The 139,327-nt window shown below is 50.7% G+C and overlaps 8 protein-coding genes across 9 annotated transcripts in view; 2 read left to right on the top strand and 6 right to left on the bottom strand.

The window, feature by feature from the left end:
• Pnma8b (PNMA family member 8B) overlaps positions 1-975 on the bottom strand; it is a 2,207-nt gene extending 1,232 nt beyond the window's left edge. The window contains exons 1-2 of one of the 2 annotated variants that reach the window (XM_038340586.1): positions 85-975; positions 1-30 (exon numbers count right to left, since the gene is read on the bottom strand). The exon at positions 1-30 is cut by the window's left edge and continues 1,232 nt beyond it. In XM_038340586.1, the coding sequence (XP_038196514.1) occupies positions 1-30; positions 85-975 (921 nt within the window). The other variant, XM_038340585.1, reaches the window with a different exon arrangement.
• A 19,492-nt stretch (positions 976-20,467) lies between these two features.
• Calm3 (calmodulin 3) lies at positions 20,468-27,375 on the top strand. The gene is made up of 6 exons (XM_038339819.1): positions 20,468-20,646; positions 24,635-24,665; positions 26,515-26,658; positions 26,743-26,849; positions 26,978-27,113; positions 27,206-27,375. The coding sequence occupies exons 1-6, from the start codon at positions 20,644-20,646 to the stop codon at positions 27,232-27,234; spliced, it is 450 nt and encodes a 149-aa protein (XP_038195747.1). The 5' UTR covers positions 20,468-20,643; the 3' UTR covers positions 27,235-27,375.
• A 5,898-nt stretch (positions 27,376-33,273) lies between these two features.
• Ptgir (prostaglandin I2 receptor) lies at positions 33,274-37,661 on the bottom strand. The gene is made up of 2 exons (XM_038339445.1): positions 36,587-37,661; positions 33,274-35,538 (listed from the first exon to the last, which is right to left on the bottom strand). Exons 1-2 carry the CDS (start codon positions 37,352-37,354, stop codon positions 35,143-35,145), a joined length of 1,164 nt encoding a protein of 387 aa, XP_038195373.1. The 5' UTR covers positions 37,355-37,661; the 3' UTR covers positions 33,274-35,142.
• An 11,077-nt stretch (positions 37,662-48,738) lies between these two features.
• Gng8 (G protein subunit gamma 8) lies at positions 48,739-49,170 on the bottom strand. Its single transcript, XM_038340822.1, has 2 exons — positions 49,087-49,170; positions 48,739-48,867 (listed from the first exon to the last, which is right to left on the bottom strand). The coding sequence occupies exons 1-2, from the start codon at positions 49,168-49,170 to the stop codon at positions 48,739-48,741; spliced, it is 213 nt and encodes a 70-aa protein (XP_038196750.1).
• A 9,604-nt stretch (positions 49,171-58,774) lies between these two features.
• On the bottom strand, positions 58,775-69,590 carry Dact3 (dishevelled binding antagonist of beta catenin 3). Its single transcript, XM_038340408.1, has 4 exons — positions 69,339-69,590; positions 62,157-62,253; positions 61,883-62,035; positions 58,775-60,810 (listed from the first exon to the last, which is right to left on the bottom strand). Exons 1-4 carry the CDS (start codon positions 69,585-69,587, stop codon positions 59,480-59,482), a joined length of 1,830 nt encoding a protein of 609 aa, XP_038196336.1. The 5' UTR covers positions 69,588-69,590; the 3' UTR covers positions 58,775-59,479.
• A 6,081-nt stretch (positions 69,591-75,671) lies between these two features.
• On the bottom strand, positions 75,672-104,560 carry Prkd2 (protein kinase D2). The gene is made up of 18 exons (XM_038339744.1): positions 103,693-104,560; positions 101,303-101,441; positions 99,764-99,895; positions 98,763-98,917; positions 98,435-98,660; positions 96,980-97,057; positions 96,296-96,449; positions 94,072-94,189; positions 93,495-93,572; positions 91,250-91,508; positions 89,759-89,811; positions 88,944-89,016; positions 87,723-87,829; positions 87,062-87,223; positions 82,542-82,640; positions 80,376-80,643; positions 76,670-76,755; positions 75,672-76,311 (listed from the first exon to the last, which is right to left on the bottom strand). Exons 1-18 carry the CDS (start codon positions 103,930-103,932, stop codon positions 76,111-76,113), a joined length of 2,628 nt encoding a protein of 875 aa, XP_038195672.1. The 5' UTR covers positions 103,933-104,560; the 3' UTR covers positions 75,672-76,110.
• Positions 104,561-106,621: 2,061 nt separating this feature from the next.
• Positions 106,622-132,141, bottom strand: Strn4 (striatin 4). The gene is given in 21 exon segments (XM_042055505.1): positions 106,622-107,338; positions 107,526-107,699; positions 107,702-107,763; positions 108,798-108,884; positions 109,055-109,153; positions 109,445-109,585; positions 109,712-109,882; positions 112,539-112,660; positions 113,685-113,732; positions 113,808-113,983; positions 115,373-115,467; positions 115,819-115,932; positions 116,417-116,576; positions 120,088-120,229; positions 122,075-122,272; positions 124,265-124,343; positions 125,467-125,540; positions 125,960-126,063; positions 131,847-131,926; positions 131,929-131,970; positions 131,973-132,141. Coding segments are annotated over 20 exon segments (2,259 nt in total). The 5' UTR covers positions 132,127-132,141; the 3' UTR covers positions 106,622-107,338; positions 107,526-107,588.
• Positions 132,142-136,138: 3,997 nt separating this feature from the next.
• Positions 136,139-138,830, top strand: LOC119820707 (fukutin related protein). The gene is given in 24 exon segments (XM_038339244.2): positions 136,139-136,162; positions 136,164-136,238; positions 136,240-136,288; positions 136,291-136,328; positions 136,331-136,378; positions 136,380-136,509; positions 136,512-136,546; positions 136,548-136,592; positions 136,594-136,644; positions 136,646-136,720; positions 136,722-136,860; positions 136,863-136,915; positions 136,917-136,952; positions 136,954-137,000; positions 137,002-137,104; positions 137,106-137,156; positions 137,158-137,322; positions 137,324-137,360; positions 137,363-137,398; positions 137,401-137,467; positions 137,469-137,484; positions 137,486-137,545; positions 137,547-137,582; positions 137,584-138,830. Coding segments are annotated over 24 exon segments (1,569 nt in total). The 3' UTR covers positions 137,737-138,830.
• The last annotated feature ends 497 nt before the right edge of the window (positions 138,831-139,327 follow it).

Here is a 139,327-nt window from a genome sequence, read left to right as displayed (position 1 = left end):
ATCATCATCATCGTCATCATCATCAGCTTCCTCATCTTCTTCCTCTTCATCTTCATCCTCCCCCTCGCTATCTACATCCACGACCGGGGTATCTCTTACAGCCAGGAGCGCAACTAAATCAGGGACTCCACTCTTTTCATCTTTGATGTTTAGGCAGATGGACTCTGTCCCAGGAAGGTCTTTCTCGATCGCTTCCTTCTTAGCTTTGTCGGTGACAGTGACAAGTGCCAAAAACTCTCGGGGGCCATCTCCTTCGTCCTGGTCTCCCCGGAAGGCCCACTTCTTGGTGAGTTCTTTGGCGGCTGCTTGGAGCGTGGCATACAGGGCCCTCTGGTCCTCGTCTATGCTCAGGTCCTCTGCATAGATCTCCTCTATGACAATGCCCAGGCTGTCATCAGATGAGTCTTCGGACTCACTCCTGGCTCGGCGCCCTCCCCGGCCCCTCTTCTTGCCCTTCTGAGCCGTAAACGTGTGGGTTCTAGATCTGCGCTTGCCTCCCCGACGGCCCCGACGGCCGTTCCTGGCTGCCCCTTCGGAGGAGGCAGCCTTCTTGGCCTCCTTCCCCAACCCCTTGGCCTGGGCTTGGGCCTCCAATACCAGAGGGATAGCTATTTCTCTGAAGTCATCCATGGGCCGTTCATCGAGCAACAGGCGCCTCATCTGCCTAAGGACCCGCGCATCTTGCCCGCGGTCCTTACTCAGGATCTTCCAGATACCATTATCTCCCCGGATGTGGATGGGGATGGCAGAGTGATCGATATCTGCCCCAAACTCCACCAAGGCGGCCTGAGCCTTTTCCTTGGTCACTGCTCTCACAGTCCGAAGCCTGTAGTTGCCCAGGGGTTGCAAGTTCGGCCTCAGAGTGGCTTCGATGTCCGCCTGCTGCAGGCGCTCAGGGATGCCGGTGATCAGCAGGGCCCTGTGAACCTCCACTTCCAGCTCCTTGCACCAATCTTGCAGAAGATTCATGGTCATGGCGCTGCCCAGTAGAGAGGCTAATTTGGGGGCGGGAGGGAGCCCGGGGAAGGGGTGGACTGTAGAACACAGGCTTGGTCAATCTTACTCTGAAAGGGCCACCCGCGGGGTTAGAGTTCAGGCTCGGGTTTTGGGGCTCCGGGCTCTAGCTACCTGCCGGCTAGCGGAACGCAATGATCTTCCCCGGGGCAATCCGAGGGTCCGCAGGGGACTTACGTGTCCGATCTCCCGATCTCCCGGCTGGCCCAAGCTGTTCCTCCCTTCCCTTTGTCCCTGACAGCCTGGGTGACGGGCCACCGCTGGTGGGATGCAGGAGGGTGACCTGGTGGGCGTTGGGGTGGGAGCGGCAGCTCGCCTGAGCTCCCGCGAAGTCTGGAGCGAAGCGCGCACCCTGGTCTAGACGCTCAGCGGGGCCGCTGCAGTAAGGCAGCCTCAGACTGCGCCTGCGCGGATTCAGTCCCCCTCCCCGCCCCCTCCTGCTAGTCACCGTCTCCATAGTAACACTGCAGGCAGCCGCTGGGGTCTCTGCTGTTGTGATCGCAGCATCTGCTCTTAAAGGGCCAGGTGGGAAGGAGTGCTTCAGGACCGAAGCGAAGAACAAGGACAAAGTCACTGGCGCCTACTCACCACTGAAGGGGATCAGTTTCCCTGCAGGGGATAGAGACCGCCTTTGAAAACGTAGATGCTTCCACGAGGGGTGTTTACTTTGGTTTTGTTTTTTGAGACAAGGTCTCCTGTAGACCAGGGTAGCCTTGAACTTGTCAAGTAGCTGTGGATGACCTTGAACTTCAAATTCTCCTGCTTCTGCCCTATCAACAAGTACTGAGATTACTGGCCTGTGTGACTTTTTACCTGCGTTATTTTTTAATGCTTTTCTGGTGGGTTGAGGCCAGGGTTTTCATGCATTCTGCGCAGGCACTCTACCAACTGAACGACGTCCCTACTCCCGCGGGACAAATGCAGCTCTGCTTATAAAGTCCCAAACCAAATTGTTCTTTGGAGATGTCACCTCACACAAGCTCAATCTTTTTTGTTATGGTACAGATGTCTCAATACCAACCAGGGATGCCAAGGTTAGCTGTCCTTTATGAGCTGAGGGTCATCATTTAGGGTGTCTGATACTCAGTAAGTGTGTACCAGATTTAGCGAGGGAGACCACATTTCACTTATGAATGTTCCTATATTCTGTTTTGAAACAGGATCTCACTTTGTAGCCCAGGTTAGCCTCAAATTCACAGAACTCTGTCTGCCTCTGCTAGGATTAAAATTGTATGCCAACACACCTAGATCCTTTTTTAAAAATTTTATTTATTTATTTATTTATTTATTTATTTATTTATTTATTTATTATGTATACGATATTCTGTCTGTGTGTATGTCTGCAGGTCAGAAGAGGGCACCAGACCTCATCTCAGATGGTTGTGAGCCACCATGTGGTTGCTGGGAATTGAAATCAGGCCCTTTGGAAGAGCAGGCAATGCTCTTAACCACTGAGCCATCTCTCCAGCCCCTAGATCCTTTTTTATTTTGTGTTTTGTTTTGTTTTGAGACAGGGTATCACTATGTAGCCCAGGCTAGCCTCAAACTCCTGTCAACACTCCTATCTCAGTCTCTCAAATGCTGGGATCATAGGTGTGAAGTACTGTACTCAGAACTTCCAAAGTCTTTATTCTTAAATCTTTGCTGTATTTATAGTTTGTGTGTGTGTGTGTGTGTGTGTGTGTGTGTGTGTGCGAGATATGCATGTATGTGCCACAGCACATGTATGGAGGTCAGAGGACAACTTGCAGGAGGTCAGCTCCCTCCTCCTCCTATGTGGGACCAGGAATTGAACTCTGGGAGACCCACTGATCCAACCCCAGGGCCCAGCCTCCTGTACTCTACTACGTAGTGTCTAGTAGACTAGCTGTTGGATTTACACCCTATCCCTATCGCTTCCCAGCTGCCACTTTAAGAATCTTCTAGAACTTCTCCAGGCCTGTTTGCTCCTCTGTGAAATGGTGGCAGCATTTTTCCTCCTTCTAAGGGTTCTCCTAGGGACCCTAACCCAGGAGAGGGCAGGGGGAGGGGCTGGCTGTGTGTGTTGTTTACCGAGGCTTGCCATTACAGAAGCATTTGTTAAGTAATAAAGAAATAAACAGAACAAAACCCCCTCAGGTTCCCACCCTCCTCTGGCTTTTGTTATTTGTTTTCTTCTGCAGAAAGAAGGTGGATGGCACAGTTCCCATGGCAACCGGGTGCTGTGCAAACCCGCTCACCTACTCTCTGTTTCCCCTGCTTTTCTTCCATCTTCCTGATCCTAAAATGGATGTCCTCAGACAGAAATGCGATGACAGCCTCAAATGCAAAATACCTGCGTGATGACATTTCACAGTAGCCCTCGTCAGGAAATGAATTCCTGACGAGCAGAAGGGAATTTTACGAATAGATTAGATCCACCCCTGAGAGACACACGGTTATTTGACTTGGGTTCCAAAAAATTTTTATTTATTCACTGTGTGTGTGAGTGTGTGTGTGTGTGTGTGTGTGTGTGTGTGCAAATACCTACGTGCCTTGGCAAGTGTGTGAAGCTGAAAAGACACCTGGGGCACTTCGACCACTTTTGTGGGACAAGGGTTAAACTCAGGTCTTCAGGCTTGGTAGCAAGCACCTTTACCCACTGAGCCATCTTGCTGTCCCTACACTGAGTTTTGTTCATTTGTTTTGAAACAGGCTTTCGCTCTGTAGCCCAGGCTGTTCTTGAACTTTCAGCAATCCTCCTGCTTCAGCCAACCGCTGCTGGGATTGTATGAAGTGGCCCCCAACACCTGGCTGTAGACTGTGTTATCGTGTGCATGTGTTGTTACACAATGCGACGAAAGGGCCATTGTACATTCTCTTGTTCATAACGAGTCTCTTTGGAACAGGCAAGGTTCAGCAGCCACAGATGGCTTCCAGGAATTCATTCTTAGGAACTCATTAGAGATGTGTGCGTGTGAACATAGGCACTGGAGTGATTTGCACCCACAGGGACAAGATATGAATCCTCAGTTGGTGCTTTTTCCTATCTGCCGAGGATGGCTGTGGGTACAGCTCACGTGAAAATGAACGCCATACAGCGGATACACTCTCCCAGCTCTATATGGATTCACAGCAGGAGAGACGGCCGAGCAGATAAAGGACCCCGCTGACAAGCCCGAGGACCCACAGTGAAAGAAGAGAACGTTTTTGCAAGCTTTCCTCTGACCCCCACATCCACGTGGCAGTCACTCATGCACACTCACGGGCACACAATAACAGTAAATAAAATTAGAGGTTTTTAGTTAAAAAAAAATAAGCCTTCAAGATGGCTCAGCAGATTAAAGCATTTGTCACCAAGCCTTATGACCTGAGTTCCACCCTGGGGACCCACAGAGTAGAAGACCAGAACTCACTTTTGCAAGCTATCCTTTGAACCCCCACTCCACATTCCAAGGTACCCATGTATCCCCAAACACATACAAAATAAATCAATGAATGAGAAAGCAAATAAATGTAATGAATTTTTAATTAAAAATATAAAGTGTCCAAGTCATTGCTTACATGGTGATACACATCTGTCAACCTGTCTATATACTAACTTGAAAGTCTGTGATAGGTGGGGTAACATTGAGTCTGACTACATAGCCCTGGCTGGCCTGGAATCCTCTTGCCTCTGCTTCCCCAGAGCTAGGATTGCAAGAATACTCGGATACACCCAGCCTAAGCCTTTGCAATTTCTGCTTTGTTTCATTTTAGACACAGTGTAGCTATGTAGCCCCGGCTATCCTTGAAGTCGGGATCCCCCTGCCTTGCTTCCCAAGTGCTGGGAATACAGGTGTATACCACCATGCCTGGGATCTTGGATTGCTTTTTGTTTTTCTTAAGTAAGTTTGGGTGGAGAATGAGGGACTCAGAAATTTCCAGAAGGTAAGGTGCGGTACTGAAGAAGCAGAAGCCCCTTCATGTACAAAAATTCCAGAGCATCTGAGAAGAACAGACTTGAATCCTGACCTCTAAGCAAAAGTAGGGACCAGCCAGGGACATCCAGAGCCCCACAAATGTCCTTTCCAGTCAGCCCTGGACACTCCCACTAGAGTCGTAAGTCTCTCTGGATCCAGAAAGGACCTGTGACTGCCCTAGCTGCAGCCCACGAGGTTCCCATGGAAACAGCTGGAAGAATGGAGCATATAAAATGTATTATGAAATTCTCTTCTGATTCCTGTGTTTGAGGGAGGTGAAAATAACTTACAATGAGGCCACAGGTCTGGCATGCTAGCACCAGGAACCCTGGCACCCCAAGACTCCGGTGATGGAGGAATGAGGATGAGGAACTCGAGGGCAGTTTTGACAATCAAGTGCCAGTCCAGCCTGAGCTACATGAGGCTGGGATTGGGGTGGGGGGCGCAGTGCTAAAGAGAAGAGTTGGTCAACACAGCATTACCACATAGGCATAATGTACTGAGTTTGGTCCCACAGCACTGACATAAAAGCTAGCAAGACTGTATACACCTGTAATCTCAGTGCTGAAAATGCGGACACAGGAGCCTCCCTGGGGCTCGTTAGACCAGCCAGTCTGGCTGAAATAGTGTATCCCAGCTTTAAATGAAAGACCATGCATTAAAAAGTAAAGTAGAGGGCCAGTGAGTTGGCTCAATGGGTAGGGAGGCTTGCTGCCAAGCCTGAGGACCTGGTTCAATACCTGTGTTCAAGATCAGAAGACCACCTCAAAAAAGGAGCGAGCAAGCTCCCGTAAGCTGTCCCCTGACCTCTACATTCATGGTGTAGCACACACACACAAGCACACACAGAGAGAGATATAAATGTAATGATTTTCTTACCTTTTTTGTTTATTTGTTTTTTGTTGTTGTTTTTGTCCGTTTGGCTGGTTGATTGGTTTTTCAAGACAGGCTTTCACTGTATAACAGCTTTGGATGTCCTGGAACTAGCTCTGTAGACCAGGCTGGCCTTGAACTCACAGAGGTCCACCTGTCTCCAGAGGGCTAGCATTAAATGTATGCGCTGGCAAGTTTTCTGTTTGTTTGTTTTTTGTTTTTAATTGAGGTGGAGAATTATTTAAGGAAGAAACCTGATACCAGCCTTTGCCTACACACACACACACACACACACACACACACACACACGCACACACGCACACAAGCAGGGGTGGGGGAACATACATGCTGAAGTAATGGTGGAGTGAGAATTCTCACACACAAAAACATTAGCTGCCTTTTTCACTGCCGGTCTCTTCCCAGTGCTCAGTGGAATTTTCCAGAGACTGTGTGGTATTTGATTTTGCAGCTGACAGGAGGGAGTAGGTAGGCGGGCTGTGGAGTGACACATGAATGAGAATTGCAAAAACATCCTAGGAAAAATTCCCCTCCCAGGCCCAGGAAAAGGGGGCGGAAACATTGTAGGAGCTGGAGAACTGGGAGGAGTGCCCAGAAAACGGTGTTTTTTGGGTATGACGCAGCCCATGCAGTCACGAACCCACAGCCACTGTGGCTGTGTGCTCAAGACCTGCACAAAAAAAAGAAAAAAAGGCATGAGAGCCGGAGGGGAGCCAACTGGAAAGGAGTAAGTCTGATAGGAATGAGAAGGGGACAAGAGGCAAGGGATGGGTAGTCTGGTCACAATACATGGCATCCATGCATGAAATTGCCAAAATTAAATTTAAAAAAAGATAATGCACTTTAAGAAATAAAGTTGGGGGGCTAGAGAGATGGCTCAGAGGTTAAGAGCGCTGGCTGCTCTTCCAGAGGTCCTGAGTTCAATTCCCAGCAACCTCATGGTGGTTCACAACTATCTATAATGGGATCTGGTGCCTCTTCTGGCAGAACACTGTATACTTAATAAATAAGATCTTTAAAAAAAGAAATAAAGAAATAAAGTTGGAGGGCCTTCATCATTTTTTATGCAGTCAAAAATGTAAGAACAAATATAACTTATTTGAGACATGTCTCTCTGAATAGCCCAGACTGGCCTCAGACTCAAACCCTTCAGCCTCCTAGGAACTGGGGTGGCAAACATAGCTGGGTTTGGTGGTTCCCCCTTTTCTTTCTTTCTTGAACTTATGAGCCTGTCTCTACCTCTAAGGACTAAAATTGAAGTGTTTTTTGTAAAAAGGTCAAACCTACTTGTTTTTTTGTTGTTGTTGTTGTTCTTGTTTGTGGAGGGAGGGGTGTTGAGACAGAGTTTCTCTGTAGCTTTGGAGTCTGTCCTGGAACTCCCTCAGCAGAGACAGGCTGATCTTGCCTAAAGGTGAGACGGTCCTGCTTCATGAAAGAGACTGCCAGACATTCTGCAGGACACAGAAGAAAGTGACTGACAAACTGCCAATATACGTGGAACTGTCCTTGAAATTTCCTGCTTCATGGAAAAGTCTGCCAGACACTATAGGCCTTTAGGCTGAAGATGGATGCCCACATGTTACAGAAGAACTTTGGGTGACTGTCTAGGCAGCAAGATGTCTCTGTCAATTCTAGAGTTTTGGAAGTTGCTTACAATGCACTTCCTGTTAACTTATGTAATATTATATCTTTCTGGGGTCTTTGATGGAGTTGAAGAATAGTTATAATTATAGTTTTCCTTAGTTACGATAAAAGATAAAGTAGATATAAATATTGTGACTCTAATTCTTGCTTGATACCTGTTTTTATATGTAATTTTACTATGTTAAAGTTAAAACCTTCCTTTTTATTTAAACAGAAAAGGAGAAATGGTGTGGGAATTCCTTCTGCGTATGTGTTGATTTTATTGGTTAATGAATAAAGAAACTGCTTTGAGCCTATATCAGGACAGAACAGAGCTAGGCAGGGAAAACTAAACTGAATGCTGGGAGAAAGAAGGCGGAGTCAAGGAGATGCCATGGAGCCACCAGAGGGGAAAAACACAAGCTGCCAGTGGGAACCTTGCTGGTAGGCCACTAGCATCATGGTAAAATATAAAATAATAAAATGGGTTACTTTAAGAGATAAGAGTGAGCTAGAAATATGCATAAGCTAATAGGCCAAGCAGTGTTGTAATTAATACAGTTTCTATGTGATTATTTCAGTTCTGGACAGCAGGGGACAAACAAGCAGTCTCCACACTACACCATCCTCAGGACTCACGTGGTGGAAGGAGAGAACTGAGTCCTGCAAGTGTCTCCTGACCTACACACACACACACACACACACACACACACACACACAGTGCACACTCCTGTGCAAGATGGATAAATAAACAAATAAGCAAAAGGGCAGTGGAGGCATATGCCCTTAATCCCAGCATTTGGGAGGCAGAAATGTGTGGAACTCTGAGTTTGAGGCCAGCCTGGTCTACAGAGCAGAGTTTCAGGACAGCCAGGGCTACATAATGAAACCCTGTCTCCAAAAAGGAGGGGGGAGAGAGAGGGAGGGGAAAAAGGAGAGGAGGGAAAGGGAGGATAAGAGAAGAAATATAAAAATAAGATCATTTCTAAAACAGCTAAAAGAAAATGAAAAAGAAAAATCTAGAATTTTCTGAGAGTCAGAGGCGGCAGTGCATTAGAGAATACGTCACAATGTTCCCTGGCACCCCCAGATAAGCAAATGATTGCGGGGCTGTTTGCGCAGCAGGCTATGACTGAGCTGTGTGGGAGTTGAGAGCACACAGGTTGGTCCTCTGTCTCTGGTTTCTGCTGCCTCTTCAGCCCCACTGGCACCGTTGGGCAACCAGATTAGCGCAAAATCCATTTAACCACCTCGCGTCTGAATCCTGGAAGAGGTAATGCCCCCCAGAATACGTGTATAGAAGAGCTGGGTTTTTTTCAATTAATTAATAATAGTTCATTAAAATAAATTAGCTTAAATAAGGAGTTGTTGATCTTGCCTGCCTCTGTGCGTCTAAAATGACATACACTCTCTTTTTTGTTTGTTTACCTGTTTGTTTGTTTGCTTGCTTGCTTGCTTGCTGGTATTTTGAGACAGGTCTCATGTGACCCAGACTCGTCTGGAATCCCTGATCATCCTTCTGCCTCTACTTCCTTGGTGCTGGGAGGAGGAACGTGCCCCACAGTGTCCAGTAAAATATTCCTTTAAAAAGCAAAAACAAACAAAATAGTTCCTCTCCCTGTTCCTCCCCTTTCCTGAGCGATCCTTCACTTTTTTCTTTATGCTAACGCTTTATTTTAATATGTTCTTGGAAAGTGGGCATTGCTACCAGAGGACAGTGCGCGCCTGTGCACTGAGTAGTGGGTAAGCTGCGGCAGGACGCTAGCCTAGGAGATAGATACATAGATAGATAGATAGATAGATAGATAGATAGATAGATAGATAGATAGATAGATAGATGTATCAAGACCCCGAACTCAAAATACCGTAAATGAGTAAATAAATGTATAAATTTTTAAAAATATGTACGTATCTAATGTGTGAGTGCGGTGCTCAGGAAAGGCAGGTTCAGACCTAGCCCCAGCTACACGTTAATTCGTCTTTAACCAGATTCTCTGGCGCCGCCTGGTGTTTACACCATGCCTAGGCGTTTTCCTTGGGCAGTCCTGGTGTTTCCTAGGTAGGCAGCCCAGTCTTCCATCTTGGAGGTGTGACCACCTGTCCAGATCTTAGAAGCTGGTGGGCAGACGAGTGAAGAGGGACCCTGCCCAGCGTCTCCTTCCCTCTCCCTCTTCCCTCCCCTCTGCTCCGGGAAAATGCCTCTTGCCTTCTCATCATCCCCAGTTCAAACCTTCCGCAGTCGCCTCAGGTCCAGCTCCAGGCTCAGTTTCCATTCCTTCACCGTGCATTCTTTACAAACAGTCGGCTCTGCTCCTCCCCTCTTCTAAGCCTCTCTGTGGCTCCCCAATACCCGTGGAGGCACCACACACTTCTTTTTTTTTTCTTTTTTTATCTTATCTAGCAAGCCCTGAATTCTTCTCCTATGCCTTTCTAGACTAAAGGTCCTGCTCAGGGCTGGAGCTGTGGCTCTGTCAGTAGCGTACCTACCCAGCTTTCACAAAGCCCCGAGTTCTACCCCCAGGACCACGTAAACCAGGCACCTGGAATCCCCTTACTTGTGAGGATCAAAAGTTCAAGGTCATCCTCAGCTACCTGTACAATTTAAGGCTAGCCTGGGATACATGAAACTGTATCTCGAGGTTAAGAGCACTGATTGCTCTTTCACAGTTTCTGAGTTCAATTCCCAGCAACCACATAGTGGCTTACAACCACCTATAATGAGATCTGGCGCCCTCTTCTGGCATGCAGGCATATATGCAGGCAGAACACTGTACACATAATAAATAAATAAATCTTTAAAAAATAAAATACGGAGGCAGATCTCTGTGAGTTCGAGACCAGCCTCGTCTACAAGAGCTAGCTCCAGGACAGGCTCTAAAGCTGCAGAGAAACCCTGTCTCGAAAATCCAAAAAATAAAAATAAAATAAAATAAAATAAAATATGGCTGCTCTTCCAGAGGTCCTGAGTTCAGTTTCTAGTTCCCACATGGAAGTGCACAACCATCTGTAGTTCCAGGTCCAGGGGACCTGACACCCTCTTCTGACCCCTGTGGGCACAAGGCACAAATGTTGTGCAGGCAAAACGTGCATCTATATAAAATAAATAAATCCAAAGGTAAAATAAAGGACTCTCTGCCCTGGTGTCATGTGTCTGTGAACCCCACAACACAGGGTTTATGGCACTCGCTTAGGAGCAGGTTGTGGGAACTATGGAGGAAGGAAGAAAGGAAAGGAGGGTAGCAGGAGGAGGGAGCCCTCTAAAATTCAAACCTCTTAGGCCAGGTGTGGTGGCGCATGTCTTTAATCCCAGCACTTGGGAGGCAGAGACAGGTGATCTCTGTGAGTTCAAGACCAGCCTGGTCAACATAGTGAATCCCAGGGCAGCTAGGACTATGTGGAAAGACCGTGTCTCAAAAAAACCAAAACAACTACAATAATGATGATCGTAATAAATAAATAATTTTAAAGTGATGGAAACCTCTTAAGGCTGTCAAGAGAATGGTGAGGCCACTCGCCACCAAGCCTGACAGTCTAAACTGGTCCCAAAAACTTCTGGAAGGAGAGAATCAATGTCTACAAGTCATCCTGACTTTTCCTTCCACGTGACTACTGACGGGATCACCCAGCCCTCCCTATCAACCTCTCCTCTTTTCCTCTCCAGTCACAGTTACCAGTGCAGGGCCAGACAGGCTCGGGACCCTATTCATCCGCAGTCTGCCGTGGGACCTAGAACTTTTGCCCAAAGCTAGTTCAGCCCTGGACTTTAAGGTCATGCAAGCTAAAGACTCCTTTTGCACTGATTTTGTTTTTCTTTTTTCTTTTTTTAAATATTTATTATGTATACAATATTCTGTCTGTGTGTATGCCTGCAGGCTAGAAGAGGGCATTACAGATGGTTGTGAGCCACCATGTGGTTGCTGGGAATTGAACTCAGGACCTTTGGAAGAGCAGGTAATGCTCTTAACCGCTGAGCCATCTCTCCAGCCCTGATTGGCTTATTTTAGATTTAGTGGCCATGGATTCTACCTGTAGAGAGAAGTACAGCACCAGGACATTTCTAGAAGAATCACTGCAACTGTGAAGCACCAGTGGTGGAGGGACCACTATTAACACATCAGTAAAGAACTTTCTGAGCCAGGCACTCAGGAGGCAGAGGCAGATGGACCCAAGTTCGAGGCCAGCATGGTCTACAGAGGAAGCTCCAGGAAAGCCAGGGCTACACAGAGAAACCCTGTCTCAGGAAACACACACATACACACACCTTTTTGGATGCCAGGAAATGAGACAAACCCTTAGATTAACACCATTTAGCAGTTCAAATAAAGTCAAGGACTAGGGTGTAGCTTTGGTGGTAGGATACCTGCCTAGCACGATGGAACCCTGGATTTGATCCCCAGCAACGCGTAAAGCCAGTTACGTTGGCTCGCACCTGTTGTTTCAGCGCTCCGGAAGTGCAAGTAAGAGAAACTGGGGGTTTGGAGGCAGAAGGATGAGGGGTTGGAAGCCTGCCAAGGTTACCTGAGACCCTGTCTCAAGAAGATACAAACAAATAAACAAAAAAGCAAGTAAATAAAATACAAAAGTGAAAGTGGGGTGAAGGAGGTGTGTTTTCCCCTGCCGGTGTTTGGGGAAGGGTACCATTTTGCACAGAAGTCAGCCTGAAGACTGTTTATGTAAGTCTGTCCTTGACAGGATAATTTGAACAAAAGAATATGAGATCCTCTTAGAAACTGTTGCCAGCTCTGAACAAAAAGAATCCCCCAAAGAAGCCTGATTGCTTATTGGTTGTCTCCCTTATTATCTGTTGCTATGGTGACATGGTGGCTAACCCTCACCTCTATTTTGTAGAGGATAAATACGTGAGGGTGTCTCTATGAAATCGAAAAATGGTTGTTTCTATTCTTCCGCGAAAATAAGGAAATGAGAGCACAATGCTCTTCGAGATTTAGATTTTAACAAGAAAACAGAGGTTTCCAGTCTTACATAAATTAGCCAAAGCACGGACTCAGATGTGGCGCAGATTTAAATCCTGGTGATGACTCCCAAATGCAGAGCGCCACCTAGTGGTCCGTAGTAGAATATAGCTACAAAGGCGCCTCCCCTCTTTTAAGTGTGTGTGTGTGGGAGGGCGGCAGGTAACCATGTGTCTGCGCGGTGTCTGTGAGTCTGTGTGTGTGTGCAGGACAGAGGACTTTTTTTTTTCAGAAGTTAGTTCTCTTCTTTCATCAATGATTGTAGGGCTCAAACTCAGGTAGTCAGGCTTGTTTGCAAGTGAGTGACAATTAGTCCACCTCCTGACACCTTTGTATCCTCCTATTTACATAAATAAACTCAGCTGTAGAGCCCCTGTCTAGAAACCCCCAAGGAAGGACTGGGGTGTGGCTCAGTGGTAGAGCCCCTGCCTAGAATCCCCCAGTGAGGGGCTGAGAGTGTGGTTCGGTGGTAGAGCACCTGCCTAGCATATATTAGATCCTAGATTTCATCCCCAGTCCCACAAAAAATATCAACAATTTATTTTTCGTTTTCTTTATTTCCTTTATAAGTTTGATTTGGTTTTGGCCTTTTCAGAGCCTCCCTCCGTAGCTAAGGCTTTGCTAGAACTCACTATGTAGCCCAGGTTGGCTTCAAAATCATGTGACTTCCCTGCCTCTGTACTGCCTAAGTATTGGCATGACAGGCCCGGCTTTATCTCCTGGTTAGGGTAGCTTGGTGTCTGTGGCTCTCGCCAGTGGACATCTGGGGCTGCAGGTACCTCAGGGTGGACCTCCAATTTCAAACACCCTGCTAAGAAAGTCCTCAGGTCTTACTGGCTGTGAGCTGGAGACATGTTCCCTCCTTCTCTCCCTCCCGGTGACTCTCTGCAACGGCGGCCAGAAAATGTGTGACACAGCCAGATTCTTCTTGTAATCTCATCCGACTCCTGACAGCCACCCTACTTGCTATACCCAATGTTTTGGACGTTGTCATTCCAAGATACATTCAGAGGTTTAGAGCCCTGAGGGTCCTAAACCTTGGGAGACAGCAGGATGATCATAAATGTGCCTATAGCGCCACCTGGTGGACAATGGCGGCTAACCGTAATTGAGAGAGGGGACTTTGAAATATGTAATTGGGTTCTATGGCTCAGTACCTATCCTGTCAGCCGCTCAGGTTGTTGAGGTGGGAGGATTAGAATACAAGGCCCACTTCACCTCCGTATGTAACAAATTCAAGGTCTGCTTGGACCACTTATGAAGATGGAACCTCAAAACTAAAATGAAGTTGAGTATTCAGGAGGTAAAGGCAGGCGGAACACTGTGAGTTAGAGGCCAGCCTGGTCTCAAGTGAGTTCCGGGACAGCCAGGGCTATGTATGTATGTAGAAAGACCTTGTCTCATAAAAGGGAGGGGAACCTGTTAGGTGGGTCTGTGGGTAAGAACGTGCTGTGCGAATTTGACGGCATAAATTAGAACCCACAGTAGAAGGCGAGAACTACTCCAGCAAGCTGTCCTCTGATTCTACAATTCATTATTGCACATGCACGTGCGCGCGTGCGGACACACACACACATAGATGACTAGTTGAAGAGAGAGAGAGAGGCAGAAGACAGACAGACAATAGGAATGGTGGTGGTGCACGCCTTTAATCCCAGCACTCAGGAGGCAGAGGCAGGCAGATCTCTGACTTCAAGGCAAGCCTGACCTACAGAGGGAGTTCCAGGAAAACCAGAACTACACAGAGAAACCTTGTCTCAAAAAAACAAGCAAGCAGGGGGCTGGAGAGATGGCTCAGAGGTTAAGAGCATTGCCCGCTCTTCCAAAGGTCCTGAGTTCAATTCCCAGCAACCACATGGTGGCTCACAACCATCTGTAATGGGGTATGGTGCCCTCTTCTGGCCTGCAGGCGTACACACAGACAGAATATTGTATACATAATAAGTAAATAAATAAATATTTAAAAAAAACAAGCAAGCAAAAAAAACAGTAAATAAATAAAACTAAAGATGCTGAAGATATACGGCTTAGCATTGGTGTGCTTGTACTAGGCTCTGTTCAATTCTCAGCATCTTGAAAAAAAATGAAATAAATAGACAATTCTTGAAAACATAGTTAAAGGTGTCTTGTGAAGTTCTAGCGTAAAACAATACTATCCTGAGGCAAATCGCCACCCTGAATAAGCCAGTGGTTCCAACTGGCTATCTCCCTTCCTCTGTGGCCATGGTGAGAACCGTTACTTCTAAAGCTGTTAAAAAGGAATACACACTGGTAGATTTTTCCTTCACCAAATCAGAAGAGGATCATTAGTTATATTATCCCACAAAAAGAATAGAATCCAAGACCTGTGCCTTTGCCCCGGTTGAGGGTCAGGGTTCCATCAACCCTGGTAGTAACCTGTTAGGAGAGATAGTAAGACTCTTCACCAGAGCTCCATCTGTGGCTCACGCGTGAACTGCAAGACACCTTTTGGACGTCTACGCTCAGCATTGCCTGTACCCCCCTCCCCCCAGGTTCTCCACCTAACAGAGAGGTTAAGTCTTCTGCCTGAAATCACACAGACAGAAACCAAAGGAGTGATTATTTCCATATTTAAACCCAGGTCTCGGGACTGGAAAGATGGCTCCGCAGTTAAGAGCTCTGGCAGCTCTCTCAGAGGACCCAGGCTCAAGCCCCAGCACACACTGTGGCTCACAGCTGCCTATAACTCCAGTCTCTGAGATCTGATGCTTTCTTCTGTCCTCCAAGGGCACGCACATGGTGCACAGTCATATATCCAGGCAAAACACCCACACAGATGGGATAAAAATAAGAAAGTAAATCAATAGAGATACAGATTTTAAAAAGCAAAACACAAGAAACTTGGGTCTCTCTGATAGAGCACTTCACACATATACTTTACGGGGGTCACAGTAGACAACTCTGTTGGCAAGGAGATACTCAACAGCCAGACAGCTAAGGTTGTCATAAATCATGTTCTGAGATGTTACATCCCAAGAATACAGTCCCACTAAATCCTCCTGATAATTTTCGGAAGAAAAATTATTGCAGTACCCATTTCACAGAGAAAGAGACTGAGGTTCAGAGACTCCCGTGAAATCACTAAAGATCACACAACCAACAAGACTGGGAACTTGCCAGAAACCTCTGCTCTCCCGAACACTGTTTAAGAAGGGTATGTACCGTGAGCTAAGTGTGAAGCTGACTCAACGCAAGAAGTGACCTCGGAGCTGAGTGGTGGCTCCTGCCTGTTAACCCAGCACTCAGGAAGCTGAGGCAGGAGGATTGGCTGTGAGTTCAAGGACAAGGGCTACAGAAAAAAGAAAAGGAAAGGAAAGAATGAAGGAGGACACAGCAGAATTAGTAATTTGCATATATCTAATTTGCATATATCGAATTGCAGCGTACTATCAAGAATAGATTGTGAAACACTTGAGAGGCAGAGTCTGTGCATTCCAGACCAGCCAGGGCCACACAGTGGGACCGTGTGTCAGAAACAAGCAAAAAGAATATATTGGGGGCTGGAGAAATTGCACAGCGGTTAAGAGCATTTACTTCTTCAGTTCTGTTCCCAGAATCCACATTGGGTAGCTTACAACTGCCAGATCTCATTATAGATGGTTGTGAGCCACCATGTGTTTGCTGGGAATTAAGCACAGGTCCTCTGAAAGAGCAGCCAGTGCTCTTAATTGCTGAGCCATCTCTGCAGCCCCCAGAATTTTAATATTGTATTTATTTGTTTTTAATTTGTTTTATGTCTGTGTGGAAGCAATATGGACATGTGGCTGCTAGTGTCTAGAGAAACCAGAGGTGGATCATATGCTGGCTGATTTTATGTCAATTTGACACAAGCTGGAGTCATCTGAGAAGAGGGACCCTCAACTGAGAAGATGCCCCCACCAGACTGGCCTGCAGGAAAGCCTGTGTTGAATTTCTTGAATGATGATTAAGGCAGGAGGGCCCAGTTCACAGTGGGTGTTGCCATTCCTAGGGTGCTGATCCTGGATTCTATAAGAAAACAGGCTGAGTTGCTAGAGAGATGCCTCAGAGGTTAAGAGCACAGGCTGCTCTACCAGAGGTCCTGAGTTCAATTCCCAGCAACTGCATGGTGGCTCACAACCATCTATAATAAGATCTCGTGCCCTCTTCTGGCTTGTAGGCATATATGGAGTCAGAACACTGTATATAATATAAATTTTAAAAAATCTTTAAAAAAAGAAAGAAGAGAAAAATTCAGGATAGTGGTGGCAAATACCTTTAGTTCTGACACTTGGGAAGAAAGCAGACTTAGCGAGCAAGCCGGTGAGCAGCAACCCTCCATGGCCTCTGCCTCAACTACTGCCTTCAGGTTCCTGTCCTTACTTCTTGTCCTGACTCCAAGGGGAAATAAACCCTTCCCTCCCAAAGCTGTTTTTGGTTGCAGCAATAAGATCTCTAACTAAGACAGATTCCCCCTCTAAAGCTGGAGTTATAGGTGTTGTGAACTGTCCAAGGTGGGTACTGGGAACAGAACCTGGGTCCTCTGGGAAAGCGGTGTCTATTTTTAACCACTGAGCCTCCTTAACATTTTTTTGTTTTTAAAGATGTATTTACTTATTATGTATATAGTGTTCTGCCTGCATGTATGTCTGTATGCCAGAAGAGGCACCAGATCTCATTATAGATGGTTGTGAGCCACCATGTGGTTGCTGGGAATTGAACTCAGGACCTCTGGGAAAAAAGGCAGAGCTCTTAACCTCTGAGCCATCTCTCCAGCCCAAGAGACAAAACTTCTAAAGAAAGAAATAATCTGCTATGACATTTGCTTAAAGAAACTTCCTTTTGGAGCTGAAGAGATGGCTCAGTGGTTAAGAGCATTGGCTGCACTTCCTGAGTACCCGGGTTCAATTCCCACATTCACATGGCAGTTATCTCTTAACATCTGAGCTATCTCCCCAGCCAACAAGATCTTTTTAAAAATGTGTGTTTTGAAGGCAAAAGGAATGGTATATGTTTGCAATCCCAACATTGAAGAAGCTAAAGCAGGAGAGTCAAGACTAGCCTGGACTAGCAAGACCCTGTGTGCTGGCTAGTTTTGATTTTTTTTTTTGCTTTTGTTTTTGTTTGTTTTGTTTGGGGGGTTTGTTGTTGTTGTTGTTGTTGTTTCCAGACAGAGTTTCTCTGTGTATCTCCAGATGACTTGGAACTCACTCTGTAGACCAGGCTGGCCTCAAACTCACAGAGATTTGCCTGCCTCTGTCTCCCTGAGTGCTGGGATTAAAGGTGTGTGCCACCACTGCCCAGCTGTGCTGGCTAGTTTTGTGTCAACTTGGCACAAGCTAGAATCATCTATGAGAAGGGAACCTCAATTGAGAAAAATTCCACAATCAGACTGGCCTGTGGGCAAGCATTTGGAATCTTCTTGATTGAAGATTGATGTGGGAGGGCTCAACCTCAACCCAGGTGCCACCCCTGGGCAGGGTCCTGAACCGGATAAGAAGACAGGCTGGGAACCAGGCAGTGGTGGTGCACACCTTTAATCCCAGTACTCGGGACGCAGAGGCAGGCAAATCTCTGAGAGTTTGAGGCCAGCTTGGTCTACAGAGTGAGTTCCAGGACATCCAGCCAGGACTGTTAAGCAGAGAAACCTTGTCTCGAAAAATAAAAACAAAAAAGGGGGGACAGGCTGGAAAGCCATAAGGAGCAAGCCAGGACACAGGGTTCCTCCATGGCCTCTACTTCAGTTCCTGCCCTGAGCTGTGGCTTTGACTTCCCTTCAAGAAGGACGGTAGCTAAATAAACCCTTTCCTCCTCAGGCTGCTTTTGGACATGGCCTCTATTACAGCAGTAGAAACCAAACTAAGATACCGTGATTCAAAAAGGTGTGGGGACATTTTTTTGGTTGTGAACCTAGCTTTTAACGACTGGGTCATCTCTACAGCCCGGAGGCTGTATTAATGTCATATCTTAGCGGTTCTCAACGTTCTTAACGCTGCGCCCCTTTAATACAGTTCCTCACATTGTGGTGACCTCCCCAATCATAAAATTATTTTCGTAGCTACTTCATAATGGTAATTTTGCTACTGTTATGAATCATATGTAAATATCTGATATGCAACCCCCAAGGGGTCGCAACCCACATGCTGAGAATCGCTGTCATATGTAGTCATTCTTGCGTTATAGGCTGCTGTTTAAGCCCAAGATCCCTCCTCCTCTCTGCCTCTGCTCTATGTCAGTTTAGTCCCTTCTGCTCTAGACACGTTTTCTTTCCTAAGATGAGAGCAGATTTGGGAGACGGCCACACGCAGCATCTACAGAAAGAATGAATTCTCCCACGGCCTCCCCCTACCTCAAAAGAAAGTTTTCTGATCCCAGAAGTTCCAGAGCCAGAAATCCAGGGCAGGTTTCTCATTGGTTCAGCCTACATCCTATTCTGGATGGGGCGTTATGATTTGCCTGACTGGATTAACACGTCTGTCTCTCAGCCAATCACAGTGGCGAGAAGCTGATGGACAAGAGAGAGTCAACTCTGGCCGGGCAATGTGGTGCACACCTTTTCTCAGGCCAGCCTGATCTGCAGAGCGAGTTTCAGGACAGCTACGACTACACAGAGAAACCCTGTCTCGAAAAAGGGGGTGGGGGAGAGTGAATGAGGAGGAGGAGAAGAGAGAATTAATGAATAAGAAGCAGGAGGTGGAGAGAATGAATGAATGAATGAATGAATGAATGAGGAGAAGGAGGAGGAGGAAGAGGAGGAAGAGGAGGAGAGGGAGAATCAATGAATGTCACTCCCTATTCTTTTGTTGTTGTTTTTGAGACAGGGTTTCTCTGTAGCTTTGGAGTCTATCCTGGAACTAGCTCTTGTAGACCAGGCTGGCCTCGAACTCAGAGATCCGCCTGCCTCTGCCTCCCGAGTGATGGGATTAAAAGGCATCACCTCCTATTCTAAACGAGGGAACTGTATAGTAGTTAGTATACAGTACCATATACTGTGCTATACAGTACAGTAGTCTCAGCTACCCTTAGTATAAATTCTTTTTCTTTCTGTGTCTTGAACCCTAGAATAAGGAGTCACACTGTCTAAATGACCAGAAAGGGAATGAGAAGTGTGGTGTCCCCAGCCCAGTCAAGCACCAAATCTCTGCATACAGCAGTGCCCAATGAATGAATGAAAAGGTTTTGCATCCAGAGACTGTCCTGGGTACAGATCCCGAAAGGATCAAGAGTCAGGTGGAGATTCCTACGTTTTGCTCTAGTGCACCTTTTAAATTCCCATTTGTTTGTATATATTTATGCAGCGTGCAAATGGAGGTCAGAGGAGTATTTATGGGAGTCTGTTTCCCCTTCTGCCACGTGAGTCCTCATAATCGAACTCATATCATCGCACTTGACGGCAAGCGCCTTCACCCGCTGAGTCATCCCAGCATACTGTACCGGCAGAAGATGGAACCTTCAGGAGGAGGACGGAACCTAGAAGACCCGGCCACTGTGAAGAGCCGGGCCAGGCAAGGCTCCCGACCCCAAGGTTTTGGATTAAACCATCTTGTATCTGCTCAAGGGGAGAGAGAAGAAAGTCCTTCTGCGTCTTTCTCCGGCCCTTTAGCTACTTCCAAGCCTCAGAGACAACGTATTTGCGTCTGCAACACCCACACCGTTTCTGTCTTCGCCTCTTTATGCCGCGTGGTCCCACAGAGCCACACAGCTAGTGCAGTCCCCCCCCCACACACCGCTCAATGGCTCGCCCCGGTTTGACGCATTGCAGGGAAGGCCGGACCAATCGGAGTTGCGTTCTCATTTCCGCCACGAGGCGGGTCCAATAGCTGCGTGGCTCACAGAGGGACGCGTCACTCTCCGCCACCCGGTGCCCCTCCGCCAAAGAGGAAAGCTGAGCGGCTACGAAAGGCGGAGAGCGCGGAGACCGAAAGTAGTCCTCGTGGCGGGGAGCGCGCGTGCGCGTGCCCGGCGGCCAATTCCCGGGGCGAAGAGCGCGGTCCTGGCGCGGAGGGATCCGGAGAAAGCCGCAGTGCAGCGGGAGCGCGCGGGCCGGGTGGGGCGGGGCCGGGCGAGGCGGGGCGCGCGAGGCTGCCGTTGAGGGACCGTTGGGGCGGGCGGCGGCGGCGGCGGCGCGCGCTGCGGGCAAAGAGTGTGGAGGCGCGGACGCGCGGCGGAGCTCGAGCTGCTGCAGCTGCTGCCGCCGCCAGAGTAACCTCGATCCCCGAGCTCCGGACACCCGGTGCCTCGCCATGGTGAGTGAGGCGGCCAATGTCGGGAGGGGACCCCCGAGATGGCGAGCGAACCTTGGGAGACAGAGACCGGGCCTCTCGAGATCTCCCAAGCGGCCCTTGGGACTTCTAGAAGCTACTTTATCACCAGGTTGAATTGGTGGGACCCCCCAGACAGATAATCTGAGACTTCAAATAGGGGAACACTGGATACCCTCCCCCCCCCACCCCCCGCGCGCGCAAGGAGCATTTGGATCTATCGCGGAACGATTGATCTCAATCACATCCTTACCCCCCGACCAAGGGAGGAGAAAATAGAAAACGCCGGCGATGAAGGCGTTAGTTTCTGGGAGAATGCAGGAGGCTGTTCCTGGAGGGGTGGCTGTGGGTAGCTGAGCCTGAGTGGGAGGGGGGCCCGGTCGGCTCCTAGGGGGTATTCTGCAGAGGAGAGAATAGATGGAGATGTGATCCGGGGTCACTTGTGCATACTAGACCCCGGTGGGGGAGGGGTCTCTCCAAGGACAAGCATTGCCGAGGAGGAGGGTCAGGTGCAGGCTGAGGTAAGGAGGAGCCGAGGTGGGTGGCCGCAGAGGCTAGAAGATGCTCTTGGAGCTTGCGGGGACCCACAGGGGGACTGAGGATTGGGGTCTTAGAGATGTTTTAAAGGAGTAGGAATGTGATTAGGGGTAGTGGGGAACCAGGGAGCCTTGTGGAGAACTTGGTGGGGGGTAGCTAGGAAGGATTCTGAGGTTAAGGTTGTTGCACTACGAAGAGGGATTCAAGGGAGGGTTGATGAGGCGTGTTTTGTTTGGGTCGGTGAAAAACGGGGTTTCCAAGGTGAGGGATGGGGGAGGACTTGCGTTTGGGTGGTGGTGGTGAGATTGGGCAGGCTTCTAGAGGAATGGTGAAGGAGACAATGAATGGTATCTGAGGTAGGCCTATGTTTAGAGGTGGCTGTCTCCAGGGAAAGGTCCCACACAAAAGCTGATGAAGAGTCTGGGTTGGTAGTGGGCTCCTGCAGAGGATCTGAAGGAATGGCTGCGCGGTCCCCTTTCCCTGGGAAGAATGGGGCTAGGCCAGGCTGAAGGCACCATGGCAGCAGGAGCGGGTGGGCGGAGTTGTTCAGGTCCCTATTGCGCACTGAAACTGCATGAAATGAGAGTGGGGTCAAAGTTTGGGGTGCACCAGATAAGCTATCTTGCTTAAGCCAGGAAGTCTGGCCCCCTTGTTGTCCCCTCTAAGCCAGGAGAACTGCCTTTTTCCTCCAGTCCATGCACCTGCTTCTCCTCACTGTGCCAAATGACAGTGCAATACAGTACAGTGTGGTGTCAGTGACAGACGCCTAGTCCCATCCCCTCAGGGTGGGGGCTGCAGTGCTCCAGAGAAGACCTTCAAGGGACCCTCTCATTGGCTTGAGGGCCACTTGTTCTTTAAAGGTCTCTTGCCCAGCTCCCCACAGTTAGAGCTTCTAAAGGCAAAACAGCAGACTACTTCTCCCTTGGTCCTGCCACCCACAACATCCCCAGCCCCCCCAGGCTCAGCCTGGGAACCGTGTGCACCACCCTCCCTGGCAAAGCTGGGGAGGACAGGCAGCCGCCACCATGTATCAGATCTCATACTGCTGACACAGACCTGAGGGCTCCTCTTGCCGCCACCCCATTCCCCCCCCCCCAGCAGAACCTTGCTAAAGGGGCCCTGCAGCTTGGGTAGCTGCCAGCAACCCCCACTCCCCACCTCCAAAGGAGGGTCCCAGCTTTGGCCCTGACCAGCTTTTTTCTTTCTGTTTGTAATCAGCAGGATATTGGAGGGAAGAATCCCTGGTAACTGGACTTGGACTTTGGCCTGAGTTCTGTGGCTCCTCCTTGGCCCTGTGAGGGGCCCTGGTCTTGGTTTCTGAGCTCATTTAACGCGGCTTTTCTGGCACCCGCTGGGGACTGGGACAAGACAGAGAAATAATCCCCTCTTCTCTCCCCACCTCAAGTTGCTTTTTCTTGTCCAGCCTCTCTCTGGAGCCTGAGATGAAGGTTCGGGAAAACGCAGGGTTATTCTCCGATGAAAGCCAATGATCTGGGCTGGGAAGGGCCTCCAGCAATAGTCAGCCTTACTTCTTGGGCCATTCAGTTTTCCAGGCCAACAGCCCTGCCAGATATCTTGTGGCCTTTCCTTGATGGAGCAGGGGAAAGGGCTCCCGGATGTCAGGGAGAGTGTCTGACAGGCCCTCCACAGAGCCAGAGCCACGCCTATTTGCAGCAACCGTGACAGTGCCTCTGCAGCTTCCAGCTCTTTGGGGAGAAATGGCACATAGCAGCCTCCAGGGCCAGGCATCCTGGGCTCTTCTGCAACCTGCCTTGGCCTCCTTGCCCCCATTTCCCCTTTAGTGTCACCAAAAGGGCGAGAGAGCAGGGCTTCTTGCAGACAACACTGTGTGGTGGGAAGGTCTAGTGGGCTGTCTTTTCCCATACTAGGCCCATGGAAGAGAATGAAAAGCAGATGGGCTCCATAGCTGTCCTCCCTGCTGCTCCTCTCTGCTTCCTCCTCCCCTCCCCCAGCACTGACTGGCCTCGGTAACCAGAAGCCCATTCTCTTCTCACTTTCTGGGAGCAGCCAGCAGCAGTGTCCTCAGGTGTCAGAACTAAGGGGTGGGCCTGGGCGCCTTCTCCCACACTTGAGCTCAGGAGGGCAGTTAGAACAAGGGCTCCTTGGCCCAGGTCACCAGGTCAGGGTAGGGAAGCCCACCACTCTGAGTCATTTTTGATAGCCGTGCAAGGACTATCCATTTTGCCTTTGCTATCTCTACTCCCCACTCTCACCCCCACAGGCATCTCCCCCCTGTCCCCATCACTTTGACTCCTCTGATACTTTATGTTTGGGGCTTGGTCTCAGGTTCTCGTTGTCCAGATTAAACAGTATCCACCAATGTGCATCATTATGAATATGGAGTGGGGTGGGCTAGTGTTTGCAAGACTAGCTCAAGGTGTAAGGGTGGGCAGTGTTTGTGGCCTCTGCTAGAAGCTCCAGAACCTTACTAGAATGATATGCATGCCTGCCATAGTTCATTCCATTTCTGGGGCCTCCAAGCTCAGGCTGGGACCCTGCTGTGGCCTTCGTACTCCTTGCCCTCATGGAAAAAGGAAAGGAAGCATCGTGGATTACAGTGGCCCAGGGATTCTCACAGCAAAAATAAAATTAGCCTTATAACTTAGAAGTTGAGATCCAACCCCCATTCACTCCTCCCTCTAGGACCTCTGCACCACAAATAACCAGGGCTGTAGTGAAGGAAGAGCTGAGCACTTTACCTCCTCCATGCAACCCTAGATGAAGCAGGTGCTGAAGCCTGGACTGAAAAGGGTTAAAAACTGCAGTGCTGAATTGGAAAGGCTGAAGCTCAAGCAGACTTCAGTCCTTTGCCACCATGGCTGCCTGCTGCAGTCACTTCCTGTCGCTTGCCCCTCTTACCCAAAAGTAACAGAACAGAATGGTGCCCTATTCCTACCTGGCACTTGAGTGGCTAGAGCAGCCTCTCCCCTGACCAGGGTTCTTTCAGGCCCTGGAGCAACTTGGAGACACCAGTTAAAAGAAGTGTTGCCACTTACAGCCTAGTATCTCCAAATGAGAAGCTAGCGAAGATAGCCCCAGGCAGCTTCCCTCCACCCTACCCAAGGACTGGCCTGTTTTGCTTTGGAGCCTTCTAGAGCACTTGATGAGGCCTCTAGGGCAGCTGCTTCTTGCCTCAGCCTCTGGGGCTCCCTAAACGCAGCCTCAGCACTGCATGCTCTGTATCCAGGTTGGAGTTGGAGCAGCCCTGCTCCCAGGCTGGGTGCTTCCTCAGCCCGCCTGTGGTTGCAGCCCTCCCTAGCACCTGACTTGTGGGTCCTGACTCGGGCACGCGATTCCCTTGCCCAGGTGCACCTTATGAAAGTGGCCTCAGCAGAGGGGTCTGGGCAGGGGCAGGACACCACATCCCAGGTGGGAGGCTTAGCACTGCAACTTATTCTCCTTCCTCCTTTTCCAGGCTGACCAGCTGACTGAAGAACAGATTGCAGGTGAGTGCCACTCTGAAGCAGGATCTTAGCTCACCCCTGATCTGATGATGTGTGTCCAGGGCTGCAGCTAGAATGCTGGTGAATGTGCAGAAAAGTTTAGCGGACACTGCCACACCTTCCCCACAGCCCTCGGTCAGGCTGCAAGGGCTGTCAGTCTCCTCCTGACACAGCTCACTGGGGCCTTGAAGTGAAGCTCTCCTGCACATCCCGCCCAGCTGGCCCTCCCAGTTCCGGCCAACCAAACTGAGGAGGTGTACCCCTGCCTCCCTTGCTTTTGGCTGGCCACTCCCACCTCCACTCGCTCACTTGCTTCCTTTTTCCTCTTCCTACCCTGTCTCTGATAGAGCTTAGCTTCCCTGACTCCACCTCAAACAGGGCTCTCCTTTCTCTCCATCACTCCTGCCTGTGTGGTACAGGCCTGTCTGATGGGCCACAGGTGTTCTGTTTGGTTTTTTTTTTTTTTTCCTGTTATTGCCTGGCACCAGGAATCAGTTCCTAGAGCATTGCAGTTGGTTGTGTTAGCTGCTGCCCTATCCTCAATACCTGGAGCATAGTGGGCACCCCATAAATTCTTCCTGTGTAAACAACAATCTCCTGCCTCACATAAGCTAAACAAACCCCCCTAGACCCCATGTGGTTTTATTTTTGTGGCCCCCAACCCAACCCCCAGGAAGACCAGCTGGAGGACTGATGGAGCTGTGATCTAGGTTTCTGTGCTTCTGCCCCTCCCCCCTCCACAGCCTGTGGCATTCCTGGGATATCTCCTAACCATAGGTCGCTACACAACTGACCAGAGGCCAAAGTAAGAGAAAAGAAGGTCTCTGCCCTCAGCTTTGCTGTCCATGACCTATTAGGAGAGGACCTGTCTTCTCAGAGTCACACTTTGGCCCTGAGCAGCTAGAGACACACCAAGGAAAGCTGAAAGATTAGAATTGTTTATTGGTCATGAACTCATGGGTCCATGACCCGCTCTCGACTGCCTGCCCCCCACCACCACCCCCAGCAGCCAGGCCTCAGCATGGGGAGATGACAGCATCCCCAAGGAGACTTGGACTACTTCCCCGAGCCCAGAAGCTCAGGTCACAGCTGCCCAGCAGTGTGTGTCCCTCCCATCCCCAGCCTGGCCCTCCTATAGCACAAACACCTTGCTTTTCACCCTGAGCCCATTAGCAAAATGTCCACCACCCCCCTCCACCACCCCCGCCCCCAGCCCACACCCTCTTGAGAACAGGCTGCCAGGCATCTGTTCTCAGAGGGTTTGGGGGTGGGGAGCTCTGGGTGCCAAAGTGGGCCCAGTGGGAGGGCAGGAGCCACATGCTTCTCTCCCTTCTCCTGATGCAGCCCCAGCTGTGGCCTTCCCACTCAGCACCACACTCCTGTCCTCCTGACTCAGCCCCACATACTGCCCATCTACCAAGCCCTGCTGTGGACTGCCCCACACATCACCACCCCCACAAGCTGACGCCTCCTCTGGAGGCTGGTAGCACCCACGGCTGGGGACTGGGCTGGCAGTGCACAACAGAAGGAATTTGATGTCACATTTCCTTTTGAGGTTGGCACAAAGCCTCTGCAGTCTCTCCTTCCCCTCCTGCCAGTTGACCTGGCTAGTGAACTTGAGGTGGACAATTGTCTTGCCTCTTAGCCACTCCATCACTTTGGTCCGGTGCATCGTGTGAGAGGTGGAGAGCTGTGAGAGGACAGCTGTCGGGCCGGATCACTTGGCCTGATGGGCTGAGGAAAGAGTGAGCACTGAGGAGGGTGGGCCCTGACCCCTGTGTCTTCCTTCTCCACCTGAAAACAGGTGACTGCTGTAACCCTTGACTGCTAGCACATTCCTTTCTTTCCCCAGAGTTCAAGGAAGCCTTCTCCCTCTTTGACAAGGATGGAGATGGCACCATTACCACCAAGGAGCTGGGGACTGTGATGAGATCGCTGGGGCAGAACCCTACTGAGGCTGAACTGCAGGACATGATCAATGAGGTGGACGCAGACGGTGAGCTCCTAAGAGTGTGCTCACCCACTCTGCTCACTCGTGACCTCAGGGCTCTGGGTAACACCTACCTCCCTGCACTTCCAGGCAATGGGACCATTGACTTCCCAGAGTTCCTGACCATGATGGCTAGAAAGATGAAGGATACAGACAGTGAGGAGGAGATCCGAGAGGCCTTCCGTGTCTTTGACAAGGTAAGCAGTCAGTCCCTATGACAGATGCCTCTGCACTTCCAGAACCCCTTCTCCCGGTATATGGGGAGGCCACTACAGCTCTCCAAGCAGGGGAAGCTGAGTGACAAGCCTTTGTCCCTAAACCCCAGGATGGGAATGGCTATATCAGTGCCGCTGAGCTGCGTCACGTCATGACGAACCTGGGGGAGAAGCTGACGGATGAGGAAGTGGACGAAATGATCCGAGAGGCTGACATTGATGGAGATGGCCAGGTCAATTATGAAGGTGAGTTGTGTTGGGCAGGTCCTCCATGCCCTGGAGCTGGGAGACTCGCAGGGTTTAGCTTGTGGTGGACTCAACTCCACATCTCTTGGCAGAGTTTGTACAGATGATGACTGCGAAGTGAAGGCCCGGGCAGCTGGCCATGCCCGTTCTCCTGATCTCTTCTCGCGCTCTCCTCTCTTCAACACTCCCCTGCGTACCCGGTTCTAGCAAACACCAATTGATTGACTGAGAATCTGATAAAGCAACAAAAGATTTGTCCCAAGCTGCATGACTGCTCTTTCCCCATCCTCCTGACTGTCCCTCCATGTCCCTCATCGCTTCCTTTGGCCTCCCCCCTTCCATTCCCATTTTCCAGGCCTGATGCATTCATAAGGTGAACCCCATTGCCCTGGGGAGCCTCTGCCCTCCTCCTCCAGCCCGGATGGCTCTCCTCCGTTTTTGGTTTGTTTCCTTCTGTTTGCCCTTCTTTGGGTGCTGGGGTGACCACCAGTCCTGTCCCTGCCCAGTGGGGAGGGGAGCCAGGCTTTTGCCAAGTGGAGGAGCATGTCCTCTGCCACTGTTGCATGCACCCCAGCCCTGTGATTCTATGTGCAAACCCAGCAGCCTGTGGGGCGGGGTGCCAAGAGGGGGTGTTCCAGGACTGAGTCGAGGAAGTGTGGCAGTGACAGGATGTGACCCAGGATGGGGGGTAGGGGTGGGAGGGTTGGGAAGGGGCAGGAAGGTCTTGGAAGCTAACATGCTTTCACTACTGGAGGGGGACGGACAGAGCGGACAGCACTCGGGTCTGTTCTGAAACCATCTGGCTGGCTTTCTGAGGTCAAGCTGGGTGGGGGACTGTCATCGGCCATGCTGCCGATCACACTTGCCCTCATCCCTCCAGCGGTCTCAGGCTGTTCTGTAAATACCTGGTGCTAACATCCCATGCCGCTCCCCCCATGGCGCCCCCAGCCACCTGCCCAGTTCAGGGCTGGTCCAAGAATGATGTGGGGGATGGTCGCTGTGTAATGTGCTGGTGATCTTTTTTCTTCTTCCCCTTTATGCCCCCTAAAACTTTGATTTTTGTCCTAACATGCCGGGCCAACTAAAGGAAGGGTGGGGAGAGGGGAGATGAGCCCCACCATGCTCACAAGAACCAACCTGCAATAAACACTTCTGTGGGCCACCGCGCAGAGCACGCAGCGGGCACCTCCTGCCCCTCCGTGGTGACTTGGCATTGCTTTTTGCCCGCCTCTGCCCTCCTCGCCCTGCCTGCCCCACTCCCCGGCGGAGAGCATGATCCGCGCCCTTGCTTCTGACTCTAGCCTCTGGGACATATGTCAGTCAACGTGGGCAGTTCAGTCTGGGTTCGTTTCCTTTCTCTGTTCTCATCCAGCCCCCCAGGGCGATCACATTGCTTTTGCTGGGACCTGCCCAGCTTTGAGACTCCTTTCCACCCCTTGGCACCAGCCTTGAGGGAGGGAGGGACAGGGCATATTGGGAGACCCAGCCAAGAGCTGAGGGTAAGGGCAGGTAGGCGTAAGGCTGTGGACTTTGCGGAATGTTTCGGTTTTTGTTTTTTGTTTCGTTTTTTATTTTTGTTTTTGTTTTTAAACCGGGCAATATTGTGTTCAGTTCAAGCTGTGAAGAAAAATATATATCAATGTTTTCCAATAAAATACAGTGACTACCTGTCTGGACTCTTCCATCTGCCCTCAACCTTCCTCTATGGACAGGTCACCGAGGATAGGTACTACCCTGGCCCAGCAGTCTGGGTCTGTCTGTGTGAGGACTTCAGAGATAGGCCCACCATCAGGAGAGCTCCCAGAGGCACCTGACCCAACATGAAGAAAGGGTACTTACTACAGCCAAAGGGAACTATGGAAACCTTGTAACTGGGGAACAGACTGTGAGGGGCCAAAGACTGGTTGGAACAGAGGGTGACAGGTTCTTCATGGGTGAGCCTCGTTGGTGGCCTCCCAACTATGACACCAATTAATCACTGACAGCATGTGTAATAGCAGCAGTGCCCCAGAGGGTCTTGAGCAGTTGTGACTCACCCCTAGGGCCAGCCTGGGCTTCAGAGAGACCCAGTCTCATTTAAAAAACAAAAACTCCAGTCGGTTGCAAGGCACAGCTGCGCACTGATTTCCTGCACTTCGAGAGGCTGTGGTAGAGTGTGCATGAAGAGCTCCCAGCTGCAGGCCCCTCTCGCCTCCTGATTTCAAGGGGGCCAGATAGGTGGCTCAGCAGGTAAGAGCCCAACAGCCACATAAGCCCATTGCTATAGGGCGCGTCTGTAGTCCCAGAACTCCTATGGTGAGATCCGAGGCTTGGCTGAGAGACCCTGCTTCAAAGCAGGTGGAGAAGAACCTGCTGGCCACTTGTATTACAACCTGCGCACACCTGCACTCTTCCTACACGATAGATGGGGCCACATCCTACTTAGTGGACCAGTGGCTTTTTCCCTGGGCTTCAGTTTACTAAAATGGAAAGTCATTCCTGAACTGTTAGAAATGACCTCTAGGTTGTGCCACCGTGTGTTCATATTCTCACCCTGCTTTGGCTTAGGAGCTGGAGACTTGGTTTTGTTTTTTCCAGACAGGAAGCCTAAGCAGGTAAAACCTGCCACTTGGAAGTGACTGTAGAATCAAACTTTCCTACTCACTGGGCTTCCAGATGCCGAGAGCTTTTAACCACAGCATACCCCCCACCACTATGAATCCTTACCAATGTTTGGGAAAATTTACTACTTGAAGACAGGTCACATTATTAAATAGCCATCACACTGCCCCCTCTTATCTTTTACAGAACAAAGACATCCCACAGAGTTTTTAACAGTCCCAGGGTGAACAGTGAGGCCAGGCAGCTACAACTCCAGGCCGAGGAAGCACTTAAGGGGAGCAGTTGTGTCCAGATCTAGGTCCCTGGCCTGAGCGGGGGAGCCAGGCAGAGTCCCCTCAGAGTCCAAGCAGCCACCTCTGTCATTCTCAGTATGTCCAGCAGGTGGAGCCATGAGGCCAGAAGGCCTGCTGCTCAGGCCCTTGGGACTGGTATGTATTAGTGTTGGGTTCAACAGTTTATTATAACTTAGCTTGTTTAGCAACCTAGGAAGACCTCAGCCACCACTGTCTGCAGTTCAGTGCAGTCGGAAGATGGGTGGTGTGACTGGCCTTGGAGCTGAAGCACATGTTCGCCTTGGCTAGGCTCACTCTCTGGCCTCACTGGTTTCCTTCTCAGCATGGCTCCTGCTGTTCCTGATGCGCATCTGTTCTCTCTACAGTACAGCCACAACTAGAAGATGCTAATGACTGAGTGGCCGCTGCCTCCACAGATTCCATCCATCCATCATGCTCCTAGAGAGTTGTAACTTCTGTTCTACACGACCTTAGTCAGCTCCCCATAGGTTCTGGGTCACTGTGGAGCTATTCCTATCAGGTCACAGCCCTGTCTGTAGTCTGTTGTTTAACTGTCCCTTTCTGTGCTGGGCAAGGAACCCATGGTCATGCGCATGGGAAGCAAGCCATCTCCCTCTGAGTCACGTTTCCAGAACTTAGTGGTGTGCTGCTTTTTTAAAATGTCATTTATGTATTTGTTTGTTTTATTGAGACAGGGTTTCTCTGTATATCCCTGAGTATCCTGGAACTGTAGACCAGGCAGGCCTCAAACTCAGAGAGCTACCTACCTGCCTCTGCCTCCCAAGTGCTGGGATTAAAGGCAGATGCCACCACCACCCAGCTACTTTTTATTTAATTTGGTTTGGTTTGAGAGAGGGTCTCATGTACCCCAGGCTGGTCTAGAACTGACTATGCAACTGAAGATGACCTTAAACTCCTGATGTTCCTGCCTCTACCTTGAGTGCTGGCATTACAAACCTGTACCACCACACCCAGCTTCAAAAGGTACTGGAGATGGAGCCCAGGGCTTTGAGCATGCTAAGTCAGCAACTCTACCAGCTGAGCCACATCCCCAGACTGCCTTTGATTTTCTTGAGACAAGATCTTGCTATGTAACCTAGGCTAGCCTCCAGCTTCAGGTATTTGTCATACGCCCAGCTTGTACGTGTTGTCAGTTCAGTGCTAGGAAGAAAAGAAAGAGGGCTGGCAAGATGGATCAGCAGATAAAGGTGCTTGCCACCAAGCCTGAAACCTAAGTTCAATTCCTGGAACTGACATAGTAGAGAGAGAATTGGTTCCTGAAAGTTGTTTTCTGACGTCTGTGTGCTCACTGTGGCATATGTACACACGCACGCACACACAAAGTAAGTGTAAAAGACTTGTAAAGAAATGAATAGAGAAGTTTTATCATTAATAAAGTCAAAGACATGGAAGTTGAAGGGTTAATTGGGAGAAGGGAGTCAGCAGAGTGGGGGAGGATGAGAGAGGGTTCTGGGGTGAATTGACTGCGCTACTTTGTACATGTTATGAAATGGCAACAGACTCACTCCCAACAGGTGCCTGGGACTTTTCTTCCCCACACATCCATGTCCAATGTTCTGTCTGTCCACAGCACAACTTGTAATTTCATGTGTAAGATGCTTCCTCTAGCACATATTGATGTGATTATTCAGTCGTTGTCCCTCTGGACTGTGAGCAAAGTAGGGCCAAGGCTGTGTTCTTTTTGCTCCATCAGACACTGAGTAGCCTCTGGCTCACAGTGGACCCAAGGGAAAGTATGACGAATTAGTAACACATGAGAGGCCCGAGAAACCAGTGAGGCATTGGATCTCAAAGTCAGAACTTAAAACAAACACTCCCTGCTACTCGGCTGGATTGCTTCCTAAATCCTTAGCCCAGTGCAGTCACCGGTGACCTTCAAGCCCTCACTGCTGTCCCTCTGCCCTTCCCAAGCCCTGACCACATGAACACAGGGCTGTGAGCCCCAGGAGAGCAGAATCAGGGCTGTGTCTGTCACTGGCGTGTCCCCAGCATCACAACAGACAGGTCAAGATGGGTGAGAGGGTAGATGCAGGTATATCCTGGCAGGCTGCCATCGTGGCACTGAAAGGGGTCAGAAAGCGGTGGGGGAGGAAGCAAAGTTTAAGTGATCTTTTTTCCATCTTCTAGGGTGCTAGGTGTTGACACCCAAGGCTCACACTTGTGAAATGCACACTCCACCCCTGAGCAGGAAAGCCCCCGCCTCCACCCAGTTCTGAAGATTGATTCACTTCTTTTTTTTAATGATTTTTTTCTTTTTTTAAATGATTTTTTAAAATATTATTTATTATGTATACAATAGTCTGCCTACATGTATGCCTGCAGGCCAGTAGAGGGCACCAGACCTCATTACAGATGGTTGTGAGCCGCCATGTGGTTGCTGGGAATTGAACTCAGGACCTTTGGAAGAGCAGGCAATGCTCTTAACCTCTGAGCCATCTCTCCAGCCCCTTGAACCACATTCTTTTAAGCCAGAGCTGGCCTTACATTCTCCGTTGCTGGGGATAGACCTGGACCTCCTACTCTACTGCCAAAACCGAACCCACAGGTGTGCACCACCATGCTTTGCTCCTTTGTTCTTAGACAGTGCCTTCCTGTATAGTCTAAATTAGCTCAACCTCTCCAGCACTGAGACTATAGGTGCAAGCCCCTGTGCCCAGCTGACCTTTTTGTTTTGTTTTGTTCAAGACAGGGTTTCTCTGTAACCTCCTGTCCTGGAACTTGATCAAGCTGGCCTCGAACTCACAGAGATCCACCTGCCTCTGTCTTCCAAGAGCTGGGATTAAAGGCATGTGGTACCACCGAGCCAGCTGACTTTTTATTAATAACCTCAACTAATATACTGTTACTCTGCTGGCATTGATTTGAAGCTAGGTATGGTGACCTATACCTATAACTCCAGCCTAGGGAGGTAGAAGGATCAGGAATAAGTTTATCCTCTGCTACCTGGCAAGTTCCAGACTAGCCTGGGCTCCATGAGACCCTATCTAAAGATGTTTAAAGTGCTCTGGGATGGTGGTGCAGTGAGTGAAAGCCCCAGCAGTGCAATCATGAGCTCCAGATCCCAGCACCCGCAAGGCAAGCTGGGTGTTCCAAAGCACCCGTAGCTCCAGCCCCAAGGAGTCCAGAACCCTCTTCTGGCTTCTGAACATGCAAAGATGCACAGATGCACACCCGAGCACATGTGCGTGCACACACACACACACACACATCTAAGAAAATAGCATGAACGTTTCTAGAAGCTTTCATTATTTTTGAGCATTATACTTCTTTATTCTGTTAAAATACCCGTAAATAAAAATGACCATTTTAACCATTTACTGTTCACAGACAATTATAGATTCAATGGTGTTTAGGCCATTTACTGTCAGCAACTATTGACATACTGTACCTTCTAGTACCTTCAGACCGATCACCTCAGCCTAGTTGGTTTTATGATTTTGTTTGTTTGTTTATTTGGTTTGGCTTTTCGAGACAGGCTTTCTCTGTGTAACAGTCCTGGCTGTCCTGGATCTTGCTCTGTAGACCAGGCTGGCCTTGAACTCAGAGATCTGCCTGCCTCTGCCTCCCAAGTGTGCACCACCATGCCCAGCTTGTTTTATGATTTTATCTGTTGTTACTTGGTTTTGGAGACCGAGTCTCAAATACCCCAGGCTGACCTTGAACGCCCTCTGTAATACTTGGGGATGACCTTGAACTGCACCCCTCCTGCCTGAGCACACGCATGCTGGGATCGCAGGCCTGCACCTCTACACCCAGCTTACCTGTTTCCACCTTTCCTGACACTCCTGCCTCTTCCTGAAAGTGATCAGAAACATATTTACTAGGGGTAAGAAAAGTTAAATCCTTTGTTTTCTAATTGTGCTTGCCCATATGACAATATTGACAGCAACTTCCTTCCAGGTCCTGTGCTAGTTGCTCTTTTTTGGGGGGAGGGTGTCATTCAATCCTCACAGCATCCCTGTCAGATAATAATGAAAAGGAAACTGAGGCATAGAGAGAGGCCTAAGAAAACGATAGACATAGACTACTCCACATTTCCATTGTGTGACCAGGCTAGGAGATTGGCCTCTCTGGGCTTTGGTCCCCGCTTCCCCGGAAAGGCTCCGTTAATATGGTTAATATACTGCCAAGCAGATGGAGTGGGAGGGTGAATGACCGGAGTAGCTGAGAAATGGGAACCAGGGCAGCAGTGAGGAGCATCTCTGTTCACCCTCCCTCCCTCTGACTGACTCACTTCCCTTCATGCTAGTCAACTCCTTCCCAGGCTCCCTGGCTTCTTTGCTTGGAGGCCCGGGAGAGTGGATGCCTGCTGCCTTCAGGCTCCTGCAGGAGTTTGCTGAGTGAATGAGTGAAATCTTTGTGGCAGTCCCGAAGATGGTGAGTTGAGGTCCAGTTCTAAAAGGAGGCAGTTGTCTGTTCCAGGATGGAGAGACAGGCTGGGGACATGCATCAGCACCATCTCTGGCTTGCGCCCTGCCCGCTCCCCGAGTTCACATGGCATAAGTCTCCCAAGCTGTGGTGTTTCTCAGGCCATTTCTGTGCCAGACACGTGTCCAGTAATGTCATCGACAGAGCAGTGGCCTTCCCTTTTCACTTCCTTTTGCGGTTCAGGACCCCCAAGTCAGATAGCAGATGGGAAATGGAGGAGGGCAGGAACGGTTCTGAGAAAGGTTGCTGGAATGGCTTGGGACAGGGCATGACTGTGTGTCCCCTGGGGACCCGGGGTAGGCATCCAGGGGTCCCTTTGGTGGAAGTGGAGAGCAGAGACTCTAACCCCAGCACACTGGAGTCCACAGAAGCCACTGGAAACTTTTCTGCTCCCTAAATATTTGGACAGTGAGATGGATGGGAGAGCTCAGGGCCAGAGCAGCCCGGCCAGGCCCCAGTTATTTTGAGAGAATCTTTCTTGAGAGCTACAGAACGTGCCTCCAGCACCCCTCGCCCTCTTCCCAAGGCCTCTAGCCTCCATCCCAAAGAAGGAAAACAGCAGCAGACACTCCCAGACTTTGGGGATTAGATATGTGGCTCCCACCATCATCAGTTGAGTCCCTGATCTTCTGGCTTCTGATCCTATGACACCAGGCCCAGGCTGGCATGCAGGACCAGCTTAGATGTCAGCAGAGGGAGCAAGCAACCATGGCTTCTCTTTTGGATGGCTTTCCCACAGAGCAGCTATCGCCCCCAGACAGAGGCCCAGCAGTCAATGGTGCCACCTGCCCGGTGCCCCAGGATGTCAGGGGCACCCAGTTCCCTTCCTTAGCCTGGAGAGCAGTGGGAGCCAGTGGGTCTCTTCTCCCCGATGAGGGCCAGGAAAGGGTTGTCTGTAAGTCCCCATTGACAGAACGGGCACATAAACAACAGAACCAGAGCTTGAGGCGTTGGAAGACAGCCTTTCGGAAAAGGATGAAGACCCAGGGGTCCAGGATGGGGTTGAAGGCATTGAAGCGGAAGGCGAGGAGGTCCCCCATCTCACTGCTGTCCGGGGCAATGGCCTGGGTGAAGCCTCGGATCTGAGGGGCAGGGCAGATGCATCATGGGTTTGTCCTCCCTCATCCCTGTACCCTGCCTCCCGCTTCATGCCCACAGGGATGAGGAGTTGTGGCAGGTCGGAGGGGAAGGAAATGAGATACGATGAAGAAAGACGTAGACTGGATTGGCAATGTGTGCTTGCATCCGGAGAGCAGCAGACAGAAAAGCCCCCAGGAAACAGCTAAGGCAGGCAGAGGAAAGACGGGGCTGGGGCAAAGGCTACCCCATCTACCAGACCCACCCTTTGCAGCTAAGATGACCTCCCCCAACCCTCACAGGTGCCTAAGCCCTTTAGGGCTCCCCAAACCTCATGTAAAGCCACCCTTGGGGTGGGTTTGGCAGCCACAGTTAGCTCTCAGAAGGTTTAAACTCTCCAAATCCATCCCAGTACCCATTCTGAGACCCAGCATAGAAATGTGACTAGAGTGTATCACCAGCACTGGCTGTTGTAGTGGGAGGGACAGCACACTGTGGGTAGCAGCGAGAGTGGGAAGCTAAAAGGGTGGGGAAGACAAGGGTGGGGTCTGGGCTCAGAGAATGGGAGCTCGTGGTTGTATGGTTAGAAGAGAGCAGGATGGAGGCTCCGTTTGTGTGATCGTGGGCAACACACGCTATCATCCTCCTGTAAAAGAGGATGGGACTTTGGTGTCATTTCCTGCCTGGTGCTTCTGAAATGATTGTGTAAGGTCAACTTGAAATTTATCTGAAGAGGCATTTGGAAGCCATTAAGCATTGTGTTGGCAGAAAGCAAGTGTTCATGAATTGTGTGGATCCTGTTCTCTCCATAATGGTGTGTTTGGTTGGGAAGCGGGGCTGAGAGGGGACAGCTAAGGACTGGGGGAGGGGGACATCTAGTGGAGAAAAAAGCGGGGAGACTTCTTAAAGTGGTCAGTTATTGGGTGGAGCACACAGTTACTGTCTCACCCTTTTTGAGCCTCGGTTTCCACATCTGCCAAGTGGGCATGACAGATGAAGAACAGAGCTGCCCTCCTCCCCTCCTCCTGCACATCAGTTCCAATAGACACTCACCGTGAGAGGCAGGGAGCACACAGCCATGATGCCTGTCATGAGGGCCAGAAGAATCAGGTGGTCAACTTCGTCCTCCCGAGCCCGAGAGGTCGGCACCAATGAGCCATGGTGACGTCTCTGCTGGCGGTACATGTGGCAGAGGCTGAGAGTGACGGAGCCGTTGCAGAAGAAGATGGAAGTCACCAGCAGGGCCACGAGACTGGCATAGGCCAGGGAGAAGGCACAGCCACCAGGCTGGGTGGAACGCATACGGATGAAGCACCAGCTCCCGGGACAGTACTGCTGATGCTCGCCCAGACCCAGCAGGGGCAGAGAGCAGAAGAGGCAACAGAAAGCGTAGATGGCAGGCAGGGCCAAGCGGGCACAGCGTGGCCCGTCCAGCTGGGCGTACAGGTAAGGATGACTAAGTGCCAGGCATCGCTCCACAGCCATGGCAAAGAGAATGAGCGTGGAGGCCAGGCCAAAGAAAGTCATGGCAAAGGCAAAAGTGTCACACAGTGCCGAACCACCATGGGCCAGGCCCAGCAGGGAGCTGTTTCGAGCATAGGCCACAAACACTGCAGGGCTCAAGAAGCACGTGCCCAGAAGATCTGTCACCGCCAGCCCAGTGACCAGCACAGCAAAGGCCGATGGGTGTGACTTCCGTCTCGCACCCAGGATGCCCAGTGCCAGCCCGTTGCCCACCACGCCGGCCACGAACATCAGGGTGCTGGTGGCAGGTCCTACCGAGTCTCGCACGTAGGTGAGGTTCCGGCAAGAATCTGCCATGCCCTGCCACTCTCTGACACCCAGGGGTGGCAGGTGGGTGAGTATGGTAGCAGGATGTCCACTGCTGGCCACAGTCGTCACAGCAACCAGGATCTGCCAGTCGGTCCCCAGTTTCCCGAGTGCTTCTCGGTCTTGTGTTTTGTCTTCTCTAGTGCTTGTCACTTTCCTGTTTCTGCCCTTCCTTCTCCTGATGTTTCTCCCTCGTCCCCTTGTACACTTGAGTTCCCACTATCCCCAGTCCCTCCCTCCACACTTCTCTGCCCACCCTTTTACATTTCTGCTTTCCGGACCCTTCAGCACTTCTGCCTTCTCTGCCGGTCCGGCCCCTCAGTCTCCTGTCTGCGGGTCTGTGTAGGTCTCTGTCAGCTTCTCCCTCCTAGGGCCCGCCCTCCTCCTCATCTTGCCTGCTGCCCCAGCTTTTTTTCATTTCCTCTCCACCCCGCCCTCCTCCCCTGTGCTGGTCTCCAGAGGCCCCCTTGGGCTCCCTGCCTGCTTTCCCTGGCTTGTACCCCATCCCCTTCTCTGAGCATCCATCCCTTGCCTCTGCCCAGTCCCCTCCTCAAACAATCCCTACCCACCCCCGTGTCACCTGCTGCCACCACCCCACACTCAGCCTCTGCTGTTTTCCACCCTCTAGCATCTGTGTGTGTGTCTCTGTGTGTCTCTTTGTGTGTGTCTGTGTGTGTGTCTCTGTGTCTCTGTGTGTGTCTTTATGTGTGTGTGTCTGTGTGTGTGTGTCTGTGTGTGTGTCTGTGTGTGTCTGTATGTGTGTCTGTGTGTGTGTCTGTGTGTCTGTGTGTGTCTCTGTGTGTGTCTGTGTGTATTTGTGTGTGTGTATCTGTGTATGTGTGTCTGTGTGTATCTGTGTGTGTATCTGTGTGTTGTCTCTGTGTGTGTGTGTCTCTGTGTATGTGTGTCTGTGTGTGTCTGTGTGTGTATCTGTGTGTATCTCTGTGTGTGTATCTCTGTGTGTGTGTGTGTGTGTCTGTGTATGTGTGTCTCTGCGTATGTGTATCTGTGTGTGTGCCTGTGTGTGTGTCTCTGTGTGTGTCTCTATGTGTGTGTGTCTCTGTGTGTGTGTCTCTATGTGTGTGTGTCTATTCAGGTAGAAGTCCCTGTTCATGTCACTGGGGTTCAGCGCCCCTGTGGGAGCCAGGCAGACCCTAGTACTGAGTGGTTCTCCAGCTTAACTGTGGCCTGAACTGTCTGTGAGTGGCCTGTGGGAGCTATTCTGGGCTTCAGGCCCTGGGGTTAGGGCCTGGCCCTGGGATTGAGAAATGATCAGGAAATTCCTCCATGATGTAGTGTTTTCCAGACATCACAGAGAGCCCTGGTCCCTGAACGCAATTCACTCCTTCCAGGAGTTGAGGAAGGAGGCAGCCTGGCCAGACCTCATCCCAGGGCCCCCGAGTCCTGTGTTGGGACGCCATCTCCAGTTTACAGGGCTTTGGTGACCTCTTGCTTCTCACCACAGCACTTCCAGGCCCTAGGCCAGGGCTAATGACACTGACCTCCAGCCATGACACTTGGACACGGATGGCCACCCCAGGCTCCAGCACTGATCCCACACACAAGGCTGTGCTCATCCTCCCTCAGGCCAGTTGTCAGTCCAGCTGTTCTCCCTGACCGCACAGTTCCTGTCGTCTCACTGCTGAGGGACAAAAGGGACCTTGGAGACCCCCCAGTCACCCTTGGTGGCTTTTTGTTTTGTTTTGTTTTTTTGAGACAGGGTTTCTCTGTGTAGCCCTGGCTGTCCTAGAACTTGTTTTGTAGACCAGGCTGGCCTTGAACTCACAGACATCCGCCTGCCTCTGCCTTCTAAGTGCTGGGATTAAAGGTGTGCGCCACCACCACTTGGCCCTTTGTGGCTCTTTTATCTGTACTTCTTGTTCTGCTGTTTTTGAGACAAGATCTCATGTGGCCTAGGCTGGCCTCTAATTCTCTGTGTGACCAAAAATGATCTTAAACTTTAAAAAAATGATGCATATATATGTGTACGTATATACATATGTATGTATGTATATGTTTCTGTGTGGGTGCACCCATGCCACGGTGCATATGTAGAACTCAGAAGACAGCTTGCAGGAGTTCTCTCTCTCTCTCTCTCTCTCTCTCTCTCTCTCTCTCTCTCTCTCTCTCTCTCCCCTCCTGCCTTAAGGGTCTTGGGGACAAAACTCAGGTCTTCTACTTGGCAGCAAGCCCAGTGTTGTTTTGTTTTCTGTTCTTGTTCGTTTATGTGAGGTGAGTTCTCACTGTGTAGCCCAGGCTGGCCTCAAACTCTCAGCAATTCTCTTGTCTCTGTCCACAGTATGTTAGCATTGAAATTCTGTGCCCAGCCTACCCAGGTGTGACCTCTTGTTTTTCAGGGAGACATTTAGTAAAAAGATTTCAAAGCCATTTGACTTTCGTTTCTATACCAGTGTGACCATCTTCCTGATGCATGATGGTACCAGGCAAGGACAGAAGGCTGGTTTGCTCCAGTCTCCTCCTCCATGGCATGGGTCCCACTAATTCCCGCCCCCAGGCATGTGGTTGAGTGTGGCCAGCCTCTCACCCACCCCAGGCATGCCTTGTAGCAGGGAAAAAGCCTGCTCAGAACTGTTTCATGTTCAGGGGCAGGAGTGTTCCTGACACCAAGGCTAGACTTCAGGCGGCTTCTGCCTTGCCCTCTGCGTCCCACCCCCATGACCACATCTTCCTATCACCCCTGGCCAGCTGCCACCCAGCTGGTATCCCTAGTTTCCGACAGGATGGATCCCCAGTCCCAGGCGCTCTGGGGATCCCTAAGGACCACCCAGCTCTGCTCTGGGGGGTGGAGAGCCCGAAGCAGGGAGGCAGGCCTGAGGGCCATGTGGTCCCTGTCATAGTCTCTGGTTCCCAGGAAGAGCAGAGGGAACTCAGGAAGTCATATCATATTAATGAAGGATGATGCCTGGCAGGCTCGGCGTCCTGTCTTGGCATCAGGGGAGTTCCTAGCAGGAGGTGGGACCTCCATTTCCCGGAGCTCTCTCGTGCCGATTTCCTGTCCCCATCACCATCAGCATTCGGGAAGTCCCCTGGCTGCTATGCCCAGGGACCTCAGTCAAGCCCCTGCACCCGCCTAGGCCATGATTTCCCCTCTTACACTTCGAGGAGCCATACCCAGTGGATGCCAGCCTCTGCTCTAGGTGCCGCTGCCCTGCTCCTGGGTCAGAAGTAGATCTCTCAGGGCGTGGGACTGTGTACCTGTGATCCTGCCCTCTGGAGGTGTGGGAAAGAGGATCAGAAAAGTTCAAGGTCATCCTTAGCTACAACCCAGAGCACCCCAGGCCAGCTTGGGCTACACAGGACTCTGTCTCACAAGGTCAGAGAATAAACAGAAGCAGGTAGGGTAACAGCAACCATAGCTCTCTCCTGATGAAGGGACAAAGGGGCCCTGGAATCTATGCCAAGGTTACCCATGGCTCTATGTACCAGATGTCTTTGTGTGAGGGGTGGGCCATCTGCACCCTCACATGGCTTCTAAGAACAGAGCATGGTGTAGGGAGCTACCCTGGGAGCATGACTCAGCAGATCGCTTTCTGCCCACCACAGGCAAGAGGACTCAACCTCCCCAAGGGACCCCAGGGCTCTCAGAAGAGGAAGGACAGGACAGACAGCACAGAGAATGGTGACTGACTCAGAGACACAGTCCCCAGAGGTGAGGGAAATGGGGATCAAAGAGAGAGGAGGATGGGAGCTGGGAACTTGGCACATGAGACTGTAAGTTAAGGTGAGTGCAGTGGTGTGTGTGTGTGTGTGTGTGTGTGTGTGTGTGTGTGTGTGTACACCGTACAGCTTCTATGGATGTTTTCTCTAGCTCTTCATTGGCCAGGTTCGTAGCTGCCTACTTGTGAGGCGGATGTAGAGCAAGGACGTAGGGCTCACAGGTAGGGTGTGCAGAGATGTGGCCAGATGGTACATAGGTATGGACAGGTATACAGAGATATAATTCATCCCCCCAAATAGATTTATTCATCTTCTGTGTATGACTGTTTGCTCACATGTATGTCTGTGCACTGTGTGCTCGTCCGGTGCCCAATGAGGTCAGAAGCAGATGTTGGATCCCCTGGAAGTGGAGTTCCATGTGGGTGCTGGGAATCAAACCCAGGTACTCTGCAAGTACAAGTGTTCTTATCCGATGAGCCATCGCCCCAGCTCTCTGTGGATATAGTTTTGCTGCTGTGTATTGTGCATGGAGAGGTATGTGTGAGGGTGTATATACTGCCAGTTCATAGATATATTTGCAGACATGTATCAACATGTCATAGCTCACAATGTCTGTTGTTGTTTCTTTTTCTTTATTTAGTTTGGTTTTTCGAGACAGGGTTTCTCTGTGCAACCTTGGCTGTTGTGGCACTCCCTTTGCAAACCAGGCTGGCCTCGAACTCACAGAGATCCACTTGTCTCCCAAGTGCCGAGATTAAAGGTTAATTTTTATATCGTGTTTATTGAGCTTATGTATGCTTTGGCATGCTGAAGTCAGAGGACAGCTTGTGGGGGTGGTTCTTTCATTACACCATGTGAGTCCTTGGAATTGAACTCAGGTCCCTGGGCTTGGTGGCAGGTGCCCCACCGCTCACCACTCACTGTGTGATCTTAGGAAAAGGCTTCCCCTGATTTTCAACAAATGCCCCAGCCGTGGGGTATTATGTAAAATAAGGCTCTTTATCCTGCCTTCCTCTCAGGTAGCTGCTGACACTATCAATGACTTGACAAACCTCAAAATCACTGTGCACTAAGGTCGGAGAGACATAGAGGGGTTCAGAAGACGCAATAAGGGTGTGCACTGCCACATGGTGTGTAGAGCCTGGCTGAGTTATTGTTCATGCTGCAGACCCCATTTGCCCTAGGCCCACCTGTCCTGCCTCCTCAGCCCCCATCCCTTTCTTCCTGGTGCAGACCCTGGAAGCTAGTTCCTCATGTTGTAGTGACCTCCAACCATAAAATTATCCTCGTGCCAGATGGTGCACACTTTTAATCCCAGCACTTGGGAGGCAGAGACAGGAGCCGCAGCGTTAGGAATGCTGAGCACCACTAGTGTAGACTATTAGGATATAGGGCCTTTCCAGACTGGAATCTGTGTGGTTTGAACTTCCTTGCTGCATGTTGTTGGCCTTGGTGAGGCTGTTGAGAAAGCTGTGGGGGCTGGCCAGCAGAAGGGAAGCCAGGAGACTTGGGGGAAGGGTGATAGAAACTGGGAAGATCCAGAAACCTGAAGTGGGGGCAGGGAGACAAGGCTGGTCCTAGAGTTACCAGCGCCAGAAGCGCTGGATTAATTATTTTATTAGCTATAGAACTCCTGATGGTATTGCCTCTGGTCACCCCTGCTCCTTCCTGCCACCAGCTTTGTGAGGTCAGCTTTGGGGACCAGGATCTAGCTGGGGTCAGACCCAAGTCAAGAGGTGTGTGGTGGTACATGCCCGAGGAAGTGCTTGCTTCCTATCTGTCCCTCCCAGCCTCCCATCCTTGGGCTCTCCTTGTCCTTTCTCATTAGTTTCCTGCTCTTTATTCTCCCTGTGTGTGAGCCCTGCTGGACTGGCTCAGGAGACCTGGGAGTGAAGGAATAGGAAGGCATCCCCATATACGCGTCACCAACTGCCTGTGGCTGCTGTTAGGCCTGGCTTGCCTGGCTTTGCCCTAGCCCCACTTCACGAAGCTGCTAGACCCTTCCGGGCTGTGTCTGCCTGACTCAGCCTGATTTAGGGCCAGGTGGTGCAACACTTTTAATCCCAGCACTTGGGAGGCAGAGACAGGAGGATCTCTGTGAGTTCGAGGCCAGCCTGATCTACAGAGCAAGTTCCAGGAGAGGCTCCAAAGTTACACAGAGAAACCCTGTCTCAAAAACAAAACAAAACAAAAAAATTGTTTTCGTTGCTATAATTTAGCTACTGTTATGAATTGTGACGTAAATATCTGTGTTTTCCGATAGTCCCAAAGGGTAGAGACCTACAGGTTAAGTAAGAACCAATAGTCTAGGCTTCCTTCCTCACAGGACTGGAAGACCCTGGAATGTGAGAGCCTGGTGGAGTCTACAACTCTAATCCCAGCATTTGGGCTGGGCAGTGGTGGTGTACGACTTTAATCCCAGCACTCAGGAGGCAGAGGAGGCAGATCTCTGTGAGTTCGATACCAGCCTGGTCTACAAGAGCTAGTTCCAGGACAGATTCCAAAGCTACAGAGAAACCCTGTCTTGAAAGAAAAAAAAAAAAAAGGAAAGGAAAGGAAAGAAAAGGAAAGAAAGAAAGAAAGAAAGAAAAAAAGAAGAAAAGAAAGAAAGAAAAAAAAAGCATTTGTGAGGCTGAGGAGGCAGAAGGATTGCTCTGAGTTCAAGGCCAACTTGGGCTACAGACTGAGAAACTGTTGAAAGAAAGAAAGAAAGAAAGAAAGAAAGAAAGAAAGAAAGAAAGAAAGAAAGAAAGGAAAAGAAAGAAAGAAAGAACCTGGGCAGTGGTGGTGCACACCTTTAATCCCAGCACTCTGGAGGCAGAGGCAGGCGGATCTCTGTGAGTTCGAGGCCAGCCTGGTCTACAGAATGAGTTCTAGGACAGTCAGTGCTACACAGAGAAACTGTGTCTTGGAAAACCAAAAGGAAAAGGAAAAAAGATGAGGTATAATGTGTTTATCTGTAATCGTAGCATCAGAGAAGCTGAGGCAGCAGGAGGATTGCTGAGGGCTTTGAGGCCAGCCAAGACTTACAATGCTAGATCCTACCTGGGGTGGGGCAAGATTTCTTCCCCCCACCTGTAATCCCAGCATTCGGGAGGCAGAAGCAAAAGGATCCATGAGTTCTCTGTCAGCTTGGACTGCAGAGCGTGCTCCATATCAGTCAGGGCTACACTGCAAAGTAAGACCTTGTGGAAAGAAGATGGAAGGGAGGGAGGGAGGGAGGGAGGGAGGGAGGGAGGGAGGGAGGGACGGAGGGACGGAGGGACAGAGGGAGGGAGGAAAAAATGGGAGGGCTAGTGAGATGGCTCTTCAGGGGAAGGCGCCTGCCACCAAGCCTAATTAATGGCTTGAGTTTCATTCCTCTGGACCCACATGGTGGAAGGAGAGAACCAACTCTCACAAGCTGTCCTGTGACCTCCATATATACTCTCATACGTATAAATTAAAATGTAAAAAGAAAGAAACAAATAAAATTTGGGCTCAGATTCCTTCAGGTTCTAAGCTGCGAAGGGCTGGGTTTCTGGTGATCCAGAAGCCTTGTAGTCTGGGCCCTGTATCCTTCCCCACCCCCAGTTCATCCTTGGCTCTCTCTCTCTCTCTCTCTCTCTCTCTCTCTCTCTCTCTCTCTGTCCCCCTTTTCCCTTGTGGCTCCCACAGACATGATGCAAACAGGCTGGAGTGGACTGAGAGGTGGGAGCAGGAGCGAGATGTAATTACAGCTGCTTCTGCCTCCATTCTACAGGAAGTTCAGAGTTGGGGCCCAGGGGACCCTAATCTGATGCATTTGCCAGACTCCCCCAAGACTTCCTGGGAAGGAAACCCCAGTGAGCCATGTTAGGAGACTGAGAGTCCATCAGCAAAAAATGCCTGATTCTGGAATGGGGTGGAGTCTAAGGGAGTCTGAGGAAAGTGGTTTTGAACTAAATAAGTAAAGCCTTTTCCCCCTGGTTTTTATGTGTGTGTGTGTGTGTGTGTGTGTGCGTGCGTGTGTATGTATGTTTGTGTGTGTGTGCGCGCACGTGCATGCGCATGTGCATATGCACATACACATGTGTATATGTTCATGTGTGCATAGGTGCATGCTTGCTCATGTGTGCATGCATGCATACTTGCGTGCAAAGGTGTGCAAGCATGTCCTTGTGTGCATAGTAAATTTCAAGTGCAGGTGTACATATACACATGTATGTGTGCATGTAGAGGCCAGAAAACAACCTCAGATATTGTTCTTAAAAAGCCATTTCCCTTTTTTTTTCCTTTTGTTTTGTTTTGACATAGGGCTTTTCTGTGTAGCCCTGGCTGTCCTGGAACTAACAGAAATCCGCCTGCCTCTGCCTCACTAGTGCTAGGACAAAGGCATGCACTGCCACAGTCTCCCCCCCCCCCCTTTTTGTGACAGGGTCTCTCCTTAGGACCTAGGGCTTGCCAGTTTAGCTAGACTGCATGGCCAGTGAGTCTCAGCAACCTGTGTCTCTGTCTGGGCTTACAACTGTGTTCCACCATTCCCAGACTTTTTTAAAATAAAGATTGATTGATTGATTGATTGATTGATTTATTATGTATGCATTGTTCTGCCTGCATGTATGCCTGCATGCCAGAAGAGGGCACCAGATCTCATTAAAGGTGGTTGTGAGCCACCATGTGGTTGCTGGGTATTGAACCCAGGTCCTCTGAGCCATCTCTCCAACCCCCCATTCCCAGCTCTCTTTTTTTTTTGTTGTTGTTGTTTTGGTTTTGTTTTTTTGAGACAGGGTTTCCTGTGTAATAGTTCTAGCTGTCCTGGAACTAGCTCTTGTAGACCAGGCTTTTCTGGAACTCACAGGGCCTCCCAAGTGCTGGGGTTAAAGGCGTGCACCGCCACCACCGCTTGGCCTCATTTCCAGCTCTTTTCCGTGGACGCTAGGGATTAAACAAACACTTCACTACCTGAGCCATTGTCCTAGTCCCTTAACTAGTTTGTTCTTCCTCTTGTTGTTGTTCTTCTTTTGTTTTGTTTGGTTATTTTGTTTTGTTTGTTTGTTTTGAGACAGGGTTTCTCTGTTTCTCTGCAGCTTTGGAGCCTGTCCTGGAACTCGCTCTGTAGACCAGGCTGGCATTGAACTCAGAGATCCTCCTGCCTCTGCCTCCCAAGTGCTGGGATTAAAGACTTGCACCCCCACTGCCCAGCCCCTCGCAGGTTTCAATGGCAACGTTTCCTTTTTCTTTCCACTGGAAGTCCTTAAGCAGCCCCCAAGGGGAATGACAACTCAGACTCCTTAGCCTACTGTTCGGTAACTATTCCCCCAGCCAGTCATTCTCCAGAGAAGGAGAGACCATCCTAAGACACAGGAAACTCCTTAAATTCCCAAGGCCCCTCTGTGGGGAACAGAAGTGAACAGTTGCTGGGGAAGGAGCCCCTTCGTGGAACTGACCACACATGGGGATGGAGCTCCAGAGACGCAGCTGTCCTGAGTCATCACCCACGCCATGGTGGATTTTTGGTGATGTGGCCGGCTTTGAGTCACTAACGTTCCTGTAAGTGACCTCGATAAACTAATTGACTCCCCAAGCTAGATCCAGGTGCAATCATTTCTTTTGTCTGTCACTGATAAAACAGATATTTGTTTGTGGGTGCCTCCCAAGAAAGAGCCACACGTCAAGGGCTCACCAAGACACCGTGGGAGCTTTGTCCAGCTTGAAGCCTTATAAAGTCCAGGGAAGGCCAGGCATGTCGACACACCAGTAATCCTAACATTCGAAGGGTCGAGGCAAGAAGATAGTGAGTCTGAAGATAGTCTGGACTGCATAGCAAAACCCCATGTTTTTTTTTTGTTTTGTTTTTGTTTTTTGTGTTTTTTTTTTTTTTTAATAAAAAGAACCTGGCAGTGGTGGTGCACGCCTTTGATCCCAAGACTCAGGAGGCAGAAGCAGGTGGATCTCTGTGAGTTTGAGGCCAGCCTAGTCTGCAGTGTGAGTTCCAGGACAGGCTCCAAAGCTACACAGAGAAACCCTGTCTTGAAAAACAAAACAAAACAAAAAATTACCCTCAGGGAAGCCGTAAAAAAAAGTGCTTTGATGAGAAATATCATTTCTGTGTTGCAACCAAATCAACATATTTAACCATCATCCAGGCCAAAAATAGCCTCCAACCACAAGGGCAAGCCACATACACACTGCTCCAGAGAGTGCCTGGGAAGTACAGCAGGGGTCCTCTGTCCTCACAGTTAAAAAAAAATAGCTGAGCTGGGGCACACAGGACCCCAAATTAGGATAACAGCAGGGGGATACAGAGGGGAGTTCATTTGCTCCTTCTGTTATCTAACCACATGACTCTTATCCAGGTTCCCAAATTTTATCAACCCTGCACCCCAGCCCAGATGTTCCTTCCACAACCCCAGTTTTGCCCAAGACAGGATTATTCACAGAACATGTATCCAGAGGCTCTTTGGAAAAGTGAATGGGTGGGCAAGTGGATGGATTAAGAAGGTCGGTGCTTGAAGACAGGAGAAGATGAGAGAGAGAGGCCTGCAGCATCAGCTGCTCAGTGAAACCCATCTCTAAATAAGAAGTTAAGAGGAGAGCCAGTGTGTGGTGGCGCACGCCTTTAATCCCAACACTCAGAAGGCAGAAGCAAGTGGATCCCTGAGTTCCAGGCCAGTCTAGTCTACAGAGCAAGTTCCAGGACAGCCAGGGCTACACAAAGAAACCCTGTCTCAAGAAAAAAAAAATCAAAATTTGAAAAAAGAAAAAAAAAAAGAAAGAGTAAAATGAGGACTGGTGAAATCACTTAACAGGAAGCTTTTGCCTAGAATCCCCCAGTGAGTCTCTATGGCATGACTCGGTCGTAAATAACTTGTTTGCCCTGGGTTCAAATCCTGAGTACCTAAAAGTTGGGGAGGCTGGGCATGTTGGTGCACTCCTTTAATCCCAGCACTCAGGAGGCAGAGACAGACAGATCTCTTTAAATTCGAGTTCTGTCTGGATTAAAAAGCAAGTTTCAGAACAGCCAGGTCTATGAAATGAGATCCTGTCAAAAAAAAGGGGGGGGGGAGTAAGAAAGTTTGTTCGGTGCTTAAGAGCAAATACTGCTTTTCCAAAGGATCAGGGTTTGATTCCCAGCACCCACATAGTACAGCTCACAATTCCTCTAACTACAGCTTCAGGGGATCTGACACCCTCTACTCTGGCCTCTCTAGACACTCACACTCATGTGCACATACCCACACACAGACACAAATATGCATAATTAAAACATTTTTTTTTTAAGTAAGCCAACGGTAGGCGCAACAAGATGTGAAACCTGGACGGATTTTTCAGGGGCCGAGCGGAGGTCCCTAAGTCCCTGCTAGGAGGGAGTGCGGGAGATGAGGCAGCTAGGGTACAGGGAGCTTGAAGTTCTCGCCTCAGTCTTGACCTCTCAGCTTTGTTACTAAGAAGAGGACCGCCCTTGACTCAGTTCCTTCAGCTATTCTCAAACTGATGGGAAATGAAAAAAGGAGCAGGGCTGAGTACTCATTTCTTGTGGGGTTGCAGTGCTTCTCATCCACACAGCTCACACTCCACACACGCTCAGAAAAATAGAGAAGGGACGGACTCAGGCTCCCCCAAAGGTGGCCCCTATGCTCTGCCCGTGCCTCTTCCCCTAAAGTGCAGGCACCACCAAGTCATCAAGTTTATTGGATTCATACTTCGGCGGGGGAGGATAAAGCTGTCTTGAGGGCTCAGAGCAGGATGCAAAAGAGTCGCTTGTCACGGAAGGGATTCTCGGCGGCGGGAACAGGAGTCACCAGTGGATCATCCTTAGCGTGCGTCTCGCAGAAAGCCAAAAGCTCAGCCGCTGCCTGCGACACCTGCAGGCGAGGTGTAGAGATGCAGTTGACCCGCCCTAATGCCTTGGTCCCGGGCGTTCGCCCAAATCCCCGCCCCGTATTTTGACCACGCCTTTCTGACCACGCCCCCAGGTCGAGCCCCACCCTCCCATTCCCCCTCATTTCCCAGACTCCTCCCCCAACAGAGCCTGGCGCAGACCCCCTCCCCCCCAAAGCGATTCCCCCCACGGGTCTGCGCACCTTCATGCGATCGATGTTCACTTCCAGCTTCAGCTGCTCCACAGTCTTGCGAGCTTCAGCGATTTTAGCCATGTTGTTGGACATGGCTGCGGCAGAAAAGGGGTTAAATGCCTGGCAGGAGTGGGGCCTGGGGCCTGGAACACGTCTGGATCCCCCTGGGAGTAGTGAGAAGCAGTGGCGCGACTCAGTAACAAGAGAAGTGGTTGGGATTACGAGCAAATGGGGTCCCAGAGACAGAGGAAAGGGTGACGACTCAAGAGGAGGACAGGAAGATGGAGGGGTACCCGGGTGGGGATACCCACCAAGAGGCCGCTGAAGGAAGAGCAGAGGGGCCAGGGAAGGAAGGAGGGAGACACAGATGGGAGGCTGAGAGGCAGGTGGAGAAGGCAGGGCCAGAAGGACAGGGCCACAGGTGCTTGATCAGAATCTACTGATCCAGGTGCCCTCACCCCCTGGGGATAGAGCTTGAGCCAGGAAGGGGGGTAGCTCCCCAGGCCAATTAGCAGCGAATCCAGGGAGAACTGAGAATTAAGATCTCGGCGGGAGGGGCGCAGAGGGGGCCTCATTAGGGCCTCAGCAGCAGCTGCCCCCCTTTGCCACCCTCAGGGACCCACCCCCACCCCAGCCTTGGCTATCTCAAAGGCTCCTCTGCTCATTAGCAGGCAGGGGAGAGGGTTGGGGCAAGTCAACCCAGCCAGCTCTGCAAAGGGGTGTTGAGGATAGAGAGGGGGAGAAGAGGAAAAGCCGGGGGAGGGGGCAGAGTGACAAGAGAGACAGGCATGGAGAAGAAAAATAGACTGAAGATGGAGACAGAGATATTGGGGGAGAGATGATGAAGGAAGACGATAGGGAGAGGAGGGGGAAAGGAGGGTATAGGGAAGAAAGAGATACAGGTGAAACGGGAACAGAGGAACAGAGGAGACAGGGAGACAGGAGAGAAGGGACCCGGACAGAGGAGGACACGGTAGGGTTAGAAGGGAAATGGAACAAGGAAAGGAAAAGAGGCGGTGAGAGATAAGTAGGACAGAGAGGATGATGGGGACACACAGAACTATAAAGTCATTGATTCCTTCCTTCACCCATTCACTCATTCAATCGCGGACGGACAGATGGCAGCCACCAAGCAGCTACTGGACCCGGACAGGAGCCTCCTACCTGTTGCAGCTCAGGTTTGGGATGACTGGCGGGCGACAGAGGCTGAGCGAGGCAGCGGCTGGTCCCCTTCTCGGTCCCGCCCTCTCCCCTGGGGTGCAGCCCCTCAGGACCGCCTCCTTCTCCTAGGCACCACCTGTCTCCACGCCCTAGGTCTGTTTCTCTGGGTCCTCTCCTTGCTATGCATCTTCTCCTTTTCTCCCTCTCCCTGTTTTTCAGTCACTCTTGTTTCCCACGTGTCTTTTTCTGGAGTCCCTCTTTCACACTGGCAGGAAAATATGGACCCTTTAGGTGTGTGTGCACATAAACCTCTCCTGGGTGTCCCATGCAGCCTCTCACTCCTTCACAAAGCAAAAAAAGTCGCCTCAGCATCCCCCCATCACAGTGACTCACTCAGCGGCACACAGAATCAAGTCACCCACACAGGGATGCTCACTACCTTGCTGGGCCACTGGATAGTGCTACAGTGCTCGACCCAACGCGCAATGCCAAAGGTTTCGACATGCCACCTGCCGCTGTCACTCATGACGTCTCAGCATAGCACGCCATCGCCAATGACAGCTTGCCACTGCAGTCAGGTACCCTATCTTAGAGTGTCAAGCGTATGTGTTGTCAGCCACAAGTGCAGTTTTAGCTTCTCTTGAAGGTCCCATTCACACTTTCTCAGCATCTCACACGGTGACATATAATAATTCCTTCAGAAAGTCTGCCAAGTGCTCCATTGCTTAGTGCGGCACAGGACCACATAGTTTCCTTTCCGTGGGTGCCTTTGTGTGTCCATGTTTACTCTTGGTTAATTTCCTGATACACATGGTACACAGTCCACACACACACACACACACACACACACACACACGTCTTTGCTGGGCCTCATAGTCTGTATTACAAACGCTTATCAAGCTCACACGCTGTCTCTCTATTCCTCACTCACCTTTGAGTCCCCAACCACACACACTTTTGCAAAGGCAATCGCAAACACAGGCCAACCTCTCGGTGTCACGTGATCATCAGTGTAGCAGACACACCGTTTTACATTCGCACAGTTGACCACACCAAGTTCCCATCACTTGGGTGACTTCACTCTGCTCCTGTAACAAATGTGGATTTCCTTATATACAGTCGACAGCACGGACAGTCTCCAAGAAGTTTCCCTCTCAGACCCAGTACCACACATAGTGGCCCACAGTCTCACCGATAATCTCAAAGTGTCACATGACACCTCACTCTGACAGTCCCACTCAATCCCTCCTTGTCATTACTAATCTCACTGTGTCACACAGTCCCACACCACGTCTGAGACGTGCCCTCACACTGGCGTGGGTAGCACCACCTCTGGATGTCGCGTGGGACACCACAGCCATCACTTGCTTGGTTGCTCACCCTCGCCACCCTCAAGGCTCCACTGTTGGCCACACGGGGGCGCCCTCGAGCCAAAGTCACTGGAGGAGCGCGAGCAGAAGCAGAGAAGACAAGGCATCTCTGCCGGCTTTGCAGAAGATAGAAACCGGAGATCTGGGGGACCCGAGAAGCATGAGAGGGGAGGTGGGTTTCTACGAAGGTGAAAGAAGTGCGGGATTAGAGGGAGAGGAAGAGAACTTCAGAGAGAGGTGAGAGGGGCAGAGAGAGACAGGGAACTAAGTAAGAAGAGAGACAGAAGGACAGACGGGAGGTACAGGGAGAGGTGGCAGGAGACAGACACACAGACTGGGACTTGGAGACAGACACTCAGAGAACGAGCCAGGCCGGCCAAAGGACAAGAAATTCATACATAGTGCGCCTTCAGGGCTGGACCACACGTCGGGGCGGGGCTGTAGAGGGGGGAGTGCTATGGGTGTGGTCAAGAGCGGGGCTTAGCGGGGCGGGGTGTGTTGGACGGGGCGTGGCCTGTAGGGAAGAGGGTGGGGCTTGACGCTCCTCCCCTTTTTGGCTCGCAGGGATATTGGAACCCTGGGAAGAGGTGGAGTCGGGAGAGGTGTCTCTGTCGGAGACAGCTCAAACCCAACTCGGTTTTCATCTCCTGTACCGGGAAGCCAGACTGGTCGGGGAAAGATATTAGTCTCTGATAGCTCCCGCCCGCCCAGTACTGGGGACTGAATCCAAAGTCTTACTCGTGCTAAGCAAGAGCTCTATCACTGAGCTACATCTACAGCCCTCTTTTGGCTTTTTCATTTTGAGACAGTTTCCTTTAGTAGCGCTAGAATGGCCTTGAACTCACTCTGTGGCCCAGGCGACCCTCCTGCCACGGCCATCCCTAGGGAGCTGGGATGACAGGCCTGAGCTGCGTTGATGGCTTTTTGGAGCTGGGAATATGGGACCCTGGCTCCCTGCCCCCTCCCTCGTGGGCTCACAGGGCCAGGTTGGAAGGAGAACACGGCCCACATCTGGAAAGCATCAGGCGCGCCGGACGTGCCGGGGCCCCGGGCCGGGACTGCGGAAGGGGGAGGGGAGCCAAGGAGCTCCCCCTCCACACACACACCAGCCAAGCAGTGTCTGCCGGCGCCGAGGAGGGGCCTGGACTTGCCCCGAGCCCGGCGCCTCCTGCAGCTGGTTTTCATCCCCAGATCTGGCCTAGGGTGCCCCAGAGGAGGAAACCCAACTTACTTAATGCTGGAAAGACAGGGTGACGACCCCGTCTCCCGACCAAAGGCTAGAGGAAGGAGAAGGGAGGACAGACGGACACGGAATGGATAACCTCCAGCTCTCTCCTAATCTACAGACCTCAGCAACCTCTCCATTATTTAAATATATTTAAATTATATGGACTTATATTTATATATATTTATATTTTACTTATTGTGTGTATGCAGGTGTGTGTAGAAGTCAGAGACACCTTGGTTCTCTTCCCATCATGTGGGTCCCAGGGTGGAACCCAAGTCCTCAGGCTGGTGGCAAAGGCCTTCAACCGGCTGAGCCATCTCCAAGTCCTTGAGTATTATAAGCATCTTAAACACATCAAGAACCCACAAACTCCCTCCAGCTTCACTCTTTTTTTGGCTCCCACATCTGGCCTTTTTCCTCTGACCCTGTCGGCCTGTTTCTTGTAGAGAAGTCACAAGGCCTTTGTCTCAAAACAAGTCTCAGTACCTATAATCCCAGCACTCAGGGGCACTGAGGAGGATGAGCCCGGAAGACTGGAAATTCCAGGATAGCCTGGACTACATAGTGAATTCCATCTTAGCTGGTGCTAGAGAGTGGGACTCTGCCTAGAAAGGGTGGTGGGAGAGGGGACTGGGGGGTGTGTCTCAGCAGGTAGAGTCTTAGCATGTAGGAAACCATGGGTGCCACATACCTGTAATGCTAGCATTCAGCATGGAGCCAGCCTTAGTTACATAGCAATTTTTTTCTTTTCTTTTCTTTTTTAAGATTTACTATTATGTTGACAGTGTTCTGCCGGCATGTATGTCTGCAGGCCAGAAGAGGGCAGCAGATCTCATTACAGATGATTGTGAGCTACCATGAGGTTGCTGGAAATTGAACTCAGGTCCTCTGGAAGAGCAGCCAATGCTCTTAACTTCTGAACCATCTCTCCAGCCCCACATTTCATTTTCTTAAAGATTTATTTTATGTGTAAAAGCGTTTTGTTGTATATAAGTATGTGCACCATGCAGGTACCCACGAACAGTTAATTGTGAACCATGTGGGTGCTGGGAACTGAACCCAGGTCCTCTGCAATAACAGAAAGTGCTCTTAACCACTGAGCCATTTCTCCTTCCCCCAAAGATTAATTTTTATTATTAAATTTTTTAGTTTTATTTTTGAGTATGAGTGCTCTGTTTGAATGTATGCCTGTGCACATGTGTGTCTGAGGCCCATGAAGGTCAGAAGATGGTGTTAGATCCCCTGGAGCTGGAGTTATAGACAGTTGTGAATCACCATGTGGGTGCTGGGAATCAAACCTGGGTCCTCTGCAAGAAGTGCTCTTAACCACTGAGTCAAATTTCCAGCTCCCATCGCAAGCTTAAGAGAACCAGAACAAGAAGAGGTGTTGTCAGGAGGCTGGTGAGGTGGCTAGCCTGGAACTCACTATGTACACTGGGCTGGCAATAAACTCAGGAGATCCTCCTGTCTTTACCTCCCGTTCACTGGAATGGGCACCCGTCGTCACTCCTGCCCTATATACTTTTTTTTTCCAGTTTATTTATTTTTTATTAAAAATTGCCATCTCCTCCCCTCCTCCTCCCCCTTCCCTCCCCTCCCCTCCACCCATACCCCCACTCCCTCCCTCTCCAGGCCAAAGAGCCATCAGGGTTCTCTACACTATGTTGAGTCCAAGGTCCTCCCAACTCCCTCCAGGTCCAGGAAGGTGAGCAACCAAACTGACAAGGCTCACACAGAGCCCGTCCTTGTCGTAGAGACCAAGCCCATCGCCATTGTCCTTGGCTTCTCGGTCAGCCTCCACCCATCAGCCACTTTCAGAGAGTCCGATTTGGTCGCATGTTCCATCACTCCCATTCCAACTGGACTTGGTGGTCTCCCATTAGTTCTGTCCTGCCGTCTCAGTGGGTGAACGCATCCCTCATGGTTCTGACTTTCTTTCTCATGATCTCTCTCCTTCTGCTCCTCATCAGAACTTTGGGAGCTCAGTCTGGTGCTCCAATGTGGGGCTCTGTCTCTATCTCCATCCATCGCCAGGTGAAGGTTAAGGCTCACAGTGAGCCCGTCCATGCTGTAGAGTTCACGTTCATTGCCGTTGTCCTTGGTTTCTCAGTCCTCCTCCACCGTCAGCCACATTCAGAGAGTCCGGTTTGGTCCCCTGTTCCATCAGTTCCATTCCAACTGGACTTGGTGGTCTCCCGTTAGATCTGTCCCACCGTCTCAATGGGTAAACGCACTCCTCACGGTCCTGACTTCCTTGCTCATGATCTCCCTCCTTTTGCTCCTCATCGGGACCTTGGGAACTCAGTCCGGTGCTCCTATGTGGGGCTCTGTCATTTTCTCCATCCAATGCCAGGTGAAGGTTCTATGGTGATATGCAAGATATTCATGAGTATGGCAATAGGATCTGGACATTTCTGGCACCCTCTCCTCAGCTGCCCAAGGACCTAGCTGGGGGCGTCTTCCTGGACACCTGGGAACCCCTCTACAGTCAAGTCTCTGCCAACCCTAGAATGGCTCCCTTAAGTAAGATATATAATTCCTTGTTCCCATATCCACCCTTCCTATATCCCAACCATCCTAACCCCCAAGCTCTTCCCATCCTCCACTTCACACTTTTCTCGCCCCATCCCCCCTCCCCCCATGCCACCCCACCCCTATGTTCCCATTTTTTGTCCAGCAATCTTGTCTACTTCCAGTATCCAGGAGGATAACTATATGTTTTTCTTTGGGTTCACCTTCTTATATAGCTTCTCTAGGATTTTTACGAATTATAGGCTCCATGTCCTTTATTTATGGCTAGAACCCAATTATGAGTGAGTACATCCCATGTTCATCTTTTTGGGCCTGGGTTACCTCACTCAGGATGGTGTTTTCTATTTCCCTCCATTTGCATGCAAAATTCAAGATGTCATTGTTTTTTACCGCCGAGTAGTACTCTAATATGTATATATTCCACACTTTCTTCATCCATTCTTCCACTGAAGGGCATCTAGGTTGTTTCCAGGTTCTGGCTATTACAAATAATGCTGCTATAAACATAGTTGAACAGATGCTTTTGTAATATGATTGGGCATCTCTTGGGTAAATTCCCAAGAGTGGGATTGCTGGGTCCTGGGGTAGGTGGATCCCAAATTTCCTGAGAAACCTCCACACTGCTTTCCAAAGCGGTTGCACAAGTTTGCATTCCCACCAGCAATGGATGAGTGTACCCCTTACTCCACATCCTCTCCAGCAAAGGCTATCATTGGTGTTTTTGATTTTAGCCATTCTGACAGGTGTAAAATGGTATCTTAACGTTGTTTTGATTTGTATGGGTGGATTTCATAATGTACAAATTACATTTCAATGAGGCTTTTTAACTCCTCTCATGAAACAAAGCAAAACTGAAAACTGACTGGCAAAATTAAAAACAAGTTTCTCTTCTGCCCAGGATTCTCCAGTGTCTTCCATACTTAAAACTCTGTGTATGGCCAGGCAGTGGTGGCACACACCTTTAATCCCAGCACTCGGGAGGCAGAGGCAGGTGGATCTTTGTGAGTTCGAGGCCAACCTGGTCTACAGAAGGAATTCCAGGACAGCCAGAACTACACAGAGAAACTCTGTCTTGGAAAAAAAAAATTCAATGGGGGCTTGGAGAGAGTGGTATAACCATTCCTATTTATTTGGACCATTGCTAAGGACCTGTGAAATCCTGGCCAAGTCCCTTCCTCCTCTGACCTCAGCTGCCTCTCGGTGGAACAAACACTATGCAGGGCCTTACAAACAACAGCTTTTGAAAATAAACGGCGTTCCCACTCCCTAGTGCTGAGGGTCAAAGAAAAGGCCCGCGTCTGCTAAGCAAGGGGTCTATCTTCGAGCCACACCTCCAGCTCCCAGCCCCTAAACATCCATCCAGCTATCTACTTATCTAGTTATCTATGAGTTTCAGGTAGCTGTGGCTAGCTCACTAGGAAACTGAAGATGACCTTGAACTTCAGACCCTCTGGCCTTCACCTCCCAAGAGCTGGGATTATAGATGTCTGCAGCCAAGCCTGGTTTCTGGGTGCTGAGTTGGAGCCTAGAGCTTTATCCATGCTAGACAAATGCTCTCCCTACTGAGCCCAACTCCAGTCCATCATTTCCTATTACTGGTCTCCTCTGTCCTCACTACAGTGGGGCAGAGACTCTGTTTTGTTCCCCGCTGTGTCCTCCAGAGTGTGGCAAACCTGGATTCTTTCTCTCAGTGCTAGAAGGGACATGAACATTCCCGGACAGATACACATATCCCCCGACTGTGGAAGCAGGTGGGGATTGGCTTTGAACCCTGACGGTCCTAAGGCCGTGTACCAGGGCTAGTGATGGCCTCTCCAGGTGTCTGTTTACCCATCCATGAAATGGGCATAGTTTCTGGGCTTATTCAGTAGAAAAAATGTGTAAAGGATATGAACAGGCAAAAAAAAAAAAAAAGAAAAGAAAAGAAAAGAAAAAAGAAACACAAGGGTCAAACTCTGCAGATGGCTGTGCCAAAGCAGAGAAATAGGGGCTGGAGAGATGGCTCAGTAGTTAAGAGCACTGGCTGCTCTTCCAAAGGACCTGAATTCAATTCCAAGGGAGCTGATGACTTCTGGCCTCTGTGGGCACCAGGTATACATCAAGGCAAAAAACCTGTATATATAAGAATAAAAAGGAAAAATAGCAGGGCAGTGGTAGTGCACCACTTTAGTCCCAGCACTTGGGAGGCAGAGGCAGGCAGATCTCTGACTTTGAGGCCAGCCTGGTCTATAGAGTGAGTTCCAGAACAGCCATGGCGGTTACACAGAGAAACTGTGTCTTGAAAAAACAACAAAAGTAAAATGAAAAGCAGATTGGCAGACATGCTAGTTAGCACAGTACTCCCACCCCCATGAGACTGTCAAGATGTGGTGGGGGCATGCCTGTGGTTCCGAACTCCAGAGGCTGAAGCAGGAGGAGCTCCAGCTTCGGGCCAATGTGGGGTTTATAACAGGCTCAGCCAGCTTGGGGTGCCAGGAACAACCCTGTCTCAATAAAACATCAGTTGATTATTATTATTAATTATTAAATGTTATTTTGAGACAGGGCTATGTAGCCCAGGCTAGCTTGGAGCTCATTATGTAGTCCAGGCTGGCCTGGAGCTCACATAGATCTGCTCACCTCTATCGCCCTAGATTTTCCCAGCATGCCTGGCTTCTACGAGAGTGTTAGCGAGCCAAACTCAGGTTCTCATGCTTGTAGAGCAGCCAGCTCCCCAGTCCCTGATCTTGATGACGGCTTTGTAACGTATGTGTGTGTGTGTGTGTGTGTGTGTGTGTGTGTGTGTGGAGTGCGCACAAGCAATGCTGCAAGCATGGAGTCTGGAGGACAATCTAGCATGTCAGCCCTTGGCTTCTACCCGGCCCGTCTGTGCCGCTGCATACACCAGTGTGGCTGGCTTTGAGCTTCTGCGAAAGAGCACTGGGGTCACTCTACAGACTGAGGCTTCCGTGGGGCTTCCCAAGGGTTCTAAAGACCTGAACTCAGGTCCTCACACCTGAGACGCCATCCTCTCAGCCCTGCTCTCCACGACTTGCCATTTTTATGAAAACATAATGATATCCAAATATAACTCAAAGGTCAGTCACCAGAGACAGGGTCAGCAGTCACAAAGTGAAGCTGAAATTCCACCTGGGCCCCGCCCCTGGGATATGCACATCCTTGGTTCCACAGCAAACTGAAGATGCTCCATGGACGCTGGCTGGAAGGAAAAAGGTCACATCTCTCATTTTAACAGGGAACAAAAATCCAGGAACTATGTAACATTGTGCATTTATTTACAAAGAGGTTAGAGAAACACAGAATCTGGCCCCCCATGCACCGGGGAGTCACCATTGTCATAATAAATACAGTAATTTCTTTTTAAATCAAAAAAAAAAAAAACAAATAAAAAAACCCACTGGATTGGAACAGCTGAGGGTCATTCAGCTTTCCCCACTCCCCGTGGGGAGAGGCACGAGATTGAAACCATCTTCCTTCCTCTCTCTAACCTCCCAATCCTCCATAAGTGTCCAGGGATGGAGCAGAAAGAGTCCTTTCCAGGTGTTGGCAACTCCTATTTGACCCTCAAAGCCCCTAAAACAGTGCCACTTCTTCCAGGGCACTCTGCAGGCATAACCTGAGTCAGAGTCTCTGACCGGGGCCCCAGGGCATATCCTAAGGGTCCAGGGACATGGAGGGGGCACTTTGTGAATGAGAAGGGAGCCCTGTCTGGGCAAGGAAAAGAGGAATGAGAAAGCCATGTGAGAGCAATGGAGAGGGAACAGACTAAACCTCTGAACGAAAACGGGGTGGGGAACCCGAAATGAATTACTTCTTTTGCATACATGGACATCCATTGTACAGATGGGGAGAGCGAGGCCCACGGAGGGCACTTCCTGGTCCAAGACTTTGAAAACCAGCTGTACTTGGGACAATCTGGGCTCCTCTCAGTGTGGGGAGAGGAGCAGCCTTCCCAGGACAGCTATGGACGGCGGGAAGAGAATGAGGAGGGTCTTTGGAAGCAGAGAAAACCGGTGGTCTTTGGAAGGTGGGTGTGGAGGGGGTCGAGGATGAGAAGTGTTGGGGTGAAGAGGCCATGGAGGTGGATCCCAAGCCCATGCCTTCCCCCAACTCACACAGTCGTCATGACCTTCAGAGAACCCGATCTGAAACGCAGGATCTTTTTCTTCAGCGCGTGCGATGCCTTGATCTTCACGAAGACCTTGGCGGGCCCCGCGGGGGTCGCAACACCTGCTGCACCCCCGGGCCCTGACGGCGAGGCCCCTGCGGCCGCCACCAGCTGCTGAGGCCACACGAGGCCTCCACTGCCGTCGGAGTCGCTGGAGGCAGAGCTGAAGGCAGGCGACTCGCCCTCGCTGGCGCTCGACTCGCTCTCGCCATAACCTCCGGGACCGCACCCCGACGGAATCCGACGACCCAGCGGCACCGGCCTCCCTGCGGCTGAGCACTCGGAGTCGCTGCCCGCGCAGCCATACAGCAGCCGGCGCGAGGGCGCGGACGGCGAGGGCACGGGGCCGCGCTGCGCGGGCACGCGGGCTCGTGCGCGTCGGCTGTCAGGCGCATCGATCTCTGCTGTGGAGCGCCACCGACGGCAGGCCTGGACGGTCGGTGTGGGTGCGGGACCGCGCCGGGGTCGGGGCGGCCGGGGCTCGTCTCGCTCGGCTGTGGGGTACTTGGGCGGCGGAGCGGCGTGCGCGCGGCCCAGCAGGCTGGTCTCGGACTGCGAACGCGCTGCTTTCCTCGCCCTCGGTGATCCCCGACGCCCCGTCGGCTCTGCCAGGCGGCCCCGACGGCCCGCAGCACGTGGCCTCTCCCTCGGCGGGGACTGCTCCACGCTGCGACCTCGCGTGAGCGGCGGAGCCCGGCGGCGTGCGGCGCGGCCCGGGAGGCCCCTGGAGGCTGCAGGCGCGCCCGGGATGTACTGTGCCTTTACGAGGCGACCCTCAGCAGGGCTAGAGGGCGGCGACGCAGCGGCTGGAGGCGCGGGTTCGGGCACAACCTCCGCCTCCCACGCCGTGGCCCAGGCGCGCTCCGTCGACGGCTCCCTCGCGGATCGCGCGCCTCCGGGGGGCGGGGACGCTTCAGGCGGCCGCGGGCGCGCGCCGTTTTGACGCCGCGCGCCCCCGTCCGCGCCCCCGGGACTCGTACGCGGTTGGCCCGCCCCCCGGCGGCGGCGCCTGCGCAGGAGCGCCGAGATGTAGCCGTCCAGGGGCCGACGAGCCGCCCCGTCGGGGGAGCCACAGGGCGCGCGACCGCTTGGCCGTGGGCTGCGCAGTGCCACCGCGTGCAGTGGGCTGGGCGTCAGGAAGGGCCCCGCACGCGCTCGCCGCTCAGCGGAGGAGCAGGCCTCGGCGCCTGCTGCCGTCGGGTAGGGAGCTGAGAAGGAGCGAGGCACAGCAGCCCGGGCACCCACCGACTCTGGAGCGCTGGGACTGGCGTCACCTGCGGGAGGGAGGCAGAGGGAGAAAGAGGAGGGGCACTCAAAGGCCTTTCTTCGCCTAGAACTGAAGCAGCTGAGGCAGGAGGATTGCCTCCAGATCCGGGCAAGCCTGAGCTATGTATTAATTTAATAGTGTAAAATAAATAAATGAATAATAATCTTGGTGGTACACCTCTGTGATCCACCCAGGACTGAGGAGGTGGAGGCCACTCAGTTACTTAACACTTTAGTGGCCAGCCTAAGCTACAGGAGACCTACCTCAAAACACCCTCGCTCCCCTACCCCCCCCCCCCCAAAAAAAAAAAAAAAAAAACTAAAATGGCCATAGTGGCACAAACTTGTAGACTCAGCACTGGGCAGATGGAGGTAGAAGGAACAGGAATTTAAGGTCACTCTCAGCTACATAGCAAGTTAGTGGCCAGTCTTGGCTATATGAAAGCCTGCTTCACACACAGCGATAATAATTAAGTTGGGTGTGGTGGCCCGCATCTTAATCCCAACGCTGAGGAGACTGAGGCAGGAGAATCACTGCAAGTTCAAGTCCAGACAAGGCTACACAGAGAGACCCTGTCTCAAAAACAAGAAAAAGAAAGGAAGGAAAGAAAAAGGGACTCTCACTGTCCTGGAACTCGATATGTAGACCAGACTGGCCTCGAACTCCCAGAGGTCTGCCTACCTCCCAAGTACTAGGACTTTTTAAATTTTTTTTAAATTTTTTAATTTAATTTAATTTTATTTTATTTTGAGACAGTTTCCCAGTAGCTAGGCTGGTCTTGAACTCACAGAGATCCGCCTGCCTCTGTCTCGCGAGTGCTGGCCTGTCCAAGTGCTAGGATTAAAGGAGTACACCAAAATGCCTGGCTGATGTAGACACTCATAGGACCCCATTAGCTAAACAGAAGCTCGAAAGGAAGAGATGTTAAGACTACACCAAGACTGAAGGTCCCAGCCAGAACTTGGAGTGCGATGTGAACTTAATTGTTTTCTTTTTTCCTTTCCTTTTCTTTTTTCTTTCTTTTTTTATGCAGGAAGCCATCTTCTGGCTGTCACAGGGCCTCACCTCACCCACCTTACCTAGGGACTTGGGTCTCTCGCTGGCATAGATGCCCCGGGGGTCCAAGGGACCCAGGCGTCCATAGGAGCCAGATCCGGAGAAGCCACTGTCCCCACAGAAGGTAGATGGGGGTGAATCTGGGCCTCCGGTAGAACTGGGATCTTCATAGAAGCCTGGATTCCAGGGAGAAGCAGAATGAATTAGGGAGCAGGGTGGGGGAACTGCTTGAGAGGTAGAGGACACTGAGGAGGACTGGGGCTTCCTGGAGAGACCCCACCCTGCCCCCATACTCACCTGAGCTGCGTCCACTCTCCTGGTCCAAGCCCCCAGACTCCAGACTCAGGTCTCCCAGCTGCTGGCCCAGGTCCCAGATGAGCCCAGGCAGGGCCTCCTGAGGCACAAGAACAGTGGTCAGAAGGCTCCCGAGCCCACCAGCCTGCTGTTCATGAGCTCCTGGCAGAGATCCACTGGGAAATGTCAGCTCTGTCTCTTGTCCCTGTGAGGAAGTCCTTCTAGCTAACATTAAGCCTTCATGCTGTAGCCCCAACTATGTGTGCTGAGACTTTAGAAGGACCCATCTTTTGTGCCCATTCTCTGTCAGCTGTGCCCCCATCTGTGAGCACAGTGCCCTAACCCCTATAAAAAATATCCCCCATCCAGGCTCACTTCACATCTTTGTTTTGCCTTTTTGTATTTTGAGACAGAGTCTTCCTATGCAGCCCTGGCTGTCCTGGAACTCACTATGTAAGACCAGCCTGGCCTCTCTCAGAGGCCTGTCTCTCCTCAACCCCAGGGCTGGGATTAAAAGCACCACCATGCTTGTCTTTATTAATTTTATTATTATTATTTTGGTTTTTTTGAGACAGGGTCTCTTTCTATATGTAGTCGTGGCTCTCCTGGAACTCACTATGTAGACCAGGCAGGCCTTGAACTCACAGAGACCCTCCTGTCTCTGCCTCCCGAGTGCTGGGGTTAAATTTGTGTACCACCACCATCTGGTTCCCACCTTATTATTTTTTTTAATGCATGTGTCTGTGTGTCTGTGCATGATGTGCACCTGTACTTGAGTGTGGAGGTAGAGGAGGGGCGTCAAGTGTACTCTACCACTCTTGGCCTTTTCCTTTGTGGAGGAATCACCCCTGAACCAGGAGTTCAATTCCCAGTGATTTTCCTATCTCTGTCCTCTTCAGAGCTAAGGTTAGAGGCAAATATGAACCACTCTGCTCACCTGTGGCAGTGTGATTCGAACTTTAGTCCTTATGATTGCTCAGCAAAGGCTTTTAACCACAGAATCATCTCTCCAGCCCTCCCACCGTATTTTAATTTAGTTTAATTTAATCAATTTATTGATCGATTGGCATTTCAAGACAGGGTTTCTGTGTGTAGTCCTGGCTATCCTGGAACTCTGTAGACCGGGATGGCCTTGAACTCAGAGGTTTACCTGCTTCTGTCTCCTGAGTACTGCCAGACTTCTCTACTTTTTTTTTTTTTTTGAGGCAAGTTCTCACCTGCTTAGGCCAGCCTGACTCTGATGAGTCCCCAGTCCTCTTGACTCAGCCTTTCCAGTACCATGAATCTCAGCTTAACCCAGCCTTTTATCTGGCTTCTTATGTGGGTATCAGGAATTCAAACTCAGATCTTTATGCCTGAGTGGCAAGAACTTAACTGAGACATCTTCCTAGCTGTCCCTAACTTTCACATAGCCCAGGTTGGCCTCACCCCAGCCCCTCACTCACACATAGCCCAGGCTGGCCTCATCCTCAGAGCCAAGGCTGGCCTCAAACTTGCCATGCAGAAAAACATGTACTTGACCTCATGACCTTCCTGCCTGCACCTTCTGAGTAGGGTACTGCTGGTGGCAACCCACTACACTTGGGCTGTAACTTTTTTTTTCCCCTAGACAGGGCTTCTCTATGTAACAGCCCTGGCTGTCCTGGAACTAGCTCTTGTACACTAGGCTGGCCTCGAACCCACAGAGATCTGCCTGTCTCTGCCTCCCAAGTGCTGGGATTAAAGGCGTGCGCCACCACTGCCTTTAGGTCTTGTAGAAGAGTTAAATGCTAAAAGGGGGTATGTAGGAGCTGGCAGACCCAAGGGTGGCCATGGGGTTGCCTCCTCCTCTGTTTCTCAGGTGCTTTACTCTCCCTGGCATGGCCCCTTATGGAAATCTTATGTTCTTGTGGAAGTCTCAGTGCTTCCTGCTGCAGACTGGCTGTCTCACAGAAAATACATGCAGCAAGGCCGGGCAGTAGTGGTGCATGCCTTTAATTCCAGCACTAGGGCCAGCCTGGTCTACAGAGCTACTCCTAGGACAGCCAAGGCTACACAAAGAAACCCTGTCTCAAAAAGCCAAGAAAAAGAGAGAGAGAGAACAGAAAAAGAACATAAAAACATACAGCAGAATCGACACATTTCCTTGTGTCTTTCCCTCAGGAAGAAAGTCCTTTTGCAAGTCTAGCCTTGCTGGTGGCTACAACAGTGATCCCAGACCAAGAGCCCCAGGACTGTGATGGGGGATGGGCTGAGTTGGAGGAGTGATTGCCTAGCAGGGAAACTCTGGGCTTAGTCCCTAGTCTAGCATAAAACTGGGGTGGTGATACAGACCTGTGGTCCCAGCACTCATTAGAGGCAGGAGGATAAGGAGTTCACAGCCATCCTTGACTACCTAGTGAGTCTGAGGGCAGCCTGGACAACAAGACCTTGTCTCTACAATTTAAAAAATAAAAATCCAGGATTTCATCTTATTTTGAAAGGCACCAAGGCAGGGCCAGGGAATGTCTCACAAGACACTGAGTGAGACCAGAGGTAGCAGGCTGCCTGGGGCAGACGGTTGACCCTCAGACAAAAGCGGTTTGTCTGGCCGTGGTGTGAGGGCGGGGCCAGCACCCAGCTCTGCCTATTTAGGGCAGAAAGACTGGCCTGGCTCTGGGCAGCAGCCACAGCTCCCCCCAACCCCTCCCCGCCCTTGACTCCTCCAGGTCTGCCCTCCTCCCCTCCCTGAACAGAAGCCCCATGTGGCCCTGTCTGTGTCAACAAAGCCTCCAGTTGGAGGCTTCTACTCTGGGTATGTGCAGATGCCCACAGCCCAATTAATCAACTTTAAGCAAAACCTAAAAAAGAAGTCCATGCACACAGCATTGGGAAGTTTCTGCGGGAAAAAAGAAAAAAGCCACAGGCTGCCATCAATGGCCTATGTAGGTCCCAAGTGGACCAGAACAGTTGGCTACATGACCCTGGTTACCACCAGGAGCATGAGCTCTGTGCTTCTGCCCCCACCCTGTCCTAATGCCCATTCTTTTGTAATGGGATCCCCATCCCCCACCTTGCTAAGATAGTTCTTTTCTAATGGGATCCCCATCCCCCACCTTGCTAAGATAGTTCTTTTCTAATGGGATCCCCATCCTCCACCTTGCTAAGATAGTTCTTTTGCCACTCTGCACCCTGTCACTCTGCCTTTTCTCCCACCTCCTGACTTTAAAATATTTTAGAAGTATAACTTGGTTTTTTGTTTGTTTGTTTGTTTTTGTTTTTTGAGACAGGGTTTCTCTGTAGCTTTGGGGCCTGTCCTGGAACTAGCTCTTGTAGACCAGGCTGGCCTCAAACTCACAGAAATCTGCCTGCCTCTGCCTGGAATTAAAGGCATGCACGGACGCCACCACCACCTGGCTATCACTTGTTTATCTATCTCTCTCACTAGGAAGTGACTTCTCTCAAGGGCAGAGGTTTCCAAATGTTTTGTTCACGGCACACTCTTCTCCCTTGGACTTAGGAAATTTCCGATGAAGAAATGAGCACCTGTGATCACAGAGGAATACTATACAGCTGTTAAGATGGATGAAGGCAGATTTTCTGTGGAGCTGTCACTAAGACACTGTACAGAACAGGAGAAGCAATGCGCATGGGACGGAGAAAGTCAGAATCACGGTCTCAGGGACACATTCCGAGAAATGTGTGACTTCATCATAAGAGGGGCATTGCATACAATGCCACCAGGCAGCCATCCTTTTTGGGTTTGGAGAGCGTCTCGGGTACCCTTGGCTGACCTTGGACTCCCAATGAAGCCAAGGATGACTGTGAACTCCCAGTCTTCCTGCCTTCACCTCCCAAGTGCTCTCAAGTGCTCAGAAGTATGCATGCAGGGCAGTGGTGGTGCACAGCTTTAATCCCAGCACTTGGGAGGCAGAGGCAGGCGGATCTCTGTGAGTTCGAGGCCAGCCTGGTCTACAAGAGCTAGTTCCAGGACAGGCACCAAAGCTACAAAGAAACCCTGTCTCGAAAAACCGAGATGGGAGGGAGGGACGGACAGACGGACGGAGAGGCACTACCACACACAGTGACGACAAAAACTTATGGGGCCACCATCCTATATGCATGCCACTGCTGGTGGGAGTCAACAAGGGTATTTTAAGCCTAATCAAACCTGGAGGGTCTGTGAAAACCAAAGTTACTGAGTCCCAGCTTGACAGCTCATCTTGAAGACCAAGAGTAAAGCCTTGGGATCTCACCCAAGAAACTGGAATCTTATGAGGCAGGCCAGGGGTGGGGTTTGAGATACTTCAGTGCTCTGGGAGGCAGAGACAGGAGTATATGAAGTTCAAAGCCTGTATAGGAGTCCAAGAGAAATCCAGTCTCAAAAAGAGGGCTAGGGCTAGACAGGGTAGTAGAGGCAGATGAATCTCACAGGGATCAACCAGGGCCACATAGTGAGACCTTGTCTCAAAATCTGAACCAAACCAAAACTAAAATAAAACAAACAAAGAGGGGGGGAGGGGGAGTGGGGACATTTCTCAGTGATAGAGCCCCTGCCTAGAATCCCCCAGTGAGGGGCTGGGGTATAGTTCAGTGGTAGAGCCCCTGCCTAGAATCCCCAGTGAAGGGCTGGGGTGTGGTTCAGGGATACAGCACTTGCCCCTAGACTGCTCCTAACCCTTAGTTCCAGCCCCTGTACTGGTAAATAAAAAAGCAAAGCTTTGCCGGGTTCTCTTCATTTCTTTCCTGCTATGTAAACCATCAGAATGGACTCAAGCCAAGGTCCAATGATAGTGGCCTTCTTAACATAGGGAATCAAAGGAGAGATGAGGGGCTCTGTACAGGCTGATGATATTTAAGGTGTGACTTGGTACCCAGTGGCCAAGATTCAAACTCATCTGTTCCACTGTGCAGCTGTAAGACCTTAGGTAGATGTGTTGACCTCTCTGGTCTTCACTTTCCTCATCTGAAAGACGGGCATGATATAACCAGGTCTTTCATAAGCTCGCTAGAAGGGCTAAAATGAATTCAAAGAGCAGTTCTTTCTCTGTGCTCCATTAATGCTAGCTTACCTTGTCACAAGAAAGCTCAGTATCTTAGCAGGAATAATTTCAATACAGCTTGCATAATTAAAAATATATGTAAAATGATGAATGGAGGAGATAAATTCCACAACTCTCATTTCAGTTTTTCCACTAGAGGGAAGAGTCAAGAGTTGGGGGAACAGACAACCTGAGTTCCTTCATCTTTAAGAGACTCCTTTGCCCAAACTTCCCCATATCTTTTTTACTCTCCTTACATTCTAATGCAATTTCATCTATGTTAAGAAGTCCTTCTGCAAGTCTAACTCAAATCCTCCTTGTTGGAAGGGATCTTTTTTCCTTTCCAGGAGCAAATAGAGCTCCTCCATACACAACATCCACGCTTCTCTTTTCTGAAATACCTCTACTCTTTATCTGACATCCCACATCATGTCTAGCAGAGTTATCGAGTCTAACTTCGGTTTTTCTTGCTTCAAAGGGAGTGCGTTTCTGAGAGATGGATGGAGATGTAGGTTGTCTCATAAGGCAGGGGTTCTGGGATCAGAGGTTGCCCCATTCCCTCTTCAGAAGGACCCAGGGACCCTCGACACCAGAGATGTTTATATTTAGCGCTTTTCTACTCCTCCATTAGCCAGGTTTCTGTCCCAGTCCGCCACCGCCTCCTTTGAGGCTGGGTCGAGCCTTGATTGCTGACAGTGGGGAAGGGGTGGAGTGTGAGGGGACGGTCCTCTCTTCCATCACCACCTCATGACAGCAGGGAGGAATGAGCAGTGAGAAGTGGGGCAGAAAGGCAAACACACATAGAAGGTGAGGGACAGAGTGAGGAGGGAGAGGAGACCAGCTACTACTGGGATGCCGTGGTGCAGTTTCCCTCCCTCTCCTAATTGGATGGTGGGGGTCTGGCAAAGCCCAGACAGCTTGGGGTGGGGGGAGCGACAGAAGCTCCCCCCGCACGTCCGTAACTTTGGGAGGGGGCGGGGCCTCGCACAGCTGTTTCTGCTTCGAGAAGAATGTAAGGTCCCACTCCCTGCACGGTCAGGCCAGTGGGGGTGGGGCTGGACGTCTGGTCTCAGCCCCTTTCCCCACTTCCTATCTGGGGAGGGGGCAGCCGAGGTCAACAACAGCCAGAGCCCCCTCCCCACCCCCACAGCCTCGGCTCAGGTTTCCCTAAACGGGAAGCTCTGACCACACACATGTACACACACGGAGGCTTAGGGACCGAGATGGGCCAGGGGAGTGGGCTGGGGGAAGGGAAGAGAAACGGAGACAGTGGGGTAGAGGGAAGCATTGAGAGCCTAGAGCCAGACTACCACCCCATTTCTGATATCCCCAGGTTCTGGAAGCGGGTCTGGGAAGACCCGAGTCAGGGACAGGGTTAAGAAAAGGAAACAGATGCTGTGGTATGGAAAGACGGGAGGGACACCCGGAAAGGGTCTCCAGACTCGAGCAGTGATATAGGGAGGGAGATAGAGCTGGGCCTTTGCAATCTGAAAGTCATCATTAGACCGCCCCAGAGTCAGATACTGCCCCCCACCCCCAGCTACTTTCACCTGGCCTCCCCTTATGTTACTGAGGCACGGGACCAAGGAGAAGAAAGAAGTGTCATCGGGCGGATCAAAATGCCTCCGAGGGTCTTCAGGGACTGTGAGCCAGTGGGTCCCTCCCTCCAGAGGCCAGAAGATTCCCCTTCCCCCACCCCGCCTCCTCCAGGGATCTCCAAGCACCCCGGGGACTTAAGGGAAGATGGAGCCTGGGTAGCGCGGCCCAGAGGGAGGTTATGTTTGAATGCCGGCTGTGTGACCTTGGGTGAGTTTCTTCCTGTCTCTAAGCCTCAGTTTCTTTCTCTGTAAAATGGGGACTCTAAACCTCTCATGAGATGGGAAGATTGTAAGAACCGGAGTGTTCGGTTTGACACACACTAGGCGTCCAGGATGGTTAACAGGGTCCATGCGGAGGGTCTAGTGGAGGCCGTGCATCCTCCCCATCAGCTCGATTTGGGGGTGGGGGAGGCCAGGTCTCCAGTCTTATCTCTCGTCCTTTTCCCTTGCCTTTTCCTCCACCCTAGGATCGGTGTCCTGCGCGTACACTACCGAGACGGACAGACCGACACACGGACAGGGAGGTGGGGGAACGAATGGGGGAGGGAGGGATGCACGGATGGACGCACGGACAGGCGACCCCTCACCAGCTGTTCCTCCAGGGCCGCCGCGGCCCTGCGTGCCGCTGCCGCATCCTCGTCCTCCTCGGCGTCCTCCTCGTCCTCGGCCTCGGCGCCCCCCATCCCGGGCTGGGCCAGCCGCAGCGCCTGCTGCACGCGGTACTCCTGCCTCTCTCGGAGCCAATGCAACTCGCAGAGCCCGGCCAGGCTGCCTTCCAACCATCCCCGCAGCCGACCCCGTTCCGGGCTCACCGGGAACGAGAAGGCCCGGATCATGGCTGCGGCCCCCCGCCCCAGCCCGGCCGGGCCCCACGGCCGCCCCTCTCGCCGGTCCCACCTCCCCGCCCCAGCAGCCCGCCCGCCCGCTGCCCGGGCTGTCACCGTCTCATCTGCATAGGCGCCCGCCCATTGGGCCGCCCACCCCCGCCGCATCTACATAACCACGCCCCGGGCGGCACAACAACGACCATCTACTGGCTGCTGCCTTCCGTGACGCAACGCCCCTCCCCACCCTGTCCCGCCCCCACAACGCATGCTCGCGACTACCTACGGGATCAGACTCGCCACGCCCCTTCGCGCACTGACTAAGGCGCTGTGGCCACGCCCTTCACACGTCACAATAAAACAAGCCCGCCCTTGCTCTAATTCCATTGGTGCCTGTCCCTCGGATTCTGGAGCTGGTTCCGCCCTCTTGCGGGCGAGCTCTTGCTGCTATTGGACTGTCTGGGTAGAGGGGATGGCTGGTCTATAAATAGAGACTGGATCCACGTGACAGCTCCGCAGCTGCTCCTGTCTACCCTCCCGAACTTTAAGCTTCTGAGTCTGCGCAGAAGGAGAATCATCAGCGAGGAGGAAATTCGGATCACGCCTCCTCTCCTAGGAAGCTTTCCCAGACACTCAGAAGTAAAATGAAGTGGTGGACATCTTATGATACAATTATGATGCTTTAAAGCAGGACCGGCTCAAACCAGCTCTGTGATTTCATACAGGAGAGGCTAAGGCAGAAGGAGAATTGAGAGTTCGAGGCCAGCCTGAGCTACGTACGTGAATTTCAAGTTAGTCTGATTACACAGCGACAAACTAGCCTGGATTACACAGCGTGTTTCCATCTCATTAAAACAACACACTTCTGGAATTACAAAATCTGGGATGAAATATTCTATGAACTGACCAGAAAAGAATCTGAGGTCTTTTGTCTCCCAGGTGCTGTGGGGCTGTGAATTCCACCAGTCTTAGATGGCAGAGCCTTTTGTTCCCGGTTTTAAAAGGCTTTGTTCTCGGTCTTCTGAGATGCTCTATTATCAGCGTTCTGTGGTCCTGAGTCTGAGTGAACCTCTCTGTTTTCTAAGGCTGCCTCCCCTCGTGGGGCTAGCGCCCCCTCAGGCGGCCAGCCTGTGTCACTACAATGTGTCTGCAACTTTCAACAAACAACCCATTTTTCAGACAGACCTTGGACACCTTAAAAGTTGGTAAAAGCAGTGGTGGCGCACGCCTTTAATCTCAGCACTCGGGAGGAAGAGGCAGGCGCATCTCTGTGACTTCGAAGCCAGCCTGGGCTACAGAGTTCCAGGACAGCCAAGGCTACACAAAAAACCCAGTCTCAAAAACTAAAACCCCAAAACAAAGCTCAGAAGATCTGGTAGGCGGCTGGGGCAGGAGTTTGAGGCTAGTCTGGGATAGCAATGAGAGCCTGTCAGGAAAAGAAAAAACTAGTGTGAAACCTTCCACCTTTTATGATCTTTGCTGCTGTAAGCACCCAGGATATGGTGGGTGAGTCTGGACACTGCCATTTTAAGGCTGAGTAGTGCCAGGAAATGTATGTAGTCTCTCTGTCTCCTTTTCTCATCTGCATTTCAGAAAGTTATTCTGAACATTAAATGACATTATTAGGCTTTGTTTTCAGAGTCTCACTAAGTAGCCCTGTTGGCATGGAACTCACTATGTAGACCAGACTGGCCTTGAACTTACAAAGATCAGCCTGCCTCAATTCTCCCCGCCCCACAAAGTGCTTACATTAAAGGCGTGGACCACCACACATGGCCTTGTTTATTAACTTTTTTGGAGCAATGGCTTCTACCATTCATAAAATCTGAGTCCTGGGCATAGTGGTTCATGCCTGAAGTCCAAGAACTGAGGCTGGAGAGATGGCTCAGCAGTTTAGGAGTGCTTGCTGCTCTTCCAGAAGACCTAGGTTCTGTTCCTGGCACACATCCACAACCTCCTATAACTCCTGCAGCAGTGGATCTGGTGCCCTCTTCTGGTCACCTCATGAAACTGCACTCCTAATGCAAAGACATGCATATGCTTAATTTAATTAGATCTTATATAAGACACTATACATAAAGAAAATTAGATCTTAAAAAAATTTGGAGAAATGGCTTAGTGGTTAAGAGCACTGGCTGCTCCAGGGTACCCAGGTTCAATTCCCAGCACCCACATGGCAGCTCACAGCTGTCTGTAACTCCAGTTCCAGAGGATCTGACACCCTCACACAGACATACATGCAGGCAAAACACGAATACATGTAAAAATAAAGTCTTTGCCAGGCAGTGGTAGTACACACCTTTAATTCCAGCACTTGGGAGGCAGAGTTAGGGATTTGAGGCTAGCCTGGTCTACAAAGCAAGTTCCAGGATGGTCAGGGCTACAAAAGAAACCCTGTCTCAAAACAAACAAACAAACAAACTCCCAAGTATGGTGACTCAGGCCTTTAATTGGTATTAAATTAAATGATGAAGCAGGAAGACCTACAGGTCCAGGTTAGCCTGGGCTACATAGCAAGACCAAACAAAACAAAGAACGAGGTGGTAGAGAAAGAGAACAAAGTGGTAGAAGGTTTGTCTAGAATCATCCAGTGAGGGGTTGGGGCATGACTCAGAGTAGAGCCCTTGCCCAGAATATACCATGTGCTGGCTTCAGTCCCCAGAGCTACAATAATAATGGACAATAAATGAATGGCCATGTCCAGAGGAATCCTCAGTTCACCTTTAGCTGTAGAAGGATGAAGGCTAAAAGTCAGGGTGACCAAGCAACTGGAGAACTGGGCAGGCATCCAAAGTTGAAAAGGATAACATGATGGTACATCTTTAATCCCAACCCTGGAGAGGCAGAGACAGGTGGATCTCTGTGAGTTCAAGGCCTGCCTGGTCAACATAGTGAATTCCAGGTCAGCCAGGGCTATGTAGAGAGACCATGTCTTTAAAAAAGGAAGAAAAAAAAGAAAAAGAAAAGAAGAAAGAGACAGTGGTGGCGCACATCTGTATTCTCAGCACTTGGGAGGCAGAGACAGGCAGATCTCAGTGAGTTCAAGGCCAACCTGGTCTACAAAGCAGCGAGTTCCAAGACAGCCAGGGCTACACAGAGAAATCCTGTCCTGAGAAACAAAACAAAACATAAAAGGTGGATAATTTCTTTCCCTACAGTCTCAGGGTGAAATTTGAGGGTTCCCCTAGACAAGCCTGCCCATGCTCTCAGACTGCTTCAGGCTGCCCTATTTCTGTGTTCCCCAACCCTGCCTGGCTGGCCCTTCCCTGTCCACTCGGGATCAGCACTATCCCCAGGACTGGTCTGTGTCTCCATGCCATGGTTGCAGGACCTGAGGTGTTATGGTCACTGCGGTATAACCTGCCTCACTCTGCACAGTGACAAAAACGGACAAGAGTGAAGGATCACCTATAGTGTGTCAAGAAGTCATTGCAATAGAAAAGGAAATACTAAGGCTAGGAAGACAGTTCAGTGGAAAACATGAAAGCATGCGGAGCTGTGTTCACATTCCCAGGACCCATGCAAAGGCCAGATGGAATGGTTCCACACTTGACTTTCTAGTGCTGGGGTATGGACACAAGAGGATTACTGAATCCAGTCTAGTCAATTAGTGAGCTTGGGGTCCAGCAAGCGATCCTGTCTCGAGAAAAAACAAAGTTGTTGGTAAGATGGCCCTTAATGGGTAGAAGGACTCACTGCTGAGCCTGAGCTCTCTTCGGGTACCCACATGGTGGAAGGAGAGATGATCTTTGCAGGCTTGCTGCCGTATACCCCCGGCCCAAATTAAAATATAAGGCAGAGGGTGATACAGGAACACACACACACACTCCACATATGCATACTCCACACACACGCACACACACACTAGCTGGCACTTGGTGGTGCAATGCTTGCCTGGTATTTGTAAAGGCTTGGACTCCACCTCCAGAACCACAAATGGAAGGGAAGGAAGGAGGGAAGTTTTTAACATTATCATGGTGCAAAAGTGGTGAAAAATTGCCTGGAGGGGTTATGTAGTGGCTAAAGAGCTTGCTGCATATAGCATAGGACTGGGTGTTTGGATCTCCAGAACCATGTAAATGAGACATGGCAGCTTGCCCGTGTCTCCAGCACCTTGGAAAGCAAAGACAGAGGAGCCGGAGCAAGCTGGAGAGATAGACTAGCCTAACAGGGAGCTCTGGACTCAAAGACATCCTGCCTACAGGGCCTGGAGGGATGGCTCCGTAGCAGAGAACGGGGCCACGGGCACGTGTGGAGGTTAGTAGACCGCTTTGGGAGCAGTCTTCCCCTTGTAGCACACGTCCTGGGATAGAGCCTAGGTCGTCGGGCTTGGCGACTGGCACCTTTACCTTGAGCTATCTCACTTTTCTGTATTGTATTGAAAGACCAGAATCTCAAATTAAAATATAATAAAAAATAAGGTATGTAATTAAAGATGATACTGAACTTTATTTTTATTTTGCCATTGTGTGTGTGGGCGGGGGCTGGCATGCACTACTGTAGTTATCAGAGGACAACTTCCCAGAGTCTGTTCTCACCTTACCTTTAGGTTGGGTGCTTGAACTCAGGTCTGACTTGCTCTGCAAGCACATTTACTCCCAGAGCCATCTCATCTGCCCGTTAATCTCAACGTCTAATCCTCCTGCTTCTCCACCTACAGTGTTATGACTGCAGGTGTATGCCACCTGCTTTGCTTTTCTTTCCTAGGTGCTAGGTGGTAGGACACTGGCCTTGGCACATACTAGACAAATGTCCTACAGCAAAGGCAGGTCCCCAGCCTCTCACTGGTGGGATCGAGGTAAGGGCTCCACCGGCTGCCTCTTAAATGCACTTAAGATAGGTGTCTTGGGGGTTGGAGAGATGACTCAGTGGCTAAGAGCACTGCCTGAGGTGCTGAGTTCAATCCCCAGCAATCACAGAGTGGCTCACAACTACCTGTAATGCAGTCAGGCACCCTCTTCTGGCCTGCAAGGATATATGCAGATAGAACACTATGTAATAAACCTTTTTTTTTTTTTTTTTTTTTTGGTTTTTCGAGACAGGGTTTCTCTGTAGCTTTGGAGCCTGTCCTGGAACTAGCTCTTGTAGACCAGGCTGGTCTCGAACTCACAGAGATCCGCCTGCCTCTGCCTCCCGAGTGCTGGGATTAAAGGCGTGCGTCACCGCCGCCCGGCCGTAATAAACCTTTTTTATTGTTGTTTTTTGTTTTGTTTTTTTTCGAGACAGGGTCTCTCTGTAGCTCTGGAGCCTGTCTTGGAACTAGCTCTTGTAGACCAGGCTGGTCTTGAACTCACAGAAATACACCCACCTCTGCCTCCCAAGTGCTGGGATTAAAGGCGTGAGCCACCACCACCCTGCTCATAATAAACCTTAAAAAAAAAAATAATCCTGAGAATTGTACCCACTCACCTGTCACGGTGCTTCCTCCTCTTCCTCTTCTTGAGGTAGGGTCTCATTGTAGCCCAGGCCGGCCTTGCACTCAGAGATCTATGCTGGGATTAAAGGTATGCAGGACTGTGCCTAGCTGCTTGTTGGTGAACTCTTCCTTCTTGAGGCTACACACTTTCTCCCTTCCTGGCACAGGGAATGTGTCCCTCTCTTGTATTCTACTCCAGGGAGTCACCTCCCCAAACGCTTCCCCTTCTGCCCGTCTTCCTACTGTCTGTAGCACCCACTTTGGTTTTGAGACAGGATCTTTTTCAATTTTATGTGCATTGATGTGAGGGTGTCAGATCCCCTGGAACTGAGTTATAGACAGGTAGGTGTGAGCTGCTATGTGGGTGCTGGGAACTGAGCCCTGGTACTCTGGAAGGACAGCCAGTGCTCTTAACTACTGAGCCATCTCTCCAGCCCTTGAGACAGGATCTTAACAGCCCACAGTAGCCTGAAACTTGTCAGGTACCTAAGTATGACCTTGAACACCTAGCCTTCTGACTCCACTTCCCAAACACTGGAACCACCACATAAAAAGACTGTCTTTTTTGAGACCAAGCCGTACTCTGTATCCCTGGCTAGCTTTGAACTCAAAGCAATCCTCCTTCCTCAGCCTCTTTAAGGGCTGGGCTTATAGACTTATCACCATGGCCAGTGGGAGCCTCACTGTTTAAAAAGTACGTTTATTTATTGTGTGTGTTTGTGTGGGCACTTGTGGTGGTCGGAGGACAACAGGCAGGAGTTGATGCTCTTCTTTAAACAGGTGTGCCCCAGGAATCAAACTCAAGTTGTCAGGCTTGGTGGCAAGTGCCTTTAGCCACAGAGTCATCCTCCAGCCGTGGAGCCTCCTTTTCATACAGTCCTTCTTGTGGGCAACAGTCTAATGACTCTAGGGCAGTGACATCAGAGACTGAGACCATGGCCCCCAGAAGAGTCTATTTCAATGACTGAAAGACAGTTCCGGTGACTGATGCCCCATTCTCCTGTCCCCCTGCATAGTGCCTCATCCAGTCTGTGCAGGAAGCCATTTCCCCTCGAACAGTTTGTTTCAGGGATGGAGTGCAGGATTCCGCAGAAAGCAGCCCAGAGGGAAACGCTGGCCTCAGAGGATGCTGATCCGCTCAGCCAGCCCCTGCATCTCGTGGTCCTGCGGCAGACGGGCACCACTCAGGTCCCCTTCTGCAGATGTCCCATGCCGCTCTATCACAAACTGATCCCAGCGCGCGTCGTCACTCTCGTGTGTAATATATCGCTCGCCCATCTTTCTCTCCAGCTCTCGGAGGTCAAGCCATGTTTGGTACTCCTGGGCGGCGAAAAACCCGATTAGCTTGGGCACCTCACGCTGAGCAGAGTACTGTATGTAGTCTTAGCAACAGTCTGGACTCCCCTGGGACCAATGATGGTAAAGCACCACACCCCACAACCTGCTCGGCCAATAGCGGTGCAATCCCTTCTCCAACCACAGCCCAGCTATAGGCTAGTCAATCAGCCAATTAAAGACCTAGCTCCGCTGCGCGCGTGCGCTCTCTCTCTCTCTCTCTCTCTCTCTCTCTCTCCTCTCCTCTCCTCTCTCTCTCTCTCTCTCTCTCTCTCTCTCTCTCTCTCTCCCCCTCCCTCCCCTCCCCTCTCTTCCCCTCTCCCTCTCCACCTCCATACGTCACCTGTAACCAGGGGTGGCTGAGAGACTTGTCCACGCTGTAGCGCTTGCGCATTTTCACCTGCAACAGGTTATTGATGAGGTCGATGGCTGTGGGGGGGAAAACAGATGAAGCTCCACTGGAGTGACAGGTGGCCCTTTCCAGCAGGGCATCCCACCCTGCCTGCCTCAAAGGCGTATCTCCTGCACTGGCCCAGGTGATCAAACACTTATCCCTGCTTTTCTCATTAAATTCCAAATCTTGCCACTCATGGTGGCCCACACCGGCAATTCCAGCACTTGGGAGGTGGAAGCTAGAAGATAAGGAGTTCGAGGCCAGCCTGGGCTACACCTGGCAACTGCTGGGATTATGTAGAAGCATGACCAGTTCAAATTTTTAAGATTATTTTTGGACTGATTGTCCTGGTCCACACCTTTAATCCCAGCACTCGGGAGGCAGAGGGGGAGGCAGGTGAGTTCAAGGACAGACAGCCTGGGATACATAGTGATACACTGTATCAAGAAACAAACCATATGAAACAAAACTTACTTTTATTTATTTGTATCAAAAACCAAACAAAATTTATATTTATTTTATATGTATGTATGTGTGTCTGTATATGAATGAAGGTGTCCTCTTAGGCCAGAAGAGAGAACTGGAATCCCTTGGAACTGCAGTTACAGGCAGTTTGTCAGCCATTTATCATGGGTCTGGGACCCGAGCTCCAGGTCCCGACTGCTGAGACACCTGTCCAGCCCTTCTAACTCCATGTATGCCTACATGCCAGAAGAGGCCATCAGATAGCATTATAGTTGTGAACCACAATCTGGTTGCTGGGAATTGACTCAGGACCTCTTGAAGAGCAGCCAGTACCCTTAACTGCTGAGCCATCTCTCCAGCCGATAGTTCCACTTTTTAAAAGTGTGCTTTTTGAAGTGAAAGCATATTTATTTCCAATGGAATACTGACATCACTGGGATCAGCAGGGAGCTAACAATAACATGCCATATTCACAAAAGGAAAATGAGAAGAAAGTCCTGCCACTTGCCAAAGTCACTTTTGCCTACAGAAGACCCAGTGACAGAAGCCAGGCCTTTGTGAAAAAGAAGGTACTGAGTGTCAGGTTTCAAGCCAAGGTCCCACTGAGGCTTTCTCATCTTGAAGAACAAGGCTTCACTTGCCTAGGGGCAATATCCTCAAGGATTCCATGGACACCAAACTCCATAGATGCTCAAGTCCTTTATATAAAACAGCAGAGTATTTGCGCACAGCCTCCGCATAGTCCCCCTGCTTGCTTTGAACCATTTCTAGATAACTTATAATAGTATTTTTTTTACACTGCTATGGACGGAACCTAGCACTTCACAGGTACAGGGCAAGAGAACTTCCACTGACCTGGCCACACCCCAACATTTCAGAATGGTTTCTAGACATGTGCTCCAACGCCAAGCCATGCCTCCACCAGCCTCTTACTGGGGGATTCTAGGCAAGGGCTCTACCACTGAGCCACACCCCAGCCCCTCACTGGGGGATTCTAGGCAGGGGCTCTACCACTGAGCCACACCTCAGTGGGGATTCTAGGCAGGGACTGAGCCATACCCAAGTCCTTCACTAGAGGATTCTAGGTAGGAACTCTATCACTGCCCTATACATTCACATAGATTTCTTTTACAAACATACAATGGATTGTTATGTAAATAATTGTCATATTGTGTTGCTCAGGAACAATGCAAACAAAACCTTACCAGGTTCTTCTAGCATTAGTCTCTAATCCTAGCATTTGGGAGTGAAGGAAGGAGGATCGGGAGTATAAAGTCCACTTCAGCTACATAGTCCAAAGCCAGCCAAACCAAAGCAAACAAGCCCACCCATGACTCTCATCCTCTCAAATGTCCTACCCCACACCTCACCCCAAGCCCCATGCCTCAGGGTTTATCTCTCAGGCCCAGTGGCCAGCTGATGAACTTTTCTTTGCTGGACAATCCAATAGCCACATCCCTAGACTGGACACATTTCCAAGCTTCAGGTTCCTCTCCGCTCCGTTGATAGAGTCTGGCTCCAGCCACTGTCTAGAGAGGGGTTGGGGATGGGCTCAGTCATAGAGTACTTATCTACCATGCTGGAGGCTCTGGGCTCAATTCCTACTGCTGCAAAAGAAAAACATCTGAGCCAGGCGGTGGTGGCGCACGCCTTTAATCCCAGCACTCGGGAGGCAGAGGCAGGCGGATCTCTGTGAGTTCGAGACCAGCCTGGTCTACAAGAGCTAGTTCCAGGACAGGCTCCAAAGCCACAGAGAAACCCTGTCTCGAAAAAAAAAAAAAAAAAAAAAGAAAAACATCTGATGGGGCTGAAGGGATGGCTCAGTGGGGTTCAGAGCACTTCCTGTTCTTGCAGAGGACCTGGGTTTGGTTCCCAGAACCCACACGGTGGCTCATAACCACCACCTATAGCCACTCTATCTGCAGGGGATCTGATGCCCTCTTCTGACCTCCTCTGTCACCAGGCACACATGCATACCTGCAGGAAAAACACTTATACACATAAACAAATGAGAGAGAGAAAGACCAACCTGGGGCTGGAGGGATGGCTCAGTGGTTAAGAGCACTGGCTACTCTTCCAGAGGCTCTGGGTTAGGTTTCCAGCACCCACATGGAGGCTCACAACTACCTGTAACTCTAGTTCTGGGGATCTGACACCCATATCCGGCCTTCGGGAGCACCAGGCATGATGCATATAATGCACATACATACATGCAAGCAAAAGAGCCATACACATGAAACAAGATAACAACACACACAGAGAGAGAGAGACATAGACAGAGAGAGACAGACAGAGACAGAGACAGAGAGAAGAAAAAGTACTGTCTCCCCAGTACTTGTTTCTGTGCTTTGCTCAGAGTTTCAAGCCACCATGACACCCCTGGGCACCAGGGTCACCCACAAGTCACCTGCCCCTCCAGGTTTCAGTCTCAGCTCTACCCACTCACCCAGCTCGCCTCTCTGACCACCCCTCTCTTACAGTCCCACCTGTGGGGATATTTTGTTTGTGTTTTAACAAATAAAGCTTGCCTGAAGATCAGAGTGCAGAGCCAAGCCACTAGAGGCCAAGGAGTGGTGGCATACACCTTTAATCCCAGGATTTGGGAAAGTGAGGCAGAGAGATCTCTGTTAGTTCAATGCCATCCTGGGCAACACAAGATTGAATCTGTCTAAAAGAGAAACAGAGTTCACACAAAGGTGATCCCAGCACTTGGGATTCCACGCCTTTAACCCCAGCACTAGGGAGGTGGAGACAGGAGTGGTCTGTCTGGGCAGAGAGAGATACAGAAGGCAGGAGGAGACAGGAGCTCAGGGCACTCTGAGGTTTGGTGGAGACAGCTGCAGTCTGAGGACAGGATCGCCCCTTTAGTGTGAGCACTGTAGAGGTAAAAGGTCTCTCTGGTGGCTGCTGCACTGCTTCCCTGATCCTTCAGCTTTCACCCTCTAATATCTGCCTCTAGGTTTTACTTATTAAGAGCAGTTAGAATTCATGCTACACCATCCACATTTTGGCAAGGGTTCACGCCCTCCATCCGACAGTCCACCCACCCAGGCCCAGCTCGGCCCCAACTCTTTGACAGCTTCACCCACTAGCTGTAGCCTCACCCTGTTGTGCTCACGCGCCCACATGTACAGCCCATGAAGTCTGAGGCCTGGCTCCATCCCCACCTTATCTGTCTGCCGAGGCTCACCTCCAGATGAGATGCGGCTCCAGGGGCTGGCTGGGTACATAAAGGCTGCGTTCTGGATCTGGTCATTGATGTCCTCATCCTCATTGAAGGGGAACGTGCCACTGAGGCTGACGTACATGATTACACCCACAGACCACATGTCGAGCGAGCGGTTGTAACCCTGGTTGAGCAGCACCTCGGGTGCCAGGTAGGCGGGTGTGCCCACCACGGAGCGCCGGAAGGACTTTTCACCAATGATGCGAGCAAAGCCGAAGTCACACAACTTCACCTGCGAAGGTGGCAGGTGAAGGTTGTGAGCAATGATGGTGTCACCTCCCCCACTGTGTGTCCACACCACTGCCACCTCAGGATTCCACATATTGAATGCTGGTTCAAATCCGGGATTTGCCACTCACTAGCTGAGTGATCTCAGGTAAGTGACGTCCCCTCTCTGTGCCTCAGTTTCCACATCTCTAACACAAGGAAGAACGTAACAGCGCCTGTCTCAAAGGACTATCGTTGAGGGTGACATGAGTCAATCCACATGCAGCTCATTGAACTGTGCCCAGTATGAAGAAATCTCTATTAAGTGCTCTCTAAAGTCGTCTGTCTGCCTCCTAGGATGGGTTGTGGCCTCCGAATGACCCTTTGTAGATGTCCCTACTGGACAGGTGTATGGACTGAAAGAGGCATGAACAATGTTCTAGAAGCTTTGTCCAGCTGGAATGAATACGTAACAAGGGCTCTGGTCTCTCCACACTGGGAATGGGTTCACTTCTAGTGCTTTCTGGGGATAGAGAGGAACAGGCATGCAGGACCTGCAGGTGTAGGCATGTAATCTCAGCTACCTACAGGCAGAGCTAGGAGGATTACAAATTCAAAACAAAACAAAACAAAACAAAAACAAGCCAGTTGAAGGCTAGCCTGGACTACAGACTGAGTTCAAAGTTAGCCTAACAACTGTTTATTTACTACTTTTTAATGCAGAACATAGATTAAGAAAAAAAGCTGGAGCCGGGCAGTGGTGGCACATGCCTTTAATCCCAGCACTCAGGAAGGCAGACGCAGGTGGATCTCTGTGAGTATGAGGTCAGCCTGGTCTACAGAGATGGTTCCAGGACAGTCAGAGATACACAGATAAACCCTGTCTTGAAAATCCAAAAGAAAACAGAAAAAAATTGGAGAGATAGCTCAGTGGTTAAGATCACTAACTATTCTTCCAGAAGACCTGGGTTCACTTCCCAGCACCCACGTGGCAGCTCACAGCTGTCTATAACTCCAGTTCCAGGGTTTCTGACACCATGGCAAAACACCAAGCACATAAAATAAGTAAACTGGAAAAAAACAAAAACAAACACAAAAGTTGGCAGTGGTGGTGCACGCCTTTAATCCCAGCACCAAGGAAGCAGAGGCAAGTGGATTTCTGTCAGTTTGAGGCCAGCCTGGTCTACAAAGCAAGTTCCAGAAACAAACAAGAAGAAGAAGCAAAAAAAAAGAAAAAGAAATCCTGAGCATGAGAGGGGGTTTCAAGGAAAATACTGAGACCTTATCTCAAATAAAAATTAAAAGTGATTGAATTCTCTTAATGATAAAAAGCACTTGTCTAAAACCCCCCAGTAAGGATCTTGAGGGTAGTTTGGCAATAAAGCACCTGCCTAGAATCCTCAGGGAGGGGCTGGGGTGTGGCTCAATGGTAGAGCCCCTGCCTAGAGTCCCCCAGTGAGGGGCAGGGATGTGGGGCTCAGTGGTAGAGCCCCTGCCTAGAATCCCCCAGTGAGGGGCTGGGATGTGGGGCTCAGTGGTAAAGCACAGGCCTAGGTTCCATCCCTTGAAGGTGAGAGGTGAATGGGGTGCGAGGGAAGTGAGGTGGCCACTTTCCCTATTATGTCAGTGAAGGAAAGGGATAATACATTTCTTGTACCTCTTGTCTTTCTTCCTTTGTTCTAGCTAGACCATGGGCTGTGAAGGCCAGCAGTCACCAAACTGTCTTAAACATAACAACCAGGAAAAGGGTGCCCAAGGCTATGTAGTACCTTTGCAGGCTGAGAATACCTAGGTCAGATGCAATCCGGTGGGATCAAGCCCCTGTCTTAAGCCGCGTCACCTAAGGTCTGAAGCTCACCTACAACTAGACTTTGAGTCACTGCCCACCCCTGGCTGTTGGGGCTAGGAGGGGACATAACAGACCTGAGGAAATGGATCGGCAGATGCCAATAACACGTTCTCTGGTTTCAAGTCACAGTGGACGATGTTCTTGAAGTGCAGGTGTCTCAAGGCCACCAGGATCTGAGGAGAGGAGGCAGGGCCAGTGAGAAAGGAGAGAACCAACCCTGATATCCACCTATGAGCCCCACCCAGGTCTTTGCTACCTGGCTGAGGGAGTCATTAAGAAAGGAATCCAGAAATGGTAGAACCATTTACCCTCCAGAGTTAAGAGCTCTAAAAAAACGGGAGGGTGGGAAGACCCGGCTTAGAATCCTCGTGAGCTATTAAAACAGCAGGGGCTCCCCAAGACACTTCCTTTATATGGTGCAATTAAAAAACATTTTGAGGCTTGCTGTGGTGGCGCACGCCTTTGATCCCAGTACTTGGGAGGCAGAGGCAGGTGGATCTCTGTGAGTTCAAGGCCAGCCTGGTCTATAGAAGGAGTTTCCCAACAGTCAGGACTGCACTATAAAAACAAAACAACAAACAGAAAACCTTGTTTTGGTTGGCAAGATGGTGGCTCAGCAGGTAAAGGAGCTTGCCACTAAGGCAGATGACCTAAATCCAATCCCTAGAACCCACGTGGGGGAAGGAGAGAAGCAACTTCTACACGTTGTCCTCTCATCTCTGTGCGTGTGCTGTGGCATGTGCCCTTCCCCCACCTCACACAATTTAATTTTTAGATTTTTGTTTCGCTTTGTTTTTTTTTTTGTTTGTTTTTATAGACATGGTTTCTCTGTGTAACAGTCCTGACTGTATAGGAACTCTCTCTGTAGACCAGGCAGGCCTCAAACTCACAGAAATCCACCTGCTTCTGCTTCCTAAGTGCTAGGATTAAAGGCGTGGTCCAACACTGCATGGCCTCTTGTTTTATATTTAAAATAGGGTCTTATGTATCCCCAGGTTAGCTCCAAAGTCACTATATAGCCAAAGCTAGCCTTCAAGTGATTGATCCTTGTACCTCTTGGATTCCAGGGTTACAAGCCTGTGTACCACACACTGTTGAGCTTGGGACTTAATAATACCTACCTGGAAGGGTAGTGGTGGTGCCTAAGTAAATTCCCGAGGCAAAGAACAGGGTCCAGCACTTAGAGGTGGAGCAGGCAAGAGCCCTGAAGACAGAAATCTGCAGAGAGAGAGAGAGAGAGAGGGAGGGAGAGGGAGAGGGAGAGGGAGAGGGAGAGGGAGGGAGGGAGGGAGAGAGAGAGAGAGACAGAGACAGAGAGAGAGAAACGAAAACACAGGACAATATGGAAGACCGTAGAGAACTACTTTGGTTGCTGACCGCATTCAGCTCCCTCTTTCACAGTCAAGATGTGTCTCTCTGTCTCCATCTCCTAGCATGCCTAGCGAATCCAGGCATACTGACGGGGGTGTGGAGACAGAGAAGCGGCAAAGTACAGTGCAGGATGCCTAGTACCAACAGAGGATCTGTCCCACAGTGAAGGAAGTCCCAGACAGAGGGGAGGCCTCTCCAGGGAGAACTGAAACTCTGAGCACGCCAGGGAATGTCCAACACTGCAAAGGTTAAAACTCCGTGGTGAATGAAGGCCACAGGTGGAGCGATGGCCTGGCTAGCGTGCACAAAGCCCTGCTTCCACCCCCAGTATTGCACACGGTGGATGTGATGGTTCATGCCTGGAATCATCATCAGGAATTTGAGGTCTTCTTTGACTACACAGTAAGTTCAAGGTCAGCCGAGGATATAGGAGACCATGTCTCAAACAATTAACAATGAAAAGGGCTGGAGAGATGGCTCAGTGGTTAACAGCACTGGTTGCTCTTCTAAAGGACCCGAGTTCAATCCCCAGCACCCACGTGGCAGTTCACAATTGTCTGTAACTCCAGTTCCAGAGGATCTGACACCTTTACACCAACACACATAAAATAAAGAAAAGAGGGGGCTGGAGAGATGGCTCAGAGGATAAGAGCACTGCCTGCTCTTCCAAAGGTCCTGAGTTCAATTCCCAGCAACCACATGGTGGCTCACAACCATCTGTAATGGGGTTTGGTGCCCTCTTCTGGCCTGCAGGCATTCATACAGACAGAATATTGTATACATAATAAATAAATAAATATTTAAAAAAAAATAAAGAAAAGAAAGAGCTGGGTAGTGGTGGCACAGGTCTGTTGTGGGAGCTCCTTCAGCCAATAGCCTTTAAGATGCCGGCCCACTTTGGGCGTGGTCTCGTGTAGAGTAAGCGCAGATGAAAAGCACCCTTTCTTCCGCCGGATTCGGTTCCATTCCCAGCACTGGCAGAGGACTGGGGGTCACTAACTATCCTTGCTGTGACTTCATCACTTTATCCCCACATAAACAAACCTTTGTTATACTTGATTCCAGACTATTGTGGAACTCCTGGTACTACTGTGCACACCTTTAATCCCAGCACTCAGGAGGCAGAGGCAGGTCAATCTTGTGAGTTTGAGGCCAGCCTGGTCTACAGAGGGAGTTCGAGGACAGCCAGGGCTGCTTCACAAACAAACCCTGTCTCAGAAAACAAAACAAAAAACAAAACAAAACAAAAAAGAAGGAAGGAAGGAAGGAAGGAAGGAAGGAAGGAAGACAGAGAGAGAGAGAGAGAGAAAGAAAGAAAGAAAAGTTGTAAATAAATATTGGGATAAAAAGGATTGAACAGACCTGGAGAGATGGCTTAGTGGGCAAAGGCACTGGCCACCAAGCCTGACAGCCTGTGTTCAGTCCCTGGGATCCACTTGGTGGAAGGAGAGAACCAGTTCCTACAAGTTGTCCTTCGCTCTCCATACGTGCACTATGGCTCTCAAGCTGTAGCACATGCATGCCCACACACATGCAAACTTACACAGTATATGTAATAAAATACTGATCATCATAAAGCTCACATTGGTCATATGCAAAGAGCACTAATAATGCAATAAGCATACTTCGTGACCCATGCCTTTAAGTCCAGTTGTTTGAAGGCATAGGCATTGCTGCAAGTGGGAAGCCAGCCTTGTCTAAACAGAGAATTCCAGATCAGCCAAGGATACATATTAAGACCTGGTCTCCAAAAGCAAAAACAAACAAGCAAACAAAAGGGCTGGGGAGACAGTTTAGATGCTTGGACCACTATGTGCTCTTCACACATAGAGGTTCAGGATTAAATTCCTAGCATACACGAGGTTGGAGAGGGAGATGATCTGATGCCCTCTTCTGGCCTCCTCAGGTACTGCACATAACACATAGGCAGCAAATAAGGTAAACATTCACATACATAGAAACTAGTTAAGTCGGCCATGGTAGCATAGGTCTTTAATCCCAGAACTTGGGAGGCTGAGGAAGATGGATCTCAATGAGTTCCAGGGCAGCCTGATCTACACAAGAACATTCTGCCTCAAAACGAAAAAACTTTTTTAAAAATACTAATTCAACGTAAAACACACAAAAGATAATAACGAATGTGTGGCACACACGTGTGACCCCAGCAGCTGTAAGAACAATGCAGGAGAAGCACGTGAGGCGAGCACAGAGGTGAGCACGAGATCCTGTCTCCAAAGCCAAAAGCTAATATGAAATCTTCTGAGCCTGGCAATTATTTTTATCCAGCATTAGTAAGAAGTGTGAAAACAAGCATCCTCCCACTTAGTTGGTGGGAAAAGATGGAAAAGGTTTTAGACAATAAACATTCTCTTTGACTTTTTGAGACAGACTCTCAGGTAGCCCAGGCTGGCCTTGAAAACACCACACAGACAAGGATGGCCGTGAACTCCTGATCTCCCCGCCTCCTGTAGCAGCAGTCTGTGCCATAATCCAGCACTCAGGGAACAGAGGCAGGAAAACCCAAAGTTTAAGATCATCTTCATCTACATAGTAAGTGCCAGGCTAGCCCGAGCTACATGAGATCCTTTCTCAAAAAAAAAAAAAAAGAAAAAAGCCAGGCGAGGTGGTACGGAATTTTAACCCCAGCACTCTGGAAGCTCATTAAAATAGTGCCAATGATATTATAAAAGGGGGAACTGGCTTCCCCTCCTCTTTCTCTCAGTCTTTCAGTCCTTCCAGCAGGCTTTTTAACCGACACTCCCCAGATTCTGCTCCATGCTTGACTCAGGTTGGGGTACTAGACACATAGTGGTAACAAGATAGCCCTTCTTCGCCTTGGATGGTGGGTGTTGTTACCACAGCGGGCAGGCTGTCACAGGAAGGCTAGTTATGATCAATAATGTGTTTACTGAGCCCTGATTGTCCTTTTCTTTTTACTTTTTTTTTTTTTTTGAGATAGGGTCTCACAGTGCAACTCTGGCTGTCCTAGAACTCACTATGTAGATAAGGCTGGCCTTGAACTCACAGATATCTGCCTGCCTCTGTCTCTCAAGTGCTAGGATTAAAGGCGTATGCCATCATACCTTCTTCTGCACCTCCATCTCTTATTGCTGTTAATAAGATTTCCATCTATTTCTCTAACTGCCCTCTTGACTATCCAGTACACCCGCCTGTTCTCCAGGCCTCCGCCAGGGGGCTCCCGAGGCCGAGGCGCACAGCGTACCTGCGTGATGAGGAACTTGGTGAGGCGCTCAGGAAGCCGGCCCTTCTCACTGGAGAGGATCATCTCCAACATGTCCCCATGTAGTTTCTCCATCACCACGAATACTTTCTCAGGGGTCTCGAACATGCACTCGAGGTTCACGATGCCGGGGTGCCGCAGACTCTGTCCGGGAATGAGGGAAGAGGGGTTAGGGCTGAGGATCAGCATGGCAAGGGTTGGAAGGCACTTGGAGAGGTCTTTGCATGAGAACTCACAGGGAGGGCCTGGGCAGGAGGAGAGTATAGCAGGAAGCTTGGGAAAATAGCAAGCTGCGCTGCTTTGGTTTCTATTTGATTTTCTTCTTCAGGTTCTCGTGCATGCTAGGCCAAGTGCTCTACAGCTGATTCCCAGCCCGCAAGATCTTCCTATGGCTCCTTTATTAGAAAGCCCGCTGGTATCTTTCTACCCTCCTCCCTGGTCTCACTTCTTTCATGGCTCTCGGGTTCCCTGTCACCTGCACAGGCTGGTCCTGGCCCCTCTCTGCTCAGAACATCCCTCAGTTCTGACATGTACATCTTCTCTTGTAGGAAGCCTAACTTGATCGCCCCTGACTGTGGCTCAGGTTGTACTTAAAAGGAGTAAGCTGGAAGGGCATGGCTGGGTCATGGTCCCTGCGGGTCACCTGGAGAATGGCCACTTCATTCCTGAGCTGGCTCTCCTGCTTGGTGGGGAAGCGCAGTTTGTCGATGACTTTTACTGCAACGTCTCTGCCAGTCTTCCTGTGTTTTCCTGAAGGCACAGAAAAGGGAAAGATCAGAGATCAAGACCTCCCAGTTCCTTCCTTCCCTCTATGGAGACCCAGATGCAACTGAGCAAAGATGTTAGAGGCCTCCAAAGTTTTCAATATGAGGGGTGGGAGGGCAGGGCTAGTGAGTAAAAGTGGGAGGGGCGGAGTCAGGGTTCAGTTGGTAGATCCCCTGTCTAGAATCCCCCAGTGAGGGGCTGGGGGTGTGGCTCAGTGTTAGAACCCCTGCCTAGAATCCCCAGTGAGGGGCTGGGGTGTGGCTCAGTGGTAGAGCCCCTGCCTAGAATCCCCAGTGAGGAGTTGGGGTGTGGCTCAATGGGACAGCACCTGTCTGGCATTCAGGCTGCCCTGGGTTTTACCCCTAGGAAAAGAAAGACAGAAGAAAGCTAGGCATGGTGGTACAATCCTGTTATCCCAGCATTTGGAAGACTGGGGCAAAAGGATCCCAAGCTTGAGACCACCCTGAATCTCAAATGATAGGAACAGAGAGAGCTTCAAGAAGAGCAATGTAAAGCCAGACGCAATGGCTCATGCCTTTAACCCCAGCACTCATGAGGCAGAGGCAGACGGATCTCTGAGTTTGAGGTCAATCTGGTCTACAAAGTTCCAAGATAGCCAGAGCAATACAAACAAACAAACAAACAAACAAAAACAAAACAAAAAACAAAAAAACAAAACTTGTCTGTGAGGAAGGGCAATGGATAACATGAGCAACTGCACTCATAACCAAGCAGAAGCCAAAGGGAAGCAAGTCAGTGACCAGCTCTCTTCCATGGCCTCTGCACCAGTTCCTGCCTCCAGGACCCTGCCCTGTTTGAACTCCTGTCCTTCAGTGACGAAGTATAAGCCAAATAAACCCTTTCCTCCCCACCTTGCTTTTTAGTCATGGTGTCTCGTTACAGCAATAGAAACCCTAAGACATCTCCTATTAACAACAGGCAAAAAGCCCCCTGGTTTTCCTGATGAGAAAAGGAACCTTCAAATCCCTGTACCTGGGATCCAGTTTCCCAAGCCCAACAAAACAGGAGGCAGGCAGCAAGGAGGGCACAGCACCATCTGACTCTGGCAGCCTCTGGGCCAGGCCTGTGGCATCCTTACCTCCATAGACAACTCCAAACTGCCCAGAGCCCAGCACCTCATCTGGGAAGATCTGGTAGACAGTGGCGATGTCCTGTAAGGTGGAGACAGCAGGGTCATGGGTGCAATTGGAGATGAAAGAGGGTCAGGGAGACAGGAGGTCGGAGGTCAGACGAGAGCTGACAGGCCTGACAGTTTTCTCCACTGAGAGATGGTCTAGACCAGGCTGGCCTGAGGCACGGGAGCTGTCTTATAATGGAGGTAGAAAGACCCAGGCAAACTGAGCGGCACCAGTCCCTGGCTCTGGCTCCTAGACTATATGGTGGAGGAGGAAGTGAGCTGAGCAGCAGGCAGGCACGACCGCGGTCCACTCTGTTCCAGACTACAGACGTAGCCAGCTGCCTCCAGGGACTGTATTGTGAGCCCAAATAAACCCTTTCTCTCCTAGGTTGTTTTGAAATCTTTTATTTTATTTTTTAATCAGGCTTGCTTTATTTTAAATTTGAACAAGATCAACACTTCAGTTTCTAATTTTAGTGAAATAAAACTTGCTTTATTTTTAGTCTATCTTAAATATGTGTATGTACATGAGTGCAGGCCACTGAGCAGGCCAGGAGAGCGCATGGGGTTTTCCGGAGCTAACATTACAGGGGGTTGTGAGCTACTCAATGTGGGTGCTGGGAATCAAACCCCAGTCCTCTTCAGGGCAAGTGCTCTTAACTGCTGAGACATCTCTCCAGCTCCCCAAGTTTTGCTTTCAGCAGGATATTTTGACATAGGGACCTAAAATGAAATTCAGTCAGAAGGAACGTGCCCCAGGCTGGCAGAAGACTTACCACATTCTCTTGGATCTGACTGTTGGACACAGAAATACTCAGAGAAGCTCGTCCTAGGAGGAGAGGAGAGACAAGTCAACAGAGCCATCACCTATACTTCCCAAGGCTACACTCGGAACTTTAATTTCCTCATTTATAAAATGGGAATTCAGGGGCTGGAGAGATTATTATGTACACTGTGTACATAATAAATAAATCTTTTTTTTAAAAAAAAAAAAAGAGGGGGGAATACGAGAGTCGTGTCAGGGCAGGGAGGTAAACCAGATGTACTGAGAGACTCCAAATGGGACCTTGCAATCCTACACTTGGCACTGTATCCAGTGTCCTAAGTGCCAGGGAAGGGAGGCATACTGATCCCACTTAAAAGAGCAGGAAACTGTGGCTGGGAGGTACAGCTGCAATAGGTTTCAGCAACTTCCCTGGAACCCACCCATCACATTACAAACCCAGCGGAGGCATTTACAAAGTCCTGTTTCTTCTGTCATTCAATTGCTTTTCTTTCTCATCACCTCTCCCCACCTCCAACAGCCCCACTTACAACTTACCCCAGACTCATCCTTGAATCTTGCGCCTTTCCCACTCCTCTTTTTAAGAAATTTTATTTTTACCTTTAGGGGTGTGTGTGTGTGTGTGTGTGTGTGTGTGTGTGTGCACGCGTGCTCACACATGAGTACAGTTGTCCACAGAGGCCAAAAGAGGGCCTAGGATCCCTGGAGTTACAGGTGGTTGTGACTCACCTAATATGGGTGGTGGGAATTCAACTCGTCCTCTACAAAAACAGCGAGTCCTCTTAACCACTGGGCCGTCTCTCCAGGCCCTTTCTTTCCATTCTTCCTCCCTCTCCTACTCTTTATTCCTTGCTAGAGTCTTGCTGTATAGCTCAGTCTGGCTTTGAAATCAGTGCTTAGCCCAGGCTGATCTCAAGCTCACAGCAATCCTGCCGCTTCTACCTCAAAAGAGCTGGAACACCAAGTGTGTGGTGCTATCCACGCCTGACTACTCCTGTCCTTTGTCGTATATGACCAGAGGGCCCTTGTTAAACACACACCTGACCCTGGCACTCTTCTGCCCTCTGCCATAGCTGTTCTGTACCCTCAGAGTTAGCTCAGGTTCCTTGTGACAGACACATAGGCTGATGCAGACATCACCTGTGGTGTGTGTTTCTGACAGACTGGCTTTCCTCTGGTGCTCATGCACAGAAGGCTCTCCCCTGCTTCCTCTCTGTGTCCACACTATGCCAGAGATAGGATTTTTCCCAGTAAAGTGCCTCTGGCTTCCCAGCTTCTTCATCTCAGTCCGGCCCTACTGACTGGCACAGAAGACGCACTTGGAAAATTCCCAAGGCTAGTTTCAAAGCCATACACCCAGGGCAGGTAAGGGCTTCACAGAGACCCACATTCAGGTCTGAGCCCACTTAGTGTTACCTAGGTTTCCCCAGGATACCCATGAGCCTTTGAGTGTCACCTCTTAGCACCCTGGATAAGGACTTACTGTGGGGTGTGTGGCCTGGGGCAGTGGGCGCGTCTTGGAGGATAACAGGCATCAGTGCTTGGCGGATAGCTGTCTCCCAACCCCGAATGGCCTCTGTTCCCTGCCCACTCGGCCCTCCTGGGGTGCTGCCAGGTGTCTCGCCCACAAAGTAGATGACATTGGCTGTGACAATCTCGAAGCAGTGTGGGTTGGTGCCCGGAGGTACAAGGCTGAAATTCTGAGCCGACTCCACTGCAAGGATTTCCGATAGTGGGATTTCCTGGCAAGGGATGGAACTGTCAGGACAGGCAAGCCTAGTAGGCCATCCCTGAAGCTTCCTTGCTCCTAGAGGGCCACATAAAAGCCAGGATCAATAAGAACAGGCCTGGTCTACATGGAGAGGTCGGGAGAGGTCTCCAGCAGTACCCACATTAACCATAAGAACAGTTAGCTAGCTGGCAGGAGACAGGGAAGTGCGAAGGCCCTGAAGAAAGCTTGCTGTGCCCATCACATGGGACAGTACCTGGCACACTGTAGACACCTGAGAAGCGTTTGATGTATGTATAAATGAAGGCCATGAGGCTCCACAAGGACATCAGGGGCCATATAAAGAAGCTTGGATTTTGTCTAAGGTCCCTAGGGAGCGACAAAAAGGTTTGGAGCAAGGAAGTGCAGTTCATGGTTCCGTGCAGAAAGTCCACGAGACAAAATGAGGTCAGAACAGCAGATGAGAAGGAGGCTGTGGAAGAGGAAGGGCAGGGACCGTTGTGCAGGCAAAGCACTGAGGAAGAAAGGAAGGGGGAAAAGAGGAGAGGACAACTCAGTGGCACAAGCCTATAATCCTAGCCACAGGGAAGGCGGCAGCAGGGGCGACACAAACCAAGGCCAACCTAAGCAACTTGGTGAGACCCTGTTTCAAAAACAAAAAGTAGGAAGAGGGCTGGGGGTGTGGCTCAGTGGTAGAGCCCCTGCCTGGAATCCCCCAGTGAGGGGCTGGGGTGTGGCTCAGTGGTAGAGCCCCTGCCTAGAATCCCCAGTGAGGGGCTGGGGTGTGGCTCAGTGGTAGAATGCTTATGTTGAACCCTGGGTTTGAAAAAGTGACTTGCCAGACGGTGGTGGCACACTCCTGGCACTCGGTAGGCAGAGGCAGGTGGATCTCTGTGAGTTTGAGGCCAGCCTGGTTTACAAGAGCTAGTTCCAGGACAGGCTCTGAAAAACAAAAAACAAACAAACAAACAAACAAAAAAGCAAAAAAAAAAAAAAAAAAAAAAAAGGAAAAAAAGGAAAAGTGACTTATAATCAGCAGTGACACATGCCTTTAATCCCAGCATTCAGGGGGCAGAGGCAGGCAAATCTCTATGAGTTCAAGACAAGCTTAGTCTACAGAGCGAGTTCCAGGATAGCCAAGAGTACACTGGGAAACCGTGCCTTGAAAAACCAAAAAAGAAAAAAGAAGAAAAAGTGAATTATGCAACAAGCTATGTGGTGAGCTAGAGGTGTGCAAAGGTAAGAAGGAAGCAGGCCTGGGCATGTCAAGGAAGACACGGCAGAGGCTGGGAAACCTGATCTGTATTCCAAAATCAATGGAGCCACTAGAACACTGGTGACTCCTCTCTCTCTCTCCCTCTCCCTCTCCCTCCCTCCCTCCCTCCCTCTCTCTCTCTCTCTGTGTGTGTGTGTGTGTGTTACTTTTGAGACAGGGTCTCATGGAGCCCAGGCTGGCCTTGAAACTCTCCCTGCCCGAGCACCTCTGAAGGTTTTAGTAAAGACCCTGGCTGCAGAGACAAAGTCACACTGCAGAGATGACTATGAAGAATCACGCAGAAGCAGTGACAGCCACAGTCTCACAGGGAAGTGGCAGCAAAGACAAACTGTAGGCCAGGCCACCAGCTAATTTTAAGCAATAACAGGCTTGCTGGGCATGGTGCAACACGCCTTTAACCCTAACCCTCAAGAGACAGAAGCAGGCAGATCTCCAAGTTCCAGGCCAGTCCAGTTCCATCATGAGTCTTGTACAAGCCAGGCCCCACGCTCACTGTTCTCCATGGACTACTCTTAAATTCTCACACTGGCCCGTGGGACTCTTTACAGGAGACACAGGAGGCCTAAGAAGCTAATGAACCAGCCCAGCTCCCTGGGCTGGAAAGCACCCAGGCTGGAATCAAGTGGACAGGGGAAGCAGGAGACAGTGGGTAGGAGATGGTTGGAGTGTAGGGATTTGGGGTGGTCACTGGAGGAGGAGCAGCGAGGGAGGACATAGGCCCACCTTGTAGTATCTGTTGGTCGTGTTGTTCTGGAAGAGAGTGATGCATTTGCAGTCTAGGCGCCAGTAGTGCCGCTTCCTCTGCAGAAAGACGCAGACAGGGTGAGGTGGACAGCCAGGCGGTTTACAAGCACAATACCCAGCCTAGCTTCTCCCTTAGCTGGGGCTGTGGTTCGACTCGGCCTCACCCACCTGGCTGTACATCCTGTCCAGCCTCCTTCCTCTAACATATCCTCGATTCTAGCACTGCAAAACCCCTGTTCCTAGACCCAACTTAACCTGGACTTTCCCAGCCCTCCCCCTAACTCCGCCCACCTAGGCCCCACCTATTTGGCCATTGAGTTCTCCATCTGCTCAAGCTTTTTAACAAACCTTAAAATTTAGTCACACCCAACTGGCCTCACCTACCTACTTTCCGGGCCCGCCCATAATTCTGACCACGCCCACCAAGAATCTCTCCCACACAGGCTTCAGGACCCCAGTCAACGCTAGTTCTTCCAGCCCACCCCGAAGTTTAGCCACGCCCACTTTCCACGTGCATCCAGAATAGCCACGCCCACCCGTCCATCCCCCAACTCACCAGTGTGTCCTTATTGCTGTAATGGACCAGCCAGCCCTCCCGCAGAGTAGTGCTCGATTTCCGGGTCGTGTGTCGCACAGACTGTACCACCCGCATCAAGGGAATATACCCCAGTGAGCTGCAGGGAACAGGCCAGATGTTACATGTCACATGTCCTGCCTGGGGCCACAGGGACATCTTTGAGCAGTCATGTGAAAATGCTGTTTCTTTCCCTACTGAGATTTTAGATTTTCATAGCAAAGGGACTCTCACTTTTTTAATTAAAAAAATATTTTCGGTGTTTATGTAAATGTATGATGTGCGTGGGTGTGCCTGAGGGCAGAGGAGAATGTCAGGCAGAGCTACAGTTATAGTCATTGTAAGCCTCCTGACACGGGTGTGCAATGATGACATTAAGAAACATCCCCATCTACAGAAGGAAGCAAGCTACAGGATACGGCAAAGGCGCCTGAGATGCATCGGCCATGTCATGAGAACGAATGACGGCAGATCCCCGAAGATAGCACTGCTTGGAGGAGTGCACGGGATAAGGCGAAGAGGAAGGCCCAAAAAAACACTGCTAGACAGCATAAAGGAAGACTGGAACCGTGGGCATGACAATAACACAAGCATCTACGACTGACCAGGATAGGAACAACTGGAGAACCGCCGTAAACAGGCTGCCCGTGCATGCTTGCTTGGCATTGCTGGGCATAGATGACCACGACGACGACATAGGAGCTGGGAACCGAACCCAGGTCCTCTGCAAGAGCAACAAGAGCTCTTAATCACTTCTTTTAACTTGTTACATTATTTTGTGTGTGGGGGAGAGGTCTGAAGCACAATTCTGTGAAGTCTATTTCTTCCTCCTACCTTTATGTGGCATAAGGGATTAAGTACCTTACCCACTGAGCCATCTTGCTAACCTGGCTGTTTTTTTTGTTTTTGTTTTGTTTTTATTTTTTGTTGTTGTTCGGTTGATTTTGTTTTGGTTTGATTTATTTATTTTAGTAGGGCATAGTGGTACATGTTCCAGGACAACCAAGGCTATACACAAAAAGTCTAACCTAAAAAAAAAAAACAAACAAACAAAAAACCCTTTTATGTTATGTGTATGAGTGCTTTGTTTGCACAGCGTGGTACCTGAAAGAGCCAAAAGAGGGTGTCAGAGCCCTTGAAACAGAAGTTACAGATGGTTGGCCATATGGGTGCTATTGCACCCAGCTGCTGAGCTATCCCTCCAGTCCCTGACTTTGCCTTCTGAGTTAGTCTGAGGTATCCTGAGCTAGCCCTGGTCCTCCTACCCCACCCTTCTGCGTACTGGACTACAGGTGTACTCTGCCACACTGTGTTTAAACAGTGCTGAGGGTCCCCCAGGACTTCCTGCTGGCCAGGCAAGCACTGTACCTATCTGAGCCACATGCCCAGCAAGAGGGTGACTCTTGAGAAGGCTATCTTACAAAGCTAGCTTAAGTTTCGGCTTTGGCCTGGAGGCAGAGCGCGAGCCTACCATGCAAAAGGCCCTGGGTTCCAATCCCAATACCACAATTTTATGAAATCAGGCTGCCTAGCAAACACCTAACCTCTGTGTGTCTCCAGTGCCTAGAAGCTTGGCACAGAACCTGGCTTTCAGAAGCTCTCCAGTAAGTGCTAACTGGCATCTAGACTCTGAAGGCCTGCCTCCCCTCTGACCACTCAGCTGTGTGTTCACCTCTGTTGCTGAGCCTGCCATCTTTCTTGGCTCCTAGGTCAAACAGGCACAGCTCTCTTTTCTAACCTCGCAGGGCAGTGGACGAGGTTTACAGTTTACCCGTGTTGTTTTTCTTTCAAACACTAATGCATTGCCCTTGAACTTTAAAAAGAGAGAAAGCAAAACAAAATCTCTTCAATGATGAAGGAAGAAGCCGGGCAGTGGTGGTGTATACTTTTAGTCCCAGCACTTGGGAGAAAGAGGCAGGAGGATATCTAAGCTTGAGGCTAGCCTGGTCTACAGAATGAGTTCCAGGGCAGCCAAGGCTATACCACAGAGAGAAACCCTGTCTTGAATCCCCCCGAAAAAACTCAACACCCCCCAAAAATTAAATGCTTTTTTTTTTTAAAGAAAAGAAGCAAGAGAGAGAACCCAAAGATAAAAGGCTAGGGCTCAGTAATTGAGAATATTTACAATCATACATGAGCATCAGCCCATCTTAGAGACAGAAGCAGAAGCTTGAGGTGGGGAAGCCTCCTCAAGGGCCCTGGGTACCTCTGGGCCTTGCCTCCCTCGCCTTCCTCTTCCTCGCTGGCATGGAGAGCATTCTCTGAGTGGGAGCCTGGGATGACACCCGAGTCATCCAAGTCATCTGAGAGGGAGCTCTTGTCAGACTCACTGTAGTCGGCGGCCTCCTCCATGGGCACATCTGTGGGGACAGGGGCATCAGAAGAGCCTCTACCCAGTCCTACCGTCTCTCTTAGATGTTAAGAGTCTGTTGGGGAATTATTACTTTCAGGTGTGTGACTTTTGTTTATGTTGAATATTTTAACTCTGTGAAGCAGTGATTCTTTGCCTGCCTAATGGTCTAATAAAGCGCTGAACGGTCAGTAGCAAGGCAGAAGCAAGGACAGGAAGGGCTGGCTGGTGGAGAGGATAAACAAGGAGAAATCTGGAAAGGAGGAGCAAGAAAACAAGGAGACAAAGTAGGATATCGGGGGCCAGCCACCCAGCTACACAGCAAGCCATGGAGAAAGAACTAAAGAAAGGTATATAGAATAGAGAAAGGTAAAAGGTAGATGGGGTAATTTAAGTTAAGAAAAGCTGGAAAGAAAGAAGCCAAGCTAAGGCCAAGCATTCATAACTGAGAATAAGCCTCTGAGTGTGGTTTCTTGGGAGCTGGGTGGCGGGCCCCTCAAAAAGAGTAAGATGTAAAACAACCTGCAACAAGCGTCTTACCTCCATTGATGAGCGCCTCCCCCAGACAGTCGTTAGGGACCCGGGTAGCACATCGTTTGTGACAGTTAAACTTGCAGTCTGAGGAGACAGGGGATAAAGGGATGGACAGGAAAGGAGAGAGTTACTGTGTTTGTATATGTGTGTGTGTGTACGCACGTGCGCACGCACATGCGTGCACAAGCGTGTGCTCCCGCAGCATGTGTACGTGTACAACACATAGCTTAGGTGGTCAGCATCTAATTCCTGGTAATCCTCCCGCGCTAGGATTAAGGTTTGCACTGTAAAGATTGGGGAGATGGCTCTACAGGTAAGAGCCGCAAGTACATATTTTTACTGTTGTTGTTGCTGTTTGGAGACAGGGTCTCTTGTGGTTCAGACTGGCCCAGAACCTTCTATGTGGCCAAGAATAATCCTCTCGTCTCCAACACCCAAGTGCCGCACTTAGAGGCATGAGCCGTCAGGTCTTTCTTCCAGATGTTTCTGTTGTTTTGAAGATCTCCTGCAGCCCAGTTTGGCCAGGAACTGGCTAAGGAAGGAGGTGACTTAACTGCCAGGCTGATTACAAGCCTGTGTGCCACCATCTGGCTCAAAGGTGTGGTACCAGAGCAGGGCTGTGGTGGTGCACACTTTTAATCCCAGCACTTGTGAAGCAGAGGCAAGCAAATCTCTGTGAGTTCAAGGCCAGTCTGGTCTACAAAGCAAGTTCTAGGATAGCCAGGACTGTTACACACTGATACCCTGTCTTGAAAAGCAAAACAAACAAACAAACAAAAGAAAGGAAGGAAGGAAGGAAGGAAGGAAGGAAGGAAGAAAGGAAGGAAAGAAGGAAGGAAGAAAAAAAAAGGTGGGAGGAATACCATGAAGGATGGAACCCAGGCTTCTGGTGTGCTAGGTGGGTACTCTACTCTGTGAGCTGCATCTCCAGCCTTCTCACACCATTTCATGTAGTTCAGGTTGGCCTCAAACTACGTAGCCAAGGCTAGCCAAACTCCTGGCCCTTCTGTCTCTACAATTCAAGTGCTGGTGGGATTACAGGTGTCTAATTCCAGATAATTCCAGAAGTTGTGAATACATATTCGTATATATATTTGGTTTCACAAGACAAGGTCTCTCTGTGTAGCCCTGGCTGTCCTGGAATTCACTTTGTAGACCAGGCTGGACTCACAGAGATATGCCTACCTCTCCCCCCAACCCAAGTGCAGGGATTAAAGGTATGCACCACCATGGCTAGCTCTTAGCAGCTTTATCTCTGCTCCTAAGCTTCCCTGATTTTCAGATTCTTGGGTTTTATAGTGAGAATTCTATCCTGTTCTAGGAATCTAGATTTCCAAGAGTTTAAGGTTCTAGAACTCCAGAGACCTCCAGGATGGCCTGGATTCAGAACATGGATCCAAGAGTCTGTACTCCTTTGGGGGCATTTTCAGACCCACAGTCTTCCCAGTTGGTCCCACTGACCTTTGCACTGCAGGCCCTGGCGGAACAAACCCTTGAGCAGCTTCTTGCACGCCTGGCAAACGGTGGGTCGTGTATAGCTGTGTATAAGGAAGGTGTGTGGCACCTTGACTTTGGACATCAGCATCTTGTCCAGCTCAATGGGACGGCCTGTGTAGAAGGAAGAGGAAGAGGAGGAGGAGGACGACGAGGGTGGTCGGCGCGGAAGGAGGTCTGTGGTGCTACGGCTCTACTCAGCAGCGAGGGTGGAAGGAAGGGATGAGTGAGTTAGCACTTGCCTGGCTCCATCAAGCCCCAGACTCCAACCCATCCCCACTCTCCAGCCCCTCACCAGCTCCTCGGCGGTGCAGGGTAGGGATTCGGAGCTGCCTAGGCGCACAGAATGTCCACTGGCCAGAGACGTAGATGACAGGCGGCGCTTGCGAGCACCGCTGCAGTTGTTAGGGATGCTGAAGGCACAGCGTTTGTGGTAATTCAGCCCGCAGCCTGTAGGGGGCGCAAGACCATCAGCGCCAAAACCTGTACTCGCTACTAGGCATGACCCTCACCTAAAGAAGCAGCCTCGTGCGTCAAGCACACAGGTGAGAAACCCCAAGACTCAGTGCTGCAGGTATTTTGTGTACTGGATTTAAGTCCACATCCTGTTGATGAATACGCCTGATTTTCACTAGACCCAAAGCTCTAAAGAGCTGTAAAGATTCCCAAGCCTGTAAAATTCAGCCTGTAGCGCCTGTGATCCCAGACAGGCTGCCTTGAGGACTGTAGAGCTGCCTGGCCAGCCTCCAAGTCTACAGGCCAGTTCCTCATAAATCATTACTATTTCTCTCCTCTTGATCTATTTCTTTGCTTGACTGACACATGCTCACGCTTCCGTCACCACACCTCAAGATCTCAGCGGTTAGAGCATTTGTTACTCTTGCAGAGGACCCGCTTCAGCTCCTAAACCCCATGCATGGGGTGCAACAGACACCCATGCTCATAACATAAACATAGGTTAAAAAAAATATCCCCAAGTGCTTACTCTGGAAGTGCTTCCTACGCTGCATCTCCAGGCCTGAGCTCGGACCCCTTCCCTGCTCTGTCCAGGAACCCTTAACTTCAATCATCACCCATTCCAGAGCAGGGGGCACAGGCCTCTTCTTATTCCCCAAACTTAGCCCTAGAGCCTTAACCTAACCCACTAATCCCACCCCCTGGGCTCCGCCCACAGACTTGTATCCTGTTCCCCTCCCAAATTCTCCCTGAGAGTTTACCTCACCTACCACCAAGCTCCACTCCTTGGCCCCAGCCTTCCCAACCTCCCAGGCTCTGCCCAGTCCCTTTGCCCCTCACCATCACACTTGAGACCCTGGCGCACAAGACCAAAGAGCATCTCCCCGCAGTGGTCGCAGAAGGCAGGAGCTCGGTAGGAGTGCACAGTAAGAGCATGTGGACGGATCTGAAAGTCCTCGAAGGTGGCCGAGGCTGTGGGCAGCAAGGAGGGACACACGCTTGAGCCAAGAGGGTAGATGCCTGGTCTACAGAGTGAGTTCTAGGACAGCCAGCGATACACAGAGAAACTCGGTCTTGAAAAACAAAAACAAATCCCAGCTCCCCACTGGGCAAAAAAACCTACATGCCTCCTGATAGGAAGGAGTTAGTGGGGAGTTGTTTAATGGGCAGAACACATAATATTTTTTGTAATATTAAAACAGTCCTGGATTTTGGGCGGTGGCACATGCCTTTAAACCCAGCACGCAGAGGCAAAGCAGGCAGATCTCTGTGAGTTTGAGGCCGGCCTGGTCATAGTGAGTTTCAGGTTATAGTGAGACCCTGCCTCAAAAAAAAAAAAAAAAAAAAAAAAAAAAAAAAAAAAAAAACCAAAAAAAACCCAAACAAAAACAAATAAAATAAATAGAATAGAATAGGATAAAACAATCCCAGAGCCAACAAAACAGCTCTGCAATTAAAAGGTGCTTGCTGCCAATCCCAATGACCGAGTCCCGATATATGGGCACCATTTGTTGCATCAATTACTGGAAGTTGTCCTACACACACACATACACACACACACACACACAATATAAAACAGTTTTGGTGGCTGAGGGTATAGCTCACTGTTGTAGTGCATGCCTCTCATGCAAAGGTTCTAGGTTCAATCCCCAGAGGAGGGGCTAACTATCTAGGTCCGATGGTATACATCTTCATTTACTTATTTTAAAAATTTGATGTGCATTGGTGTTTTGTCATGGGTGTCGGGTCCTCTGGAACTGGAGTTAAGACAGTTTTGAGTTGCCATGTGGATGCTCAGAATTGAGCCTGGGTCCTCTAGAAGAGCAGTCAGTGAACTTAACCACTGAACCATCTCCCCACATCTTTAATCTCAGTATTCCAGAGTGAGAAACAAGAGGAGTTCTGTTGAGTTCCAGGCCATCCAGGGCTACATCATAAAACCTTATCTCAAACAAACAAACAAACAAACATAAGTAAGCAAATCGTTTCCCAAGACTTCCAAGGGGCACATCTCTTGACGAGTCCCTCCCCCCTTTTAAGATTTGTTGACTTTATGTTTTTGTGGCATGGTGTTTGGCCAGCATGCATGCCTGTGCCTGTGGAGGTCAGAAGAGGGCGTCAGATCCCTTGGGACTGGAGCTGCTATATGAATGCTGAGACTCAAACCCCAGTGCTCTGAAAAAGTAACACGTATTCTTAACTATTGAGCCAACTGTCCAGCCCGAATGTCTCACTCTTAGCCCAAGATGGCCTGAAACGTGTGGCCCTTCTGTCTGTGCCTCGGTAATGTTGGGATCACAGGTGAGCCCCTCCATGCCCACCCTCAGTCACCTCTCCCAGAGGCCTGGCCCCGCCCCCGGGGTGACAGCCGCTTCTCACCCGACAGAACCACCTCCACCAGGTCGCCCTCCTGGATGTCTGCAGCTGATCGCACCAGCTGCAGGAGGTTGGCCGATGTGGGGTCATGTTTGAAGAGCAGGATCTTGTCGTACAGGCCGTAGAAGCCACACTCTGGGAACTAAGGGGAGGGGGAGGTGGCAACAGAAAAGCTCAGAGCAGCCTGTAGCAGCGGCAGCCTTCTTGAACCCTCCAGGGGCAGAACCGGTTATTTCCCCCGGAAACCGAGACCCTACAGCCCACCGCTTCCTGCTTGGCCCATCCCAACCCTAGCTCGAGCCAGTAGGGTGGGGGCAGGTGTGCCGGGTGGGGGTACGGGCACTGGCAAGAGTCTGGTAGCCGGACTGTCAAGAGAAGAGAAAGTGGGGGGGGGGCGTTAAAGGCTCTGGGAGCAGAATGGACACTTTGAATTTTCCAGAGCTGGTGGGGCACTGAGTGATCACCCCCTTCTCTTTTGGCCACATCTCCACCCCAGCTTCCTTCCTGACTCTATTGTCCATTACCTGGCTCTTAGCCCAGCATTGGGGCAGAATGAAATAGAAAGGAGGGGGTGCTTTGGGAATTTTGAGTGGGGGGTGCTCAAGATAGCTAGAGGTAAGGAGGTCTCTCCTCATCCCGTGCTCTAAAGACCAGGTGTCCCGGTCCCAGCTTGGGAAGGGGGGGGGCAGGAAATGAAACACCGTAAAACAGAAAGTGAAACTGCCCAGGTGGGGCACAGGGAAGGCAGGCAGACAGGAAGGGGCCCTAAACAGCACCTGTACCCCAGGAAGAGCAGAAAACAAACTGGCTGGGCCTGAAGACGGGAGGCTGGGGATCTTAACTCTCACACCAAAAATTTCATGCCCGGGAATTCAATGTACAGGAGCCCCAATCCTGCTTCCCATAAGGCCAGCTGGTTTAGAAGTGGCAGCTGGGCTGGTCTTGGGGAGTTGGTGGGCACAGCCCCCCTCCCCCATCTTTAACAGAAAAGCAGCACTGCCTTGACCCTCATAATAACTTAATCTAGCTTGTTTGCTTTCTCTCTCTCTCTCTCTCTTTCTCTCTCTCTCTCTCTTTCCCTTGAGACTAGGGAATGGAGATGCCCTAGCCTGACGTAAATCTCCTGATCCTCCTGCCTCTGCCTTCCCAGTGCTGGTGTTACAAGAAAAGTGCCAGACTTGGGAGGTCTTTTTCTAAACTAGTTTCACCCGCTAGGGAAAATGGGGGAGGTGACCCTTTTCCTCCTGCTTCCCCAAAGCCCAAAGAATCCATTTCCAGGAGCCTGAGAAAAGCTAAGTCCGGATGTTTTGGATTCTGATGTGCTCTCATTTTGGAATACATTCTGGGTTCCAACTGTGGCTGTCCTGTCAGTGCCATCTAGGATTCTTATGGGACAGCAACATGATAAACTTAAGACTCTAATATCTGAATGCCTTGGTATGAAAAGATTTTCATATCCAGCTACTCAGGACTCAGAACTTCTGACATCTTCACAATCTGGCACTTGAACTACACAAAAGCACCCCCCACCCCAGGATGAGGGGTGTAGGGTGCAGTGGAAATGGAACCCACAGCTTTTGCCTGCTAGACAAGGGCTCTACCAGCCTGGTCATAACTTTTGTTTGTTTTTTGACACAGGGCTTCTCTGTGTAGCCCTGGCTGTCCTGGAACTCACTCTGTAGACCAGGCTCGCCTCGAACTCACAGAGATTCACCTGCCTCTGCCTCCTGGTGTGGGCCACTACCACCTGTTCTGGTTGTAACTTTTAATGTTGCTAGGATTTGGGCATCTAGTCCTACTGGTTCCCTCTTGCCGTGACTCTTGGGAGGAACCCTGAGATCTAAAGCTAGGAGTACCTACAGGAAAACTGTGCTTAGGAGAGCAGATAGAGTCTGCAGGACTTTTGGGGGTGCCTTGCTCCTTCACACTCCATCTTAGGCCTGTGAAAGAGTAGAGATTGCACCCTGAGACCTTGCTTGCCCCTGGCAGCTTGTCCACACACCCACACATGTCACCCGATCACCATGGCCAGCACGGCTTCAGTTTCTACTGTTTCCAAAGAACGGAAGCCAAGAGTGAGACCACAAGGAGAGGTCCTCCTGATCCGCAGCTCCCACTTGCCCCTTCTTCCCCACTCCACACCTGGCAGGCCCCTCCCTTCCTCCCTGCCCGCTGCAGAAAACAACAAGCAGCAACACGCAATTTGGGGAGGCCTCTGAGGCACCCCACCCCTACCCGGGCCTCTCTCAAACCGGTGGTGGGGTGAGGACACAACTGGGGAGTAGTGCCCCTCCTCGGCTCAGTTACCTAGGAACCCTATCTCCCCTCCCAACAAGCCCCAGGCCACCGCTGAAGTCTCCTCTCCTTAATGAGGAGAGCCCCTATGCCCTCACCTTCTGGTCCACGATAGAACAGGCTAGTTGCTTCACATGAGCCAGCTCTGAGGCGGCCGGCAACAGCACGAATTCTCGGGTCAATCCGATCTGGATGTGGAAGGAGACCCCCGAGCCTGGGGTCGGAATCTGAGGCAGCAGAGGTGGCGGCGACTGGAGCTCCAAGCCACCGGGGGGCGGAGGAGACCCGGGCCCAGTAGAGCCCGGGAGTCCAGCAGAATGGGAGGGGGCGGCGGCCATGGGGGCCAGACCCTGACCTGCCGCCCGGAGCTCACCGAGGAACCTGGGACCTAGATCCGAGAGCTTTCGTGCGGTAGTGGTAAGAACGCAAGCATTTGAGAGAGAAATCTGTCAGGTTAAGAGACTGGAGGATGGCGGGATCCTGGGCAATGAGAGAAAAGGAATCTAGTGGGTCAAACGCCGGGAGTCAAGGGAGCACAGTACAGAAAGAAAAGCAATGGTTTGAAGGAGGGCACCCAGATATTGGAAGATGGCAAGAAACCAAAAGACAAAATCGGGTAGGGCAGGTCTCTAGAATCAAAAGACCCCCCCCCCCCAACACACACACTTCAAGGCCCCTGGGAGAGAAGACTGAGAGCGGAGCAGGGGGATCCCAGGATCCAGTAGGTTTGACTGAAGGCTCAAACTCAAAGAGGGCCTGAGGATGCCTTGTGGGTAGAAAGCAGTCTTTGGTCAGGGACCTAGTGGATCATAGGGACCCGACTGGCTCAGGGATGGGGAGAGAGGGTCCCCAGGGCCAGGGCTAAAGGAAGAGACTCTCACAGGTCGCGAAAATTGGAGAAAAGTTGGGTCAGGGGCGGCGGAGAAGGGCTATTACCGGAGGCGGGGCGGGTGGGGGGCAAGGGAGGGTCGCACAGCGCGGTGGCTCTTTTTTTCCCCCTTCAAAGTTTAAGTCGGCAGCAGCGGCCCAGAAGGAAGTCTCCGCAACGATGGCGCAGCCGGCCAATCAGCACCGGGCTCCGTAACGTCACAGGGCGGAGCCTTTATCGAGGGCCTGGGGCGGAAGGGGAAGGCGGGGACCCTGTACAGGGAGTTTGGGGGGTGGGGAGGAGTGGTATCTGGTGGCTGGGGTGAGAGGAGGGCGGAAGGGTCAGTGCTTTCTCCGCATGCTCCAGTCTGAAAAGCTTCAGTCCACCGCGGAGGGCGGGAGGGGCAACGCTTGGTCGTTGAAAGAGGGAGCTGTCAGGCTGGCCGGCATCCGGCACCCACCCCAGGGAAAGGGTCGGAAATCGGTGTCAAGTCCGGTGGCTTTCCTGTTCTTGTTCCTATTCCCCCCCCACCCCAAGTCCCAGCTCAACAATACACCCAGTACACAAGTGGGAGACTGAAACACAGGAGAGCTTAAGCCTCGGGGTCTGTCTCCAGTGAGTTGAGATGGTACAGAGCCTGAAACCACAACCAAGGTGACATGCCAAAGGTCAAAACTACTTCATAGACCTCTCATGAGACCTAACCTACATTTCCTGTGTGACTTGAGGTATGGGCTTCTCCACTGTGAATCTTAGTTTCCCTGTCATGAGGCTGTATTCCAGAGATGGAGTACGGGTGCCTGAAACACAGCTAAGGTAGAGTTGATGTGGCTGCCCTTAAATTTTGCAGAGAAAAAAGAAGACACCAAAGTCACTCGGGTTTCTGGCTGATTGTGTTAAGGGAAACATCCAGCATCTGGAAGTGAGATGCTCAGTGGGTAAAGCACTTGAAGTCAAACTTACTGACCTGAGTTCAGTCCTACAGACTCACATAATCAAAGGAGAACGAGCTCCTCTGGGTTATCCTCTGACCTCTACCATTCTCTGAAGCAAATAGTGCAATACCAGGAAACTTAAAAAGTTAACATCTATTGAGAGTCTGTGGCCAGGCCTGTGTAATCAACCCAACTCCATCAGGGGCAATTCGGATGGCTATTCTAATAATTGGGAAGAGGGGACCAGTTAGTTTTCACATCCAGAAAGCTGGAGCTTTAGAGAGTGACTTGTCCACAAGAGCCCCCCTTACTGGTTCAGTGCTGCTGGGGGCAGCTGAGGTCGGTACAGTGTTGGCTGTCACCACATCCGGGGGACAGGGGTTGGGGAAGGAAGTCTGAGGCTGGAGTAAAAACCCAAACTACCACCTGGGGAAGCTGCAAAGAGCCCAAAGGCAAGGGGGGGGGAAGGCCACGTGGAGCTCACAGCTTGGTCACTTGAATGTCACCTAAAAATCACACACCCACCTGCGCCTTCCCTAGACAGACATGTCCCCAGCATGATAGTGGGCCTACCTCTGCACCTGGACTTACAGCCCTCTTACCACGACCCTTGTAGAGGGGCTGGCAGGCTGGAGTCTCAGCCTGAGATTCTTGAGCAGACCTTACTCTCTTCCTCTACAGTATGGACTCCCAGCCCTCCCCCACTTTCTGAGCCTAGGAAGATCGTGAGAGAACAAGGCTCTAACCCCTTCAAGCTGACATTAAACCCAGAGGAAGGAACGAGGGATTCTGCACTGCTATGAGGACTAGATCCCTTGCATGTGCTCTACACCCTGCCTAGGTTGCTGGTCTACCAACACTCTTCCTGTTCTGTCAGTCCACACACTGGGTATGGGGTAGGAAAGGGGCTTTAGTTCTTAGTTCCTGAGCAGGCATGGGGTCTTCAACTAAATTGTTTATTGCCACAACACAGCATCTGTTCACCAGTTTACTGCCCCCGGGGAAGACATGTTTAGTGACGAAAAGGAGGGCTCACAGAGATTCAGTCCCATGTTCCACTTCTGCCCTTCCACTGGCATGCCACCCAGCTCCATCCCCACCTGCTCTATGACAGAACCCCAATCCCATCATATCCTTTCTCCCCAGATTCCACTCAGCCAAGGCAGAGAGTGACCCTCCCCCAACATCCCCTACCCTCTTGAAAGATGGCCTGGGGAAACTATCTTACTCCAAAGGGTTTATTGAGACAGTTTTTTTTCACATACAAGTTGGGGGCAAAAGGGATGGGGCTTATAAACAGGAACCTGAAGGGAGAACCAAGGGCACAAGGTAGAACCCAAATAAAGAGTGAAATAAATAGAGGCAAAAGTGTGGAGTTGGAAGGAGACAGACAGACTATCACACAGTGATAACGTGGGGTGGATGCCATTAAAATCCCATTTATACAGATAGACAGTTAGCTAGGGGGGCAGGGGCCCACTCCACCCTCTATATCTCAGGGAGGGCCTGTGGCTGGGAGCATGCCCCAGAGGAGTGGAGGCCCTTTCCAGAAGACCTGGCCCCAGGTGCTTGTTAGTGTTGGAAAGCAGAAGGAAGGGACTGAGGTCTAAGAGGATAGCCTGGGGCCCACACAGGAGGGCCACAGGAGACCCCTTTCAGCACAGCCCTTCATCTGATGGGCGGGGGAGGGGTGGCACTCTAGGGTAGAGCCTGGCACCTTCTACTGTCTTAGAAAAAAACAGATCCCCAAGGACACCCAGCCCTGGCTGTGCTGGACTCAGGAGGACAGCTATATCAGGAGTTAGGGCTGGGGCATGAGCACAAATCCCAGAGGCCATCCTCGAAGGGCAATTCCTGGGGAAAGGGCCATTAGCACCACCAGGCTCCAGGAAGATGAAAGAGGCCGAGACTCTGAGCCTCTCAAGAGAGGCTTGGGGCTGCCTGCAGAGAGAGGGAAAGCAGCTGGTTAGGCTAGAGTCCCACTCTAGCCCCCATTCCTCCCATCTCATTCTCACAGGACTGTGAGCTTTGGCACAACTCAAATGACAGGCAAGTGGGGTATCTTCTGGGGCAAGGATGCTGGGTTTCTGCATTCCTACCTAGAACACAAATGGCCTCTGGCACTTACCTCAGCCCCACTGGCCTGGCCCCGCTCCCTGCCACTGTGTAGCCAGGGCGAGGCCAGGTGGGATCATACGAACACCTTGGCTAGGGCGTCAGCACCAGCACTGGCGATAAGTGCCTTGCTGGGATGGCAGGCCACCGCATGGATGGCCTCATCATGCTTCTTGAGGTGCGCCGTGTGATCTCCTGCACACAAGTCTTGTTGTCTAGGCTCCATAAGCGCACTGAGAAACAGTCATGGCCCTGCCACCGGCATGGAGCAGATGAGGCTGTTACCAAGCCTAAGCTCTGACTTGGGTTCTGAACCCCTTCACTGGCCTCATGTAAAGGCCCTTGAGGTGGAGGCAGTTCGCCTTCTTCCTCCATGGCTCTGCCATAAGGTGTAACCCTTCTGTCACCATCCTGCTAACCATTCTGCTAACTGCCAAGTATATGTAAAGGCCCTGAGAAGAAACAGGCAGCTCTTCCGCCTGCCTGTAGGGACACTGAGCAAGAACAGCTCAAAGTGGTAGGTTGTGGCTCAGAGGCTGTCAGCCCAAGGTCCTGGGTTTATTCCTCAGCACAGCAGGGAAGAAAGAAAACAGAAAAAAACTAATTCCAGGTGATAGGCAAAAAAGATATCAGTTCAAGGAAGGGAAGCCTTCCAGGTTAGAGGGATGGCCACGGAGGGCCTGGGGCAAGCAGCCTATGAAGCATGATGACTGCAGGGAATTGAGACTGGCTGGCTAGGGACTTTGCTGGGCATGAGAGGGGCATGACTAGCTTGAGGCTCTGCTCTTCAAGTCAGCCCAGTTAGAAGGACTCAGCCCAGAAAGCAGAGCCTCTGATCTTAAGCTTGCCTGTACCACGGCTGGGTCTGATACCACTGGCAGGGAGGGAGCAGGAGGTCTGCGGTGTAGCTAGCTGTTTAGCCAGCACATGGCAATATCAGGCAGAGCGAGCTGTGATCTGCTCACAGCCTCCACCACCACTTGCACATCTGCAAGCACATGTGCACACACTTATCACAGCTGACACTGGTCTGAGGGACCCGTCTACCATTCTAGAGGAGATGGCTGAGCCTATATCTGAGAGCAGAGCGGGACCAAGTGCTCAAACTCCAAGGGGATCTGGGTCCATCACCATACACCTGTAACACAGGACAAACCCCCAGGCAGGAATACCAGGGGCAGTCGATGAGGATGAGGCAGGAATGGAGTTGCCTGCCATGGCTGTAGCCCCTTCTCTTTGCCTCCAACCCTCCTGAAGAAGGAGCAGCAAAAGAGGCCCAACTTACTTCCTGACATCAAGAACACGCCATTGGGGTCCACGGCTAGGCAGGTGACTGCGTCCAGGTGGGCAACCATGGAGTGCACAGATTTACCTGGAGGGAGGGACAGAGAGTGGCTGGCAGTGGCCTCCCTCTGCAGGCCTTATCTGGGAAGGTGAAGCTGGGGGGTTGGGGTTGACAGCCTATAGTATAAATATCAGGATTTTGCAGTCCAAATGTGTTCCCAAAAACACAGTGAGGGGACAACTAAGGCTGGGCCTCACCTGTCCGATTGTCCAGGAATCGGATGCCCCTATCGTCGTGTGCAGTAATGGTGAGGGGCTGATTTGGGTGACTCACCACCTGGTTGATCTGTGTTGGGCCTGGAAAGTAAGTGGGGAGAGGGGAGGGGACTGAGAAAGAAAACAAGAGGACTGGGACAGAGGAAGGAGCAGCAGGCCACTTCTGCAATTGGGGACATGCTACCCAGCCCGCTATGTCAAACTGGCTGGCCACCACTGAGCCTTGTTTCCTTCCTGCTTGTGGCCCCAGAGGGCACATGGGTAACATTCTGATCTCACTGATGGCTAGGTCCCCAAAGCTACAGGAGGAACTGGAGTCCTGTGGGCATTCAAATCTCAGTCCCATTGGCCTGCCTGGCCAAGAGCCCTCACCACTGCTCCCTCGGGACTCCAATGTGAGGAGGGCACTTCCAGCTTCCAAGTCATAAAGAACGGTGTCACCAGAACGAAAGGAGGCCACGACATGGGCAGACTCGGTGCTGGTGAAGGCCACTGAGGTGGGGATCCCGTGTTCTGTGAGCAGAGGGGAGAAAAGGCTACTTAAGGGGCCAGGCCCGCTCTGTGGCTGGGGGCCTCCTCTGGAGCCACCCCAAGCCCTAGGCTCTGAATCCTGTTGTGAGACACTGGCTCAACGCTCACCTCCAGACATGGGGAAGGTACAGAGGCAGCTTGGACTACTGCTGCTGGGGTCCCAGATGCGGACGGTGCCATCAGCGGAACAAGATGCCAGACGGTGGGAGGTGGGACTGAAAGCCAGACCCCACACAGCATCCCCATGGCCTTCCAGGACGTGGCTCAACACGCTTGGGTCTGGGCAGGCCAGGAGGAAATAGGCTATTAGTGATGTCAGCTCCACCAGACAGCCCAGGGCCTGCAGCTCTGATGGGACCTGGGTGGCTGCCCACTGCCCATGAGCTCACCTGGGCAGATTCCTCATCTCAGGAAGTAGCTCAACAGCTTAGAAAAATGAAGCTTCCGAGTTCACTGTCTCCCCAGGGCCAAGGTCAGCAGCTCAGGGCACCAGTGGAGCAAGAGGGGCAGTGCTGTCTCTGCTGACCAAGGTCGGCCCCCCTTTAGCCCTGGAATGTCCTTTCTTGCTAGTTTCTCACAGCCCCTGCTGCTCAAAGGCCCTTCTGTAGCCTCTCAAGCTGTTGGACTCCACACAGTTCTGGGTCAAGTCCAGCTGACACCTGAAGTATGGGCAGTTCACTTAGGACTGACCCTTGACCTTCCCAGATAACTTATCTTGACAGTAAACACAACTCTATACACTTCCACAATATTCAAAAGTAAAGCAGCACTGGGGAGGCAAAGGCAGTAGGATTTTTGTGAGCTGGAGGACAACCTGGTCTACATAGAGATTTTCAATATGGATAGGACAACACAGTGAGACCCTGTCTTTAAAAAATGGGGTGGCAGAGACAAGCAGATCTATGAGTTTTGAGGCCAGTCTGATCTACAAAGCCAGTTCCAGGACAGCCAGGACTACACAGAAAAATCTTGTCTCAAAAAAGCCAAAACCAAACAAACAAAACAAAAAAAAAAAGTGGTGGAGGTTGGGGGCTGAGAAATGGCTCAGTGGGGAAGAAGCTCTTATGCCAGCCTTGGTTCCCAACCTGGATCCAAATGGTTGGCTCACAACCATCTATAACACACACAAATACATGTAAAAAGAGTAAAAACAGGTATCAATGATTAGGGCAAAGGCACTGAGTATGAGAAACTCTGGTGGGTCACTTCACTTAGGGAAAAATCAATTAGCCAAGCAGTTAATGGCAGATGGTCTTTAAAAACCCAGCACTCTAGGGCAGAGGCAAGAAGATCTCTGTGAGTTTGAGGCCAGCCTGGTCTACAGAGCGGGTGCCAGAACAGGCTCCAAAGCTATACAGAGAAACCTTGTCTTGAAAAAAACAAAAACAAAAAACCAAAAAAATTAACTACTTAAAAATTTTTAAAAACTTTTATGGCCAAGCAATGGAGGTGCACTCCTTTAATCCCAGCATTCAGGAGGGAGAGGCAAGTGGATCTCTGAGTTTGAGCCCAGCTTGGTGAATTCCAAGTCAGCCAAGGCTATACAAGAAACACCCAAACTAAACCAAACATTTTTTTAAACCAAACATTTTTAAGCAAGCAGACCTAGAGTTGCTTGCTTGCTTGCTTTCTCTTTCTTCTCTCTCTCTCTCTCTCTCTCTCTCTCTCTCTCTCTCTCTCTCTCTCTCTCTCTCTCTCTCTCCTCTCTCTTTCAATTATTTAGCCTTATTTTATATGCATTGGTGTTTTTGCTTGCATGTATGTCTGTATGAGAGTGTCAGGTACCCTGGAACTGGAGTTACAGTTGTGAACTGCCATATGGGTGCTGGGAATTGAACGCAGTCAAAATAACAAAAACAAAAAAATGGGGTGGAGGTGGGGCTGGAGAAAGGCTCAGTGGGTAAGACACTCAGTATCATTAAAAAAAAAAAAGTCTTTTAATAAACTCCAGCCCTGGAGAATAGTTAAGAGCATTGGCTGCTCTTCCAGTGATCACATGCTTTTCCTCCCCAACTCTTCTCAGATTCTCCCACCTCCTTACCCACCCAACTTCATGTTCTTTCTCTCTCTCTCAAAATAAAGAAAAGAAAGAAAAGAAAACAAAACTCAAAATAGTTAAACTAAAAGACAGAGGATAAAAAAGCAAAAATTGCCAAAAGAAACAAACAGACAAATAAACAAAACAACAAAAAAAAACTCAACCCTAACAACATGGAGTTTATCTTTTGTGCTGTCCAACTATTCCTGGGCATGGGGCCTGACCTGGAGATGTGACTGTACACCCCAGTGACACTGATCAGAGAGCCTCCACTTTCCTTTCTCAGTAGGAATCAATTGCAAATAGCTTCGTACTTAGAGACGGGATTTGGTGTTCACGTTCTCTAACAAAAGACATTTTGTTCATTGTATTTGAGATAGGGTTTCTTCTGTGAAACAGTCCTTGGCTGTCCTGGAACTAGCTTTGTAGACCAGGCTGGCCTCCAACTCACAGAGACCCACCTGCCTCTGCCTCCTGAATGCTGGGATTAAACGCATGTGCCACCAGCTCCTGGCTCCTCTACTTAGCTCTTAAAGGGCTAAAAGTAAAACCTAAACTCCCTGCCATATGGTCCCACTGATGCCTCTCAGCTCATTTCCTCTGCTCCTAATAAACCCCTCCACTGACCCATGATAAGACCTTGGCTGGTCCCCAAGAACAGAGTCTACCAAGCTGTCCAATCCATTGGGGCCCTGACTTAGGCTCTCTTGCCTCTGCTTCCCTCAAAAAGCCAGGTCATGCTGATTCTCAGTTGTAGCCCACCCTTCCCCTCACCACTACCACTCCTGCCTCATCTCCTTCGGCCCTACCCACTAATGCTAAATCAGATTGGGAGCTCTATAGAGTTGTTCCTCAGGGATGTGACATGAGGTGGGGGTGGGAAGGGTCTGTCCTCACCGTAGCCATCATATGGGTCCATATTGAGGTCAGGAATCTTCCAGCTGTGGATGCGGGCATCAGCCCCACCGCTGTAACAGTACTCGCTGTTGCTGCCCATGGTGACTGCCAGCACAGGGCCCCTGCCGGGTGCAAGGATAGGTGATGGAAGGTAGCTATGGCTCAGGCCTTCCTTGCTCATAGAAGCTTGAGAGTTTCTTCTAGCTATTTGCCTATTTGTTTCTTTTTCTTTTTTCTTTTTTTTCCATTATTTTTTTATAAAATTGCCCATCTCCCCCTCCTCTCCTTCCACCTTCCCTCACCTCCCCTCCACCCATACCCCAACTCCCTCCCTCTCCAGGCCAAAGAGCCATCAGGGTTCTCTACACTATGTTGAGTCCAAGGTCCTCCCAACTCCCTCCAGGTCCAGGAAGGTGAGCAACCAAACTGACATGTCTATTTGTTTTTTGAGACAGGGTTTTTCTGTGTACTCCTGGAACTCACTCTGCAGACCAGGCTGGCCTAAAACTCAGAGATCTACCTGCCTCTGCCTCCTGAGTGCTGAGATTAAAGGCGTGCGCCACCATGCCCAGCTTGCCTAGCTATTTTTTTTTTTTGTTTTGTTTTGTTTTGTTCGAGACAGGATTTCTCTGTGTAGCTTTAGAGCTTGTCCTAGTACTTACTCTGTAGCCCAGGCTGGCCTCAAACTCAGAGATCTGCCTGCCCCTGCCTCCCAAGTGCTGGGATTAAAGGCACATGCCACCACCATCCAGCCAGAATACAATTTTCTGGAGTTGGTTCTCTCTTCTCACCAGATGGACTGTAGAGATCAAACTTAGGTTGTCAAGCTTAGTAGCAGGTACCTTTAACCACTGAGCCATTTTATCAGTCTCCTTTCCTTGGTATTTTTTAAGGATGTCACAGGGAATTTTGCATCCATGCTCTGGGAGAGCTGTCTGTCTCCTACTCTCTTCCTTTATTGCTCAGAAGGGCCTCAGTGAAACCTCAGTGGGAATGAACATGTCCCTGAGTAAGGGATGTGCTGAGGGTCCACTGTACAGAGGGACCAGGATGGAGACTGCTGTTCCAGGTCTCCAGGGTAGCATGGAACAGGTTAGCCCATGCTGCTGGAATGCAGGGCTTACAACAGGCTCAGGTGCCTCCTACCTGTGAGCACGGAAAGCGTGAATTGGCTCCACGTCCAGTGCAGCGTTTCTGTGGGAAAAAGAAGAACCCGTCACTGAGACCCCAGGTCCTAGGGCCCTGCCCCTTCCAGGGTAGCATCCTTACTTCTTGGCTGTAACTGCCTTCTGTAGGTTCCACAGTTTAAGTGTGCCATCCTCAGAAGCAGTGAGCAGTGCTGACTGGCTGTGGTGGAAGGCCAGCGAGCGGATGCCATCGTAGTGTGAGCGGAGGGTAAACTTGGGGTTCCATGTCTTCTTGAAGGCGTCTTTGCTGTCAGACAGCTGGGGATGGGAAGCTGCCTCAGTGTCCTCTTGTATATTGCAGCACTCATGCAGACAGTGACACCACTCCTTTCAGACTGAACTGACTAGCCCCAGTCTGATCTCCCTTCCACAGGTTAAAAAAGCCCTTCATATACTCAGCAGGTCTCAGCAACATGGAAGACTTGAAGGGGTCAGGGAGCCTAATTCTTTGGGGCTTCACAGTTCAGAGGTCCCTCAGGGAGACAGACAGGTCCTAAATACACAGAACCAGGAACTCTGAGGCTGAGGCAGGGACACTAAGGCAGCCTAGCCTCCTCTGCAGGGATCAAGAGGCCCTGGTGAGGTAGTGACAAAGCAGGATTTAACTAGCACCAGGTAAAGGAAAGGGACTGAAGAAAGAGCTGTGTGTAAAGGCCCTGAGGCAGGAGGCAGCAAGGCCAGGATACACACCAAAAGTGTTGCACGAGAGAAAGCCAGCAAGGTCAATGGCAGGCAGAACAGTGGGTTCCATTCAGAAACTTACAGTTTGTTTCATCCTAAGCAAAAGCTCTAGAAAAATGGAAAGCCACATGAGGTTATAGAACCTTAGAGACATCTTGGCCTCTCTAAAGAGGCTGGGACTTAGGGGGAGGTCAGAGTAACTGCAGATAGGTCCCTAAGCTATAAAGCCCTAGGGAACAAGTCTTGAAGTCCCTAACAGGGAAGCAGAGCCATCAGGTCCCAGGAGAGATGCTCTGAGAGCATGGGTCCTACAAGGTGAAGCTGCTCACTGCGAGGGGATAGCCAGGTTTGGGAGACACCAAGCTGTCAAGGAAGCCTCAGCACCATCAGACCCCCTTCACTTGGGCTCAGCAGCAATTTCAACCATGATTATTAGGAACTGGAGGATTTGTGCTCAAATGGATTCCCTACTCCCTGAAGCGCCCGTGGGGCAGGTTGAGGAACCCTGCAGTACACTCCCAGTAGACCCTGCCCAGCCTCACTTCTGCATTCTACACTAGCCTCCAACCTCACTGGAGCCAGTAACCTGATCTTCTGCCCTGAAAAGTGCATCCAAACCCACCACAGAAAGTCCCAGTGAACAAGGTGCACAGCACAGAATGCCAGTCATGATGCCCTTCATTCTAGCCCCTATTCCACTCACAATAGAGGCCCTGAGTGGGGAAGCATGGCTGGCAATCATCTCCCCACATCACCTAAGAAGGCATGAAACGAAGAAACCCCTGTGTCTTTCAGAGCTTGCACCTAAGTGAGGTGCTTGCCAGGTACCCCTCTGTAAGGCATGGTGTGTTGAGGTCTCCTGCTGGGGTATGGAATGACCTCTCACAGTCCTCATATGAAAGGGACAGAACCCAGACCTGCAACATGCTCAGAGCTAAGAACTGATGGGGCACCCCAAACACTTACATCACAGCTGAGGTCGTTGTCATTGGTGACGGTGAGATCTGCCAAGTCCCCCAGGCTCACCTCCCCGCCCCCGATAGTGTCCATGATGAAGACGTCTGAGGAGAAGCCAAAGGAACCTGGTAGGGGGGAGGGGTAGGTGGGGCAGACAGGGCCAGGGAGAGAGAGAAAGGCAGAGAGAGGCAGAAAGGATGAGGAGCAAGGAAGAGAGGCAGAAAGACAGGATCAAGAATCGCAGCTGGAAAGAAAGACAGGGACGGACAGACAGACAGACAGGGGAGGACAGACAAAAAAGAGGGAAACAGACAGACAGACGACCTTTTGGGACAGGTAGGCTGCAGACTGGAGACTGGGCCTTAACTCTGAGGACACAGAGACCCCGGGCTTAGCTCTGCAGCACCCCCTCTGTCATGGACCTCAAGGTACTAGCATGTGGGGCTGGAGATTACCTTCATGAGGCCGGGGCTGGGGTGTGCCAGGAGGTGGAACGGTCACTTTGGGGGGCAGCCCATCCACATCCCGGAGGTCAGCAAGAATTCCCTGGAGTTTGACCCGACGGCTTTCTGCATAAAAGAGACATAAACAAGAATCGTCCACCAGTTCTACCCAATCTTTCAGGGAAGCCCACCCCACTGCTGCTGGACACAGACAGGAAATAGACTGGCAGGGACCCAGTGAGATATGGCAGGCATCTCTCTACCCTAGGCCTAGGGGACCCCCAGGGCCCTTCTGGTCAGGAGTCACAAGGCAGGAAGAGACATAGCCCCATCCCCCCCTCCACCACCAGTTTTCATCCTATCCCCTACTTGAGTTAGATAGGCCCTGGACACTTGCTGTGAGGACCGGAGCTGACTTCTGGCAGGGCCACTTGAATACAGCTCAAAGGGACTTTCCAGGGAAGGGTAAGGGCCTGGACCTGGCTTGGGGCTTCAGCTATCCTTGACCCACCTCAGGAAGTATATCCGCCGGGCCCCGGACAGGAAGCACCTGAAGCATGCAGGGTCAGATCCTGTCTTAGCCAGGCCTGTCAGTCAGTCTCCGACTCACCCAGCTCATGGGGGTTCCCCTCTGCAGCACAACGTCGAGGATCTGGAGACCCCTCCCCATCTTCTCCTGAGCCCAGGAAATCAAACTCATTGATAGCATCTTCCGAGTCATCTTCCTCATCCTCGTCCTCCATTTCAGGTACTAGGGCCTTGGATGGGAGCTAGGGTAGAGGAAGAAGTGGGAAAAGGAGCTGGAGTTCAGAGATGAAACCCAGCTGGTTCCCGGGAAAAGGCAAGCCATCATTTCCCAAAGCCTAGATCTGGGGACTGCAGAGGGCCCTCCTCTACCGCCAGCACTGGGCACTCTCATCTCTCCTCAGCTTTGCTGAGCCCCTCCCCAGCACATGGCTCTCAGGAAGTCATATGATACAAGCCCTGGGGGTATACAGAGACATACAATTGCAAGGGGATGAACAGAACCTCTATTTCCATAAATAAAACTGGGCATAAAACTTACAGTGATAATATACCCTTGTCACTCAGTTGTGTGCTTGAGCAAGAATTAGTGGTTCACAGAGGAGTCCACAGACATGGCTTCATTTTAATCCACAATCCTGTCAACAGTGACCCAAACTACTACCCTTCTTCCTATCCTATATGCGTAGGAATAAGTTATACAGAATGAAGCCTCTTACCCCAGGCCCCCCAAATGGGCAGTACCAACAGACTGTGGAGCCCAGGACACAGCTGATTCTCCAAGGTGGTCATCCAGAGGGTCTGAATCTAGAACTAACAACTCTCAGGCATCCACACCAGGGAGCCCACAGGGCATGGGGGACAAGACAGTGAAATGCATAGGCCTCTTGGTACACAACAGTGAGGGGGAAGATGGAGGTGACGCTCATGCCTGATTTAGTACTCAGAAGTTGAGCAAGGCAGAAGGTGGCCAAGAGTTCTAGACTAGCCTCTATTGTAGAATGAAACTCTGCCTCAAAAGGAAATAAAAGGGCTGGGATAAAGCTCGGGCACAGAGTGCTTGCCTGGCATATGTGAGACCATGAGTTTGAGCATGAGAACCACAGAACTCAAAAACAAAATAAAGTGAAGAATCATTTCTGCTGTGAGGCCTGGTTCCTAGAAAAGCGTCATCCAGGCTCAGAAGAAGAGTCCTGAGAGGCTGGGGAGACGGCTCAGTTGATTGCTTGCCAAACAAGCCTCAGGTCCAAGTTCCATCCCCAGCGCCCAGATAAAAAGACAGGTATGGCAGTGGGTACTTGTGATGCAGTGCTGGGGAGAGGAGACAGTGTTTCTGAGGTTTGCTAGTCAGCCAGCCTGGAGGCTTATCAGCAAGTTCAGGCCCATTGTCTCAACACAAACTAGACATGGTGGTACAAGCCTTCAATAACAGCACTCGGGAGGCAAAAGCAGGAGGATCTGTAAGTTCCAAGCCATCCTGGTCACAAGCTCCAGGACAGCCATGACTACACAGAGAAACTGTGTCAAAAAAAAAAAAAAAAAAAAAAAAAAAAAAAGATACAAACTGTGATGGCTGTGCTTGTTATCAACTGACTACATCTGGAATTACCTAAAACCCAAGCAGCTGGGCACACCTGTGAGTGATTTTCTTAATTAAATCACTTGAAGTAAAAATATCTGCTGCAAGAAGGCTGCTTGTTTGTCCCAGCTACCCAGAACCAAAATAATCACACAGAAACTATATTATTTAAATCATTGATTGGCCCATTAGCTCTAGCTTCTAATTGTCTAACTTACATATTAATTTAACCCCTCTCCATTAATCTGAGTATTGCCTTGTGGCTGTGGCTTACCGGCTAAAGTTCCATTGTCTGTCTCTGGTGGGCCTACATGGCTTCTCTCTGACTCCGCCCTTCTTTCTCCCAGCATTCAGTTTAGTTTTCCCTGCCTACCTAAGTTCTGCCCTATCACGGGCTCAAGACAGTTTTCTTTATTCATTAATGGTAATCACAGCATACAAAGGGGAATCCCACATCAAAGATCCGCTTTGAATTCAGATCTTTTGAGGTAGGAAGATCCACCTTTAAATCTAGACCACGCCTGCTGGTGCCTATAACAAACAAGGACATGGAAGAAGCAGCTTGCTCTCTACCTGTTGGCCCTCACTACCAAGTCTATCACTTCACTGGCATTAGAGTCTACTTCTTCAGGGTTCTGGCATATACTGAAGACCAGCTGGGAAATTCAGCCTAGTGGACAGAGAAACTACTGGATTCTTTTCTTCTTTCTTTCTTCCTTTCTTTCTCTTTTTTAAGTTTCTCAAGACAGGATTTCTCTGTGTAATTGCCATGGCTGTCCTGGAACTTGTTTTGTAGACCAGATTAGCCTTGAGATCTGCCTGCCTCTGTCTTCTGAGAGCTGGGAGTAAAGGCGTGTGCCACCACTGGCAGGCACTACTGGATTCTTGAAACTTCCATTGGTAGATAGTCATTGTTGGACAAGTGGGACCACATTCTGTAAGCCATTCTAATAAATCCTCTTTCTATCTATCTAGGTATCTATAGATTTATATATATCAAGCTGGCTATAGATTTATTCTATCAGTTCTAATCCTCTAGAGAACTCTGACTAATACACAAATAAATACCAAAAATGGAAACAAGCAAATCCAAAAAGTCACAAGGTAGACAGCTCTTGAGGAAGTAGACCTCCATATGAAGCATACAAATATTCCCCTTCTTTCTTTTTTTCTCTCTTATACACATACAAAAGAAAAGACAATCCCAAGTGGGGGTAGGGAAGAACAGAAGATTCTAACATCTAAACCAGGAAGCCAAGTTAGAGTGCCCACATCAAAGATATACTCCAGGGTTCCAGGTCTATCATTTGCTCCATCTAGACAGGACCCTGTGCTAAGTCATGCCAGGGACCCTAGGGATAGAGTGGGAGCCAAGCCCCTCCCACCACCACCTCAAGAGTTTGTCAGGGTCCAAATAAGGGAACCTGGAGCTCTAGAAGCTGACAAAACACATTCCCTGTGGCCCCAGGAGACCCAAGGCAAGATAGAGAAAGTATGCCTAGACTAAGTAGAAAAGAGCCGCAGAAGCCACATCTGGGAAAGTGGTGTTCAGGGAAAGCTGAGAGTTTTCCCACAGCTGGTGTCTCTGCCTCCACCTTAGCATGTCCTGCAGGTGGCCATCTACAAAGCCACTACTGCTCCACTTGTGGTCTTGTCCTATGACCTGCTCAGAGCTGGGTTGTGAAGGGTTCAGCAGATGTTAATGGGCAACTAAGGCCATATCACAACCAAGGACAGAATCCTGGAAACAGCACAGGACCATGGAAGTAGGACCATACTGGGTGCTGGGAGGAAGATGTGAGGGCATGCCGATAAGGTCAGGATGCTATATCAAAGTCAGTGTCCACAGGCAAGGGTCCTGACCACCACAGCAGACCAGAACCCCCAAGATCATACTTACTCCCCAGACCTCACCCAGGCACATTTACTCATTTACAATTTTTTTTACTGAAAGCCTGTGCTTCACACCCTTTTCAGGACATGGGGATAGAAACCAAGAGTCACAGGTAAAAACATTTCACTTAGGATTGGGGACAGGCTAGCTGAAGGGAAGCGGCCCTGCATGGGGCAGGGCACTGAGCTGTCCTGCAGAATCATAAACGGAAAGGTAGAATGGGGCATTATCTGGGGCCAGGGAAGGCCCGGGGCAGAGGCTAGGACAGCAGTGGAAGATTCACCCTCACACGCTGCTTCTTGTGTTGAACACTGTCTAGCTCATCATCCTCATCGCTGTCCTCATCCTCGCAGTTCTGCAGGAAGGGGATCTGCTCCAGTACCGAGCTACCCAGGCGCTCCTTGCCATCTTTGCCTGCTGCGTTTCTGCCGAGAAAGGGAAACAGACAGAGGGATGTCAGTCCTGTCAGGTGACAAGAGACCAGAGATAAGATCCCAGACATAGCTGAGCTCCTAAGCCCCAAGAAGCCTTGGCTTTGAGCATGCACAGCCTCTTATTCCGCCTCTGTCGTGCGCTACCATCCCTGGGGTCCTTGTACAGATCTAAAGCTAGGCCTCCCACCCACTGAATTCCAACCGTAATTGACAGAGTACCCCTGTATATGCCTGTCCTACATCTGGCCAAGTCAGACATGAGCTGGGTAAGAAGACATTGCTGCCCAGTGCCCCTCCCCTAATCAGCCCAAGCAGTAGCCACTCTGCAGCCCTCAGACACTTCCAACTCTTTACTATCAACTAACATGGACATGGGAGAGCCTTGTCCTATCATATAGGTAGCATTCCTTCTCTGCCTCCTGGTTCCCAGGGAAGCCAGACCCCAATACCAAGTGCAGGCAGCATAGACAGACTTGAATACCATCCCTTCCTTACAGATATCCACCCTTCCCCTGCTGTCCACTGTCACACCAGAGTTGTCAACTGCCAGGACACAGTTACTACTTTCTAAAGAGATCAATTTAGTGTACCCTCTCTGGCCATCCGGGAACACTTTCCTTTGAGGACTTCCTCCTTCCACATCCACCTCTGCTTCCTCTCTGACTTCTGCTTCCTCCTTCAGCTCTCCTCACCAATCTCTAGACTTAGGAGTCCTCGAGGTCCATAGTTAGATCCCTCTCCAAACATCAGTGTGTTGTAAACTAGAGAGATGTTTAGGGCTCCAAGCTTGATGTGGGGCACACAGATACTTTACCCTCAACACAACTGCACAACTGCATCAACTCCTGCTGTCCCCCCTCCTCCACCCAGGTTCCTGACTTCAGAAGGTACCAATCCATTCCTCAGACTTCTTTTCCTCTTCCTCCCCCTAAGTCCGTTACAAGAGCCCATTTCTTACCTGTCCATTGCTAAAGTCCATTAGCTTTGGCCTAGACCCCACAGTAAGCCCCCAGCTGGCCTCCCTGCTTCCGCAATCTCTCCTCAAAGCAGACTAAGATGTCAGATGATATACCTCTGCTAGAAACCACTGGCTTCCCACAGCCCTGTGGGTAAGCATCCACTGTTTATCATGGCCTGGGAGGCACTCCGTGATCTGCCTCCTGAGATCTGGCCTCACCACAGACCACAGGCCACAAGGCTCATGTGTTTACTGCAGCAGCCATGCCACACAGGTCTCCTGCTTCCCACACACATCAAGCCCTTTCTGTCTCAGAATCAGGCTCTCAGTACTTCCTTGCCTGGAAAGCACTCTTTCCTACTACTCTCTGGCCAAATGCTACCTCCACAAAGTGGTCTTCCCTCCCAGCTACCAAGCAGGGCACTACTTCTGTCACTTTTTTTTTCCTGGCCAGACTGGTCTCCAACCCCCTGAGCTCAAACAATCTCCTGCCTCTGCCTCCTGAGCAGCTGGGACCACAGGGGCGTGCCACAGTACCTGGCAATCTCCTGTCACTCTCTTCACATTCTTCATAGCACTTAGCATCACCTAATGATGATGTTACTGCTCCTGATGAATACCAACTACTGATGGGAAGATGAACAAAATGAGCCCCTAAGACAAGGATAGAGGCCTCACGTTTCCCTCTGCAACCAAACCACCCAAGGTCTATCCTCAGCTAGGAAAAAAGACCGTGTGACAACCTAAAGGGGAAGCCTAGCAATGGTGGAGCCCACAACATAATCTAGAAGGGCTGGCAGAATAGCTGGAAACAGCTGACTTACTGCTCAGTCTTCCTCAGGGGGAAGGAAGAACAACATTCCTGCTCGGGGTCTCACCTCTTGATCTGTTCCTCGATCTGTTTTACCAGCAGAGACTCGCCACCACTAAGTCCCCCGGGGCCTGGTGAAGCCCTGGGAGCCCCCTCGATAGGCTCAGTGGCTCCATTGAGTTCCACTGAACGGCCCAGAAGGGAACGCACTCGCTTGGACCGCATGTCCAAGATGGTATCTGTGTAGCCCACCTCTTCCAGGTACCTGTGGAAGCAGAGCCAGGTCAGGAAACACATGCCATGCAGAACACAGCAGCCTTCCGAGGGTCCACCAAAGAGCAGACGGCAATTTTTCAGAAGCAAGCCCTGAGCAGCAGCCTGGCTTCTGATACTTCTCAATGGAAGCCCTGGTCCCCATGCACGCTGTTATGGCACACTGTGTCCCTGACATGTAGGGGAGAGCCCATGTGCAGGAAAAGCCAGATGTCCATTGATGGACGCTAGGCAGAAGGTGACGAAGGCAGAGAGCCACAGAGAGATGGCTATGATCAGCAGCACAGCGAACATGGTGTATGTACCATGCTCCATGTGATTCCAGGTTTTATAAAAATGGAAAAAAGAATGTGAAGGTGTGTGTATGCTTTCATCACACACAGACACACACTTGTGCTTGCTTCTGGGATGCCTAGAAGACAGACATAACTGAGCAACAGTGACCTCTGCAGGGAAGGATCCAGGACACAAGAGTACACTGTTTTTTTCTGCGGTACTGGGGATGGACCCCAGGGCCTTGAGCATGCGAGGCAAGCGCTCTACCGCTGCGCTATATCCGCAGCCTGCAAGAGAGCGCTGTGGATTTTCTACTTACTTCTACACCTGAGCATTTATTACTTCTGCAACTTAAAAAACTGAAGCCAGCTGAGACTGGCCTAAAGGAAAAAGAAAAAGAAGAGAAAAAGATCAAAAAGTCAATCATGGGTATCTGCAGCTTCCAAAGTTAAGGGGCAATACTGCTTTGCTGCTCTGCTAGAGGCCCCTTTAGGTGCCTGTGCCCTCCTTTGCTTGTCTCATCTCTGTAATGCCTGTGTGTGGCCCAGGCTCTTATCTCCCAGGGGACAAGAGAGGTAGAGAAGCCTAGCAATCTGGAAGGTGAGCTCTAGAGATGACTGCCTGGGAGCCCACTGTAGGCCCTCCATGCATTTATTAAATGGTCTCTACACCAGTGAATCAGGGGCAAGCCAGCAGTTACACAGTACAGACACTGTGATTGGCTCATTATTTGTTTCAGCCCTCTGGGGTTATTTGTGCCCATTTACGTTAGCAGTGGTTTGCAAAGACTGAGCTGAAGGCAGTTAAGGTCAGCTTCCTGAGGTCTGTCACGAGTCCTAAGCCTCACAATGGACTGGCTCTTGAGACCTTTGGCTTTCCAGAAGGGTGCCTATTACATGGTGGTGATTTCTGTGGTGCTGGGGATGGACTCCAGAGCCTTCCCTGCAGTAAGTAAGGACTCAACCCTTAAGCCACACTTTACCCATGAAATTTTTAACATTACATAGCCTAGCTAATTTATACAGAGGATCTGATAACAAGTCAAAGCATTACAAAGCCTAAGAACAGTAAAAGGAGAGTCGCGGCTCTTAACACAGTACAGAGCACTCCATTCGTGACTCAGGGCACCTCTCCAAGTGTTGGGGCTGATGGTGGAGATGCCAATATGTACAGGGTCACATTTCCTCAGAAATAGGATTATTTACTGGGACTATTTACTTCTCAAGTATCCTAAAATGCTAAAATTTTTAAAGCAACAAAAATACTGACTTGGCTGGAGGCTGGTGGCCCACTGATTCTGTTTGGGGCCTCTCTCCTCTCAGGAGGCAGGACAGCTCACCTCACAGAGGGCAAGTCAATAGGGCTCACCTTCTCTGAGGTCCTGGGTTGAACCCACAGCACCCAGGTACTAATACTACTATAATTTCACTCTTTGAAAAAGAATTTTTCCCAACATTATTCTTTTAAAAGGAAATGTCAGAGAGGCATGCAGGGTCAAGTTTGGGATGTGGGAGGGTGCCCCCTGCTGCAAGCCTTCCCTCTAGTTCCCATAGGCTGATGGGTCATTCCAGATCTGGCTGGGTGGGATCCTGGTAGTTCATGTCCCAGTGGGGACAGGAAAGACTGTGGATTCCTTGGGTTTATCTTCTGAGCCAAGTATGCTGTGTGCTTCGTGCCCCATCCTGTCCCACCCCTCCCCCTCACTCACTGTCGCAAAAGCTGTCGCCCCTCCTTCCACACCAATGGGCTGTTCTCCAGTGTGACCGACTCCACGGGTCCATTGGAGACTAGAGAGAGAAAAGAGGAGAGCGTCTCAGTCAGGACATGGACACTTTCCTGTCACCCTTCCATCCTCTCCCATCAAGTCCAAATCTGCCACCATCACAGGCCTTGTCCCCACTTCCTGAGTGTGCTCCACCCACTCTCCCACTCAGAGTGACTCCTCTTTTGGAAGTTCTCCTCACTGCTAGGCTCTTGACTGGCCACTGCCAACCACCACCACCCCCTATAATAGCAGAGCTGTGCCTCCACACGCATGGCTGGCTGTTGTTTTCTTATGCAAGGAGTGGGCAGTCTGGCTACACTTCCTAGAGCAGCTCTGAGCGCCTATGAGCCTGCCTTCCATGCTACAGCCTTCACCTTTCACGATGAGGTAAGGCTGGCTGGGAAACCTGTTCTGTGAATTGCTTATCAGGTATCCACTGGGCATTTGTAAGGCCGCACTACATGCCTGGGCCACACCAATCAAGAGCTTATTATCTTGGTAGGAGACGCATGGCAATAGCTGATGACCTTTCTTAGCCCTGCAGGAAAGGCCTTTACAGAGCCCTAGACCAAGCTCCCAGCATCACCAGCACAGTCAAGCACGCTGCCCTTGCCACAGGATCTACCTACACTGACTAAGTACTAGTGCCTCACCTGAAAACATCCTCTTACCCCCATGGGCATCTGATCCCTCCTTCCAGAAGCTTAAGCCACCAGTGCCCACAGAACAGAACCACATCTATTCTGGTCTCTGCTGTGCCCCTGTTCTGTGACAGGAAGCCAGCACATCACATATCAAATTTTGAGGGTAAATGACTGAATGACAGCCCAGTGCAAACACCAGCTCTTCGATGATAGTCTTCCTACGCTTTCCACAGCATGCCACAAATAGTCTCACTCACTCTCCTAACAGGAGGAGGCTGGAGTTGCTGGGGCACCCATAATGTCCCTGAGGACAGCAGAATGGCAGACAGGTAGAGCTGAACACAGTGTCTGATTAAACCCCACTGCAACCCTATGGCCACTGCTGCTTTTCATGGAGCAAAGTAAGAAAGTGCAGGCCATCTGCAACTTCTCTATGCCAAGCAGCTGCTGTGCCGGGGGTGAGGGATGGGGATGGCCAAGGGAGGATGCAAGGGCGGGTACCTTGTTCTGACAGATCTGCCTTCTTCTCCCCCTGATTCAGGTCTGTCCCAAACTTCAGTTTATGATACTTGGCCCTAAAAGAGTAAATAACAAATGAGTAGAGAAGAGCAGACAGGGAAAGAGACCACCTCAGAAAGCCCAAGTTCCAAGGTTTCCTTCATTCACACTCTGCCCCCAGGCACCAGCTCTAAGATTTTCAGTTACACTCCTCCTGAAGCCTCAATTCCTTCCCAGAACCACAGCCAGCAACACCATCAGACTATGGCAAGAATAAGCAAGGTAGCAGCTGTTCAGAACTGGTGCACACAGTAGGTTTGCCATAGCCCCTAATGTTGCTGCTGGCATCTGAGTCCCACCCACTACAATCTGGTTCACCCACTCCTAGGGATGACGGGAAGAGGAAGGTGGAGAAATTTCCTTTGCTGGCAGGAGTGAGCTAGCAGCCTGCCACCCTATCTGGAACAATGACCTCTCTAGCAGGGGCAGGGCTCACCTCTCCTGCTTCAGCGCATACTCCAGCATCTTGATCCGCCGCACCAGGTCTGTCTTTAGATTCTCTTGGCCTTTCCTCTCACCCTGGAGGAAAGCCACCTGAGCCTGGGACAGAAGAGAAAGGAGGACAGCAGGGGCTAAGGGTCACTGATGCTGTGTCTCCCTCCCGATTCAGGCACAGCTTCAGCCTCTCCCCCACGGATGCCAGGATTCAATAAGAAGCGAGGTCAAGCTGAGTCTTCCTCCAGAATCTCTAGGTGTATCACCCATAAAAGAGCTCCGTCTATAATCTCAGCACTCGGGAGGCTAAGGCAGAGGAATTGCTATGAGTTCAAGTCCAGTGTGGGCTAAGATAAGACTTTACCTTTAAAAAAAAAGAAAAAAGCTGAGGAGCCATTTTTAACCCATGAAGTTCAAACAGGGACAGCCCAGCCTGACTTGACCATGGCCTTCTGAGGAGTTAGGTCAGGGATGTGTTGGGGGTGTTAAGCATTAACAGCCCTGAATTCTCCCCCTTCCCCCATCAGCTGCTGTCCCTATGGTTGCTGGTGGAGGTGGTATCCCACTATTCCTTCAGAGCATCTGTTGCTGGGAGGCGTAGGAAGCTACTTCTGGCACTCAGGGACAAGAGTAGGAGGGTGGGCTCAGCTCCCGCTGCAATGCAGAAGCAGTTTGAAGCTTTATGCTGCCCAGGGCATGAGGAGATAGATGTGTCACAGACATGGCGTATGGTCCCTGCCACCCTCTCCTCCCTGACTGCTAGTTGGACTGCCCTAGTCAACTCCAGTCTGTCAACAGACCATTTAGAGACATTGAGCCAACAGCCTTTGAGGCACCACCAATCATGTTCTGGAAGCCCTTCTACCAAAGTCCAGAGCATGGGGCTCTTTCTGGCTTTCCCAGAATGGCTCCACTGTTCTAGCCCAAAGCAGCCTGAGAACCAGGTCTGGCTCTGCCACTGATTTGCTGCAGACACTAAGTAGTTCATCAAGCCTTCCTCTTTTAAGAGAATAGAGCACCATGGGCACTGTCCCTCATATGCAGCTCTAATCTGCAATGAGGGCTGCCATACCAGTCCCTGCCTTTGCCTCTCTTCATTTTTCTCTCCCTGTCCACTAATTCAAAATTCCAGCACATCAGTTTTGAAGTGCTTCCAGGGCTCCCCCAAAAGCTCACAGGCTGACCTGCCCGGTTCCTCTAGGGAGTGCTCAAATACCTACTCAAGCTGCTCATTCTCCTCAGGGCTGGCAGGGTCCTTGACCTATCTTCCCTGTCCCTGTGCCCAGGCTTGCTATCCCTCACCTCCGTTTTTTACCCAGAGTTAACAGAGGACTGAGGCTGATCAGAAGTTAAGTAAGGGAGCTGCAGGCAGAACACAGACAACAAGGCAAACTAAAGGTACTCTTAAAAGTACAGCAAGGGTGCACCAGAATAGGAACTAGGGTTAGTGAACAAAATGGGAGACAGTAAACATCATGGGCCACAGAGATGAACATGATGTCTACTGGAAGAGCACAGGGAGGCCACAGAAGAAAGCTATAACCAGGTGTGTACCAAAGGCATTACAGCTACAATGTGGAGAACCAAGTGTGAATTTAGCAAAGCTCAAAGAGGCACCCCCCCCCCAAAAAAACAAAAACCATAGAACCCTGGAACTGGGCTGAGGATGTCAGAGTGCTGGCCTAACACGCATGAAGCCCTAAATTTGATATCCAGCACCACATAAAATTGAGCACGGTAACATCAATACCTGTAATCTCAGCAAACACATAAATAAATCCAATAAAACCTTTAAAAAAAAAAACCCAGAAGTACTGAGACTAGCTGAGTAGGGGCCTCCCCAGCACCTTCTTGGTCTGTTGTCCTCTTCCCAGTTTCTCTGGTAGAGAAGAGAGGAAGGAGAATCAGGAAGATGTGGCTGAAGTGTCTTAGATAGGTGGAATCCCACCAAAAATGGGAAATGTTGGCACCAGCCTGTCAGTCTCCCACATGAGGGCAGCAGAGGAGCTGAGAGCTAGAAGTGCCACACCCTCCAGCCATATGGCCCCAACACCCTGAGCTCTGACTTGGGGCTGCCATCTCTCCCAGGCTGCTCCTCTAAGGCAGCATCCTCCTGGAACACAGAGTCACTCCTGCTGCACATCTTCCCATCCTCAAGCTCCCCATTCGCTACGTGGCCTGGAGTCTATAGTTCACACAACTCCTGACAGGGCGAGCTTTCACTGGATCCCAGAGTGCCCAAGAGGCTGAGTGGAGGAGGGAACTGCACACTTTCTCCCTGGAGCCTCATCTACCCTCTCCCATTGCAAGAACAGCAGGTTCAGATCTCCTCCCCAAAGGACTCCCCTTTTCAGAAGCACATAGCAGAGTCCACAACTACGCAAGAGTACTGACAGTTCTCTGCAGTCATCCTGAATAAAGCAGCCTCTTCTGCTGGTCTAGAAGTTCTGAGGGGCTCCTGAGAACTCATGCTCTGAACTCGGAGTTTCCTGGCCAGCCCTTTTCCCACCTGTGTCCTGGACATGTATCATAAACAGCGTTAGGGCCAGCTCTTCTGTACCAACACTGCCCCCCGTCATGAAGGTCTCATGGAAGTTGGCCTTCAGAAAGCTGAGTGCTGAATGAAGAAAGGTGAGTGAGAAGGGATGTTGCTTGTCAGACATGTTGATTTGTACACCCATTACAAAGAATGGGACTATTCCTGTAACAGGCAGATCTGTAGTTCCAGCACTCAGAGGCTGAAACACAAGGATTATGAGGTTCGAGGCCATCATGGCTACAGAATAAGACCTGACTCAAAAATAAAAGGGGCCAAATGTGCGTTCAGTACCAAGTGCTTTTAATTCCAGCACTCAGGAGCTAGAGGTGTGTGTGTTGATGTTTGTGTGTTGGGGTTTTCTGTGAGTTTAAGGCTAGCTTGATCTACCTATGAAGTTCTAATACTGCCACAGCCAACAGCAAGATCTCTCCTCAAAATAGACAGACAGATAAATAAATATTTAAATAAATAAATGGAAGAGTTGCATGAGCCAAGGATGATTCAGTGAGTAAAGATCCAACTTCCAAGTCTATTGCCTGAGTTCCATCTCAGAAGCCACATGGTCAAAGGAGAAAATCAACTCCTGTGATTTGTCATCTGACTTCACAATAAAACAACTTAATTTTTAAACTTAAAATAAATTTAGCAGGTGAGGCAATGCATCCCAGGACTCAGAGGCAGAGGCAGGCAGATCTCTGTGAGTTCAAAGCTAGCCTGGTCTACATAGTAAGTTCAGGAAAGCCAGAGCTACATAGTGAGACCTTATCTTGAAGCAAAACACATCCATACACCATAAACTAGTCAGCTATCAAAGCCATATTGTGTGTGTGTGTGTGTGGTGTGTGTGTGTATATATGAATGCATGCATTATCTAGCAAGCCCACCATTCCCTAGGCACCCTCTACCCTGTTTTTTGAGGAGAGGACCTCATTAGCCTGGAGCTCTTAGTGGGAAAGCTAACTAGCCAGTGAGTCCCAGGAACTGCCCGTCTCCACTTCTCCACTACCGGATTATAAGTGTGTGTCACCATTGCCTGCCCTTTACATGGGTTTGGAGGATCAAACTCAACTCCTTTGTTCAGCCAAGTGCTTACCAACTGAACTGTCTCTTGAGGCCTCAGAGATATTTCTGACAGGGTTGGAAGGTGGAAACAATCCTAAACATCCATTGACAAGGGTCAAAATAAGTAAGCTATGTATAAATACTCAAGGGAATGCTATGCCATTATCAAAACAGAGCTCTCTGTGCTGATAGGAAAAGAGACTTAAATGTATGACTTATGGAAAGTCACAAAATGGTATAAGCACATTTCCATTCATTCGTGCATGTGTACACACACACAAAACACACCCCCCCCTAATGTTTGACTTAATGTAACAAAAGTACGAAGTGATGATGCTCTTCATGAGTTCCACATGCGGGGACAGACACACACCTCTTATTAAGAGGTAGCCCACACCTGAATCCCAACACTTAGAAATGCTGAGGCAGGGAGGATGGCAAGTTTTAGTTGAGCTTGGCTACACAGCAAGGGGACAGGATGTTTGTTAAAGTGGATGCTGTCAGTTGTGCCCATGTCAAGTGCTGGAGGTCAGATTCAGCCCTCACTCTGTCTATGATGGCTTGGGTGACCTGCTGAGGCCCTCTAAGCTTCCCTGGAGACTTCCTCACCTGTGGTGAGTGAGTATGGGAGAGAGGAAAGATCAGCACTGCCACTCACTGCTGTGATCCGCAGTATTCGCCTTCTCAAAACCCTATTCCTCCTCCGCTTGTTAAAAGAGAGGAAGGGATACCATTTCCCCTCTCAGAATGCTACAAAAATTGTGATAGCATGATCATAGTACTTAGTACAGTGTCCAGCACATAATATGCCCCTGAACAAATAGCAGTTGCTGTCATTATTGCTGAGTGAGGTAATGACATTGGCCTGCCCTACATAATGGGGTATTGAGAAGATCTGATGAAATGTGTGCTGGAAAGAGCCTTAGTTATAGCATTGGGCACAACATGAGGAGCACTTACATAAGGATTTCTCCCCCACCACAGCCTCAGCTACCACTAGCTAAGGAAGGAAGAAAAGTAAGATGTGCTCTTAGCTCATCCCATGGACAAAATTCGAATCAGTCCCTTATTTGTGGGCCCTACTTCAATTAGACAGGAATGAGCACTTTGCACAAACAAAAATGGTTTGCCAGAGGGCCAAGTACTGACTCTGCTAATAACATCCCAGCCTAGGAACCGTTGACTCCTGGTGGCCCATCCCTGAAGGACTTGAAGTGCTCACCTTTCTGATTCCTGGATCTGAAAGACCACGCACTATCCACAAGCAGTACCTTGTTCAAGGTCACAGAGCCCAGCCAACTCCTATTCGGTGAACCATCACCTGGCCACATTTCTTCTCAACAAACCATGAAGTCCCTTTTCAGACCTTGCACAAACACTTCTCTCATGGGGTTCCCCCTCATGCTGCCTTCCCCCTTAACTCATATCCCGTTCTCTGTCCATCACAGGTGCTCTTGTCTTCACACTGCATATATCCAGCAGATGCCCTCTCCAATTCAGGAGAACTACCTAACATCTTCACATCTTCACACCAGAACATCACTCTACTCCCTCCAAGCCCCCAAAACTGCGCTCCCCACTCTCAAGTTCTCCTAGAGATTCCTTGAGTAAGTCCTCTGCACTCTCAGTGGTCTACCCAAATGATCCCTTTCCTAACATGGTACCCACACATCCCCAAAGTGTCCTTCTTGAACAAGAGGCTACATACTTATCTGGGACACCTCCCATAAAGCTTCTCCCACCCTCAGAAGTCTTCATACATGTCACTTTTCAATTCCTTCAGGCCAGCCACTCCCCCCAAGGTACCCATCCCAGCTCTCAGACTTTCTCTCTTCACTCCTGGCACCCAGTGGATGTCAAAACATGTTGTCGCGCCAAAAGGCACCTCGTCCATCCACCCTGACAGCTAGCATTGGTTAGGGATCCGGAGCGAGGCATTTTTATTCGCCCAGGACCCATCCACTTCTCAGCACCCTGTCCCCGAGGACCCCGACTCGCGTCGCTCAGGCACCCCTAGGCTTGGGCCCGACGCTCCCACTCGCGGGTCCCTGCCGCCTCGGCCCCGGCTCAACTCCTTCGGCCGGGCCAGGCCGGCGTCCCCGCCCCGAGGCCCCGAGGCCCCGGGGACCCTGCCGCGGCCCGTTGCTTCCCCGCCAGCCCCCTCCGGCCGTCCGGCGGCCATTGCTTCAAGATGGCGGCGGCGGCGGCGGGCGGCGGCGGGTGAGGCGAGGCCGGGCAGGGGGAGGGCCGGGGCGGGGGAGGGGCGAGGGAGGGCGGCGGCGCTCACCTGCAGCTCGGCGCCGCTCGGCCTCCCAGCGGGCCTTTCGGCTTCGAAGCGTGCCCACTCGTGTTGGATAAAATGCAGGATCCAGGCAGGCTGAGGGGCTCCGGACCCGCTGTGGGGCCCGGATGCCTCCACCGCCACCTCCTTTACCTACCGGGACGGGCCCAGGAGCAGGGCTGGAGGCCGGGGCCGCCGCCGTCGGGTTGGGAGCCGTGCCCGAGCCCAGAGGGCGACAGGAGGAGGCGGCCGAGGCGACCGCGGCGGCCGCTCGCTCCTCCATCATGGAGGCCCCGGGGCCGGCCCGACGCGCCCGTTCTGACTCGCGCCTGCGCGGAACGCGCAGCTTCACACATACATACCCCCACCTCGCGTGCGCGCGCGCGCTCTACGACGGGCGGGCGAGGGAGCGGAGGCGAGCACAGGGTTAGGCGCGAGCCTCGCCCCACCCGGGGTCGACCCCGATGGTGTGTGCGTTCTGGGATGCTGACGGGGGGGAGGGGGGGAACCTGCCTCAACTTAGGCAAAAGGAACCTAGAGCCCCTCGCAATTGTCCCCCTTGGAGGAGTGAGACAGAACGGGACTTCTCTTTCTGCCTTCTTCTCCCCCAATGTCAGAGCTCTAGCCTGCTCCAGATGCAAATACCACCCCCACCACTTTCACCATTAAGAGGAAAAAAAATAGACGACCTGGGGTGATTTCAGGAGTGGGATCTGTCCCTAAGTCCTGACCAAGTCTGTTGTCATAGCAACCCTTTCCAACCTGGAGCCTTTTCTAACCCCCTCCCATTTTGCATATGTGGAGCCCCAACCCTACTATCTTTGCACACAGGGAGGAGGTTGCTAAGGTACCCAAGTCTCTGGTGGTTCTTCTGACCCTAGCCTCATCAGTTACCCATGGCAACCTCTCCTCACCTAGTGCTCAGGTAGAAAAGAACTCAGCCCCCAAAGATATTCCTCTAAGAATGCCTCTGCCCTACCCCTCCCCCAGCCAACCCCAGTGGCATTACCATGGTAACCATAGCACCTTCCATATGGAGGGTCCGTGGACAACAACCAACCAGGTGTTTTTAGAGAAGTGCTGCTGTGGGACAGTTGCTATGGTACAGGGTCTGAGCCATTTCCAGGGAGATGAGAAACAGTCAAGCCATGCCCTGGCTACTATAACAGGGCAATCTCCCACCTTATAGTGATCCAGAAAGATAGGGAGTTTTTAGGATTATCTCCAAAGGACGCATGTGTCTAGGGAAGAGGTTGTCATGGTAACAGCTACTGTCAGTCATTTCTGCCCTTCCTTGGGACACACCATGGAAGAGGGATAATTATAGCTTACAACTGATATCTGACGCCGACCTTCTACCCACCCACCCCCACTCCTGAGACAACTAACGTTGTGACCCAGTCTTATGGACTTCAAACAGAAAAGAGAGTCCTTGACTTCTTTTGTGGGTAGGATGTAAATTGCACTTGTTGCATGGCGTTGGCTCATTGGTTGTTTCTGGTTCCCCCCCGCAGCAGAGCAATGACTCAAGGTGGAGCCACCATCCTTGATCACCCTCAGTCTGAAACCTAGGGAGGTAAGAAGTCCCCCTTGCTACCACGAGAATCACATAGATACTGCCCTTTCTAGTCCTTAAAGGCATTCTGAATTAGACCTCCTTTTTTGTACCTACCTGGGTAAAAGGCTCAGGCACATCCAAGTGATACACTTATATATTTAAATTTTTCACTTATTTATTTATTGTGTGCATGGTCATGTGTGGAGGTCAGAGGGTAGCTTGCTGGTGTTGATTCGTTCCTTCTGTTGTGTGAGTCCTGGAGGTCAAATTGAGGTCAGACATAGTGTCAGGCACTTCTACCTGCTGAGCCATCGCACCAGACTTTGTGCACTGTTTTGTCGTTGTTGTTGTTGTTGGTGGTGGTGGTGGTGGTGGTGGTTTGGAATTTTTCTGACAGTCTCACGGAGCTCAGACTGGCCTCCAACTCAAGCAATGGCCAAGGATGACCCTGAATTTTTAATCCTCTTGCCTCCACCTCTCAAGAGCTGGGATGACACACATTTAACATCACTTCTAGCATGTAAAATGTTCAGGGGAAGAAATGGAAAGCCAAAAAGGTCTCGTCTTCACTCTCCCTTCCCTGACTTTTCCTAGGCAAGGTCCTGTGTTACTCACTCATGCCCCCTACTGGCCTCATACCTAAGTTGTTTTGGTTGCCTGTCTTCTCAGGCCTGCTGAACACAGAGCTCTGAACACAGGGGCTGGGATTGGGGTTTGGGCTCAGGGCATAGTTTAGCTGGTAGAGTGCTTGTGGAAGGATGGTAGCACATGCCTGTAATCCCAGCCCAGCCCTTGGTAGGTAGAGGCATCCTCAGCTCTATGCCTTGTTGAATGAAGGTCAACCTAGCCCACATTAAGCCCTGTCTCAAAAACAAACAGTCTGGCACAGAGTACTTGATTAAGTACCCACTTAGTACACTGACTTCATGTACCATATTCAGCCTTTTGAGCACTGGGAAGAGATGTATGTAGTGAGAGTTGGGCTGTGTGACTGACTGCAAACTAAAACAAAAAACCCGAGTTGGGTGGACATAGTGGCCTATATCTATAATCCCAGCAGTCAGATGAGCAAGAGTTTCTTAGTTCAAAGCCAGCCTTCAGTGCACAGTGAGATCCCATCTCAACAAAGCAAAACAGTTTATAAGGGTGTTTCAGTTTTGAGACAAGGTCTCATTGTGTGCACCAGGCTGGCCTCAAACTCATAGAGTTTTCTGCCTCTGGAATGCCAAGATTAAAGGCGAGTACCATTGTGCCCGCTGGTTTATGGATTGAGCAGGATTCTCAAACTAACTCTCTTGCATCAAATCCCAGTCCCTCTTCTCTGCTGGGGTGACTTTGAACAAGTGACTTTACCTCTCTGTGCTTCAGTTTCCTCACTTATTTTTATTTAAATGTACAAGTGTTTTGCCTGCGTGCATGTCTGGTGTACTAACTACATGCATGCCTGGTACCCATGGAGGCCAGAAAAGAACATCAGAGCCCCTGGCACTGGAGTTACAGACAATTGTGAGCAGCCTCCAGAGTGCTGGGATTCGAATTCCAGTGCTCTGGAAAAGCAGTCAGTGCTCTTCACTGCTGAACCATCTCTCCAGCCCTGATTTGGTGTTTATTGATTGTTCCCCCCCTTTGTATTGGAATGAAACATTTTTTTAATTTTTTTTTTTATTTTATGTATACAATAGTCTGTCTACATGTATGTCTGAAGGCCAGAAGAGGGCACCAGACCTCATTACAGATGGTTGTGAGCCACCATGTGGTTGCTGGGAATAGAACTCAGGACCTTTGGAAGAGCAGGCAATGCTCTTAACCACTGAACCATCTCTCCAGCCCCAGAATGAAACATTTTTTATGCTATGCAATATGCCACTAAAAGCCACACCTCAGGGAAGCAGGCTACTTGATGGTGAATTCTAGGCTAGGCTTCTATTGCTAAGCTAAGCCCCCAGCCCTCTTTAAAATTAAATAAATAAATAAATAAAAACAGGCCTGGGGGCTGGAGAGATGGCTCAGCGGTTAAGAGTACTGGCTGTTCTTCCAGAGGTCCTGAGTTCAATTCTCAACAACCACATTGTGGCTCACGACCATCCATATAATGAGATCTGGTGCCCTCTTCTGCCTGCGGGCATACATGCAGCAGAACACTGTATACATAATAAATAAATAAATCTTTAAAAAAAAAAAGACAAAACAGGCCTGAACCCTGGTTGTCCTGGAACTCGATGGACTGGCTTTGAACTCGTGGGGATCCTCCTGCCTCTGCCTGAGTGCTGGGGTAAAGGGCAGCAAGCTGCTGCTTCTTCCTCTTCCCTTTTTGGATTTTTGTTTTGTTTCTTGAGACAGAAAGTCTCCTATGCCAAGCCCATGCTCGCCTGTGAGCTCTCCATCCTGCTTTGCTCTCTGAGGGCTGGAATTACACAAGTATAATGGCTTTTAAAAACGGTGATCAAATACACATAACATCAAATGGACCATCTTAACCAGTCTTGCACACACAGCTCGTGGTACATTTTCAACTGTGTGGTGTCCCACACCTGTAGTAGACTCAACACTGGGAGGTAGCTGCAGAAAGATCAGCTGTCCACTTAGAAGTCCCTGGAGGGCTAGTCCTGAGATCGGATCCAGAAGAAGGGCTGAGGGTTTGAGGGAAGGGGCTGCTACAACCTTGCACCAGCCTCCCTTTTTATACTCCTATCTCCCAGGATGTCCTGGACGTCCCCGCTAGAGTCTGACATCGGGCCCCATGCGGCTCACCCGCTGCTGGGCTTGCCCTGGCAGCCGCCATCATCCTCAACCTCTTAGTCTTCTTTTACGTGTCCTGGCTACAACACCAGCCCAGAAACCTCCCGGGCACGGGGCCCCCGCCGGACTCCCGCCACTGGACCCAGTGTAACGTCCTGATTCGGGAGTTTGAGGCCTTTGACAACGCGGTCTGCCAGAGCTGGTGGATTCCTTCCTGCAGCAGGACCCAGCCCAGCCTGTGGGTAGTGGCGGCTGACACACTCCCTTACCCACCCCTGGCCTGCCTCGCACCTCCCCAACGTTCGCTTGGCCGCTGCTCCAGCCGGCCCCTAGACCGGCCAGCCGCGGCCTCGCGCCCAGAGACATACGTAGCCACGAGTTCGTGGCCCTCGTCCCTGATGGAGTGCGGGGCCGAGTCACCAACCCACCTGGAGCGTATGGTGGAGGCGCTCCGGGGGAAGCAGCGCGCGCCTGGTAGCCGCCCCAGTCGCCACCGCCAACCCAGCTGCGGTGCCTGGCACTGAACGTCAGCCTGCGGGAGTGGACCGCGCGCTACGGTCCATCACCCAGCGCACCGCGCTGTTGACGCCCTGGATGGCGACGCTGTGCTGCTACCTGCGCTCCCATCCGACCTCTTCAACCTCTCGGTGCCCTTGGCGCGGCCTATGGCCACCAGCCTCTTCTTGCCGACTGCTCTACGGGGCTGGACCGTGCAGCTACTGGACTGACCTTCGCCGCGGCGCGCCAGCCCCCTCTGGCTACGGCCCACGCGCGCTGTGAAGGCAGATCGCGAGGGGCGCACGCGGAGGGCGGCGCATGCTGCGTGCTCTGCTGGGCATCCGCCTGGTGAGCTGGGAGGGCGGAGGCTCGAGTGGTTGGCTGCAGCAAGGAGAGCCCACGCTGCTTCGGGACTGTAGCGGGCGACACACCTTCCTACCTGTACGAGGGACGCTGGACACCGCCCTGCATGCCTGCGCGCACTTCGCGAGACTGCGCGCTACGTGGTGGGCGTGCTGGACGGCCGCAGGCGTGCGATAGTGGCTGGAGGGCGGCTCGTTGCTGGGTGCAGCACGCCACGGTGACATTATCCCTTGGGACTACGACGTAGACCTGGGACTCTACTGAGGCGTGGGCAACTGCGAGCAGCTGCGGGGCGCCGAGGCTGGCTCGGTAGTGGACGAACGCGGGCTTCGTGTGGGAGAAGGCAGTGGAGGGCGACTTCTTCGAGTGCAGTTCAGTGAGAGCAACCACCTGCACGTTGACCGTGGCCCTTCTACCCCCGCAATGGGATCATGACGAAGGACACGTGGCTCGACCACCGGCAGGATGTGGTTCCCAGAGCACTTCCATGCAGCCGCTAGTCCCCCTGCCCTTTGCCGGCTTCATGGCGCAGGCCCCTAACAACTACCCGCCGCTTTCTGGAGCTCAAGTTCGGGCCTGGCGTCCATCGAGAACCCGGAGTACCCCAACCCTGCACTCTTAAGCTTGACAGGTGGCTGTGAAACTCTGGTGCTCGCATCTGGGGCTAGGGGAGAGGTAATTTACAGGAAGCAGTTCTCTGCCTTTGGAGGCCCTGTGGGTCTGGACAAGCTAATTTGATTGAGCAATGAGGCTGTGCATTGGAGGGAAAAAAAAGGTGAACTTCCCAAGGAAGACTTGAGGGAGCCCAAAGGAAAGTCCGGCTTTGGCAGGGAGCAGAAACCTGCCGAAGATTGGAGCAACATACATATTCTTGAGCCCTGAGCTGGGGTAAAGTGTGGAGACTCCTACTCCATCCTAGTAATGGAGGAAAGTGGTGGCCTTTGATGGAAAAGCCCAGGGATCAGAGCCCATCGTCAGGGCTTCACATAGTCTCTGCCCTTGTAAGTGAGGTCCGGAGGACAGACCAGCCAGCCTCGGTCTACCAACACAACAGGAGGCCCTGGACCAGTTGCACAGTCTGCTTTCGGCCTGTTTTGTGAATGCCTCCATTGGTGTCTAGAATCCGCAGGATCCTTTGCTGAAGTGTTTGCTTCTCCACCAGAGGGCGCATCTGTCTGCCATCATCTCTGGTTTTCTTGGAATGGCTCTGGGTGGTGGACAGCACTGGCCACCTCCCCTCCTCCTTGAATATGGCCACTTTTCTTAGAGAGCTCTGAGTGATGTATCTGCTGCTTTGGCCCCTTCGTGCACCTGGAAGACTAAACAGGGCTCTGGTTTGGGATCCTGGCTGACATGTGATTACCTCTTTCAGTTCTCGGCCCCTGTTTCCCCCACTTGCCCGGAGGGGTGAACCTTGCCATAGCTCATAGCTACGGAGAGTTTACTGGGACCTAGGCGTACACACGAAGGATTCATCCTCACTCCTACTCCCTGAATTGATAGCTGCTATTACATCCATTTTCCAGGCAGGATAACTGAGGCCAAATGGCTGTTATTTATCCATGATCAGATAGTTTAGGAAGTGGCCAGCCAATAGGAGACTGAATTCAGGCCATCATTTCAAAGCCCATTTTATGTCTCGCTCTAGAAATAGTACCCAAGTGGGACCTTGAGGTAGTTGTGCCATTTAACAGGTTAAAAATAATAACTTTCCTTATTTAATTATACATGTAAATTATGTTCAAACCACTACTACCAACTGTATATTATTAAATAATGCTTAATTTATATTACTTTAAAATTAAAAAATAAAAGATGAATAGAGCCCTTCATTTTCTTGCTTTGAGGATTTCCTCCACAAGCTTCCTGTTTGTGCCTTCCCCACCCCCCATTTATTTTATTGGGAAGAGCAGGGGTTTGAGACAGGGTCTAACTTTGTAACCTAGGCTGGTTTCAAACTTTTGATCCTCCTGTCTCCGACTCTGGAGTCCTGGCTGGGATTGCAGGTATGCACCAAAATGTCTGGTCCAACGGAGGATCCCAGGCTTGCTATGGATCCCAGGCTAGCCTGCAATTTATATAATTCTCCTGCCCCAGTGTTCCAGGTGCTTGGATTATAGAGATATGCCCCCACACTCTGGTCCTGATTTTAAAAAGAAAAGCTAGAGATGTAGATCCCAGGTTTATCTAGCCTGCACAGGCCCTAGGCTTGACACCTGTACCACAGACTGATAATAGCATAATAACTAGTAAAGCACAGGAAGCCGGCACAGCTGTATGCATTTGTGATCTCAGCTATTTAGGATGCTGAGGCTGGAGTATTTCCAGC

Source organism: Arvicola amphibius, chromosome 8, assembly GCF_903992535.2.
Source record: "Arvicola amphibius chromosome 8, mArvAmp1.2, whole genome shotgun sequence".
NCBI classification, from domain to species: domain Eukaryota; kingdom Metazoa; phylum Chordata; class Mammalia; order Rodentia; family Cricetidae; genus Arvicola; species Arvicola amphibius.
This window is presented reverse-complemented; position numbering and strand designations above follow the sequence as displayed.

Bases quoted from the DNA above. Each gene is read 5' to 3' on its own strand.
- Calm3 (XM_038339819.1), top strand. The intron at 24,666-26,514 runs GTGAGTGCCACT...TTCTTTCCCCAG, and splicing joins GACTGAAGAACAGATTGCAG to AGTTCAAGGAAGCCTTCTCC. The intron at 26,850-26,977 runs GTAAGCAGTCAG...CCTAAACCCCAG, and splicing joins CCTTCCGTGTCTTTGACAAG to GATGGGAATGGCTATATCAG.
- Ptgir (XM_038339445.1), bottom strand. From the start codon at position 37,354: ATGGCAGATTCTTGCCGGAACCTCACCTACGTGCGAGACTCGGTAGGA. The intron at 35,539-36,586 runs GTGAGTGTCTAT...CCTGCCCCTCAG, and splicing joins TGTGCTCCCTGCCTCTCACG to ATCCGAGGCTTCACCCAGGC.
- Gng8 (XM_038340822.1), bottom strand. From the start codon at position 49,170: ATGTCCAACAACATGGCTAAAATCGCTGAAGCTCGCAAGACTGTGGAG. The intron at 48,868-49,086 runs GTGCGCAGACCC...CCTCGCCTGCAG, and splicing joins TGAACATCGATCGCATGAAG to GTGTCGCAGGCAGCGGCTGA.
- Dact3 (XM_038340408.1), bottom strand. From the start codon at position 69,587: ATGATCCGGGCCTTCTCGTTCCCGGTGAGCCCGGAACGGGGTCGGCTG. The intron at 62,254-69,338 runs GTGAGGGGTCGC...CTTGTGCCTCAG, and splicing joins CGGCCCTGGAGGAACAGCTG to GAGGCCCTGCCTGGGCTCAT. The intron at 62,036-62,156 runs GTGAGTATGGGG...CCTGGAATCCAG, and splicing joins GGAGAGTGGACGCAGCTCAG to GCTTCTATGAAGATCCCAGT.
- Prkd2 (XM_038339744.1), bottom strand. From the start codon at position 103,932: ATGGCCGCCGCCCCCTCCCATTCTGCTGGACTCCCGGGCTCTACTGGG. The intron at 98,918-99,763 runs GTGAGGGGCAAA...CGCCCCCTACAG, and splicing joins CCAGGGTCTCAAGTGTGATG to GCTGCGGGCTGAATTACCAC. The intron at 91,509-93,494 runs GTGGGCCTATGT...ATCCCTTGCCAG, and splicing joins CGACCAACAGATACTACAAG to GAAATCCCACTATCGGAAAT.